The sequence below is a fragment of the Perissodus microlepis genome, chromosome 10 (assembly GCF_051167445.1).
Source record: "Perissodus microlepis isolate ML-2025 ecotype Zambia chromosome 10, ASM5116744v1, whole genome shotgun sequence".
Taxonomy (NCBI): domain Eukaryota; kingdom Metazoa; phylum Chordata; class Actinopteri; order Cichliformes; family Cichlidae; genus Perissodus; species Perissodus microlepis.
In genome coordinates this window covers 19,298,320-19,419,840 of record NC_140470.1, presented here as the reverse complement: position 1 = coordinate 19,419,840, position 121,521 = coordinate 19,298,320, and the positions used below count along the sequence as shown (strand labels likewise).

At 39.6% G+C, this 121,521-nt stretch overlaps 10 protein-coding genes and 1 non-coding gene across 13 annotated transcripts; 6 read left to right on the top strand and 5 right to left on the bottom strand.

The window, feature by feature from the left end:
- Positions 1-8,393: 8,393 nt before the first annotated feature.
- On the top strand, positions 8,394-15,237 carry asl (argininosuccinate lyase). The gene is made up of 16 exons (XM_084940539.1): positions 8,394-8,545; positions 8,774-8,968; positions 9,383-9,466; positions 10,222-10,278; positions 10,371-10,468; positions 10,567-10,644; positions 10,738-10,815; positions 10,893-10,945; positions 11,101-11,163; positions 11,273-11,387; positions 12,411-12,495; positions 13,233-13,292; positions 13,385-13,468; positions 13,973-14,053; positions 14,602-14,708; positions 14,861-15,237. The coding sequence occupies exons 1-16, from the start codon at positions 8,531-8,533 to the stop codon at positions 15,003-15,005; spliced, it is 1,398 nt and encodes a 465-aa protein (XP_084796665.1). The 5' UTR covers positions 8,394-8,530; the 3' UTR covers positions 15,006-15,237.
- A 2,132-nt stretch (positions 15,238-17,369) lies between these two features.
- Positions 17,370-26,324, bottom strand: ca4c (carbonic anhydrase IV c). The gene is made up of 8 exons (XM_084940540.1): positions 26,270-26,324; positions 23,518-23,565; positions 20,057-20,221; positions 19,767-19,912; positions 19,365-19,457; positions 19,217-19,283; positions 18,229-18,392; positions 17,370-17,891 (listed from the first exon to the last, which is right to left on the bottom strand). Exons 1-8 carry the CDS (start codon positions 26,322-26,324, stop codon positions 17,703-17,705), a joined length of 927 nt encoding a protein of 308 aa, XP_084796666.1. The 3' UTR covers positions 17,370-17,702.
- A 1,023-nt stretch (positions 26,325-27,347) lies between these two features.
- aldh3a2b (aldehyde dehydrogenase 3 family, member A2b) lies at positions 27,348-40,676 on the bottom strand. 2 transcript variants are annotated; one of them, XM_084940537.1, is made up of 11 exons: positions 40,551-40,676; positions 39,053-39,248; positions 38,317-38,548; positions 35,687-35,772; positions 35,090-35,298; positions 33,415-33,532; positions 33,067-33,208; positions 31,217-31,383; positions 31,019-31,118; positions 30,647-30,885; positions 27,348-28,189 (listed from the first exon to the last, which is right to left on the bottom strand). In XM_084940537.1, exons 2-11 carry the CDS (start codon positions 39,212-39,214, stop codon positions 28,175-28,177), a joined length of 1,470 nt encoding a protein of 489 aa, XP_084796663.1. In that variant the 5' UTR covers positions 39,215-39,248; positions 40,551-40,676; the 3' UTR covers positions 27,348-28,174. The 2 variants fall into 2 exon arrangements, with proteins under 2 accessions (XP_084796663.1, XP_084796664.1); XM_084940538.1 differs by having other exon boundaries at positions 39,053-39,214.
- Positions 40,677-47,128: 6,452 nt separating this feature from the next.
- On the top strand, positions 47,129-49,350 carry LOC146379330 (uncharacterized). Its single transcript, XM_084940716.1, has 3 exons — positions 47,129-47,655; positions 47,813-47,988; positions 48,077-49,350. The coding sequence occupies exons 1-3, from the start codon at positions 47,529-47,531 to the stop codon at positions 48,614-48,616; spliced, it is 843 nt and encodes a 280-aa protein (XP_084796842.1). The 5' UTR covers positions 47,129-47,528; the 3' UTR covers positions 48,617-49,350.
- Positions 49,351-49,406: 56 nt separating this feature from the next.
- trnat-agu (transfer RNA threonine (anticodon AGU)) lies at positions 49,407-49,480 on the top strand. The gene has a single exon. It is a non-coding gene; the product is annotated as a tRNA-Thr (tRNA).
- A 1,027-nt stretch (positions 49,481-50,507) lies between these two features.
- vtnb (vitronectin b) lies at positions 50,508-56,566 on the bottom strand. 2 transcript variants are annotated; one of them, XM_084940534.1, is made up of 8 exons: positions 56,382-56,566; positions 54,650-54,766; positions 54,321-54,548; positions 53,644-53,783; positions 52,221-52,377; positions 51,293-51,451; positions 50,895-51,209; positions 50,508-50,789 (listed from the first exon to the last, which is right to left on the bottom strand). In XM_084940534.1, exons 1-8 carry the CDS (start codon positions 56,443-56,445, stop codon positions 50,650-50,652), a joined length of 1,320 nt encoding a protein of 439 aa, XP_084796660.1. In that variant the 5' UTR covers positions 56,446-56,566; the 3' UTR covers positions 50,508-50,649. The 2 variants fall into 2 exon arrangements, with proteins under 2 accessions (XP_084796660.1, XP_084796661.1); XM_084940535.1 differs by having other exon boundaries at positions 50,895-51,206.
- Positions 56,567-62,636: 6,070 nt separating this feature from the next.
- slc13a2 (solute carrier family 13 member 2) lies at positions 62,637-77,195 on the top strand. The gene is made up of 12 exons (XM_084940532.1): positions 62,637-62,911; positions 65,004-65,132; positions 66,186-66,322; positions 67,718-67,953; positions 68,039-68,204; positions 68,321-68,443; positions 68,603-68,812; positions 70,076-70,173; positions 70,341-70,456; positions 70,809-70,970; positions 71,055-71,192; positions 72,789-77,195. Exons 1-12 carry the CDS (start codon positions 62,801-62,803, stop codon positions 72,918-72,920), a joined length of 1,758 nt encoding a protein of 585 aa, XP_084796658.1. The 5' UTR covers positions 62,637-62,800; the 3' UTR covers positions 72,921-77,195.
- Positions 77,196-77,281: 86 nt separating this feature from the next.
- Positions 77,282-96,360, bottom strand: unc119a2 (unc-119 lipid binding chaperone a2). Its single transcript, XM_084940533.1, has 5 exons — positions 95,443-96,360; positions 82,075-82,188; positions 81,325-81,424; positions 81,062-81,234; positions 77,282-79,251 (listed from the first exon to the last, which is right to left on the bottom strand). Exons 1-5 carry the CDS (start codon positions 95,711-95,713, stop codon positions 79,139-79,141), a joined length of 771 nt encoding a protein of 256 aa, XP_084796659.1. The 5' UTR covers positions 95,714-96,360; the 3' UTR covers positions 77,282-79,138.
- A 5,177-nt stretch (positions 96,361-101,537) lies between these two features.
- cryba1b (crystallin, beta A1b) lies at positions 101,538-103,019 on the top strand. Its single transcript, XM_084940530.1, has 5 exons — positions 101,538-101,576; positions 101,683-101,801; positions 101,946-102,087; positions 102,180-102,322; positions 102,438-103,019. The coding sequence occupies exons 1-5, from the start codon at positions 101,538-101,540 to the stop codon at positions 102,583-102,585; spliced, it is 591 nt and encodes a 196-aa protein (XP_084796656.1). The 3' UTR covers positions 102,586-103,019.
- A 659-nt stretch (positions 103,020-103,678) lies between these two features.
- LOC146379324 (Golgi SNAP receptor complex member 1-like) lies at positions 103,679-118,707 on the top strand. The gene is made up of 9 exons (XM_084940528.1): positions 103,679-103,759; positions 105,188-105,305; positions 105,613-105,688; positions 105,933-106,040; positions 106,501-106,592; positions 108,162-108,236; positions 115,987-116,016; positions 116,248-116,330; positions 118,303-118,707. Exons 1-9 carry the CDS (start codon positions 103,717-103,719, stop codon positions 118,425-118,427), a joined length of 750 nt encoding a protein of 249 aa, XP_084796654.1. The 5' UTR covers positions 103,679-103,716; the 3' UTR covers positions 118,428-118,707.
- On the bottom strand, positions 118,705-120,869 carry trarg1b (trafficking regulator of GLUT4 (SLC2A4) 1b). Its single transcript, XM_084940529.1, has 3 exons — positions 119,970-120,869; positions 119,691-119,817; positions 118,705-119,601 (listed from the first exon to the last, which is right to left on the bottom strand). The coding sequence occupies exons 1-3, from the start codon at positions 120,366-120,368 to the stop codon at positions 119,588-119,590; spliced, it is 540 nt and encodes a 179-aa protein (XP_084796655.1). The 5' UTR covers positions 120,369-120,869; the 3' UTR covers positions 118,705-119,587.
- Positions 120,870-121,521: the final 652 nt, after the last annotated feature.

Here is a 121,521-nt window from a genome sequence, read left to right as displayed (position 1 = left end):
CATGACATCACTGTTTTGTACATTTTAACACAATTTAATCCCCACATTTGTGAAAGAAAAACAAAACACTGAAAAGTCTGTAACAAAACCATCAAATCTGATAAAGGTTATTTAAATGCTGCAAAAGAAGAATGGATTGGAATAAAAAAAATAAAAAATACATATCCTAACCTTAATTACTGGGGAGGAATAATGAATGATGCTCATAGTGAGTAAAAAGTAAACTGAGTGCATGTTTTGGACAGAGATTCACTTTTAATGTGTATGTATAATATAATACAGATACATAAAAAACACTCCAGAAACAGAATAAATTACAAAATTATAATAAAATACAAAATATTAAAAAATAAAACTAAAAATGGAGGCAGCTTTGCCTGTGGTAGAATGTATAAAATGTATGAAAAAAAATCTTTACTGCAGACACTAATTTTATAATACTAATTTTGTGTTGTAAGATTTATGAGTTTCATGCTTTCATAGTGGTACTTGGGAGAGCTTGACATTTTTTAATCAGGTGGTACACACTGTAAAAAGTTTGAGAAACTCTGATAAGGTAAGTGTATGTGTGCTTTTGGAAAACATTTAAAGCTGCAGTACAGAATCTTTTGAAACAAGCTTAAAACAGGGAACCAGGGCTCTGTTTGGCACTTTCTGCAAATGTGATGTTCGTACTGCGGCAGTCATACAGACAACTGGACGGTCCAAAAGTTGGCCTACCTATTACTGGCTGAGGTTTTAGAAGAGTTGTGGCTGAACTACATAAAAATATATCATTAATTTTAATCTCCCCAATCAATGATAATGTCATGTTGGAATGTTGTTAAAGAGGGTCAAAAATGTTTCAACCCAGTTTGTTTAGCAGATTCTGTATAGCAGCTTTAATATAGGGAGAACACAACTTCCTGATTGTGTGAGTAAAATCAGGTTTTTTCTCTTTGTCAGTTTAACAGTTTCTGTTTTGCCTGTCACTGTTCCCTGTCTGTTTTCTTACCTGGTTCTTACTTTCTCCTCATGTTCCCCTCTTTCCTCTCTCCCTCTTTGGACTGACAATCATACACAAATAGATTGTATTCAATTAAATGAAAAATTACATTAATATAAAAAAATACTATTAAGATCACTAACAAAAAGTCCTCTCTCAGTGTACTTTCAACCAAAAGGCAAATAACCAAACCGCATGTATATCTAATAAAAGATAAATATTGAAACACTGATCCAACATTATTCCTGATTCATGGATCATTTGATTTTACACTTTTACCTGAATGTGGCTCCTTTTTTTTTTTTTGAAAAAAACAAAACAAAACAACCCCCAAAAAAAACAAAAAACAAAAAAAACCAAAACGTCCTTATATCCATTATGTACCTGGCTGTCTCTCTCTACACAAACACACACCAGGAGTTATAAGGTTAATGGGCATTCAGTCAGTTAGCTAGTTAGTATCCATTTCTAACAGGATAGTGGTAACAACAGCAGGCTACGGACAATTTTCAGTTTTAGATTTTAAATAGGCTGTATAAATTTCAATGGCAGCAACAGGACGGTCATATGTCGCTGATTTTACTACAGAGCAGGACGGATTGTAAGGTAGCAAACATTGTCGGAAAACAAGTTTTCAACACTGCAGGTTACCTGGTGTAATGTTTTTGAGCTAAAAAGAAACATGGTCTGACTCCTACCTAACTATATAAAGAGTAACTGAAGGTTAAATGCAGCTAATACGTCCTGTTTTAAGCCAGGCACTTACACCTCCGCTCAGCTGCGTCTCAGCCACCATCGCTCTGGCAGAAAGGGCGCTAGAGCCAGAGCAGGGGAGAGCTGGAACAAACCATTTTGGGGGGGGGGGTTATCTATACTTTTGTTGTTAAAATGTTACGTCTCAACCAAGTACTGTATGCTTTTTATATTTTTAGTAGTGTGTCACACAAACAGCAAATATTGTCAAAAAAGTAAGAAATCTTTGGGGGTGATTTCACCCCTGGTTTGTGCATCTACAGATGAGAATTTGTGTTTGTAAAAAACATTTACACAAGTTACAATTTTTTTTTGTTAAGGTCTAATGACAGATACAAAGCAAAAAACTACGTGTAGAACTCTGCGCTCAATTTCCCTGCTTGTGTACAACTTTCAACTTACAAGTGTGAATTTTGACCCATTTTTTCTTCCTTTCAGCTGATTGTTAAATTTGTGATTGACATGGCATTGACCAATCCAGAGAACAGATGGTTTTGGCTGTTGGAGGGGTGCTTTACTGAGCTACAGGTCCTGGAAAGGCAATATAGGTTGAAGCTGGATGATCTCTATGTAAATATCCCATAGGGGTCATACAAGCTAGGTCCCTTAACCTGCGGTAGCTGTTGAAAGGATAAAGTTGTGGTATACCAGTGGACAGAAATACCATTATTACTTTAGAATTACTTTAACACACTGTAACACTGTACACTGAATGTCCCTTATACATTTTATTTTTATATTTGTTTGTTGTTGTTTGTTTTTTGTTGTTTTCCTTCTCTATTTCTGTTATCTTTTGGGGTATTGTAAATACTGAACAGCAAACTACTGTATGTTCAATGTTTTGTTATTAACATGCTGCTGTGACTGAAAATAAAATCTATAAATTAAAAAAAAAAAAAAAAAAAAAGGGATTACTTTAACACAAAGTCAGGGCTGACCCGGGACCATTGCTGTGAGTCACCTGCACAGCATAAAGGCCCTTTCACAGCGGATGCTGCACATGCTAACTGCTATCTAAGACTGACCAATTAGCTGAAAGGCAGAAAAATTGGGTCAAAATTCGTACTTGTAAGTTGAAAGTCACACACAGCCAGGGAAGTTGTGGTCATAAATATTTTGTACTTGTAAATCAGGATTTGTATGTGTGAAAGGAATTTGTGTGTGTGTAAAAAAGATTTGTGTGGACCAAAAAATACGTGTGAAACTGTACTCAAGTTTTAAGTACAAATTTTGACCCTATTTTTTTACTTTTCATCTGATTGGTCAATGTCATGTCAATCACAAATTTAACCAATCAGAGAACAGATGGATTTGGCTGTCGGAGGGGTGCTTTTTTGAACTGCAGGTCCTTGAAGGATAATACAGTTTGAAGCTGGAGGATCTCTATATAAATATCCGATAGAAGCTAGGTCCCCTAACTTTCAGTAGCTGTTGAAAGGATAAAGTTGTGGTATAACAGTGGTTAGAAATACCATTATTACTTTAGGATTAGTTTAACACAAAGTCATGGCTGACCCAGGACCATTGCTGTGAGTCACAGTGCGCAGCATAAAGGTCCTTTCACATCAGACACAGCATGTGCTGCTAATGCTAACTAAAAGCCAAGGATCCAGAATTTGTTGCGCTGGCTGCTGACTATGGGCTCAAAATGTGGTTATAAATATTTTGTAGATGTAAATCAGGATTTGTATTTGTAAAAAGAATTTGTGTGTGTGTAAAAAAGATTTGTGTGGACCAAAAAATACGTGTGAAACTGTACTCAAGTTTTAAGTACAAATTTTGACCCTATTTTTTTACTTTTCATCTGATTGGTCAATGTCATGTCAATCACAAATTTAACCAATCAGAGAACAGATGGGTTTGGCTATTGGAAGGGTGCTTTATGGAGCTTCAGGTCCTGAGGGAATAAATGGCTTTTTACATGCCAGCCCAGCGTTTTCCTTCATCACCACGAAGGAAAACAGTGTGTGGTGGTCCGAGTTTGGTGATTTTTGTGTCACAGGATTATGTGCTTAATACAGGGACTTCCAGAGCCTTTTCAACAATGCTGTGGCATTGTTGTGGAAATGACACAGTCTTCACTAGTGGGGATAGTTACAAAGCTTTCTTCGTTATGAATTAGCGATACATGTTTTTATTGAACATTTGAAGATAAAAACCCAGAAACTCTTGTAGAGGACATAAAGATAGAAACGACAAGGAGCACATAGTACAGGTAGAGCTGCCGCAAAAACCCGCAGAGCTCAGCAGCCAGCGCAACAAATTCTGGCTCCTTTGCTTTTAGTTAGCAGTTAGCATTAGCAGCACATCCTGCGTCCGATGTGAAAGGACTTTTATGCTGCGCACTGTGACTCACAGCAATGGTCCCGGGTCAGCCATGACTTTGTGTTAAACTAATCCTAAAGTAATAATGGTATTTCTAACCACTGATATACCACGACTTTATCCTTTCAAAAGTTACTTAAAGTTAGGGGACTTAGTTTCTATTGGATATTTATATAGAGATCCTCCAGCTTCAAACTGTATTATCCTTCAAGGACCTGCAGTTCCAAAAAAGTGCCCCTCTGATAGCCAAACCCATCTGTTCTGATTGGTTAAATTTGTGATTGACATGACATTGACCAATCAGATGAAAGGAAGAAAAATAGGGTCAAAATTCGTACTTGTAACTTGAGTGCAGAGTTTTACATGTATTTTTTGTCCACACACAAGTCTTTTTTACATGCACACAAATTCTTTTTACACATACAAATCCTGATTTTTTTAAGTACAAAACTGATTTACAAGTACAAAATATTTATGACCACAATTTGAGCCCATACCAATCTCCAGACGGGAAAGATTCTGGATACCAGAAACCTTAGGAATTTGAGCTTTGTCTTTTTCCAAATTGCTAAACTGTGCAAACAAACCAACCGGCAGCTTTTCTGAATCACCTTGTTGGTTTTCCAGAGTCATATTTCCACAGAGATCTGGTTTCATTTCGACTGTGTTAGTCTGTTGTGAAAACGTCTCACTCCCACCAGTCTGAGATTCACTCTGCAGCACATAAACGTCATCAAGACTGCCAAGGTGACTTGCTGGTGGATCGGACTTGTCGAGGAATGTGATCTTGAAAGTTTCACTATCGTGATCGTCGACTAAAATGCACACCTGTTTCTACTTCACTGCTTATGTTATAGAGCACACAGTTCTTAGTGAATACTGTACTGACCTTTAATTACAGTTAAAAACAAATTAAAACAATAACGTGGACTTGCATGATTGCCAAGCAAAAAACAAGGAAACACCAAAAGCTAGCAGCTAAATTGTTAAAACAACAAGTAGGAGTAACAAGTGCACACCAAACACACTCGATGGGAGATGAGGCACTCTGTTTAGGACCCTTCTCCCCATCTGGCATAAAGGATTGTACCTAAAACAGGAAAAGAAAACAAACCCAAACAAAACCCAAAACGCACTCAGGCAAAAATCACAGTAGACCCAATGAGGGCGATTATAGCAATAACAAACAGAAAATCACGCTCACCTACCTACTCACGCACACCTACCTACTCATGCACACCAACGTACACCCACGCACACCAACGTACGTACGCACGCGTGTACACGCACGAGCCGGCCAAAGATAAGCAGAAGAAAATCGAACAAACGTAAAGCGCTGCTGTTAATTTCGACATAAATGAAGACAAAACTAAACACCAGTGACGTTTGTAGGGTTACTGAAGTTGGACAAGCTGGTAAATAATGTGCTACGTGGTGGCTAGAAACAGAGCTGCAATCGCATGGCAGGAAAAAGATGCTGTAAACGGACCAAACCATAGTCAGGAGAGCAGATGGGAGAGCATCAATCCATAAAACGAGTTTAGTCAGTTTAACGTACTGCTACATGGGATGGGCTATAGTTGCTTTAAAACGTGCTGCCGATGAATTGTGCTTAAAAAAAACAAAACCAGCAACAATATTAAAAAAAACAAAAAACAAAAATGAGAGGCCGACAGTGATCACCGTTCTTTAAGAAGAAAAAGCCTCAAGAAAAAGGCACTTGGAGCACCCATCAGGAAAAGGGCGGGTGCTCAATTTTTATTCGAGGTTAGTAGAATCTATAGTTTTTCCACTGGTAGTTAATGCTTAGACGCTCGCACTGATTAGAAACCTGCTGACATATCAGTATATGTGTAGGGACAGCTGTATACACGATCACGGGCGCCTGATATTGGTCACAAATTTGACAAGCTGAACGCATTGTGTACTGTACAGGAGACACGGCACAAGACTGATTGACTATGGGCTCAAAATGTGGTCATAAATGTTTTGTATGTGTAAAATTTGTGCATGCGCAAAAAAGATTTGTGTGTGGACTTAGCAAAAAAAACCCCTGCAAGTTACAAGTACGAATTTTGACCCTATTTTTCTTCCTTTCATCTGATTGACCAATGTCATGTCAATCACAAATGTAACAATCCAATCAGAACAGATGGATTTGGCTGTCGGAGGGGCACTTTTTTGAACTGCAGGTCCTTGAAGGGTAATACAGTTTGAAGCTGGAGGATCTCTATATAAATATCCGATAGCAGTTACTTCCCCTAACTTTCAGTAGCTGTTGAAAGGATAAAGTCGTGGTATATCAGTGGTTAGAAATACCATTATTACTGTAGGATTAGTTTAACACAAAGTCAGGGCTGACCCGGGACCATTGCTGTGAGTCACAGTGCGCAGCATAAAAGTCCTTTCACATCGGACGCAGGATGTGCTGCTAATGCTAACTAAAAGCCAAGGATCCAGAATTTGTTGCGCTGGCTGCTGGGCTCTGTGGGTTTTTGCAGCAGCTCTACCTGTACTAGATGCACCTGCTCCTTGTCGTTTCTATCTCTGACTTTATGTCCTCTACAAGAGTTTGGTTTTTTTTGCTAGTTTTTCAAATTCATAACGAAGAAAGCTTTGTAATGAAGACTGTCATTTCCAAAACACTGCCCTGCCCCCGTGGAAGTCCCTGTATTAAACACGTAGACCTGTGACACAAAAATCACCAAACTCGGACGACCACAGACTGTTTTCCTTCGTGGTGATGAAGGAAAACGCTGGGTTGGCATGTAAAAGGGCATTTATTCCCTTCAAAGACCTGCAGTTTAAAAAAAAAAAAAAAAAAAAAAAAGCGCCCCTCCGACAGCCAAACCCATCTGTTCTCTGATTGGATTGTTACATTTGTGATTGACATGACATTGACCAATCAGATGAAAGGAAGAAAAATAGGGTCAAAATTCGTACTTGTAATTTGCAGGGCTTTTTTTGGCTAAATCCACACACAATTTTTATTTTTTATTTTTTTGTAATATACACACACACACACACACAAATTATTTTTACACATACAAATCCTGATTTACAAGTACAAAATATTTATGACCACATTTTGAGCCCACAATTGACAATCAAGACGCAGGACGGGCACACAATGCGCTGTACAACAAACAGAAAAATATATACAAAATTGCACAAAAAAAAAAAAATCCGCGAAACAGCGTGGCCGCGAAAGGTGAACAGCGTTATAGCGAGGAACCACTGCACACCAAATTAATATGTTTTTTTGGCTGATGCTTCCTCAAGGTGGAAAACGATCACGCTAACAATATCAGCGGTAGATCGGCACTAAATGCCCAAAAGTTATAAAAACCTAATCCCGGCGACCCGAGCACCTATTATGAAGCCAAAGCTTTTGTCGAGAAAAGGGAGTTCAACTTTTTTTTTTTTTTTTTTTAACTTACCTCAAATGAGGAAAACAGCAGCGTCCAACTGTACACTCCGGTGTATTAAATTGAACTGCTCTCTGCTGTCACAAACACGCCTAGTCATGTTGAAACTTGGCGCCTTTTCGCCTGTTTCCTGTTCCACAGGCAAGAAAAACACAGAACGCCATCTAGTGTACTGGAGTGTACAACACATAACAAACAGAAGGACAGGACAACTGAACGGAATCCCTTTGTTGTCATTGTACACAGCACAATACACAATACAAACACACTTAAATAAACAAAATAACACACAGATAAAAAAAAATCCCTATGAAAGATCTGAAAACAACACAAAGGAATCAAAGTCGCAAAAGCAACGCAGATAAATGTTAAATATATGGTTGTGTTTGCTATCAGCAGTCAGTGCAACTTAAATAGTTTCCAGTAGACATGTTCAAAATATGTGTACTTCTCTCCTTAAGAAGTATTCGTCTTCATTAAAAAGTTTTTGGTTTTAATTTTCTTACAAATCCAACATGCATCTTTGTTCAGTGCTGATAGAATGATAATTAATCCATCATCACTGTAAACATTTCTGTGTTAATTGTTGGTTTCGGTTAGCAAAATATATAACTTTGGAGGTCTTTCCAAAGAGTTAAATGTTCAACCATGAAAAACATAAGATATACTCCCTCGCAAAAGTGTTGTAAAAAGTAAAAAAAATGTCATCAACATTTAGGATTTAATTAATATATATTACAGACAATTTCCAAGATACCATGTTTGAAATCAAGACTACAACATTTTAATAATAATAATAAAAAAAGACGTTTCCCAACGGAACGACGTCAACTCTGCTGACTGTACACCTGTTACGTTGCAACGGAGCCCTAAACGTAGCAAGACGCCGGGACGTCTCCTCTGACGTTTTTTAAAGCGACACCAACCGCTTCAGTGGCAGCAGCCTCGTTCTCGCCACACGTCTGAGTGCTTCAGCGTTAATTCAGCTAAACTACAAAACCAACATTAAATCGCTACAGACGCCTACTGTCAGTTAAACATGGCCAGTACAGAGGTAAGCGTGCAAACGACGTACGGCCATTGGCGCGTTTGTTGTTTTAACACCCAGCTGGACACTTAACAACAAAAGCAAGCTGTCAAACTGGGGTCTCTTCTCCATTGAGGGCACATTAGCTAACAATAAACCAACCAAAGCCACGGAGTTTTACCTTGTAAAGTTAATGTTTTGACCTATTTGAATTTTTTCTTTACTTTTTTTTCTTGCTACCCTTTTCCTTCTCAGGGAAGTAAACTCTGGGGAGGTCGATTTGTTGGAGACACGGACCCTATTATGGAGAAGTTCAATGCCTCAATCGCTTATGACCAGAGGATGTGGGATGCAGACATCCGTGGGAGCAAGGCTTATGTTAAAGCTCTGGAGAGGGCAAAGCTTGTCAGCACGGACGAAATGGAGCAGATCTTACACGGGATGGATCAGGTGAAGTCACAACATAAACCGCAACTAAGAAAGATAGTTCAGGGGCAACCACAGGCTGGCAGTAGCAGAAAATCACTTGCATGGTTATGTGTATCACTGCCTTCCCTTTGGCTGGTTAATAGATGACAGCTGAAAATGTGCCATGGTGCAGGATTCCTCTACTGAGTGTGAGCTGCACAATGGTGTCATCATGTGACATCTGTCAGCTGCTAAACAGCCTTAGTTCTTCTTTCATGCAGCTCATTTTTTAGGGTGCCCTCTCTGTCCTGAGGTTCTGCTTTATTGGTGCGATTGTCATTATGTAACCAGGACTGACATTTGCTATACTCATGCACAGTTACTGAAAACTTCCTATGTATTAATATATTTTATTTACGGATTATATTTTAAAATAGTCGCTATTTGTTTCTGCAGATTTCTGATGAGTGGTCTAGAGGTGTTTTTGTCATCAAACCCGGAGATGAAGATATTCATACTGCCAATGAGCGCAGACTAAAGGTGAGTTATGGCTTGTAGAATTTCTTTTTCCTTTCGTTTTCACGGCAACACTCAGCTCAATATGCTTTATATCATAAGGCAAAGACCTTACAACATTAAAAAGAAAAGTGCAGTGAACAGAGTTTGACTTATGAGGTAGTACTTGGTGACAGTGGCAGAGACCTCCAACAGGACCAGACTCAGGGAGGCACAGCCACATGAGATGACTGGTTGGGGTTAGAGGAGAAAGAAGAAAGGGAAATGGAGCTTAGTGGAAGCAGAGAAGTATTTTTAAAAATATACAGGTTATGTTTTGCACAGTGTTCTAATTGTTGAATTGATCCTACCAAAAAGTGCTGCATGGTGCAGCAGAAGCTTTATAGAGCTTATTCCACATCAGTATTTTCCAGAAAACAATGAAAATTACATTTATAAGTTCTACTGTTGATTTTAGTAGAACACTAAATGCGTGTGCTACCACTGCTGAAAACAATTAAAAAAAAATGTACACACATATATTGGGTTCAGATACTATTTATCGCTCCTGATGGCTGTTGCGATTTCTATTTGTTGAGAATAAGATTCTGTAAAATCGCTTTGGTCTTACCCTGATGTGTGGAGGATATAGAAGAAAAAAACTGCCAACGATAAAATGTAATTTGAGTGTTTTATTGTTTCAGTTTTGGGCTATAAAACACTGATCTCCTCCTCCGTTGAGGGCTTGGTGATCGCTGTGGTGACAGATGTCATAGTCGTGTGGCTGCATGTTTTCTCAGGAGCTGATTGGTGCACCTGCAGGGAAGCTGCACACAGGCAGGAGCAGGAATGACCAGGTCTGTGTTTGTGATATTAAAACTGTAATGATTTAACTGTTATAGAATAGAAAAGATTAAAATATTACCCTCTGTGTGTTTTGATTGATCAGGTGGTGACTGACATGAGGTTGTGGCTGCGAAGCGCAATCTCAACCCTTACGGACAACGCGCTTCAGTTGATAACTACCATGGTGGAGCGGGCGGCAGTGTGAGACAAACACACGCTGGCATACGTAAACATGTGCTCTGCTGTAACCTTGCAGTTTTTAAAAAATGACATTTTCCATCACTTTTTCTGAAACTCAGAGAAATTGAAGTCCTTTTTCCTGGTTACACCCACATGCAGAGGGCACAGCCAATCAGATGGAGCCACTGGATTCTGAGGTGATCTTCCTGTACTGACATATTTGCACTTTTCCCATCTTTCATATAAGACAGTGTGGTGTTCACGTCAGTCTCGTGCATCTCTGTCTCCAGCCACGCTGTTGCCCTCAGCAGAGATGTGGAGCGGCTTCAGGAGCTCAAGAAAAGAGTTAACGTTTTACCTCTCGGCAGGTACGCCCTGAACGCGCTCGTGTGTGACTTTCATTTTGGTCTCACAGATATCATAAAATGAATCCTGTTGTTTTCAGTGGCGCCATCGCTGGGACTCCATTCGACATCGACAGAGAGCTCCTGCAGAGAGGTCAGTCCAATTGGCTTTTTGTTACCAATGTCTTCTTGTCATTTAACTGTTGTGTTTTTTTTTTTTTTTTTTTTTTTTTTTTTTTTTTTTTTTTATAAAATATGAATTCAAAAATGAGCAGAAATTACAACATTTGCTGTCCTCTGGATCTGCAGAGCTGGGGTTTGATAGCATCAGTCTAAACAGCATGGATGCCACAGGCCAAAGAGACTTTGTTGGTATGTAAACTGTACACACCAGGAAGCTTTCAGACTAAAATGGATCCAAGCAGTGAAAAACATGAACTCTACTCTGAGTCCTTTCATGTTCACTTGTCTGTTTATTTAGCTGAGTTCTTGTTCTGGGCTTCGTTGTGTTTGACCCATCTCAGTAAGATGGCCGAGGACCTGATACTGTACAGCACAAAAGAGTTCTCCTTCATCGCGCTCTCTGATGCCTACAGGTCGGTTCATGCTTTTATTTTGCAGTTCTTTAGCAAGATTTGTGACATTGTCCATGAACTTCAATATTACATGAAACACCGCTTTCATATAAAATCAATGTATGTAAAGATCTGTGATTTACATATTGGAAAATAATTACTGGCACATAAGAGGAGAGCTGTTCAGGAGTTTATTTACTTCATGAAAGTTTCTTATTACCTATTTTACGGGTTGTTTCAAGGCAAATTAAATCAATAATCAGTGTAAAGCTAATAATTCAATTAAACAATCTAAATCAACAACAAACAAAGAAACTGTAATAATGCTAATCTACACATCCAATCACAGTTAGACAGAGATCGGAATGCTGCAGCAAGCAAAGGAAAAGGACTGAGTGGAAAAAGTAACCCAAGTGAGTTGAAGCCAGGTTTTTCCAAGGGGCTATTTCCCCTGACTTATTCCTGTTTCCTTTATTTACATATTCTAAATTAATGAGAAAATAAAACAAGCACTCTAGAAACTGTAGAGCAGGGGTGTCGAACTCCAGGCCTCGAGGGCCGGCGTCCTGCAGGTTTTAAATCTCACCCTGGGTCAACACACCTGAATCAAATGATTAGCTCATTACCAGGCCTCTGGAGAACTTCAAGACATGTTGAGGAGGTAATATAGCCATTTAAATCAGCTGTGTTGGATCAAGGGCACATATAAAACCTCCAGGACACCGGTCCTCAAGGCCTGGAGTTTGACACCTGTGCTGCAGAGGTTTGACAGTTCACTGGATTTCTGTGAGCATAATCTTGGTATTTAATCTATAATAAAACTGAGCCTAAAAGTGTACATCTCATCATTCAACATTTACAGCACCCAAAGTGCAAAGGCTGCAGTCACGAAGCTGTGTTATAAGTTAATAAAGTGAAATATTATGTTTGAATCATTATTTTCTCTGTAGTTGTCCGTTTAGCACTGATCTCTCTGCTATGACCTACTCTATTTTATGCTGCATTTTCATTGCCCTTCATGTGTATTTGTGTGTCTGTGTGTAGCACCGGCAGCAGTCTGATGCCCCAGAAAAAAAATGCTGACAGTTTGGAGCTGATCAGGAGTAAAGCAGGTCGTGCCTTTGGCAGGGTAAGACTGAAGGGTTGGCTTTAATGCTGTCTTTCTACGCATGTCAGTAGCTCACACTTGCAATTTTATTTTGCCAGATAACTTAAAAAAATGTATAATATAGAAACACCAATGATGCTTCAATAACTCTTTTCAATATCTCGGTATAGCTGTAATGTGCTGTGTGAGATCACTTCCATTAGTTCAAGTGTAGACCCTAAATCCTGTTTCTTCCTGTTGTAAATAGCTGATTCTTTGCTTTCATATTTTAACTTCTTAAAAAAGGGTCAATATGTTTAAAAGTGGAACTAACTGTAGATTTTTCTCTCTGGAGAACAGCTTGTTTTTCCTCTGCAGTACCAGCGCCCTCGTGTGTCCTAAAGCAGTCACTAGTTTTCCGTCACTAGAATCACAGTTGGCTGGTTTCAGTATAAAAGTACAGTGACAAACTGGAGAAAAACACATGTTAATAAATAGTCTATTTTCTAATAATTTAATTTTTTATTATAGTGATACAATAGATCCTTCATAATTTATCATCAACACAGCTCTGTATGATGAAACCTGGGAACAGGAGGCAGAGGCTCATCAGTGTGGAGGGTGATAATAGTTTTATTGTAGTTGTCTGCCTCGCAGCTACAACAGTATCACCTTTCATGAGCATTCAGACGTGCTGTGCTCTCATAGTCTTTACTGCTTTCATTCTTTACTCGCTGCAGTTTTCTCACAAAACTCTTCCTGTGATTTTTGTATTTCAGTGTGCGGGCTTCATGATGACGCTGAAGAGCCTACCGAGCACGTACAACAAGGACCTACAGGTATGAAAGTCTGTCTTCACGTGGTTTCACTTGGAAGGAAGTCAAGTTTCTCCTAATATCCAGCTCTCTTTATCACCGTGCTCACCCTTCAGGAGGATAAGGAGGCCATGTTTGACTGCTATGATAATGTTCAGGCTGTGCTGCAGGTGACCACTGGAGTCATGTCAACTCTGAAGGTCAGACAATCAGTTCACTGCTGTTTCCTTTGAAAAATAAACCGAATACATTGCTTGGTTTGTAGATGGTAATTGATTTCCATAAAGACTATGTTAAAAAGTTAATATGGAAACAGTAACTCCTGTGTGGTTAATGAGATGCTTCACTTAAAGCTGAATCATTTCCACGCTTCAGTGACATCGTGGCAGTTTGAGCTGCAGTGTTTGTATGTAGAGGTGGATTATGAGAATTGCATCACTGTCAGTCATCTTGCAGCATTAAACATTTTATTACAAGCACTGCTGAGGATTTGACAGAGCTGATTCTCTCTGGAGACTAGCAAACGACATTAACGTAGAAAGATTTTGTAGGGTTTTAAGTTCTGGCTCCATAAACTCAAGGCTGGAAGTTGAGACAGTTTTCCAAACAAGGAGAGGAATTTCAGTTTTTCTTCAGTCTTTTTTCAGTGTACAAATAATCTTGCGAACGTTCAGGGTGTCCTTTAATTTTTGCTTATGTTTTAGATCAATCAGACTGTGATGGAAGCTGCTCTCAGTCCTGACATGCTGGCTACTGATCTGGCCTACTACCTTGTGAGGAAGGGGGTGAGTAGATCATATATCCTTAACATCTACATAATATAATATTTTAACTATTATATTATGTTATAAATATTCAGGATCCAAAATTAATCTATATTATTTTTGAAAAAAATTTTAGAACAAGATAACAAATTACTGAGTATCAGTTTTGTAGTTTAGTTGTGTACAATATTCAAGGAAGTAATTACAAAGAAATGATTTCAAATGATGTCTACAGTTTGTACAGGAATTCAAACACTCTTCAGAGCCTTTATTAGGATACAAGTTTATTAGTCCTAGTAACTAGTCCTGGGTAAACTAGTGTCTCTGGGTAGTGGTTTATCTAACAAGTGAAAGCTACCCTGTTTGATCCTGGAAGGAGACATAAATCTGTCAGCAAGGGTATTCAGCATTAAATCTTCCAAATCAAATTGTCTGTTTTGTCATTCCTTTTTTTTTTTTTTTTTTTTTTAATATGAGTTTATTTGCATGAATTTTTTATTGCAAAATACTTTCCTGCATTTCTGCATGTTGTGTGTTACAGTGTAGCTGTGTGTTATTGTGTGTTGCAGGTCCCATTCAGAGAGGCCCATGGTCTCTCTGGCAAAGCTGTGTTTACAGCTGAATCCAAAAACATTGCCCTGAATCAGCTCACTGTGGAAGATCTCACTGCTATAAGGTGGCTGTCTTCTTCTCACACACACAGACTTTTAAACTAAAAGCCTAAAACCTTCCAAATGAATCATTTTCTATTCCTTTGATTTCTATCATGTTTTTCATACCATAATTTTAAACTCCTCTTTCTTTTCTTTGTCTGCTCTGTACCTTCAGCCCTCTGTTTGGAAGTGACGTGTCCTCAGTGTGGGACTACAGGAGCAGTGTGGAGCAGTACAGCGCCCCTGGAGGCACAGCTAAGAGTAGCGTCGCCGCACAGGTGGAGCATCTGAGGAACTGGCTGAAGAAACACGCACAGTGACCTCTCGGTGTCACTCGGTGTAACCTTTAGAATCAGATTTGCAGAGCGAGGTTGAAGTGAAATCTTTATACTTTGAGAACCACATTGCCTCCCAAACATTTCATTCTTCTCTCTTTAATATGGAGTGCCATTTCCATCCTGTGCAAACATGTGATGTTTGTCATTGATTGTGTACAAACTGGAAACTGACCAGTTTTAAATACCTGAAAAGAAAATAAATAGTGCCATGACAGGTTGATTAAGTCTGATTTCCACCACAAAAACATCTGATGTGATTTACTTTACTCTCTAGCCATCCTAAAGAGACACACAGCCTATTTTACTGCACAGACAAGAACGTGTATTTATTTATGTCACATAAGTGGATCCAACATTACTTTATGGCAGGTTTAGGCAGGATTCACACCTGCGCTGACAATTGAGAGAAACTCTGAGGTGCCTGTTTATTTAAATGCTCCAGTGTGGCCGTTAACCAGTGAAGTCATGTAATGCAAGCATGGTTTCCTGTTGTATGGGAACAAAGTTACTAACAGTCAGCTATGATAAACACAACTGACCGGGGCAGAATGAACTGCAAGGCAGATTTAATTCCATGGTGCTTAAAACAGTCAGTTTCATTCATTTTAAACTGATCTAATTGAATCTGTAGAAATCCAAATTGGTGAATACTCAATATAAAATCAGTCTCACTCACAGTAAGGGTTCAGATAAATCCACTGACGTCAGCTGTTAGTTTACTGATTGTGAAGTTTTGGCTTTGGCTTTTGCACATCATAAGAAGTCAAGAACAAGTTATTACTCTGGCAGAGGATTAATAATAATGTATACTTCATTGATCCCCGTGGGGAAATTACTGTCTCTGCATTTGACCCATTCACTCAGGGAAGCAGTGGGCAGATGCACCGGGGATCAGTGTGTAGGGACAGTACCTTGCTAAGTGGTACCTCAGGGTAGCCGTTCAGTGGATTCGAACCCCCGACCTTCCTATCATGGGGCGACCACTCTACCTACTGCTCATTGGATTTCTGGAAGATTACTGGAGTTTAGATCTTAATTAAAACATGCACAGGTACATTTATGAGATGCCTTAATTACCAAATGCTTTGTTAAACTCTCTAAACAACAAAGATACAAATATATACATGAAAAGCAAAGACAAAAATAGTAGAATAAAGGTTAATATTTAAAGAGTCTCTCATGTTTTGAAAAAGGAAGAAAAATATGTTAAACCTCTAATTCTATATATCTGTTTATTACTTTTGTCCACAAAAACATCTAGGAGAAAATAAGCGTTAATATAAAGCAGTAAAACATGAATATTAAAAACTGACCTCCCCCCTAAAGCCCTAAGTGCTGCAGGGTACTAAAGCTCACACACATACTATGTTGGTTTTCTGTTTCCTAGGTCAGAAATACTGACATAATTAAAGTCAGTAATACTTTCAAATTCAAATCTACTGCCATGTTAGCGGCTGGGTGACTTCAGCTGAAGTCGGCATGTGCTAATTAAATTTGATCATCATACACATTTCTGTTTGAGATGAAGATGGTGCTGCTTTATGGTTTCAACGTTTTAATTTGGTCTGGTCTGAATCAGTTGATCGGTTTGTTTTTCTTTGTTTCAGCTTCTTTCCACAAAGAGAAAAATCCCAAAGAATCATCATGCATCCCTTCAAATCACCAGAAAACGTTCATGTAGCTCAGATATGTCTATGGTGGGGAGGAAGAAAGTAAATATAGGAAGAAGGTCTTCTTAAATAGCACATATATGTTTGCATTTATGAAACACGCCCAGTTAGCTGTTTTAACTAGTATTACTGTGGAAGCTGCCATTCTTTGCATGCTCCACCATAGCTGGGACATCAGGCTACAGGAGCCGAGTGCACTCACATTTTAGTCAAAACTTGCCTGGATCATTTTCACACCACTACCGAATTAGTTTGGAGACTGAGACCAGTTCCTCTAAAGGCTGTTGTTATTATTCTGCTCAGTACAATATGTGAATCTGTACAGATTTAATGACAAACAATCCAGTATCTTCAGAATCAGAACACTTTAATAATCTCTAAGGAAATAAGTTTGACACTGGTCGACTGACTCACAATCAGTGGACCTGATGGTGGTGCTAGGAGAAAACTATCTAATAGGGTTGTACGAGACACTGCCTGGCAGTCATGAATACCTAAATGTGGGCATTGCTGCTGATGTGATCAACTTTAATTGATGGTAATTTGTCAGGAAAAATGGATCATCTTAAAAAATGATTAAGTATGAATACATTACCAATAGTTAACGCAAAACAACTGCCCCTTTTAAGGGTAGCAGTGGCATTTTTAATAAAAACATTTCTTTGCATCTCTAATTTTTGCATACCCTCTGATCTGCAGAGGAAGGCTGAGCTGTATGTATCTAGCTCTATGTACTTATCTTCTGCTTAACTCAAAAAGGGACCATTACTTACTAACGATACATCATGCTTTATCATGTGACTAAGATTCATCAAGAAAATGTGTACTGAAGTTATAACCCAAGGAAGGGGTTATAAAGGGCAAATACTTTTTCACAGAACTGTATATATACAATCAGACTTTGAGAAGTCACTCCCTGCTGGCCATAAGAAAAAAATGCAGATTTAAGACTTTGTGCGTTGGCTTCGCTGTTCAGACTTGAAGACTATGCCCATTTCTTGCTGCTCATTCAGTGTGTCAGACCCAGCGTAACAGTCACAAATGATAAAAACAGACACCAAAAATGTGTCGCAGTTGTCTGAGCTGTACCCGACTTTGAGGAGTACACAATCCTGCCATCCAGCGGCTGCGTAGGTCGGAAAATGTCAGTCATGGGCTGCCCTGTCCAAAAGCGACACTGCTTAACTATCGCATCCAGCTGTGAAGTGGAGAGGGAAAAAATGTGTTTGAGGAGATGAAGAGTTGTTTAAAGAAGGAAAGTTGTTGTATGTCTTGACCTCTTAAATGCAAAGTGTTTCTGAAAAGTTTTTTTCTTCCCCCAGGCATTTTCTACTTTTGTAGTTTTAATAGTTTTATTTTGCATTTTAATATCACATCTCCATAACGTCTTCAAATATGCTGTTTTTGTTTACATTGTGAAAGAGTAAAGAAATGTCTGTTTGGAGGTTCACAGGTTTATGGATGAAATGCAACCAAAAGCACTAGTTTCTCTACTGTGAGCCTTTTATCTCTTTCACTTCTTTATTCTTGCTCACCTGTCGACTACTGATGGCCAGCTTCCTGTGAAACACTGTCCAGGCAACTGCCTGCTCACATCCCGGCGTTGTCATGGAGCCCACGTAGCGGTAGTAACCTTGTAGGTCCTTTGCAGCTGGAATAATGTCACCGAGTCTAAAGTTTGGGATCACTGTGGTGCTGCCTTCATGTGACAAAGAAAGAAGCAAAGTCAGGACTGAATAAAGCTTATTGTGCCCTGATGTGGGAAACAATTATTTGATCCCAATCTGAATCATTTCCTCACTTTATTTTAATGGAGAGAAACAGATTATCCACCAAAAATCCTGAAAAAAAATTATTACATGAAATCAATAAACTGACTTATTGAATTTAAATATTTGATCTCCTGCAAATCACAGATGGGAAGATAGATTACAATCAATCAATTAACAGAAATCAGTTTCTTCCAACCAAAGAGCTGTCAAAGGACATCAAGGAAGAGATTGTAGAGTTGCACAACACTGACCATCAGCAAGAAGCTCGGTGAGAAAGGGACAACTATACGGTAATGGAAGACACACTAAATGATCAACAGTTGCCCTTGGTCCATTACAGTACACTGTAATGGTCTTTAGTTTGTCACTGGGCATCTAAATGATTACAGAAGGCTTGGGAGAAAGTGCTGTGGTCAGATGAAACCAAAATCAAGCTCTTTGGCATCAGCTCAGCCCACTGTGATTGGAGGAAAGGAAATGCTGACCCAAAGATCACCCTCCCTGCATGGTAGTGGAAACATTATGCTTTGTGGCTGTTTTTCTGCTGAGGGTAATAAAACAAGGCGATAAATGAGTATACTGAGGTTATGGAGATGCCTAGTCATTCTCCAGACTTCAGTCTGACTGGAAATCTGTGGAGGGAGCAGCTTGGCAGCTTGTTTGTTTATCAAAATTAAACTGCCAAAATTAAACTGCGATCAAAATTAGAGACTGTTCATTTCTCTGTAAGTGGGGAAAGTTGCAAGTTTACCGTTGTTTTGTACTCGGCCCAGCGCATCTATTACTGTGTCCAAATGAGGATGATCATCCGCTGTTTCCTGGAAAGATACCATCAATACTATGGCGCAAGTCACGTCTTAACATTTTATTAAGAAGGTGAAAACATCACAGTGCATTACCTCAAACAGGAAGGTGAGCAGAGCTATACCTGCTGTGTCATGTTCGGCCTCTGCCAGAGAGCTGTACGGCTCCTTAATGTGGACTATGTGCATCTGTATAAAGAAAAGAGTACTGTACTGCATCAAGGGCCCTTTCTGCTTTCAGAGATCAGATCAGTCACATAATTTTTTCAACAATGGATATAACAATATTAATAAAATGTTATTAATGACCCTGCTGTGTCATTGTGGTGTATCTGTTAGCCTTACTGAGCAGATTTAAGGGAATAAAACATGAAATTATTCACACTTACATAACTGCCATGCTTGAACATTTTTGATGTCAGAAAACCAAATCCATGTGCCAACAAAATTATTGACCTCTATTCAAATCTTTTATAACTTTAATGATGACTCCTTTACCTCCATGGGGAATCTCTCTCCGTCAATGGTGTGCTCTGATCCTGGTCTCCCATTCCCTCCCCAGTGGAGGTGAAATTGGGCGGCTCTGTAGTGACCTGGCAGAGCTCCCCCAATGAATCGAACAGACGGCGGCAAAGCAAAGTGGGCTGCAGGGGCAAGAGATTGTCAATGAGCAAAGGTATTATGTTACTTTAACAGTTATTTTTATGTAAACATGTTGAAAATATTTGGTCGTTAAGGGAAAAAACACGCTCTGTGTGTCAGACTGGATAAGATCGGCTCTTCATTACCAGAGTGCCCTTTGTTTTCCACTGTCATGTTGATTGTGTCGGTGTGGCCAATGAAGTTGAAAGGTGACAGGGCGATGTCGATGTGGACTTTGCTGGTCACAATGTTAATCGGTGACTGGCGTAACCCTCCACATTTAGGGAATTGAGTAGCCCAGTGGTTGGGGTCTAAGCGACACAAACAGGAAAAGCAACAGCATCATCAGATTTTAGGCTTCACTGACCATACAGAGTGCTGCCTCTCAGAGAGTCCATGAAGACTGCCTCCCCCACCCATGCTGGCTGAAAAGACAGGATGCCTGCCTATTTACGTAAACGCTTACATATTGTATTTTTTAAAGACTTATTTTGGGGCTTTTTTGCCTTTGTTCAACAGCTGAACAGCGAAGAGTAGACAGGAAGGGGGGCAGGAGAGGACACACAGCAAAGGCCTGCAGGTCAGACTCAATTTTTAAAGCAACAATAAAATGAATAGTGCTCAGCCAATTCACCACATGAATGACGAATATTTGCTGGTGCTGTAGATCTCAATGAGAATGAACATCACTTTCTTCTGCTTTCATTTTGCTACTTTGGGTTTGCTTCTCACAAACACAAGAAACTGCACCTGTGTCCTGTGGCACTTACTAACAGCTGAATCTTGGTTTTTTTTATTATCTTGGTTTAGATCACTCGTTACATTAAGAAACTTTAAGATGAAATTGACTGTTTGAATTACCATCAAACTGATGCATTAAGATTCTCATAGGCACCTTCATGTTTTTAGTCTTCAACAATATTACTTAATATATTACTATATTATTTTGGTTTTTGATAGTGATCTGATAGTGTATTATTTTTTTTTTATACTTTCAGGACACTGGTAGCAAGGTTATTATAATTTTGTATTTTTATTTAATTTTTTACTTTTTATTTTGCAGTTTAGTTTTAGCTGGTCTCCAATGTGGGTATCCTTGTTTCAGTTTGTCTGAAGATGTTTAGTTTTAGTTTAGTTTGTTAATAGTTTCAGTTTTTAGTTTTAGTCTTTTTTTTAAAATGTTATTATATTTAAGGAAAAGTGTTTTAAAAAAGTGTTTGCCCCCTTTATTATTTCCTAGTGTTTTGCATATTTGTCACACTTACATGTTTCAGATGATCAAAGAAATTTTAATATTAGACAAAGATAACGCGAGTAAATACAAAATGCACTTTTTAGATTATGATTTTATTGATTGAGGGAGAAAGGGTGAACTAATCTAAACCTACAAACCTACAAATCACAAATTAAATGTCATAAACCACATGTTTTGGAAAGCTGAGTTCACTTTTACTAGACACACCTAGGCCTGATTAATGGCAGACCTGTTTAATCAAGAAACCACTTAAATAGAACTTTTCTGACAAAGCGAAGCAGGCCAAAAGATCTTAAAAAGCAACACATCGAAACAAAGTCACTGACATCTATCAAGGGTTAAAAGGCCATTTCTAAGACTTTGGGACTTAAGAGTCATTATACACAAGAGGAGAAGACTTGGAACAATGGTGAACCTTCCCAGGAATGGCCAGCTGACCAAAATTACTCCAAGAGGGCACAAAAGAGCCCAGAAAAACTTTAAAGGACTGCAGGCTTCACTGCCTCAGTTAAGGTCAGAGTTCATGATTCAACAATAAGAAAGAGACTGGGCAGAAATGGAATCCACGGGAGAGTTCGAGAAGACCACTGCTAACCAAGAAGAACACAAAACCTCGTCTCACATTGGGTAAAAAACATTTTGACGATCCCCTTGACATCTGGGAAAATGTGGACTGACGAGACAAAATTTGAACTTTTTGGAACGTGTGTATCCCAGTACTTTTGACATAGAAGTAACACAGCATTTCAGAAAAGGAGCCTCATACCAACAGTAAAATATGATGGTAGTGTAATGGTCTGGTGCTGTTTTGCTGCCTCAGGACCTGGAAGACTTGCTGTGGTAAATGGAACCATGAATTCTGCTGTCTATCAAAACATGAAGGAGAATGTCCGGCCATCTGTCCATGACCTCAAGCTGAAGCACACTTGGGTTCTGCAGCAGGACAATGATCCAAAACACAAAAGCAAGTCCACCTCTGAATGGCTTAAGAAAAACAAATGGAAGACTTTAGAGTGGCCTAGTCAAAGTTCTGACCTGAATCCAACTGAGATGCTGCGGTACGACCTTAAAAAGGTGGTTTATGTCCGAAAACCCTCCAATGTGGCTGAATTACAGCAATTCTGCGAAGATGAGTGGGCCAGAATTCCTCCACAGTGCTGTAAAAGACTCATTGCCAGTTACTGCAAACTCTTGACTGCAGCTGCTGCTGCTCAGGTTGTTCCAACCACTTATTAGGCTTAGGGGGCAATCGACTTTTCACATAGGTTTGGATTTTTTCCCCTTAATAATAAACACCTTCAATGATTTGTTGGTGGAAAACTAACAAAATACCTTCTAACTTAGAAACTATGACAAGAACTTTTTGGCATGGGATACGCTTTGAGTGTAGTTTGTGACTTGTATACTACACTAACAGGTTAAACAATTTTAATACATGTGCAATGTTTCTGAATATGTAATATTTTATTTGGAAGATAACATAAATTTGTGTTCCAAAACTTGACTTGAATGAATGCCACATGTGTATTATAGCCACATAAATAAACACTCAAATTAACTATACTCAGAATTATGTCAAATATATTAAAATGGGTTTCAACAGGACAAATAACAGGACCTCCACCTGTTTTTGCACTACAAATGTCTTAAACTACAAAGAAAACAAAATGTTTATATATAAAATAAATGACTATTCCTTTAAAGGTAAATACTGCTCAGAAAGTGAGCTGCCTTGGTGAAGGTTTGATCTCTGAGTCATTCTCGATTCATTCAACTATAGTTTTCCAAGTTCAGAAAATCTTTTTCATTTTTCAAAAGTCCAGTGTTTCACCCAGTGGCTGTAGCTCAGGAGGTAGAGCAGGTAGATCACCTGCTGATCAGAAGGTTGGTGGTTTGATCCCTGGCTCCTCCATGTCAAATATGCTTGGGCAAGATACTAACCCCAAGTTGCTCTCCGATGCATCCATCGGAATATGAATGTGGTTAGACAGCACTAAGTTTAGAGAAGGTGAATGTGGCATGTTGTATAGAGCGCTTTGAGTTCTCTGAGAGAATAGAAAAGTGCTCTATAAGAATCAGTCCATTTAGTTTTTTATATTTTCCACATCTAGTTTTAGTTTAAGTTAAATGCAATAACTTTATTCTGAAACTGATGACGTTTAACCAAACAGATTTTTGGAGGCCAGTGAGAACCTCTGTGGTTAAGCCCAATAATAAAATAAATGGTTACTTCTGCACTAAGGTTAAAGAAATGTTCATATCGCAGTGGTTTACATCCTTGACTTGCAGGATCTTTGACACTTTTTGGATTTTCCTCTAAAATTTTGGAGGTTCCTTTCTTTCTAGTCTTACCTCTGCATGGGTCATCACAGGCATTCTGGTTTTGATAACACCAGTTAGCTGGAGAAAAAGTAAAACACTCAGATTAGACCCAGAAACACACACAAACAGACACACATAACCTGCAGTGTACACAGCGCTTATATTTATGTTCGGGATGGTGCTGCGCTGTGCCAGGCCAGCAGTCTCCCTGCAGTTAATAAATGAATATTAATTAACTTCACGCTCTATTAGACACAGCGTTTATTTTTTTCTTAGTCAGCAACTAGCTGATCTGCTCATGTGTTTGTCCTCTGCACCTGAACTTTGCAGCTGACATATTATTAGTCTTCACATGACACATGTGCTCAGTGTGTTAAAAATATGCTGTGTCCATTAATATGTTGTCTGGTAAAGCACAGACAGAATGTAGTAACATGATGTGTGATTACAAATTACTGATCCTTATGATTTATTGATTTATTACAATGAATCACCCTGCCTCCCTGCAAATTTAGTCAGACTGCTGAGCTCAGTGCACTTTGAAAAAGTTGCACAAAACCTACCTCTGCAAAAAGTGAAAAAGACAAAAATGTGTTCAGTCAAATCCATAGACCCCCACACTTATTTCCTTTGTTTACAAGAACAACAAAAGCTGTGCCAGAACAAGAGAGTAGTATAAAAATATATTGACCGAAGGTCTTACAATAAAATAAATTAGCAGCTTACATTTAGTTTTCAAACATGTTTTACTCAGTTTAAATGTTGGAAAATGTGTCTGTGTGTGACAGTGAGTGGAAGAGATGCAGGCGGATTTTAATCACCCAGGTCAGCTGGTTGTTATTACACTGATTGCTTTCAGTGCAAAGTGGCTTTATCCGACTCCTTAACTGCCTCTGCACCGCTGCATTAAGCGTGTTCATTCAGCAGGTGCTGATGACGTTATTAGAGTTGTGCCGTGGTTGTGTATTGTGTTTCTGATGTGAATGAAAGTCCGGTGTTTCACTCTGCAGTGGGAATGAAAGCCGCTATAGAGAACCATTTAGCTAATATAGGAACACAGATTAGCCCTGCTGACTCCCACAATGCCGTCCTTTGAAAAGGGGACAGTGGTTCTCACCAACTGAGAACAATACACAGCTGGAGGCTGGCTTTACACCACCTGGCTCATTCACCTGTGTGAGACTGAGCAGCGGGGAAAAGTCAGAGTGAAGTCTATGCAGTGATTACCTTGCTAAATTCCCAGTTTTACTTTCCTTACACTGACGATATCTTCTACAGTTCACCATCTGAGCTTTCAGAGTGGCTCCATGTAGCTTAAACTTGGAGCTTACACATGACAACGTGAATCCCTGTGAGAAAATAATTAAACTCTTACTGCATTGACAGAAATTAAGAAGGTAAGTAACAGCAGGTGCTGCTGATCGGTTGCACTTAATATAGAGTGAGCACCTGTGTAAAAGCAGATGTTTTGGCAGTTTGCTGATCTGGAGCACTCGGGTGTTTGTTAACACGATGTCACAATCTTTCCAGGAGTGGAAGTCCCGGCAAATTTTATATGTCAGACTGTGCAGCGCTCAGAGAAACTGCAAAAACATCCAAGCGCTACATCTCAGACTCCAGGCCTCGGCTAAATGTTAAAGTTCATTACAGTAACCAGAAACCACAAGACATCTGGAGCAATGTCCTTTAGACAGAGGAGACCACAGTGGAGATCTTTGGCCATGTTTGGCAGAAACAGAAACACCTAATACCAGCTTTAGGCGAGGTGGTGATGATAAGTGATTGATTTGGAGCCACAGAACTTTGGCACCTTGTAGTGAATTAGTCGACATGAACTGATTGAAAAGATGCAGCAGGACCACAAACCTGAAGCTATGTTCAGTTCAAGCTATAAGAACGGCCCAAAGTTCCTCCCCAGTGATGTGAGAGACTGATAAAACTATAAAGAAAACGGTTGCTTTAAATTAAAATGTTGTTCTTAGGACCTGTGGAAATGTTCTTTTCATAGGACTGTAGCTCAGGACACTTAGAGGTTCTTCTGCAACTTGTTCTGGTTGGTAGCGATGAGTTTTTTGTGGCAGGTGTTCTTAAACTGGAGAAAGATATTGCTGCAAAGCAGACACTGGTTTGACTTTTATGGCTCCATTCTTGTGACTCTTGTGAACTGCAAGCCAAAACACCTGCTCCCCGGCAAACTTTCAAAATCAATTAATTTTTTACGTAAACTTTAGGAAAATGAAAAACTCACAGATGTGAGATTTGCACATCCCCAAATGGGAGAATTGGTTGCTTTTCCACTGCTTTCATGATCTAGACGAACTGTTTTTGAGTCTTGGACTTTGTTTCAACAGAAAAAGACATCTGATGTTGCCTCTAATCCACTTTTTTCCACTATGATTTGCAGGGCTTTGTCATTTAATCATATAGAAAAACTAATGAGCCTAGTAATTAGTAATAAAAATCATTGCTGTTTGCAGTTCAGCTCGTGATCTTTCCAGTTAATATTTAAACATTCATGAAGAAGTAGCAAGAAAATTCAAAATTTTAGATAGTTGTGTTGCTGCTTTGATTCTTAATAATCTCATGGCACTTGTCTTCCCACAAATTACAGCATGTTTAATCAAGTGTGGCTGCAGATGTTTTATCGTCATATCCATCCTTTTGAGTTAAACAAGAACAAGTTCAAACTAAAAAAATAGGCGCAGAAAACTGAAGCCCATCATAGTTTCTGCATTTAGTTTAAATGCATTTATACTGTGTATATTATGTGTGAGTCCCCTACCTGTGCAGCGGGAAAGGAGAAGATGCAGAGTCAGGAGGTAGAGAGAAAAACCCATGATGAAGTCAGGCGAAGCTCCTCATAGACTAAATTTCAGCTGTCTTCACACACCAACTCAGTCACCTTTGAAGGTGGGAGGGAGGTGATTATTGTGTGTTTGTGTGTGTGCGTGGAAGTTTTTCTAAACAGGAAAGGGGGGGGGGGGGGGGTCTTGGTGCAAACGTTCCTAATTTTAAGTTGTGTAAAACGAGAGAGGAAGACACCTGGTGGCAAAATGTAGAAAATGATTTCAGCTGTTCCTTGTTTTTTATTTTTAACTTGATACAGCAGAAAAAACACTGAGAAGCTCCTGATGCAGTCTCACTGACTGAACTTACACTGTATCATTTACACTATATTTTGCACCAGGATTTTACTGAAAAGGAACAAGAAAGTATTTTAACTCACAGGACAAAATGTCATTATTTACATCTGATTTCCATTTTCTATAATACATTAGTGCACATAATAAAGTGGATGCGTTTATTTGGAAAAACTTTAAAATTAAGCCTGGAGCTTTTGCTTTGCTATTTTTTTAAATTTAAAATTGGCAGCATTTTTCCTAAATTGCGTGCTTGTCTTCTATCTTCCACATAGTAGGGTGTACTTAATAAAGTGTCCGGTTAGTGTTAGTGTCTATGGAAGTTAGCAGTGCAGCATCATTAACATCAGAAGAGTTTTCCAGAGTTCTGTGTCAGAACAAGCTTTTGTTCACCAGCGAAGGTTGGGTGTGGTTTCTGGTCCCAAAGATCACGAGAACTGAACTCTGAATTTTCTGAATCTTTTAAATGTTACCATTCATGGAGATTTTATCACTGCAGATGATAAAATCCAAAGTCATTGAAATTTGACTTTAAGCACACTCTTCATAAGTTCTTGACCCACTTATGTAAAAATGTTTTTTATGACCTTTAACAGTTAATTTAACAACGTATGAGGCTGAACTGTGAATCTATTTCTAACTCACAGAGGAGAGCTGATGAATATCAGCTCTGTATTATGCAACATAAGCTTGTAAAATACAGAATAAAAATAACTTAAATTTCAAACTGATACATGTAGCAATTTATTTAGTTGAATATTAAAATAGAAATGCATATATATTTCTTTAATTGTTGTTTATAAATTTAAATGGCGCGATATAGGCAAATATTTAGAAACAACTACACTTGGTCACTTAAATGTTTTACATTTGGTCATAAAAAAATCATTAAAAACTTCCTTCACATGAACCTGCGTGATTCGGATGAGCTGAAAACAAACACTGAAATCTCACTGGACGGATTGTCTTCATGCCTGCCAAACACAGCCTGAAACTACTCTGGGCTGAAATCAAGTGCATTCGGGCTGATTGTCAGATTAATGGCAGATCCATTACTGAAACAACAAGCTAAAAATACCCTGTAGGTAGCTCCTACATAATAATAATAATAATAATGATAAAGAAAAACATTTTTCATTATTAAAATGAACTTCATCTTATGGCCCTTCATGTAAACATGTTTTGTTTTTTAAATGCAAGGTAGAATAAATGGACATCATACTTTGAATCATGCAATACCTCTACACTTACACTATTACTTCATTTAAAAAAAAAAAAACTAAATCATTCATATTTTTAAAAAAAAGTATTAAAAATGTGGTGATGATTTAATGGAACGTAGTGATTCTTGCATAGATGAGAATAAATAATTATCTTCATTAAAATAAATGGCTCTCAGTGAGCTCCATGAAGCTTCACTGAAATGTGAAATGGAAAACGGCAATCCTGAAACAACACAACATTGCTATCTTGTTCATGCATAAACAAATGAATCCTCCTTGTTCCTCTTCTGTGGCCCAGATGATAAAGGAAACAGCAGAACGGCTTCAGAGGAGGTACTTCTGTAAAACAAAAGACACAAACAGAAGACTCAGCTGGAGGTTTTTCTAAACATTTGCTCTGCATTCATAATGCTTTTAAAATGACTGATGGGTGTCTCAGAGGTAAGCTGTGACGCAGCTGTAAGCAAGTGTTTTAACAATATTTCTATTTGAAATAGTGTTTCTATTTCTATTTGAATCCTGTGTTGTTACTCAGTAGGAAGGTTGGAGTAAAAACTAGTCTACAGACTGTAGAGGGCAAAAGGTACGGTGGCCCTGAGAGGCCAAACGGACTGCAACTTAAGAAAACACCAGCAATAAGAAAAACGCTGCAAAAGCACACAAAACACAACGGAAATAGGAGCAAACAAAACACAAATAGGAAAAAAAGGGAAGTGTTTCTGGGGAGACAATAACCTGACGGACCAGTTGCAGGAACCCAAAACATGGTAGGCGTGTTTTATCATGATTCATATAATACTGATGACGGATTTTTAGGCCAATAGTTAGGCTAAAACACTTACCTCTCATCTTTTCTTTCCTCACAAAACTGATAGATCCTACCCTTCTTTTAAGTGTCTCCCAGCGCAATTCTTAGCATAATTTGGTTTCTGCAACTGGTCCGTCGGGTTATTGTCTCCCCACAAACACTTCCCTTGTGCTTGTGGAAATGAGTTTTTTCCTATTTGTGTTTTGTTTCCTCCTATTTCCGTTGTCGTTTTTCCTATTTCCGTTGTGTTTTGTGTGCTTTTGCAGCGTTTTTCTTATTGCTGGTGTTTTCTTAAGTTGCAGTCCATTTGGCCTCTCAGGGCCACCGTAAAAAGTAGTATACAGAACAGAACAGAAAAATGCCACAGTGCAAAAAAAGTAAATGTCACACATTCAACATTTATATATGTGAATACTGAATAAAAACAACAGAAATACTGTGAAGTATTTGCATTGTGAACCAAAAAAGAAGAAGAAGAAGAAGAAGAAGAAAGAAAACCATTCTGCATCTTTGTTGCCATTTGACCCTTTCCACATCCAGATCTGTGTGTGTGCCAGGCTGTATCTGCCACATTCACTGGATAGCATTGTTTACTGAACCAAAGAGCCCCGGGTTGTTTACTTACAACTGTGTAGCTGTTAATGAGTGAGTTGGGAATGTTTTTTTTTTCAGATACAAGAAAGTTTTGTCATTGTTGCGTTGTTTTGTTTATTGGCCTGTGTTGTTTTGAATCATTCAACTCTATTTTCATGTGCGTCGTGGATTCGCTGCCTGTATATGGACAGCTTGCCAATCGACCATTTATCATCAAATCTGCCTCAGAATCACTGATTAATCTTTGAACTTTTGGAGGAAAAAAAGGCTGAACTGCCACCACTTCCACAGGACCGAGCACTAAACAGCTCAAAACCTGAATAAATTAAATCTGCTTGAAAGCACTGAAACAAAACTGGGCATGCCTACAGTATGACAAGCCAGCTGGTGGTTATGTAACCCTTAACCCTAAATCTGTCTTCACCCAGAAGGAGCTTTTCATTAGGCCTTTGAATGTAGATGGAAAGACCAAAGTTGAGCTTAAAAAAATACCTGTGGATGTGGGGACTTGGTGGCACTTGGATGGTTCAGCTCCCATTGTGCAGCATGACTGGAAATGCTTTATATTTCTATACTGTAGCATGTTTAGAAAAGTGATTTACAATAAGAAATAAAAATAAAAGATACAAATTCATGGTACACGCATTTACATTAATTACATAAAATTACAAAAAGCATGATGTGCAGCTAAGAGTTAAAGACAGATGTAGGTGACACATTTTTTATTGAAGTCACTTGGAAGATCATTCCAGCGTCTTGGTGCAAGCAAATTAGCTTTGACTCTGCGATGGTCTGGACTCTAGAGTGATTAGGAAGTAGACCTTAACCCTGTAAGGCTGAAAAATCTGATGTATGCAATCAGACACATGGAGTGCTACTGCGAGACAAATATTACAAATTAAAACTCATATATGGAAATTAATGTTTGCTTTTTTTAAATTGTCAGAAGGTTCAATAAACACTTTTTTTCCAAAAACTTTTTTTGAAACTGTGAAAAAAAAACAGTTTCAAAAAAATTACAATCGTCCGGCAGTCATTGCATAGTTCAGGCTTTACAGGGTTAATGATGTTGAGAGAGAGTATGGATACAGCATAAGTCTCTACCACAAACGCAGGTGCAAGGCCATTTAAAGCTTTAAATACAATAGCGCACTTCATGCTGGATTCTGTGATGCGCAGAGAGCAGGTGCAAGTCTGCCAACACTGGAGTAATGCGATCGCTCTTTTTTGTTCCACTCAGTAATGCACATGTGCACTGTGTGACACTCAAAGGATGTGTTCAACTACAGAAAGGTTTAGGTTTCTCTGCTCCTCTTAGAACATTGCAGCTAGCTGGGAAGCTCGTCCACTGATACTGCCCGTGTCAGTTATTCCTTTCTTTCTTTTCAACTCACCTGAATCACAACAGCAGCCACCATAACCAGAGCAGCTAGGAGCGCCATCCGTCCCACCCAGCCCACATCTACGGTATTGAGGATGAAGAAGCGCGCCCAGCCCAGTTTCTTCAATGTGTGCGGCGGGTAGCGCATGTCGTTCACCCCCTCCATTTTCAGCTTTTTGACCAGACAACCACGCAGGTGGCTCAGTCGGTCAAAGCTGAACTTGCCGTGGTAGCAGCCTATTCCACTGTTTCCTGCACATGGAACATACACAGATGTTGGCATCATGTTTGACCACTTTTAATCAACACAATAAACCAGTAATACAGACAGTAAAGTCACTAAGGGGTTAAAAAAAGGCTCCATTTGCACAGTTTCTCTACTTACCCACTCCTCCAAATGGCAACGCGCTGACAGAATAGTGCACGAGGCAGTCATTGGCCAGGAATCCTCCACTCGAAGTCTCATCTCTCATTCTCTCTATCACCTTTACAGAGAAGAGAAAACAAAACTGACAATAAGTCTCGACCTAAACGCTGGTTTCCACGTGTTAACTGCTTTGCTGTGTTGGCTGCTGGTAGATACCTTGTTATCTGGTGAGAACACATAGAGAGCCAGAGGTTTCTCTCCCTTATTGATCAGCTTGATGGCTTCATCCAGGCCGCTGACTGGTAAGATAGGAAGTAGAGGTCCAAAAATCTCCTCCTGCATTACCTTTGCCTCTGGCTTCACGTCCCGTAGAACTGTTGGAGCTAAGCACATCACAGAAACACTGCATGACTTCGTCTTGTTCCTGAAGGTTCTCCTTTCAGATATTCTGGTTTATCTGTCTGAGTTGTTCTTTAGACCATTTCAGTTTGATTCATATTTTAGTTTAAAAGCTATCAACATTTGTCTTCATTGTACCTTCTATTGCTATTTTCCTCTTATCTTCCTGCTATTGAGTATTGACTCTGTATATGGTCCCTGAAGTTATATCCTCACGTTTCCCATTTACTAGTTTCTCATTCTGGAGTTTTGGCATTTTCAATTGTTTTTCTCTTGTACTTTTTGGACTTTCTTGCCTTTGCTGTTCTTTTGGTTTCACCCTGTTTGTTTCTTAAAATAAAAGTTCCTTATTTTGTGTCATCCATGTCGCTATCTTTTATGAATTTTGCTATTAAATCTAACGCTAAACACCATCCTATTTATGTGTTGGTATTCAAATAAGGCACCTGAACTACATTCTCATTTATACCTTTCCAAATTATAATAATAACTACAGCCTGACCAATATAGAAGTTTTAATATTGATACTAGTATTGAAATCTGGTGTATCAGCTGATATGTTTTTTTTTCCAGACACATGGAACATAAACAGATTTCACTAAGATTTGTTATTGTGGTTATTTATCTGTCTGTAACAAGATAATATCGCATTGTATTTTAAAACTGAACTTGTTTTACTGTCACAAGCAGTTGTGGAGTACTTGTTTATGCTCTGGTCAGATCAGAGTGCCCTCTGGTGGACAAACTATGCAACATCAGCACCCTTGTCATATCTGAGGGGTGTTTCTCCAATCGCTTGTCTACTTTTTAAAAAAATATATATTTTGGGGAAGTCATAAATGACAATATCAGTAGATTGGCAAACAGCTAACATATCAGCCTCACTGATATATTGGTTAAGTTCTAATAATAACTTCATTTGTATACCGCTTTAATAGAAAGGCAAAAGCAGGATATTCAGATGCTAAATCATAACAAAAAGCAAAATAACAAGAGATAGAAGGCAAAATTAAAGTGAAAGTATCAACAACAACAAAAATTCAAAAAATGTAGATGAATAATTGTGAATAAAAACATGAAAAACTAATAGTAAACAACAGTTAAAGTTACCAAAAAAGATTCTGCAAGGCTGAGCTCCTCAGTAAGGTTGAACCAGGTTGTTTACATGTTTTATGACAAAATGTAACCTCTTTGTGGGTGGTGTAAGTATGTGCAAGTTCACATTTAGTTAGCTGAGTTGAAATAATCTCAACTTTACTTTACACTGTGTCAAAGGCTATCAGCCCGTGCTCTGAACGCCAATGAACACCAGAAATGGAGGACAGCTGAAGCCCATTTTAATATAACGAAAGAACAGGAAAGAGAAGAGAGCTTGGAGAAATGTCAGAGAAATTATATATGTTTCTGTTTCCGTCTGAGCCACAGACCCACACCTGTATCTAAGGATGTGAACCGGCTTGTATAGGGTTATACATTTTGTTATATATTTATACCCAAGCAAGTGGATAGTAAAATCTTAAAATAAAAACCAACAGAGAGAAGCCAGGGTTGGGAATGATATAAGCTGCTAAATGGAGTCTCTTGTGCTAAAGCCACAAAGGAAGAAGGTGCAGCTGTCAAGGCCTGAGATAATAAACACAATATTTTAAAAATGAATTAATTGTTACCTATGTAGCAGTCTGACTCATCATTTTCCCCTCCTACAGCGATGTTGCTGTCTTCTAACATGGCCATGACCCTCTTGAAATGGCGCTGGTTGATGATGCGACCATAGTCCGGGCACATCTTTGGGCTGTCTGTGTAGAACTCCTACAGAAATTATTTTAAAAACCAGTGAATTAATGGACAAACACATTAAATCCCCCCCCACTCTGATGCACTGTGTTGCTACCTTGAAAATGAACCTTTGAAGCATAAACATTTCTTTGAGGTTTGTATTGAAATAAAGGACTATATTTTTTTCCTCAGTTTTAAAATTCTCAACTCAAAGTTATGTTTTTTTCAGTCTTCAGTACCTTAATACACTTCTTGACCTCTTCAATGACCCGGTTCTGGATGCTGGGCTCACAAAGGATGTAGTCTGGGGCGATGCAGGTCTGACCACAGTTACTGTACTTCCCCCACGTGATACGCCTACAGAGCAGAGGAAGTGTTACCGGTGACTGGATTTATGTCATATACAGTTGTGGTCTGAAGTTAAACATACACTCATCATAAGCATGAATATCAAGACAATTTGAGAATTCAATTTCTTTGAATTCTTTGTCCTTCAGGGTGGAATGATTTTACAACATCTTTAATTACTTTTAAAGACAATAAGCTTGAATTACGTTTGGATTTTCTCTAATACACAGTGATTCAAAAGTATACATCTACTCACTTAAATTTTTTAGTAAGTAGTGGTGAAGGTTCTACAATGTATTTTAACTTGGAGAGTGGACAGCTGTAGGCAAGTTGAAATTATTCAGATGTGCCATCACGTTATCAGGGTGTTAAAGAAAACCCCAAGGCTCAGGCCTGCCATGAACTAGAAGCGTTATAACACCAGCGTCCACAGTCGAGCCACTTTTACATTGACTCGGACTGAGAGCGTGTTGATCAAGAAAGAAGCCCCCGCTCTAAAATCGATGCCTTCAAAGTTTTATAGTCGGACGAGACAAAGATTGAAGCTGTTTTGTCACAATGACAAGTGGTAAGTTTGGAGGAATAAAGGTGAGGCTTTCAAACCTAAGAAAACTGTAACAACTGTCAAGCATGGTTGTGGTAGCATCATGTTCTGGAGCTGTGGTACCAGTACATTGCACAAAGTGGATGAAATAATGAAGGACTATCTCATATTCTTCAACTGTACATTAAATCAACTGCTTTTATTTGGTGTTCCACCTGGACAATGATCCCAAACACACATCGACCCTGTTGCAAATTTGTGGATTACTCTTAAAACCCATGTGTTGGCAAGGAAACCAAGTTATTTGATTTAACTCTACCAATTCTGCTACAAAAGGTGGTCAAATGCCAGAAACTCACTTATGACCACCAGAAGTGTATCTTAGCAAGGTGCGACTTGCTTGGACACTGAATATTACTGATGGTGTGTAAGTATACTTTTGACCTTATGTGGATTAGAGAAAATTAAAAATCATTCAAATCATTAAAAGCCCCAAATTACTATGACATTTATGTCCACGACTAGTGTATATGAACATCTGACCACAGCTGCATATGCTTTGGCAGCACTCACTGGATGGACCAACACTCAGAACAAAGGTGGATGCTCATATTAAATATGGCATAAGGCTGCAAGTATTCTAAAGCCCATGCTTTAGATTCCTCTTAACATCAGAGAGAGTAAATATATTTATTATGCTCATTTAGGGTACACAGTTCTGAATTTGAGCACAACAGCTCCTCCCACCCGCTGTTTGTTTATGAGGTGTAGCCAACCACAAAAAAGCTGACTTTAAGGCAGGGTGGTTGAAAGAAGAGAAGCTTAAACTGATAATGACAGATGATGAACCAACGGCCACAAGGCCACATAAAGGCTGTCTTAAACTGTGATCATGCAAAGCTACCCAGCATATTCAGACACCCTTAATGGAAATATTAAGATTCTGAGTGACTGTATGTAAGAAAGAAAAAAGAAATTAAAATTGTAACATGAAGACAAATAACACTGAGCACTGCTTTCACCTGCAGGCTATGCTTATGTCACAGTTCTTGTCGATGTAGCAGGGGCTCTTCCCGCCAAGCTCCAGGGTGACTGGTGTCAGGTGTTTGGCGGCAGCTTCCATGATCACTTTTCCCACCGTGCTGTTGCCGGTGTAGAAGATATGATCAAATTTCTGGCGTAGCAGCTCCTGGGTCTCCGGCACTCCTCCAGTTACAACAGGGTAAAGCTCCTGACACACAAAAGAAAACATACACGCAGGTATCACAAAAGGTCCGGAAACAACACGTCTCTGTAATTTAAACAATTTGAGATGCAAGGCAGTTTTCTTCTTTAGATCATTTGCAGAATAAATAGAGATAAATAAAGCTGATTATAAAAAACAAATACAGCACAAGTCAAAAGCTTTTCTCTGCTCGACTTCCCCCATCATGTGTATATAGTAAACACAGTTTCCCTGACATCTTGTGTTTTCATGGGAAACATTTCACAGTTTGTTTTTATATGACACCGCATAAAACTATAAGTGTAAGCACAGATGCAATTTGTAAAGAATAAGCAGCTAATAACAGAGCCTTGTTTGGCTGGACATAGGCTGTTGTCATGTGACCTGTCCTTACTTTGTCAATGTAAATCGGCAGAAGGTCCTCCATGACTTTGGAAGTGTGCACACAGACCTCAGAGGGCTTCACCACAGCTGCATTACCTGCACAGGTAGAAGAGAATGGCAGCTCAATATTGTCTTTATCTAACAATTATTTTCAATCATTTTCTTTGATGACGTTTGTCCATTTTTTTCCTGACACATTTAATATGAAATGTGCTAATGTTGTTATTGATTTGTGATCTAAAAACACAGCCTGTGGATGGATAGCTATTCAGCAGAATGCAGATCATGGCTTAAAGTCCAAAAAAATATCCAGTTCTCTTTGTGTGCAGGCATTTGGCATCATTATCTTACATTTATTGATCATTATCTCCACTAAGACAGCTGAGATCACACGCCTACCCCCAGACGTTCACCTTTGTCTGTGCTGGCAGCCTCAGCTACACCTTTGTGCTTTTTTATTGGTGATCAACAGAGTTCTTATAACTTCGTTTTTATTTTCATTTCACTGTGACTTTTTGTTTTTAATTCTGTTTAGTTTCAGTTAGTTTCTAAAGTACTGCTGCTTGTTTCACTTTAATATTTATTGCTTGAAAACATTTTCAGTAGTTTCACTTTAGTTTTTATTGGTTTCAGTGTCAGTTTTAGTCTTTTATTGTGTGGAGGACACACGACAGAGGCAAGATTATGGAAAATTAGAACAGGCATTCCCAAAAATACAACTTTTTTAAAGCTATTGACTCTCACTCTTTTAAACATCCATGTCTCAATTAACATGCCCATCAAAACCTCCACAGCTAAGTTATGATTGCAAATTTTAACAGATAACAATGTCTAAAGCTAAGGATATTAACTTATTATCTATATTTTTATTTTACTTTAATTCATTTTTCACATTAGCCACAATTGTTTTGGTTGTTTTTAACCTTTCTTCAAGTCTACTTTTTATTTTTATTTTTAGTTAACTACAATAACCTTGAGGATCACTGACACGTGAAATGCAAATCTAAGTGATTCAGTTGAACAAGTATCATTATATATATCAGAGTTTTTACATGATGGTATATATCATGAATTATCAGCCTATTACATATAGTACATACGTTGTTTATGGGTCTCTGTTTTACTGAGATTAATTGAATTATTTTTACTACCTGGAAATAAATGACACTTATATCCTGCTTTTCTACTCTTTTCTAGCGCTCAAAGCACTTTTATACAACTAGCCTCATTCACCCATTCAAAAACACACCTTCAGGCTGTGGCTGCCCAGACAGAAAATGCTAACTTACTATTTTAACCTGAAATTGTGACTGTAAATATTAACCAATCACAATGAAAAAATATTACGCACATCAGTGTTTTATTACATTATTACAATACACTGAAAAAAATTAATGCTAATATTTTAAATGCATAATTCTTCAACAGTTTTGTTGAACTGACAGTTACCTTTGGCCTGAAAATAATCAGAAGAAAAGACTTCTGACCCACTGAGCTGATACGAGCATCTGTGTAATATCGGATATTGCTGGTGCAAAGAGCAAAGTCCATGTTGTGCCAGCAATCACAGAATATTAAATGGTGGCACAAAGTGCTGCACAACTGCACTGACGAGTGCTACACTTTTTCAGTATTTGACACTAAACTAGATTTATCCAAATGAAATACAAATAAGCCGCCTCCTTGCAAGCACTGATATGCATAGCTATCACTGGACAACCACAAATACTGCTGTGTCATGCTGTGTAGTCACAAGAAACCTCTTCATGACATCGTGATTAAAGCTGAGTCGCACAGTTTGACCACTCAGGCTGAACTTTATGAAGATAATGTATGAGAAAGTGCACACACATCACCCCAGAATAGAAAAAACATGATCCCAGCATCTGATGAGTAAATACCAACGTACAAGGACACACACAATGAATCTTTTGCCGTTCCTAAAACTTCTGCTCTCATTATTGCAGTATAGAGTTCACAGAGTGGCCTTTGACCTACTTATCACAAGCTGAAAGAGAACACTTGGCAGTGGCTGGATAGAAAGGGGAACTTGAGCGGTTGTGATCACGGGACAAAAGAAAAGAACTGGCCTGAAAAACAGACGAATAGAACAGAACTGAATACACGCCTTGATTTCCAAATCTTAGGCGAAAATGTTGTGGTCTTTGTTGTCTGTTGCTAACGTATCCAAAGACATTTACATAGGTTCTGATTTTACTCTGAATTGAAAAAATGCTACAATATCAGAGTTAATAAGGCTGTGTGCTTAAAGGGGCAGGCACTACAAACTGTAAGTAAATTGTATATTTTAAATTGAGAATTTGGTGACATATAAGTTTACTCCAGTTACTACTTAATTATATAGGTAACTTTGTTTTCAGTTATTATTTAATATGTACACAATAATAAGTATTATTATATATAAATGCTAATGCTTTATATAATTTGACTTTTATGCTATTTTATGCAATTCTGCACTTGAGTAAGTGGCCACAAGGACACAAATTGCCTGTGGTATTCTTATCATAAAAGATGTTACAGATGTAACCGCTACTCAGGCACAAAAATATGAATGCTGACCTCATTATATCACACTCTGCCCTTTCATCCACCCCAAACACTCTCAGCATGGTACAGTACCGGCAGCAATGGCTCCAATGAGCGGCCGGATGGTCACAGCCCAGGGGTAGTTCCAGGCCCCGATGACCAGCACCACCCCCAGCGGCTCTGGATGGATGTAGACGGTGTCAGACATGGTCAGCAGGTTCTTTTTCACATGCCGAGGGGCTGCCCACTCCTTCAGATTCTTAATGAAGAGGCTGATCTCACCCTCCAGACCCAGAGTCTCATAAAACTGCGCCCCAACCTCGGTCTGAGGAAGAAGAAGATGAACGTAGGATCTCCTTATGGTGCATACTCTTCAGTTTCTGTATGTTTCCATAAAAGGAAACTATTTTGATCCCCATCTCATATTTATCTAGTGATTCATGAACATTTCATAGGTTTTATGATCTGACCACTTTAAAACTTCTATTCATATTTCTTAACAGAGCAGTCCTATACATATATATTTATTTATAGCAATCAGATTTCCAGAGGAAAGAAGGGATCCCATCCAGTTCTTTCTATGTCAGACTGTTTGTGTGTCAGCACAAGTATGCACAACTACCAAGGCATTAATGACACAGACAAAAAAATTCAGGATTTAATTGGGTCCAGATGACTTTGTTTAGAATTGCGAGATGTGCCTTGGCCTTGGCAGTGGATGTGCTTTCCGGGAGCTTTTGTGCTTACCTAAGAAATAAAATGGGAAACATCGGAAGCCAGTCTGTAAAAACACAGACAGGAGTCTATGTGTTTTGTACTCACTACTCACCTTATTGAGGTCTTTCTTAATGGCAGCTGCAATCTCTTTCTGTCTCTCGCTGAATAACCGCTGCAGATTCTTGAGCTGGTTGATTCGGTACTCTACAGATTTGGACCTGCCTGTTTCAAAGGCTTTCCTGGCACGAGCCACCGCTTGCTGCTCCCGGGACATCTTTTGAGACCAAATGAAAAAGATTTCCTCAAAGCTGCAGAAAGCAGAGATCAAGAAAAGAAAAGAAAACTTTAAAAATACACAACTCTCCTACTGCAGCTCTCTTCTCACCGGTCCAAGCACGAGCAAGTACATCACACACTTTAAAAAAATCTGTTATAACCATAACTATCCTAGTTTTATTGATCTCTCGTCTATAAAGTAAGAACTGTTAAATTATATGATGTAATTTGAGGTTTTGGTGGTAGTTTAGTAACTTAAGCTATAAAGGTTAGGATAGTTTAGTATTTTCTGTTATATTTAATTGTGATTGTTAAGGCCCGGGAGCCAAAATCAGCCAGCTTAAGACTCCAGTCCAGCCCACTGAACATCTTTGGAAAATTTAGGAAAGTTTCAAATGTAATTTCAAATATTTTACAGTTTGTGTTACTGATACACTGATATAGACCTGCCCCACAGCCACTCATACTGCAAAGTAATTAAGTAATATATAAACAGTTAAATGACAGAAAAACTTTTTTCACTATCTACTATAGATATTTTTTAAATTTAAGTGTCCACAGTAAAACAAATGAATGACTGACTGACTGACTGAATAAATAAATAAATAAATAAATAAAGTAGGATACTTTCTGTGAACTAACAAAAACCTTTTACTTAATTACAGGACAGTGTGGGCAATAAGCAGAAGTTTTTCTGTAATTTGTTTCTTATAGTTGTGCTGAGAGATTTCGTTCATTGACTACAGCAGCATTGCTTTTTCTTTTATTGAGACAAACCCACTATATTATAAAAATGACAGAAATGATAAAATACATCATCGTTTTGCATATTAGCAATTAAGTATTATATAAGTACGTTTTTCTGTTGTTGTGTTGGCTCTCTGTACTTTTAATTATATGCATACGTTATTATATGCTCCTGATAACTTGGATCAAGCGGAATATTTGTCCATTATCGCTTTTTTGGGAGGGAGCCTGATGCTTTCTATGCTTGTATGCTGTGATAATGACAGCAAAGGGAAACCATCACAAACACTAGGCTACAGCGGCTGGCTCACACTTAAAGGTACAGTAATTAGAAACTACACATACAACATCCGGTATCCTGTTTCACGTTAAATGCTTCACGGCTGACGTTGGTTATTCTGCACAAACTTTATTGGATACATTATCGTCTTAATGTGTCCGTCTGGCTGAGTAAAGTTCGTGTTTTTATTGTTAGTCTTATTTGTTTTTTGTCTCTTCAGAAATCGCTCCCGCGGGTCGCTCTCTGTCTGTTAGGTCAGGAACTTAAAAAGCGAAAACACCTGTGATCTGGTTTTGTTCAGTCCTACCTTTATAATATCAGGTGCGGTTAAATTCTGGAGATCCTGAAGCGTCTCGATGGTGAGATGACCTGCTGCGGAGGAGCCGGACGGGTCACACTGGCGGAGAAACAGAGCTCTCCTTCCCCGTTAGATCCCACCCCCCGCTGGGGGAGGGCCCCACACTCCCTCCGCTGGGCTTAGCTTTCAGCCAGTGTTGCCAACTTAGCGACTTTGTCGCTATATTTTGCGAGTTTTCAAAAAAAGACGTGAAAGCGCTTATCGCTTTTACTCTCAACAAGCAGCGGGTGCTGTAACGCAGTCAGTTCTTCTTTTACTCTTTTACTCTTATGCTGTTTTGTGGATCACAAGGTTTAAAACTACTTATAAACACACACACACACAAAGTAACTCCACCAGAGTGCCTATTTCGGGTCACTTTTGCCGGTCCAAGCCCGGGTAAAGGAGCAGGGTTGGAATTGTGACATTAAAAAAAAACAATAATTGCTAAAAGAAATTTAATTTATAGTTCTAAATAAACTCTAAATGCATTTAGGACGTTTTTTACTCGCTTTATGTCTCTTGCACGATGTTATTTCTCTCTCCAACAACATAGGTTACAATTAGATTAGCATGACCAATTATGCAAATTAGGCGATGACGTCATTTAGCGACTTCTAGCGACTTCTAGGACAGCCAATAGCGATTTTCCTTACTGAGGAGTTGGGAACACTGCTTTCAGCCTCAGCGCGGCTCTCTAGTCCACACCTACAGTTCATAGTCCACACCGAAATATGTCAACATGGACATGGTTATTTGTCATAAAAAAGACTTCCAAACGTTAAATCTGACTTTAGTGACCCGCAGGCATGTTAGTTGATATGCTGTTTCTGTATTTTGTCTGCAAATTTAACGAGTGGAACTAAGTAAAGGTGTCACAGAGATGTAGTGCACCGCTGGACCTGCAGTCGACTTTCAAACTGAGCCAGGAGCACACAATGCCATAATAAGCAAAAATAAATGAAAAACTAAAATAAACAAATAAACAGATAAAATTACAAATGTCCCTTATGCACATAAAACAAATCCCCTTCTCTCTGTATTTATATAGAAATATCTTAATGGACTTTTTCCACTGTGGAAAATAACGGTTTTCTACTTTTAATAAAATATTATGTTTCAGAGATTTAGAAATAGAAAGAATAAATAAGATGGTCTGGAAATATTACCTTTGGGAGTCATTCATGACAAATAACCAAGTCCTTATTTTTGCACAGGTTCAACAAGGTGCTGGAAACATCCCTCAGACATTTTGGTCCATGTTGACATGTCAGATTCTCACGCTAGTTGCAGATTTTTCGTCTGCATGTCCACAATGAGAATCCTTCCCACCACATCCGATATGTGCTCTATTTGACATCTGAGGACTGGAGGACATTTGAGTACAGTGAACTTATATTAAGTTGTGATCAAGACAGTCGTTTGAGATGATTTGATGTTTGTATCATGCTGTGTTATCCTGCTAGAAGCAGTTCAAAAAGGGATGGAAAACAGCAACACTACTCTGGGAGACTCTGGTATTTAAATGAGCCCCAGTGTGCTCACTCATACAAGGGAGGATGGATCCATGCCTTCATGTTGTTTGGCAGCACATTTTGAACTTAATTATCCAGCCTTTTCCCCAGTCTTCTGTTGTCCACTGCAGCCTCAGTTTCCTGTTCTTAGATGACGGGATTGGCACCTGGTGTGGTCTTCTGCTGCTGTAGCCCATCTGCTTCAAGGTTTAACATGTTGTGTGTTTAGAAATGCTCTTCTGCAAACCCTGCTGGTCAGGTGGCTGAGTGAGTGTGAGTGTGCACTAGGATGCAGAATAAAATGTGTGAGCGAGACATGTCGAATAAAGAGCTTTGTGTGCTCAGGTAGAAAAATCACTAAATAAGAGTAATTCAATTTACCATGTTTTGGTTGTAACACGAGGTTGTTTTAAGTTACCTTTGCCTTATTATCAGTTTGAAGCAGTCTGACCACACTCCTCTGACATCTGACATCAATAAAGCATTTTCTCCACTCACTGGATATTTTCTCTTTTTCAGATCATTCTCTATAAATCCTAGAGATGGTTGTGCACCTAATAAAGTGGCCAGTAGTTGCCTACTGCAGTTAGGATATCATTCTTTAGCTTCAGACTTGGCATATTGACGATTTAAAATTATGTACTGGTAACATCTAACAAATTATGCTATTGTTAGTAACAATGCACTAAAACCTAGTGTGAATATTGCATATATTCATATCCAAATCAATTCCCTGCTGAGGCTGAATCCATCTTTTATCAGATGCCAGCAGTCACACATCTGCTTTAAATCTCAGTACCCTGTGATTCCTGGAAATAGGGGAATAATATTCTTGTCTATGCATGATATCCAGTTTCCCATTCAGGCTTCTGCAGACCCCCCAAAACACTGCGACAATCCAACACATAGCCTGAGTCAAGCAAGACTGCTTCATTCATTCATTCATTCATTCATTCATTGAATGTACTGTCATGTCAAATTTATTTATCAGTAAATATAAAACAATAGCTGTGGACCAAAGTGCTGCACATCTAAAAAACCAAAAACCAAAAACAGTGATATAAAACAACAGATTTAAAGAACATAGAATTAAAGCAAAAAGAGTAAAACAACATAGATAACAGTCAGAATTCAGTCTGATCTAAAAGCCAAAGAATAAACATGGTGATGTGAAGACGCAGTTTGTTCCACAATTTCACCTCCTGTGTTTAATTAGGAGCTCAAGACAGGCAGACATTTGCTAAGCAGATCTCAGTGATTCAGTGGAAGTGCGCAGGGTTAAAAGATAAGCACTAACCCATACAGTGGCAAAATATAAAATCTTAAACTACATTAAACCAAAAAGCAGCCATTATATTACAAAGGAAGCTATTATGGATAATGTGCGGTGTACAATGTCCATCAGACACCTGTGCTTGAGAAACTGTAGCCCAGGTTGGAGGAGCAAACAAGTTACATCTGAACATCTGTTAATCAGCAGCAATAATTAATCACCACCTGTTTGCATGTACAGGTTGTGCCTTTGGTCAGGATTTTGACAGAAAGAGGGGTGAAATTAATTTCTTTAATTTCACTGGGAAAAAAACATCAGTAGTTTCAGTAGCTAAGTGCACAAAAATGGTCAAAAAACCCAAAACATTAAGCTACATGAATAATAGGAATAATAGTTGCAGCTTATGTGTTACTTTGTTGGATTTAATTCAGTTTATGAAGTTCACTGAACAACATGTGATCTACAGCCACAGTTTTCTCCTTCAGTGACTTCATGCTTTGCTTACTTATCCAAAGCCAAGTTGAAGTCACACCGACCTGTTGGATCGCAATGCTGACAGAATATTTCAGCTTCCTTTCCATCTGAGCTGTAATACCCATTTATTTTGTATCTCCAGCTGCACTAAATCGTGTGTGATGCTTTTGCTGCTTGGCCTGTTGTCCTTTTATCCATAGCCAAGCTGGAATCACACTTTGCTCCTACTTCTCAGATCCAGAGGGGCCTTTACAAGCACGGGACAAGAGGCGAGGAGTAACCCCCTCGCCTCTGCTATGCAGAATTCAAGATTGGGCCCCCAAAATCTCTCAGGTTGACAGGAAATGTGGAATGAGTTTCCACATCAAATAGAGGACTGAGGAGCGGCGTTTGTGTATTGTGAAGGAAGGAGCGAGGACTGAGGTGACGGAGAGGAGGTCAGAGCGTCATTCACGCCTGAGTGTCAATCCTGATTTCTTAGAGGGGAGTGTGGACACAGGAGTGCAGCGTTTCTCTGTGTGCACACTTGAGTTTGTGAGGTATACACTGAGGCATTCACACACAGAGAAAAAGACAGTTTGTGTATTGTATTTTTTCCACGGTGAGGTCGGGAACACAGTCTGGGCAGAGGAGCGGGCAGGAGAGTGGAAAAGTGAAGAGAGCGACTACTGAGTGAGAAGAAAAGATGAAGTCTAGATCGCCCTGTCAGTTTAGTAACAATTGAAGTACAAATGAAATGAGAAGAAATCTCCATTAATGTATTAATGTTCTTTGTAGATGGACAGATGATAAGAAAAAACACACACAAAGTCTCAAACAGCATTCACTAGATAACTGGAGGGTTGAACATCATCTGACCAGAAATATCATTTTTTAGGAGTCCACTTTGCATCTTTATTCCACCCTGATCTTTTGCAGCTTTTGCCTTTAGTTTGTATTTGTGAGCTGTCATGCACTGTCATGCATCCATTCAAGTTGTATTATTAACCCAGCAGTGTAGTTGACCTTGCTGTCATACTTTAGTCAGTTTGGATTGGTCCGGTGCAATTGACCCAGATTTATAAGCTGTTGTTTCTGGCAACCCGCAAACAAACTCTATACTCAATTCGAAAATTAATTTAACATCTATTTAATAGATAGATAGATAGATAGATAGATAGATAGATAGATAGATAGATAGATAGATAGATAGATAGATAGATAGATAGATAGATAAAAGCAATTAAATGCTGCCATCTAGTGGATCCTTTCATCTCTGCAGCTGTAGCTTTACAAAAAGCTTTACAATAAAGTAGGGCAAGTAAAACGGATATTTTTGTACCACAAAGTCATCACAAACTTTTCAGCTGTGCACTGACATTTGTTGTAAGCACATGTTTCAATCATCTGCAGAACCTGCTGATTGGTGGGACCATTCCTACCCACTTTTCATATTAAATGTTTTTTCCTGCTTTTCCACATACAGAGACTGTGTCCCACATTTTGAATGGCTCTAGTATTCAAAAGTCAACACTGCAGGGCACTTTTCTTAAGTCTGAGAGCTGGGAAAGCTGCCACTGTGGGCGCCATACAAGTTAATGTGTCACCTTTTACTGTCAATGCTAAATTCAACAGGGAAAATTTCAGCTCAGAGGCATAATTTATGGCGATTTCTGGGGAATAAGATGAAACCACACACACACACACACACACACACACACACACACACACACACACAAAAGGAATTGCAGCCGTGACGGCCAACCAAAAGCTGTGACAGAAGCCACAGGAAGGCAGTTTTCATATAGTTTCTTCTTCCTCTCATTATTCATAGTATTTTCATTTTTGGGGAGAATATTTATATGAAGCGTTGTTTAATAAGATATATGCAAATCTATCTTCATTACAGTGAAACCTAAAGGTTATTATCTGAAATACAAATTAATCAGTTAATTAACAATTACTGATAACAATTTGAACAGACAACACTCGACTTAATTTTATGTCATTATTTACATACAGAAAGCATTTAAAAAGTTGCATTTTTATAAAACAGTGCATTTATCTTCCATACGCTTAAACTGTGTAGCTGCATATTTTTAGGCCATGATCTAAAACCAAAGTGTTCCTAACAGCAGTTTGTGTTTGCAGGAAGCTTTTAATCCTTTCTGTGCAGTTTTATTTTTATAGAAGACACCGTCGCGGTTACACTTGGACGTGGCAGATTTAAATGCATCAAGAGTTTTCTTTACTAAAAACAAAACAAACAAACAACAACAACAAACAGTCTGAGCTTTCCCGAAAATGGTTCCTTAAGGAAATTATTTCTGCTACAAGTCTGTAAGCACCTCTTAAAACAAACTCTTTCGGGGAGAAGTTCTTTGGTCGTTTATGGCTATTCGTGGAACTGAAAATGTTTCTTCTACCACCTTCATTTTTCAGACCACTTCCCAGCGTTACAAACGTGTCCCACACAAACACAGGCCACTCTTTGTACTCCACAGTTTGCTGGGACCTCTTCGACTGCATCTGTTATGTTATTGCATTTAATCAAATCACGTGAGCTTGGCTTATGATCTTTTTAATGGCGCATTGTTCTCTGGAGAGAAGGTGAACGTAGAGTACTTCACAGCTAATTTGACCCAATCAACAAGGCCGCCGTCTCAGTTCAAGTAGGCTAATTTTTATTTCATGCGGCCTCTACAAAATATATTGTAGCATTCAAAAAATCTGCTTATAAGCAAAATCAGTGGACGTGTTGTAATTTAATACATGCAGCCCGTTTCTGTCTGTTTGTGAAGGAGCTGCGAGTCTGGCACTCGCCTGGGAACTGGCTGAAAAGGACTACGAGTGATCCGGTGTTTTGATGTCTCGTTCGGTGGAAACACAACCGACAACGAAGAAAGGGGTGGGAAAAGAAGTAGCCTGATTTGTCACCTTCACACATTATAGCTGACAGAAGCGTCACTCCCACAACTTCTCCAATACGCTTCCACTGCGCGCTTTCATGCGCACCAGGAGGCGGCGCGCGGTAGAGGATGTGCCGCAGACTGGAGCTTCAAATCAGTAAAACAGTGCCGGTGTGTCGCTTCGCTCCTCGTAGTGTGGACGCCTTACACTGTATACGTTCATGAATATCATTATGACGGGTACTATTAAAAACAAAACTAGACCCGGATCAGAGCAGCCGTTCTGGCGCTTCAACGTGTTTCCAATCATTTTAATTTGCCCCCCTCCCCGGTGTTGATTAGTAACACGTGTTTATAATTTCAGGCCAAAATAGTTGCCATAAAATCAGAGTGTCTTGCTTCGAAAATGATCTTAAAATGAAAGAAAACACGCCCACGATAAGTTTATTTCTTCACCTGCGGGTGTCTTTGATTCATCTTTCCATTTTAAGGTTTCTGGAGCATCTCGTTGTCCGCAGGTGAAGACAAGCTGTCTCTCTGGTCTAAACGGGGCCATAGGGGATCAAACAGACACCTATTATCCAGACAGCCATTAACAGGTGAGCAGTACATCAAAGCCACGCGTTTGTAAAGCCTGATCGCGTCTGTGATGTGCAAGAGGATGCCACGCAGGGGGTCGTGTTGTGTCTGCAGAACTCTGGTATAAAATCCCTCTGACATCATGCCTGCTCACTGGAGAAGCGTCTGGGACTCACTCACGGAAACTTATTTCCCCTTTTAACTGCGTGCTTCGGACACAATGGCGTGCGGGTTGGATTTTACCAGTGGTAATGTTTCTGAGATCATCACGTTTTTCTCGGAGCAGTTATGGCCTGATGCACTGACTGACAGCAACAACAACGGGTCGGCACAGCGCTCCAGCACGGGTAGGTGGACATGTATTTATATTTGCACATTTAAAATGTGATATACTTTAAGGCCAAACATCTGTATAAATCTGTGGCCTGTTGACTCTGCAAATTAATTTCTGCATTTAAAATGTAATTGTAAGTTTTAACAAAACGTTTTGCCCTCCCTCTAAAGTGCACCATGTTCCATACACGATCAACTCGAAGACAAAGTGCCGCCGGAAGCGCACAATATTCAGCAAGGCGCAGCTGAGCCAGCTGGAGAGGGCCTTCTCTGCTACACCCTACCCGGATATCAATGGAAGGAAAACCCTGGCCACTCTAACTGGACTACCGGAGTCTAAAATTCAGGTAGGACACGTGCGACCTAAGGCTAATTTAGACAACGTACACATGTTTTGTTGACTAAGAGTTTCATGTAATTCTCAATTTTCTTCAGGTTTGGTTTCAAAATCGGCGCGCACGCTTCTTCAAGACTAAGAAATCAATTCGAGGAGGAGGAGCCGCCAAACCTTCACAGGTCAGGCACAAGACACCGTGCAGTCCTCAGGTGGCTTCTCCTCCACCTCCTAGTCCCAGCCTTGCGTCTCCAACAGGCTACCGTGTGCCCAGTCTACCTCAGTCCACCAGGCTCTCGTCAATCCTGGACATCCAGGCCAAGTCACCAGACGTTCCCCAAATCTTTTGCCACCAATCCCAGGACTTCACCAGCTACTGCCAAGACATGTTTCCATACGATGGGCTGGATGAGTTGGATTTACCAGAGGACTTTGAAGCTTTTCTCAATGGACGGGGGGTACAGCCAGCAGAACGTAGCCATCCTGTCCACAAGGAAGACATCCAGAGTCGGCAAGGCCTCCAGGCTCTCTCCAGCTCTATAGAGACCCTGGCCGACCTGTCGGATCTGTGCTTCCAGGACCTGATGGTCCCCAGCCTGCCCAGCTTGGACAGCTCAATGATTGACTATCTTTTGGCATGACCGACAAAACGGAGAGCAACATATTGAAGACCACGATATGAATGGGTTCACGTGCAACAACACGTCCGTTTGTGTAACAGCTTCGAGCCTGCCTGCAGCAGGATGTCTGCTACATCAGTGTATCCGTTCTCACACCCATACGTCCACGCTGTGTCGCCAGTTGCCGTGGTGGCCTCCACTGGTGTACCCATTCAGTGATGTCGCGGTCTTTCAAAGTGTTGCGCTAACATTTTTTTTGGACAAAGGTGCCGAGTCTACCTTGGGGAGGTGGTAACTGTGACTTATGCTATTCGTTATCTATTTAAGAAACACCAGTATGATGCACATCAGATGATTTCACATGTCCTTTTTGCTTTTTATTATTTTTTGCACATAGTTTGTTTATATTTTGGATGGGGTTGCAAAGATAACGTTTAGCACTTGACTCAAAGCTGTCCTTGCTGAGTGGGCTTCAGCGGAGTGCCGGAAAAAAAGTAAATGAGACACACTTGTTTCCAACTGAAACTCGGTACCCGAGTAATGTTACAAGGTATGCCAACTGTTGTGACGGGAAAATGGGACACGAATGACCAGATCGCCTTTTTGGGGCGGGGGGGGGGGGTATATTTCACGATTTTCATGGCAGGCCGTGGAGATCTGTAATGTAAATAAAATGTATATTACTATTAACAATATTATGTACATACCGTTTTTTGGTTTTTTTTATTTCTTTTACTAATAAATGTGTCCTGAACGAGTTTCTCAGGTTGTGTTATCATTCATAAACTCTTCTTGAGGTCAGGAATCACGTGGCGCCGTGGCTTAGTTGGTTAAAGCGCCTGTCTAGTAAACAGGAGATCCTGGGTTCGAATCCCAGCGGTGCCTTTTTGTTTTGTGTTTTGATGAAAGTAGACTCTTAAACACTCCCATAACATTAAATGTTGCGACACTGACGCAAATCAGATTTTTATTCATTTTTAAACAACCTCAAGGGAGTGTGTATTTGTTTTTTTTGTTTTTTTTTGTTTTTTTTCCCACTGATGCAGTTCGATAATATCAGGTTATGTTAAAAACATCTGTAGTGGTTTATAAATTACTTAAACCTTAATACAAATTTCCTAATGCCTTTTCAAAGTTGTAACACAGCTTTTTATTGTATTTATTTTGATATATTTTCCCTTGTACCGGCCTATTGCCCAACAGAGGGCGCTCTTTTTTTTTTTTTTTTTTTTTTTTTTTTTTTTTTCCTTTTTCTTTTTTTGTACAACTGTGCCAGCTCACCCGAAGAGGTCAGCACAGGATTACGGCAGCCTCTTGTAGGGATACTCATGAATTCACTGAACAGAGGCCTGTATGTGCGCGCGCATATTCAGTTGTATGTTGCATTTGTAAAAACCAGGTCTGGCTACCCCAAAAGGTTGATTCAGTCCCTCTAGATACAGCATTTTCAGGGGGAGGAAAGTGACCTCTTCAGTCTGCAGGTTTCCCTAAGCTTATAAACATTACATCTGCCCTAATTTATGTGTAAAAGGAACCGCAACTGAACCAAGGAGTAAATCTTTCACCATCTTCTAATGCTGTGATAGCAGCCATTCCCTAACTCTGTAAATGAGTGGCTATTTGCATAACTTTATTGAAACTTGAAGTTATTTTTTAAATATATATATATATATATATATATATATTAGCTATGGTGTTATTTTAGGTCAGTATGAAACTGTAGTCTTTAAAAGATTGAGCAAATCTGCTGTAAGCTAAGATGGATGAGTGGTGAAACATTTCTCCCACTGATAACGCTGATAAAGGCTCGGTGTTGAGGTTGGGCATGTAGACATGATGCATGGCTACAGATCACATTAGATGTGTGTGTAATCTCTGCCATGTGGTCAAAAATATCAAAGCACTCAAGCACTGAAATGTAAAGTTTATTAATTTTGAATAATTTCAGTGTATCCACCTAAGAGGCCATTGGAGAGGTGTCTATCCTGAACTACAGGCAAGGGTCAAAGGTGTTGTCATCATTAGCCCCATATTGTAATAGTCAAGACAAGTATTTATCTTTTTTCTGCCCTTGACGCATCAGGTGCAGCAGCTTCATGCTTGCAGCCCAGCCAGTACTTTGCGATAGATCGAGGATAGGGAGGGTAAGCGGCATCCACACGTTTTGTCTGCAGATCCACTCTGTAGTACTTATCTGATATTAAAAACAAAAATGAAACACACAAACCAAAAGGTGTTAAGGAAGAATAAAGAGCTGTTTTTGGAAGGATTTTGACTCATTTTTTTCAGGCTGATTTACCCTTCTTGAAGAAGTACACATTTTGAACGGGGGTGCTTTGGTACTCCTGCATGATGCTCTCTTCAGAGCTGTCACTGTAATCACCGAGGTCGAACAAATCATAGAACCAAAAGTCATCGTGGCGACTCTGCCTTCTTCGCTGTCCACGCCTCTTACTGGGCCTCTTCCTCCGACTCTTCCACTTCTTTGCGGTCGGAGGTGAAGTTGGCTTGGGAGTGGTGTAGACTCGTCCCACTATGGCAGCATCTATAACGGGCCTAATACCCCGCCAATCCCTGCTGATGAACCGAGGACCTGCTTGGGAACTGGTAACTGCTAAAATACAAAAGTCATGCAGATGGAGAATAAGAAAAAAAAAAATCTGAAACAGACAAGCATAAAGAGACCAAGGTCCTTACAGGATCCTCCAAAGAGCTCAGTGAAGAGATCCTCCCATGCGTTATCGCAGAAGAGGTCTGTGTATTGTGTGAACAGCACAGAAGGGGAGGACCTGCTCATCTGGATGCACTCCTCGTGGGAAGGCTGGTGCTTGAACTCATATTGGTAATACCGGTCCCCTGAAGAAAAGAGAAAAATCAGATTTCAGGATTTTACTCGATGAGAGAGAAACAGTGAAACTGGCTGTGGAGTTGCCGATACATTTTTAATGATATACAAATGCAGATAAAACCTTGCCATCTGCATTTGCTTCCATCAGATTCTGTAACTCTAACTCTTTGCTTTGCCTCTAACTGCTTTTTCTGAAAACTTTAACCTCTGTGCTCCACACCAGAAAGCCTGGGTATCCTCAGACTGCTCTTTATAACTTGCTCATCTTTACAACTTGCCGTGAAATGATGATGCAAGGAAATTTTGCTTTAGAGGTGAAGTGTAGAAGGAAAAGCACCAAATGTTACAAGTGAAGACTGCATTAAAATAATAAACGAATATAGCAGTGCTCTGTTTGAAGTCATCACTTTAAGGGTAAAGTTAAGGGTAACTTTATCAAGTACAGACAAAATAACTTGACTTTCAGATAAATGTGGTGGGTTAAACATTTCCTAAAAATGTAAAATATTTACAATATAAGTAAGTACGTATTCAGCTCCTTAACTAATTATTAACAAAATGAAGCAAAAAACCCCCCCCAAAAAACATGAAAACAACTTTGTTTATTAATTTGCTTGTTTTGTGTGATAGGGTGCTACTTCCCTATTCTTGTAAAAGCCATTATATATTCACATGCAAAGTCATCTTCCTTAGTTTTATCAGATCACGAGCAACACTTAGAAACCCCTGCTGTACTTGTATATGATAAAAAACATTATCACCCATTAGTACAAATACCTTTGAAGAAGTAGGCCTTCTCCTTGCCACGGTGACTTGGTGCTGGTATGGCAAACGCAGCATCGATCTCATCTGGTATGCCATCAAAGCCGTTTGAAATAAGCCGTGGATAGTCCTCATCCAGGACGTCACCATCAAATCTCCAGTACTGGTTCCCCTGAGAGAAAATGGAGCCCAGAGCATTGAAGTTTGAGGATACCGCTGCGAGGGAGTGTTAATGAGGGCAACAGACTACTCTCCCTAAAGAAGGTTTGAAGTCTGAAACATTCCTAATCATCATCTTCTTCTTCTTTTTAGGGGTCGCTGCAAACATCTCAGTCAATCCTCTGTCCCACCAATCATCTGCACGTCCTCTATCACTACATCCAGTAATTTCCTGCCTTAAAGCTCCATCTTCACCATCTTCCACTATCCCCCCGCCGCACATGTCCAAACCAACTCAGCCTTGCCTCTCCAACTGCCTCTGATATACTCATTTCACCATTGCCTCCAAACCATATATCACAGCAGGTCCATCTTGTAAACATTCCCTCTTTCTCATGCTGCTACACTTCAGTCACAAATCACCCCTGACACTCATCTCCACCCACTCCACCCTGCCACCCTGTCTCTTCTTCACCTCTATTGTGCACTGTCTTTTACTTTTGATTGTTGACCCCAGGTGCTTAAATCTCCTCTCATTCACACACATATTTCATCTTGCTTCTACTGACTTTAATTTGTCTTCATACCGCCACCTGCTCTCTACTCTCACTATAGATCACAATCTCATCTGCATAGAGTCCATAGAGACGCCCGCCTGACCTCATCTGTCAGCCTGTGCATCCCCCCTGCAAACAAGAAGAGGCCCACAGCTCATCCCTAATATAAAATACTGCTAATACTTTGCATAATTAACAACTTTTGTTAGTTAGTTGAGAAGAACACCGCTTTCTCTCCACGTTTCTTATGTTTTTTTTTTTTGTAAGGTTACTCCATTTTATCCAGCTGAAGACCACTGGCAGGGTATAGCAAGAAAAAAATGCACAATTCTTCTTCATATGCACTGTACAAATAACCGAATCAATAAGGAAACAGATCAATATTATGAGTAATGAAGCGACACCATTTTCTAGCAACACTCATGCCAGTGTGGGGCTGAAGAGCATTATTTCTGCCACAATGTTGGATAGTGTATTTGATCTGAATTATTGCACTCAACAGAGTCACTGTTTGAGTATTTCGCAGTTACAGAGAAACGGTTTAAAACAATGGCTTTTACAACTGTAGGCACTCATTTTGAATTTTCAGAGGTTTAAAAGAATAAACAATAAATGTAGCTCAATTAAACCTGAAAACACATGCACACCACCAAAAAACCACACATTTGTGTGAGGTGGAGCCTTTTGTGTACCTCATCACAAAGAAATATGGCAGCTTATACCTTAAAGATGTAGGATTTCCCCTGGCAGTTGATGCGTGTGAATGCAGCACTGATGGGTCCACTGATTCCCCAAACGTCCTCGATGAGTTTGGGGTAACCAGGAAGGATGGACTTATCATCCAGCTCAAAGAAATATACACCTACGAGGAAGAGCAGGCTCTGGATCAGTGTTTACATCAGCATTCAAAGAGTTTCAAATCTTGCAGCAGGATAATCCACAAAGTTTCCACGAATGTGTACTCAAGTCTGATTTTGGGTCTGTGTTCAAAATGACTGCAAATATGTATTCATTTATCGTTTACTTTTTAAAGAAACACATTCTGTTTTCATTGAGCAAAAGCTCCTTTAGCATTTAATGTCCTCAAACAATTATTATCATTTTTATTTTAATTTTGGATGAAATTGAAAAGGCTTTCCCTCCTTTTCTTTAATGTTTGGATCTTTTAAGGTATTAACATTAGTTTTTACCATAATTTACACTTGTAGGCACTGTATCAATTCTGCATCTTCTGATTATAACTTTCTCCTCTCTGTATTGGAAAAAACAGCATTGCTGAATAATTAAGGAAATTAAAAAGAGAGACATTACACAATGGCAACAAAGTAACAAAAGCAAAAGTAGAAGTAGAAGTAAACTGTTTCATATAATAGAAATCCTGTTATGTGATCAGGATTACCTCTAAAAGCGTAGATTGATCCATTTTTCAGCTGCAGAAAAGCATCAAATGCCCGCCCACTGCAGGGCACGGCATCAGGATCCACCGGTAGTAGTGTGGGCCCCTGTGTGACGTTGGGTGTGACAGTCGGTATAACCGTGTCTGAGGTTGGCATAAAAGTTGCTGTGCTTGGGCTCGGGTTCGGGCTCGTCTCTTCCAGTGGTTCCTCAAAGACATCGCCTCGAGAAACTGAAGGTAGAACATGAGGTTTTGTCAGATGGTGACGTTTCAAAGGAGAAGAAAATTCAAGCTGACTCTTTAGTGAAACTGTCACACAGCACAGCACTGACCTTTTCTGGGGCAGATGGTGTAAAAGTCCCCACAGCAGCTTCCATAATACACACACATGGAGTCACACTGACATTTGCTCTGTGGGCTGAAGGAGCCGCAGCGACCTGCACAGGACTCTGTGGGAAAGTAGTTTTAGTGTGAGATATCATGCAGCGTGTAGACCTGGTCTGAGTTTACCATTCAATAATCAGTGAAACCAGAAGTAATCAGACCCTTTACTCGTTTAAACACACCAGCTGTAAAACAATCCAGATGCATTATCAGAAAGATACGATATAAAGTTAGGATTAGATTCTTCCTAATTCATCACTAAATAAAATATTTCACATTGTCAACGTTTGAAATATTTACAGTTATTTACCAAGGTGAACTGAATTTGAAGAATTGGGACACGAATAAGAGGGAAGCAGCAAAATTGTGTTTTGGGTTCAAAGAGTCATTGAAATCAATTCATTTAGATATTTAAAGGGGAAAATGTGTAAAACACGAGTTACAGTTACTAAAAACATGTTCCCACCTATCAGCCTATGACAGGGATTCTTTCATTGATTATGGTGTGGAATAGTGGATGCTATAAATAGTCCCTGCAAGCTCAGGCTGCTCTATTTCTACCATTTTTTCACTCTTGGCTCTGTGTGATGTCACACAGCTCTGGCTTATAGTACAAAAGCTCGATTCACCTCCTGTTCAAACATTCTGTATGCATAAGGCAGCCAATCGGAAGAAAGATGAATTAAATAAAGGGAGAGGAGCATGTTTCAGAGAGGGGATAAACTGGAAGTCTGAGATAAAGAAGGATATTTTAAAACTGAGTCATTCAAAGCATTTTCAGTAGAGTTCAAGAATAAAAAGATTTAATTAGAAATTAAAACAATAAAACAAACCTCTAAGAAAACACCAGGATAAACTACTAATATACACTATACTGCCAAAAGTATGTCCCATCTTGCATGGCACCTGCATCCAAGCCTTACATCACCAAACGTAGTTTAAACCACGCCCCCACTCGATCTAGAGAAGTGGAGATGTGTTCTCCGAAGTGATGAATCATCCTTCTCATTCTGTTGGACGAGTCTGGGTTTGGTGGTTGCTAGGAGAACGGTATGTGTCTGCATTGTGTCAAGTGTAAAGTTTGGTGGAGAGGGGATTATGGTGTGACGGTTGTTTTTCAGGCGTTGTGCTCAGCTCCTTAGTTCCAGTCAAAGTAACTCTTAAGGCTTCAGCTCACTAAGACATTTTGGACATTTTCATGCTTCGGGATGGTCCCTTTCTGTTCCAACGTGACTGCGCGCTAGTGCACAAAGCAAGATCCATAAAGACATGGATGTGCGAGCTTGGTGTGGAAGAACTCAACTGGCCTGAATTCAACCCAGGCCGTGTCATCCAACATCAGTGCCTGACCTGACAAATGTGCTTGTGGAAGACTGCTCAAAAATCCCCATAAACACTGCTAACATTGTGGAAAGCCTTCCCAGAAGAGTTGAAGATATTATAGCTGCAGAGGGTGGAGCGACATCATAATAAACCGCATGGATTAGGAATGGGATGTCTCTCAAGTTCATATATGTGTGAAGGCAATGAGAAAATGTTTTGACAATATAGTGCATTTTGTTTCATACATCAATAGCTACACATCAAAGTCAAGACATTATACAGAACTTAAAAATATGATCTATCATGTCTGCTATCAACAATAATACAAACTGCACATCAAAAATGTTAAAGTTTTACCTTCTGCAGCAAAGGCGGTGTCCAACAACAGGACGAGGCCCAGCAGAACTACCGCTGGCTTCATGTCGGCTCACAGCAAAAATCCCCCAAACTAAAACTCTGAAGGTGTACTATTCTAAAATCCTGCTTACTAACCTAAACCACTAGCTGGGTTTGAGCTGGGTGCCCCACTTTGGGGTTTAGTACTGTGTGCAGCTGATCAATAGATATTTTTCAGAGGCTGTTGACCCCCCAGGCTTCTGCTGTCCTGACTGGTCAATACTCTGATAATCATTAAGCTGATCTCTGTCCCATCTGTCCTAGAAACATGCTACAGACCAGAAACATGAACACTTTATGGCTGATGTTATTTAGTAAACCTATCACCCAGTATAATTTTATAATAACTTTAATTTACTTTATGAAAATGTTATTAATTATAGGTTTATCTGGATGCTTCTCAATATGAAAATGGTTAAAACACAGAATTGCAAACTCATCTAAAAACTGAAGGTGTCTCTTGAGTCATAAAGTAAGTGTGTGCACTGTATTTTTAATTTCTGGGCAAATTTAGGATAATATCTAAGCTCAAACATTGTAACATTAGGCCTGTCTTTTTTCTCTATTGATCCTTAAACACACACAATGACTTTTCCCCCCATTTAAGCCCTGAGAAGAAGAAAAAATGCAGGTGAAACCTGTGGATTCCCTGCTTTCCAGTTTGGATTATGACCAAAAGATGGGAGTTGATGACTAAATTCAACACCACGGAACAAGGCAGTTAGCTTGCAGACACATTAGAGCAATATTAATGCTTCCTTATCGCTAGCCTTGAAGTTTCCAGGTATTTGTTAAACATTAAAAGATTTGAAAGGAGTTTTAAAAAATAGTTTTTTCTTTAAGGTTTAAAAGGAACAAAGTCGCAGCTGAAGAAAGTAGGTAATTTAGGTCAATATTTAAACTGCCCAAACAATAAGGAAATCCACGGATTTAGGAATGTACTCATCCTTCATGCAGTGCAGCAAAAACAGTCCATGTGTGGACTTTGATTATCAGTGCAGCTTTTATCACTGGCAGTTCTTATGTTGCTCTTGAGTCCAATTAACAAGATCACTAAGCAAATCCGAAAAACCACAGAAAGTGTGCCGAATCTAATCCACAAAGATCTATTTCGGGATCTAGCAGCAAAGTGTTGGACTGCCTGCTGACTTTTCTACTTCCTTTGATGTGGTGCAACTCCATGAGCCTGACTGAAAAGCCTGCAGCCAGTCTGACAGAAAACAGCCTCCCGGAGTTTATCATGACAAAAAAATCTAGGTTTAGGAATTAAGAATGAAGGTAAAATAAGACACATAGTGCAGACTTAAAAATAAATCAAAGTAACAAATGTAGGGACTAAAAAAGTAACTGTAAGTAAATGTAAAACTTAAAATCATTGAAAGCCTTTAAAAAAAGGACGCTTTAAGACACAACTTAAAGGAAGTGACTGACTGCAACAGATCTGATTTCCTCAGGCGCCTTGTTGCAAATGCTCTGTCCTCTTTAGGTTTTAGCTGGACCCCTAGAACAAATAAAAGACCTCTGCCTGAGGATTTAAAGGTACATAGTGCTGCACATTCTAATAAGAGGTGAAATCTTAGAATCAATTAAAAAACATTCTGGGAGCACATGTAAACATGCCTAAACAGGAGTGATACAATGCCATCTCTTTGGTCTAGTTAAAATCCTGGCAGTCTGCAGTCATTCAATAGATTTATTTGGCTTAGGCAAATAAACAGCCTGTTGCAGTAATCTCGGTGTGAGGAAATAAAAGCATAAAAAACACTTTGCAAAGGCAGCCATTCAAAGAGCTCAGTGTACCGCCGAGGGTCAGATGATCTAAGAGGCCGATATATCTGTGTGTGATCAGCATAAAATTGAAAACATAACAGAGACTATAAGGGGAATAATTATATGAAGAAGAAGAAGATTGGACCTAAAATTGGCTCCTGCGGAGACACAGAACTTCCTTTTTGACAAATTTGACTTATTGCTAAACCCTGCATGCTGTCACTATAAAAAATGCTTTTGTCTGCCTCGATGACCATTTACCATTTATTATTTATTCAAACTTGTCAAGTGCCAGTAGAGACGGAAGTAAGGACAGCATGCAGTATGTTAAAGACTCAGAAGCATCATCCTGAATTTTCTGGCTGATGGTTGTAAAAGTATAATCAACTGAAATGTACACATCTGGCAGAACCCCTGAAATTAACAGCAGGACAAATAAAACAATGAAACTCAAGGTAATAACTTTAGTTGGGACGTTGATATAAAAGATAATGTTTCAAAAATAACTAAACAAGTAAATGCACAGATTTGTTTCAATTGGGCTTAAAGTGGAAGGTACCTCTGTACGTTCCTATTGTTGCTAATATACCAAAAGATGGGAAAGGTGTATATACAGGATGCAAAGTCCCCTTAAAAAGCACTCAGTCACAACAATATTGAATTGTGAGTTCTACACTAATGAAACATAAAACAGATCATATTTATATTTATATAGTGGATGCTGCCCTCATATAATAATGGTCCAGATTCTTCTTTTAGTGATGTTTAAACCATGACTGTAATGAGAGCAGGTGTAGAAATGTTCTCTGGTCTGTGCAGAAAAACAAATTAACATTATATGACTTGATTATTATTGTATTGGCACTATAACATCAAAATACAGTGCAATGGCGTGTCCAACGTAATCTTGATAGAATAAAAGTGTGATTTTTATAGCACTAATAGTAAATATGAGTTTGTTATGTAAATCTTATCAGTATGACTAAATTGTACTGGCAGAACAGCCTTATTACAATTGGAGGTACTTCATCCATAAAGCTGGGTGCTGATTGTTTCGAAGTCTATACAGTGGGTTTTCTCTCAAATTGCACCTTTAATGAGTAATGATTTATCACAAAGTGTAACACATGAACTACTTGACCAACAAATAAGGATTTTGTGAGAGTGACAGAACATCTAAATCCATACACAGTTTTTATCAGTTGGTCTCTTTTGGTGTCAAATATTAATCCGGTCCATGTACAAGTCAGTGCTTCTGTTCATTATTGGAAAAAAGAGGTTGGCTCTTTAAAACCTTTGAGCTTTTCATTACAGACAAGTCATAAAAACAGTACAGACGCAATGTTCAGCTCAGTCTTGTTCTTTAATTTCAGGCAGTAAAAAAAAAAAAAAAAAAACCAGCAGCAAAGCGACTCACTCATTAACTCAAATATCTATTAGCTAATCACATGGGACCAACTCAGTGCATTTAGGCATGTAGATGGGTGTAGATGGGGTCATGATGCCCTGCAGAAGTTCAAACTGAGCAGCGGAACAGGGGAAAAAAAGATGATTTAAGAAACTTTCAACATCTTATGGTTGTTGGTGCTAAATGGGCTGGCATGAGTATTTCAGAACCTGATGATATCCTGGGATTTTCCTCACACAATCATCTCTTAGGCTCAGAGAGAGAGAGAGAGAGAAACTATTCAGCAAGCAGTAGTTCTTTGGGTGAAAATGCAAGGACATGTTGTTTGGTCATGTGGATGGGCATTAATTACCCCTCCCTTACTGAAACACCACAGTATTCATAATGAAGATCACTCTGACTCATCCCACCCTAGCACCCCCCAGCAACCCAACTGCCCTTTATTTCCCCTTCTCTTCTTGTCATTATTATTATTATTATTATTACCTGCCAATGAGTTCTCTCTACTCACATAGCTCCACAGTTACCAGATCTCAATCCAATAGAGCTCCTTTGACATGTGGTGGAGCAAGATAGTAATTTCATGGATGTGCAGCAAACAAATCAGCAGAAACTGTGTGATCATGTCAGTCTGAACCAAAATCTCTGAGGAATATTTCCAACATGAAGCCATATCATAATTAATTAAGGCAGTTCTGAAGGCGGCAAACCTGATAAAGGTGTCAGAGGATGTATAATGATTATGGAAATCTAAAATTCTAACATTTGGATTGTTATATTGTTAGATTAAACTTAGTTGGATGCAGAACCTTTCATTGCTATTTTAATTTCAAGAAGCCTGAAATTCTTGCATACAGGATTTGGAAAACACAAACAATGATTTTCTGTACATGTGCTTTCTAACCAAACTCCCTTCATAAATCATTCAGTAAACCCAATAAATAAAAAACACTAATCTGTGTGGATGCTATATTATGTCTAGTGCTTTAATGATTAACTGCCTTTATTATTAAAACTCCTAAGCTGTACATGAACATAGAAAGGTCACCCAGAGTTTTTGCTTTGGTTGCTTTTTCTTGTTTTAATTACTTCATTTGCCCTTTTTTTGTTTTCAGCATGTTTAATACCAGAACGTTTCATCCTCAGTAACATTTAGTCAGATTAGACCAACATGATCATCTATGATCAATAGAAGTGTTCATCTTTAACAGACGTTTTATGCCTCAATCTCTTATGAACTTCCTATATGAACCGCAGTAATAAGTAATTTATAAAACAACCGGGAGTTTGCAGTGATGCCAGTGTGCTGTGTAAAACTGATATGAGTACTGATATGTGTACTGATATGTGAGTGATATATGAGTATTAATCGCATGATATGATCACTGGTTTTTAGACTAATATAAGCTTCTAATCTGAGTTGCTGTGTATATTGATGGTGTTTTTGAGTCATGGAAGGTATTTATCTTCATTTAAGACAAAGAACTTTTGTGATAAAGTCTTTACAAAGATTCACTGGGATTCCTTGAAAATCACCAGCCACTGTTTGTTAAATGTCCCAGATGGAAGTGTTTGTGTTTAAAGGCAAAGTTGTGTTTGCCATTTTAAGATAACATGGTTTACAATTTAAATGCTATTCTTAAACAACACACTTCCCAGCGTTTTGCCTTTTTAAAAAAAAAAATTATATTAAAAAAAGTGTAAAAAGTGGAAGAAACTAGACAGCTGTGCAAAAACTCTCCCAGCTATAAAACTTCCATGTGTTTGTTTTGCTACGTTTCTCTGTCTCTTATTTAAAAAAAATTTCACCATGGTGGGTAGCTCCCAGCATTTTGATTTGGGAGTTCTTGTTACTGTAAACTTCAGACTTTGTTGTGTCCTAGTTGTGAGGTTTTTACACAGCTGCAGAAGTCCTTAAAGTTAGATTTTCCCCTTCAACACGATGCAAAAAAAAGCGTAATTCCACAACAAGTGCCAGTAACATACCACTAACCTTTGTTTCCCACAAGCTACTGAATGAACAAACCACTCATCTGTATCGATGCAATACTCCACCCGGTGTTTGCATGATTTACTGACTTCACTAAAAGGCCTAATCTGTACTTAAAAACAGAAAACATAGTGGGACGACACAATCTGTACTACCACTGCTGATCCCAAGCATTCCAATGGGAGGTTTGTATCAGGAGGTGTGGAAATTTGTGCCAAACTAAAAGTTTTTGTTGTTAATCTCATCGCAATATCACAATTGAACGAGAAAATCCTAGTTGCCAGAACTTTTGCAAAGTCAGCAGCAACAGTCACAAGCTTTTAATCCACTGAATCATTTCATTGTTTTAAGATGTTGAGTTTTTTTTTTCCAAGTTGTTCTTTGTTACAGGGCAGATGCAGGAGTATGGATTCCTCCTATCCTATTCTGACACATGCAACCTGCTGACTGTATGAAATCATACTTTAGAATACATTTATAGTCCTACAATGAGCTATGCAGCAATGAGAAATAACATCTGACGCAGCAACAACAGTCAGACAGGAGATAAAATAATGTTCATATAACCTAATTATGGCTGTAGTGAGGCTACGAAATAAAAAAAGAGTTTGTTTGATAATAAAGTCAACAAGTGGTTTAGTTTTTTTTTTTGTTTTATCGATGCAGTTTAGGTTAAAACACCTCATCTCTCGCTGTGCTGTTTGACGTCAACTGACATCAACTCCCTTCTTTGTTTAATGAATCAGTTATTAAAAATTTGAATCATTCAAAAATTCATCTCAGGTGAAACTTACACAGACATTGACCTTTGGTTAAGTTACTGGAACTGCACTCCTTCACATGATAAAGTCTCTCTATTGTTTGGCTGTCCGTCTTCAGTCCCTCCCCCTTATTCTGCTTTTACAGCTACTTTTTGCTCTTTCCCAACAGTGTCAGCTGCTTCTCTGTCAAGGATGTTGATCTTTTTGAGTTAATGTTTGATATGCTACCAGAGATATAGACAGAAAATTGCACTGATTTTATTCTCTTTACCACAGTGACTTTCTGTGGAGCAGACCTCTACTGTTAACCCACCTGAGCTCAGTTTTCAGCTCCACAGCTGCCCTGTGCCTCTTCTTCATACTGACTAGTGTTTGTGTTAGCGTTGACCTACCTGCAACACTTAGAAAGAAAGAGTTTATTTCAGTTGTTAGTTCATTTTTTGAGAGCATCATGTATAACTGGGAGAGAGTGCTGCATCTTCTGTGGCACCACAGAAACTATATCATCATAATCGTCACGCCACTTGTATTCCTTCCTCTGCCTCTCGTCTATCCTTCATCGGTGAGTGTGTTTGTGCATGGAGGTAAATTTTATTTGTTTAAAAAAAAACAGCTAAAGATTTATATTGACTGACTGGACTAATCTTTTTAGTGTGCATCTTGTACACGTGCAATTTGAGAAGTTTGGCTATAACCCGTTCAGTTAATCTGACACTTGTTCTTAAAGAACAGATCTTGTAATTATTTTTAAATATATAATTTAAGTGTTTAAACCTTTAGAACTATACACTCTCACCTGAGTGAATTTACTTGAAGTGCAGTCAATCACAGTTAAACAGGCTAGGTTTGTCTGTCTGTCTGTAGTGGATAACATAAATGGTGTTTGAATGTTGTTCGAATTCAAGGGCTAAAAAGCTTTTAAAGTCACGTGTTTTATTCACACTTATTAACACGTCTCTCTTGTTGCAGTTATTGAATCTGCTGAAAACATGTGGACAAATGATGGTTATTTCTAAAAATAAACAAATACTCACACTACAACATTGGTCAATTATCCTCCTGATACCCAGGCTCTTATTTGGGGTTCATTTTTAATCTCCCTGACCTCGGGCCCTGATAAATCTTATAATCGTTGAACAGGAAGTTATTACAATGTTGTAACATCCTCATGTGGTACCAGTTTTCTTTTATAGGATAACACAATAAACACATTGTATAGCAAAGTAAGAAACACTTTGTTGAACAGAATGAAGTTTAAGATGCAAAAAAGCCAATGTGAGGACGCAGGCCGTCTGGAGAGAAGCATAGATGATATTCTTATATAGTTTTGATGATTTTCTTTAATAGACTGCATTTTTATGTCTATAACAACAACGACTCTCACAGTAAAACAGAAAAAAGTATGGAACCCAGACATGAAAACACGAATGTGATAACATAAGACACACAGACATGAAACGCATAAAGGGCGAGGGAAACTTAAACACAGGGGTAGAAGAAACAAGGGGAATCTAAAAAACAATGAACTATAACAGCAACTTAGGCATTGTAGAAATGAACTTAGAAAACCTAAAGGACTTAAACATAAATCAAAAACATCAAAATAGGCTAAAACTCAAAACGCTGGGTCAAAAGACTCAGGATCATGACACAAACATAAGCTGCTGTGACATTACATGTCTGCAGGTTATTTTTTGAGTGCACTTAACTCAGTCACCACGTCTCTCACTTTGAAAGACTTGATTTAATTGAAAGATACCGTAGACATCCAGGGCCAGTTTTTTAATATGATTACTAAACACAGTCACCTCAAAATCCCTGCAAGCCATGTAATCTGTTATGTGTTGACATATTGCAACTGAATTCACCACCAAATTGATTTTATCATCTTCATTTTTTGCTGAAAGTGCTGAAGTGGTCTGTTAATGTATGAAGGATAAGAAACAAAGCGGGCTTTGTGGTGCTCAGCTGAACCTTTGTGCTTTACAGTGCCATTAAAGACACATAAAGATGGTGGGCTCAAACTACACTACCCAATATGACCCCTATTACTCTTAATAAATTAGAGCCTGTGTTACCTGTAATTATCCTGAGCTCTCTATTTAATATGTAGACATGAGATTTAACGCTTAAATACACAGACTTGTAGTAAAAAATATTTCTATAATATACGATGCATTTCATTACACAAAAGCTGCAAGAGAACGGTGTAGCTGTCTAAAATATAACCGTAAAGTAGATAATAACACAAATATTATTTTGTACATTTTATTATAATGTTTTAGGAAATCTTTTTGAAACTTAAGCTTTATCAGTGTCTTGTCTGCAGTGGAATGTTTTGTGTCGGGAGCTTAAAGAGATTTTATAACTTTTATTGAGGATCGTAAAAACTTATCTTGTGAGATGTGAACACGACAAACTGTTTGTTTTATGATCAAGGGTTGCTGCTATCTGCATGTATAGAGACTTAGTGCCTTTTAAAGAGAAAAGATAAGCGAAAGGACAGGAAAATTCCCTGTATGCACTTTGCTGCAAACTGTGGGTTGGTCTCTGCTTCTGTGTGCGTCTGCACAAAATGTAATCAAATCAAAAATGGTGATGCATGTGAACATGTTAGTGATTGTGATGTTATACTTATGTGTCTGTGTTTACAGGAAGCCAGATGTGGCTATGCGATCATCCTCATGGCTCTGTACTGGTGCACAGAGTGCATGCCTCTGGCTGTGACTGCCTTACTGCCAGTCATCCTCTTTCCTATGATGGGCATCATGAAGGGTGGAGATGTAGGGTCATTTTTTTCCACTTCTGTGCTTCATAAGTATATTTTAATAACACAACACAGCAATTATGTAAAACGTTCACTGCGTCAACAGGAAATAATAGAGTAAGTGGCAGCCAGGTGCTGCTAATAAAATGAACTTGATTAACGGATTATCAGCACCTCTAAAAAAGTAGAAGATTTGCCAGTTTGTTGGTCTGGCGCATTGATGTGTTTGTTAACACAATGCCAAGGAGCAATGATTTTAGAGAAGCAATTGTTGCTGCCCGTCAGTGTTTGGAAAGGCCATTTCTGAACAGCGCCGGGCCAAAATCCCCCAGAACTATGTGAGAAACCAATAAAGCTGTGCAGAAAAGGATTACGTCAAGTTATTACTGTTAAAATTGATTCATGGCATTGTGTACTTCACTTCACTCACTGCTTCTGTTTTTAGTTTTGGTTAATTAATAATGACACTGTGTAAAATGTTGTGTGTTGTTGTTTTTCTGAGTTTCTATTTAAATCATTTTAGAACCTGCTCAGGACCACATAACCTTTTATTATTTATTTTATTATCTTATTATATTGTATCTTATACATAAAACTGTCTTTATTTTTAAAATGATTCTATATAAAATTATTAGTTAGTTATTGACACACGTAAGAAAATTTTGCTCCTGCTTATGAATATAAAATGAAAATCAGAGATTTTAAATATAATTTAGGATATTTTTTTTTTAATTGCACTGAGAACAGAAAGACCATTTATGAAGAACTTGAATTAAAAAGTGTTGATACAACACTGTGTGTCGCATGAGAAAGCAAATAGGAGTGTCAAGGGAAGAAACTCTTCAGTTAGTTTAGTGTGGAAAATAGAAGTTAAAAAGGACAACATTTATTGAAAGTGTGATGTGACCCCCAGTCACTTCTTTTACGTCATACTTCTACTGGCATGGTAACACTGCTGATCCCGTTTTTTTGCGTTTATTGCTCATAAAGCGTATTTGATGATACATGTAGGTCCACAGGTTACCTTTGATCCATGTGCTAATGTTAGCGACTGTGTGATCTGTTTCAGGTCAGTATTGAGTATCTGAAAGACTCGAACATGCTGTTCATCGGAGGTCTGCTGGTGGCCATCGCGGTCGAACACTGGAACCTCCATAAACGAATCGCTCTCCGGGTTTTGCTGCTGGTTGGTGTTCGTCCATCACTGTAAGAGAGCCTTGACATACAAGTCTACAAGTCTTTCAGAATCCGGTCGTTAAGTGACGACGTGACGAATCCTACTTTCGGGCCTAAAGTAGTCTGCGTTTAATATGGCTTTTGTGTTGTTAACATGTTTAATGTTTTGTATTTTCTTCTATTTAATCTCAAAAAGCTCCTAAAACAGTCAGTGATCACTGTTGACCTCCCTCGGCTTTTATTACCGCTAATCATTTATTTAAGCTCAGTTTTTAAAACCTTAGGATGTAACTACAGTCCAGCCCATGCAGCAGTATATGGATGACTAACCTCGTATTGTGGATGGATTATCTCAGTTGTTCTCCTGGCTGAAGTTTGGTCCTTTTACAGCATCCTGCCATGCGATTACATTTGTTCCTGACCACCCAGAACACTCACATTAACTTTTATCGAGTGGAAAAAAAGTTAGCTTGTTTATATTAAATAATTTCCCCCAGGGATTAATAAAGTATTCTGATTCTGATTATGCTAACATAGCTGTGTCGCTAGCGGTCATGTAGCACATCATTATATACCATGTAGCCAAACTTCAGTAACACTACAAACATCACTGCTGTTTAGTTTTCTGTCTTCATTTATGTTGGAAGTGATAACAGAGCTGTACGTTTTAATTTGTTTCCAAAACCCACAGTCAGGACATGCTATATTGTATTTAGATAGAAGCTAGCGAGCTAACTTCCTGCTAACTTCTAACTCCGTTAAATGTCATAAATTCCGTTTTCATGGATGCCTGGATGTTAAACTCAATTGTTACACCTGGTAGAGCAGAACGCTGATCATTTTATTAAAGATGAAAGACTTTAGACAGTTTTTTAACTCTAAGTAATGCTCGTTTGATATATGGACCTGCAGCGGAGTTTAGGCCCAGACACGGCTAGTGACGTCAGACTTAATGACCGGATAGATTCTTTGCATCACCGTTGTTTTGTTTGAACAAATGGCAAAAAATGTTCATTTGATGTTTCCCATAATGAGAAACTTTACCTGTGAGTTTAATAAGGATGACAAACAAGCATAAACACTAATGCCATCTAATTTAAGCCAAGTGTGGTCGCCTCTAAAGGAAAAGGAATAAAAGATTCAATTTAATAAAATTAATAAACAATCAATGTCAATAAAGATGGCAACAAATAATTGCTCTCTGTTTTCATTCAGAAACATCTATCCTTTGTAGACGTAGCTATATCTTTGCTTGCATGGTTCTTGAATTTTGACAGGGTGGTATCGCAAACTGCTCCAGGAGTTCATGGAGCTGCCCAGTACAGCAACATTTAAAAAACAATGCACCCAGAGCACTAGTGAGGATGTTGAGGATTTTTCACTCATGCCTCCTCGTTATCATCATCACCATTCCCTCTCACGCAGGTTAATGATTGGCTTCATGAGCGTCTCGGCATTCCTGTCCATGTGGATCAGCAACACAGCCACCACAGCCATGATGCTACCCATCGCACACGCTGTGCTACAGCAGCTGAAAGATACAGAGACCCAGGCAAATGAGCGTGATCTCCAGGCCCAAGATGCGGACAACCACGCATTTGAGCTGGAAGTTCAAACCAAGCCGGAGACGATACACGAAAGAGACACACAGGATCCTGTGTGTAAGTAAAAATGCTACATACACATATGGGCTTCTAGAAGAAAACCCTTCCAATAACCGCTCTGTCTTATTGTGTTTTGATCCAGATGTACATGACACACAGCGAGAGTTCAGAGAAAAAGCCATAGAAGCGAAGTATGACCTTCTGACCAAAGGGATGAGTCTTAGTGTGTGTTACTCTGCCAGCATTGGAGGCACAGCCACGCTCACAGGGACCACGCCTAATCTCATCCTCAAGGGCCAAATGGACGAGTAAGGCAAAAAAACCCAACTCAACACACAAACAGAAATGATCTTCAAGGTGTGTCACTGCTCATTGAACCACTTGTATCTTCTCTTCACATCCCTTTGTTTTTCTTTCTGTGAAGGATCTTCCCTAACAATACTGACGTGATCAACTTTGCCAGCTGGTTTGGCTTTTGTTTTCCCAACATGGTGCTCATGCTGGTGCTCACCTGGTTCTGGCTTCATTTTATGTTCCTGGGCTTCAAGTAAGTATAATCAGCCAGAAACAAACCCAGGTATTTTAAACTATCCTCAGAAAAGCTTCTCAAACAGCACAAAATAAATTAATCTACACTGTAAGTAAAACTGACTTTTTTTTTTAGCATCTGCAGAGATATGCTGTATCTTTTTGTTGCTCTCCTCAGTTTGAAGAAGTCATTTGGCTGTGGTGAGAAAAGTGAAAGCGACAGAGCGGCATACACAGTGATGAAAGTGGAGTACAAGAAGCTGGGACGTATCAAGTTTGCAGAGGTGGCGGTGCTCGTCCTCTTTATCTTGCTCGTGCTTCTGTGGTTTACCAGAGAGCCGGGCTTCATGCCTGGCTGGGCCACAGTGCTGTTCAATAAGAACGCTGCGTGAGTTCTTTTTTAAGCATGACCTTTAGATATAAATGAAGTGAAGCGCCACATATTACCAACAAAAAGACCAAACAGCTAGCCATGAAATGATCAATTCAACACATGCTTTCCTGCGCATTAAAATGTATGCAGCACTTGTGGTATCACCCAGTGGTTTATAAAGTCCTGCATTAATGCCTCTGAGGCAGGATGAGTCAACATATTTTACAAGCAAAGTCACACAAAGTCTTCTGGCACCTTTTGTGTGTCTACTGAGACACAAATGAAATAAAATAATAATATTAATAAAATAAAAAAAAATAATTTTCAAACAAATGCCAGATAAATATTTATGATACTTGCTTTATGTTCATAGTAACTGTAACAGTTGTATAATGTGTTTTATTTTAAAATTATGTTTTGACATCACAATTCTGCACCTTCGTTTGTGATTCTGCAGCTAACACTTTTGCTATAAAATATAAAAAGTGACCTGATCTCTCTGCATTAAGATCTATAAAGTGAATGGACATTGAGCTAATTCAGCATTGCTAACCAAGGTAGCAAACATGAGCTGACAGATAAATACCTGGATGCTGCTTTAGTCCTGCTCAGAGGGTCTGGGTGATTGGCTCTGACCCATTCTTATACAACATCCCCTAGTTTGTATTCATAAAACACATGCTTACATCACATAAAGTTAACAGATAATTTGTGATGGTGGAATGTCAATCACTAAAACTGGAGCACAGAATGAACAGGCATATATTTTATTAGATTTACATTAAATGATCCAAAAGCAACAGAAACGCAGGTGAGATGCTCACACGTTAGCCTCAGTTTAAACAGGTGCGTTATGAAGGAAAAACAAATGCCAGTACAGTTCTTTTTGTACCAGACAAACATTTTAAGCATTCATTATTTATTTCTGCTGTAAAGTCTACATGAAAAATAAGCTAAAGTGCCCGTCTGAGTATCTGCAATTTGGGCACTTCTGAACTGGAGTAATATTTCTGCAGGAAATGTTCACAAGCGCAACAAAGTTGTAGCTAAAGTCCTCATTTTCTTTCTTTCATTTTTATTAAACTTTCTTTTTTCTTTTTGTTATTTTTTTATAAAAGAGAAAAATCGATCAGACTGAAAAAAATGGCAACATAAATGTATTTCAACTACAGTTCTGTTGTTTTGCCCCACAGTTGACAGTAAATAAGATGTTACACATTTTCTCTTCATCATTTTTAAAAGGCAGCATATATAATCATGTTCTCTCGTGTCTGTCAGGTTTGTGACAGACGGAACGGTTGCCATCCTAATGTCATCGCTCTTCTTCGTCATCCCCTCTCAGCTGCCGTTTAGCAATTACGGATACACAAATGAAGGTGAAGTATTCATTTTTAACCTTGGTGTAATACACTGCTTCTAAAAATGTTCATGTGAACTCAGTTTGGGCTTACTGGAGCACTGGGTGAAGATTGCTTGGCAGGCTTGATGTTGCACTTTCAAACTAATTACTTGTTGATGTTTAAACTTCATCTGTGTCCCACAGGTAAGAGGATAAAGGCTCCACCGGCTCTGTTGACCTGGAATGTGGTTCATGAACGAATGCCCTGGAATATAGTGCTGCTGTTGGGAGGAGGTTTTGCTCTTGCTGCTGGTAGTGAGGTAAACACCCTTGGACTCCATGTCTTCACCTTTTATTATTTCATTCTCCCTTACAGAATATCTAAAAAGAATTTTGGCAGTTAAATGCTAGTCTTGGTGATTACTGGATACTTAAATGCTTGAATCAGAAAATAAATACTGGTCTCTTGTTCGTTTTTGGCGATTGAATTTTGGAGGTTTTGTTAATATGCTTAACATTTGCACGAAAATTAATGACAATTCCATCTAGTAGAGGAGAGATTTCAGTCAAGGCCAAATTGGTAGACCGATAGCAGACATCCTCTGAGCCATGGTGGTAGCTTTTCTCAAATACTAAACATTTGTTTGTGTATTTTTCCTGCTACCTTTACAGGCATCAAATCTATCCAAGTGGTTGGGAGAAAACCTGTCACCTCTTCAGAATATTCCCCCCTTTGCTATCTCACTGGTGCTTTCCCTACTTATTGCCACATTCACCGAGTGCTCCAGTAACACAGCTACCACCACCCTGTTCCTGCCCATACTGGCGTCAATGGTAAATGGAGCTCATATGTTGACAGATGTGTGCGCACGTATGTTCTCCATGAATCTAACTGTGTTGTGTTTTGCGCTCCTTTAGGCCCAAAATATTAAGCTCCACCCACTCTACGTGATGCTGCCCTGCACTATTGCTGCCTCTCTGGCCTTCATGCTACCTGTGGCCACACCACCCAATGCCATTGCCTTTTCTTTTGGAAACCTCAAAGTCCTAGATATGGTAAGATTGGCATACATATGACATACAAACATATGCTGCCTTTGCGATTTTAGTTTATTTGAGCTAATAAGACTGTCTTTGATTGGCCTTGTTGGAGTGGGAAAAGCAATACAATTGTCCTTCTTGTCACTTCTCAAAGTTACAAGAGAGCTATCTGCTGCTAGTATCATCAATTTGCTCTTTAAAATCAGTGACTATTGAGCTGTATCATGACACTTAAATCAACCTCCATGTGTTGTAGCTCATCCATTCTGAGTGCTTTCAGACTTTGCATTACCATGCATTTTAACTTATCCAGATAAGTTTATCTGGATGAAGATTGGGAAAAACCAGCTAAGTTTTCTTATTAGATTCATTGTTAGGTTGTGAGAGACACGTGGTTTTTCACCTTTATCACCCTTCGGAGCATTTATTAAACTGTATAAAAAAATGCAGTAAAAATTAAAGCAAGTAAAATTTGACTGAAGCAAAAATTCCCCCCATGGACACATTAGTAATCAGCAGAAGGTGTCAAGCTGGCACTTGCTGGCTGACATCTGGCATGGTAAGTGGTATGTTATCCAGATGTGTGCCAGGCCTGGCGTAGATGGCACTGTTTATGTGATGGCATGCCATATCTGGCCCGATTGTGGTTTGGTATATGTGACCCAGGCTCATAGAAAACAGGCCTAGCCCCCGGATCTGGCATCAAGTTGGCACTTCTGACTGACCGGTGTCATGGCAGGGTGTATGTCAACCAGATGTGGGCCAGGTCTGGCAATGATGGCACTGTTTATGTTCCTATTTTCCTATTTTAGTTAGAGGACCCAAATGCAATGTTGCAATACTATACTGCTATGGTAGCCAACATTTCAAATGCAGGTTTGGCAGGTTTGTGAGTGTACACTTTATCCACAACCTAGTGAGGGTTCACTCATGTTTTCCACTGGGTGGCTGTAGCCCAGGATGTAAAGCAGGTCACCTACTGATCGGAAGGTTAGTGGTTTGTTCCCTGGCTCCTCCAGTCTGTATGTCAAGTTTGAATGTGTATTAATGTAGTTAGGAAGCACTCAGTTTAGAGAAAGTGTGTGTGATTTGGTGAATGTGGTATGTTGTGTAGAGCACTTTGAGTAAGTGGAGTAGAAAAGCGCTATAAAAGATTCAGTCCATTCACTGTCTGAACAGAGTTTCATCTTGTTACTTTTGCACTATTATGTTCCGGCACATGTTGTTATTACATGGCTTGATTAAGGTACACATTAGGCTGACATCTGGTGCCAGAGCTGAAACTGTTCTGGGCCAGCACAGGGCCAGCAGTGTGTCTGCAACTGGCCTTGTTCTGGCCAATGTGTGGGCCACCTCTGGCAAACCAGATCTGGGCCACCAAAGGGCCGTCATTCTTTGCGGTATGTGGGCCATGTGTAAGCACATTGTGTGGGCCAGATCTGGGCCATACCAATTTTGCTACGTGGGGTAATACAGATAAGATCTTGGTTAGTTGTGTTATTCGACAGACAAATATGCAAACTCACAGAGCATAATTTTGAATTTTTAATAAAATTCTAAAGTTTTAGCCATCCTGTGTCATCATCTGATTATTACATTTTGTTCCTTCAGGTGAAAGCTGGTTTCCTGCTCAACATCATCGGGATCCTGTGCATTAATTTAGCCATCAACACCTGGGGAAGAGCCATGTTTAACTTGGACACTTTTCCAGATTGGGCCAACACTACAAATAGTAAACCTTGAATTTATTTACAGCCTGTAAAAAAACAAATCCAATTCTACAGTCACACAAGAAGACACTGAACAAAGTATCACATTTTCCAACTTCTGCTTCAAACCAATGAGGAAAAAGCTCAGAAATCCACTGTGTGAGGTAAAACTTTTCTACCTTTGGCAGACAATAGTTTGTTGTTGTTGCAGGATACCATTACTCATGGTATCCTGCTCAGGAAAGCTACATAAGAATGTTTTCAGGCCCTTTAAAAAGAAGAAGAAAAAAGTCATAGCAGAGTTTTTCCACTCTCACTGAAGACAAATAAGTTAAAGATTAAATGACAGTTTAAATTTGGTTATAGAAAGAGCAATCAAAGATTTTCACTTGCAGCTGAAACAAACTTTAAGCTCTATCAGACTATTATATACAGACCCTCTTTGAGGACTTCCTTACGTCATTTCAGTGACAGAACCAAAGAAAGTGTTTAAACCAGGTTATTTCCTCATACACTTTTCAATGAATTTGTTATCTTATCAGTCTGTGTATCATTTACTGATAATGCATGCATTATCTGCAGCATAGCTACCTTTGAAAGGCAAAAATGAAAACTAATTCATGGTGTCAGTTAACTTATTACTGTGGTCATTTTGTTGGACTTTTTTTTTTGGGTGTCATATTTAATTTTATATGTGTTTTTGTCACAACTTATTTTCATAAGGAGGAATTTTACTTATTTTATAATTTATAAATACCAATGTGACCTTTTTCTGGTTGTGATAGTCTTTTTTTAATTTATAATACTTTATATAACAATTCATATAATAATAATAATGAAAGTGCTCTAATTTCTTGCTAAGAAAACTGCAGGTTCAAATTTTGGTCAGACTCCCGGATGAGCCCCCAAATGTGTTATGGACAAAAAAGTAAAACAGAAACTTAGCAAAACCTATTTAGAAGCAGAATGTCAAAATCCACCTTACAGCAACTTGCTTATTACATGTTGCAGCTTCTTTGTGTTGGCTATCTAAAGAGAGGTTGGGCATTTAATTTTCCCAAGCGGTCATATGAGAAACTGGGACTGTTGTGACAGGATACACCAATAACCTAAATTTAAAGTAATAGTGAGCAGAATTGATATCAGCTGTTTATGCAGCCTTCTACAACAGTCCCAGTTTCTTATGTGCTCCCTAGGAAACACAAATGACCTACCCCTGATCTGAAATGTAGAAAGTTAAACAGATTTTTGGTGTGCTGAAGCCATTTTTATTACCCTGCTAAAACACCCAATGAAATAAATGCATTGCTTTTCATGCTTAAAAAAAAAAAAAAGCAGAGAAGCTAGATATACTGTGATGCAGGGGTCGGCAACCTTTCTGATGACGAGTGCCATCTAAAATTTCCTCAGAAGTCAATGTGCCATATGATTGCATTAGCAATAAATTTAATAATGATCTATATGAACAGTTACAAACTATATAGAACAACTTTATAGAATTATACTTGTTTGCAGATGTTGGCAGCTATCAGCGAATAGTTATCAGCTATTTTGAAACAAAAAAAGACACTTTTTATCCATAACAGCAAATGAACTGTACAACAGAAAATGCAAATGCTATTTATGGCCTCCTCACAACAATGATAAGAAAAATAAACAGGGCCAATATGGCATTTTTGTTAATACAGAGATACACATGTTAATGTGACCTCTGGTCTCCCACTCAGAGACACAGGTCTAGAAGTGTCCAGCATTCAGACGGCTACCTGAGGACACTCTTCGTGTGAGAGAAAATCAGCTCACACAAATATGTAGAGCCAAATACTATCAATAAGGCCTCTGCAATGTTTTAAAGACAGTTAACCTTGTCAGGCAGTGATGTCCAGCAGGTGAAAATGCAAGCACCATGAACACGCACAGCTATAGATTCCAGCTGCGTTTGTAGTTCTGCAAACTTTGAACCCCACAGAGTCGAGCTTTTCAGTTCAATCAGTTCATTTCGATGCCCTCTGTGTCCAACCAGTTAATGTGAGACAAATCCAGCTGCTCATTAAAGCTTTTTGGTTTGATTATAAAAGAAAACATTGGTCCATAGTCCCAAAAACGCATTCTGTCTCGAGTCTACGGATGTATCCGTGTATTTCCGTGGTGCTGATGCTGCACTGACAGCTCCTGAAGCATTTGAAGTGTTGGAATGTGGAAATTTCAACATTACTTGAAAAAACTGCCAGCTAGCAACGTCCCTCTCACCATTAGGTTAAGTTATTTTTAGCCAATTACAAGTTGAATCTGGTAGTTGGGGTTGTTAGCTAAGATACCGTCATTAAGAAGCGGCACAACTATGCGAGCTAATTTGCGATGTGCACTGCTGGCCCAGCCATTAATTTTTAATTCACTGAGTGTCGTGCCCAGGGCTGGACTGGGACAAAAAATCGGCCCGGGCATTTTGACTAGAGAGTGGCCCACCAAGTATTATAGGAAAAGCTATAAAGCCTTTGAATGAAAACAAATGCTGTTGTGACAGTGATGTATACTGTCTTGTTGGTATATGTATGATTTCTATACATTTTACATCAGATAAAAACTTTGGTTTTAAGATTCAGATAATTATTTATTATAAGCTAGACATTTTAAATGAGAATAAGAAATAAAAGTATGTCTTTGTGCCCCCCTCTCCCTGTTAATGCCCTACCTGGCCCCCTGGCAAAACTTTGCTAGACCCGCCCCTGCACAGTTACCAGCTGTCAGCTACGTAAAAAAAAAGGATCCTGGTGTTATTTGTCTCTCAGAAACAGTTCATAACTTCCCTTCAACTCATTCGTGTCACCTAAAAGGTAAACCTGTTTCTCCATCACCTGTTCAGCTCTGATGATTCAGTAAGGACATCTCCCGGTTTCATCTTCATGTTTCCCTCTCACCACATATCCAAACCAATATCATGACCTGCAGCTTTTACTGCTGTGGCTCCAGCAAACATCAGCTGATACTAGGAAGTAATATTAAATAAATTCTAACAACAGCTGATCAAGCTTAAACGTGCTGCTGTTGTTTAGTTGGTTTTCTCTTTCTGGCGCAAAGTGGGCGATAAACAAACAAGAGAAACAGGACTTGCGCCAGAAAAGCCGATCAGCTGATCATTGATCAGTTTCATGATTGAAGTAGCAACAGGAGAGAGAGGCGAGAGAATGAGAGAAGAAGAGGCAGCTGACAGCGTAAAGACAGAATAAATCCAGCTTTGTGTCTTTTTTCATTCTAGCTGAAGTTCGGGACAAACTGTTCCTTTTCACCTCAACACAAAACGTGTAATATTTTCTCTGAATACGGGACTATTCCATTTTTTTACGGGACGGTTGGCAACTCTACTAACTAACCTTATGAATAAAATAAAGTTCACTATCAGTAACATCATAGCACCCACCCAGCTGTATAGAAACTCCGTCATGCTAGCTATTACGCAGTACAAGTTATTTTAACTGACTGTAAAAAGTTAGTACAACGAAAATAAACTTCACCTAAACTTGGTTTATATCTGACCCAGATAGACTGCAGGTCATAACAGTTCACCTGACACTCGGACTAGCGGCCGCCTCGGGTCTCCTCTCCTCCTGCCTCCCCTTTCCCTCATCCACCCGCTGGCCTCTGTGGAAGCTCTGCCATAGCCACCACCAAACAACTGAGTTATTTTGGCCAATCCACCACTTTCATTGTTTATACCGTTACAAAAAAAAACCCCCATTGGGCCATAAAAACGAAAAATCGCCTCGGCCCACCGGCCAGTCCCGCTATGGTCATGCCATCAGTTAACCCTTCGTGTGCCAGCTGTGGCACGCGTGCCCAGGGTTGCCAACCCCTGCTGTAGTATATTAATAAGTGAGCTTTATAGGGTCTAGTAGGCTAACCCTTACATTTTAAATGGAGCCAGGCTCTGTTTCCCTCTGTTTCTACTCTCTAAGCTAACTGTATCCTGCATTCACCTTAACACTAAACAGAAGGATTAATTAAAGCAAATAGGATTTTTAAAAGCTTTCCCTTTGAAAGATTCACTCCAAGAAAGCACACAAATAAATGGCAGGAAGGTGACTGTGCCCAGTCATTACAGATGAAAACGTTGGTTGGTTGGGTAACAGAGATAAGAGGCTGCCAACAGGATGTACCGGTCGCAGAGGTTAGTGTCCATGTTCTCTCCATGTTTTTTGTTTTATACAAGAGAATGTGAAAAAATGAAGATGTTGAGGCAGAACATCCCAGCAGAGAAATGTGTACTTTTCCAAACTGAACAAGATTTGTGACCCACTTCTATTCTGTAGAAATAAAGCACTACTTCAACAAAGTGTCACCTTCATTTACTCAACAGATAGACAGGCACACCCACACAAATAGAAGCCAAGACAGTGATATTTCAAAATCTTTTATTTTTACTTTTTTCAGTCACACCAACATTTGTATTGTCAAAAACTTCCCGAGTTCAAAATAATTTGCACGAGTCACAGTCATATATAAATCTGTTCTACATATCTGTATTACATTTTTTTAAAATAACATTCATGTTAATTGGCTTAATCTCTGATTAAGTCAAATCTGAGTCCCCTCCTGTTCATTTCACAACTATTATAAATGTTTCATACTTTGTTGTGCAGGATGAAATCAACAAAGCAGTGCCAGTTTGAATCAATCCATGTCCACAATTTCCTCTGTTAATCTGAACACCCAGCAGGTACATTTGAGTAACTTTGATTCAGCTGGCCTGTTATTCATAGACTTGTGAGTGTTTGCAAATACGATGCACTATCTGTCTAAATTAACTGCATTTTAAATATAGACTCATTAAAATCATCAGTCACATAAACTAATATCAATCTCTAGTGCATCAAATTAGAGTGTGTGATGAGGGAAAGAAATGCAGGAAACTATGTGGTTGCTCTTGAGTCTCAGCACAAACAGACAAAAAGCACAGTGAGCATATTACAGTATGGAGCAATCCTGTGTTCGGATCACCATACTCGGGTCCAAATCGCTGGAATGTCTCTGAATGAAAACAATTTGACAGAAAATAAGATATTACAGGGGAAAAAAACTGAGAAAGAGAAAATATCCGCATCACACAAGACATGACGAGAACGACTGCAGGAAGAAACAACAGAATGGAAGAGATTTAAGGGTGACCTGTTCTTTAAGTAACTGCTGCTACATTCCTTATCCTTTCTTTTTTTGCAGAACATTTCAGGGTGAACAGGAACATTTGCTAACCCATGTTTTCCTTTTCGTCTCTTTTGAAACTTCTGAAACACATAATTTGCACCTCTCTAAAGTTTTCTTTATCACTTAAACAACGAAACATGGGGCTGGAAGTACAGTTGAATTTTCACAGATGACAAAGTACATTTCATATCAGCTCAGCTTGTCTTTATAAGTTTCCTGATTGTTGTAAAATGTTGTGCTTTGAGCAGATACAATAAACACAAGTCCTACTAAAACTAAAAGGAATAAAGGGACAGGGGGAGGGAATTATAAATACAAAATAACTACTTACTGCCTACTTTGTAGAATATGCACTAAACGGGTTTGGAAATCTATTTGAACTTTGCCAACCAGATGTTCATGTTATTGACATTTAAATCAATCATGCATCAAACTTATACACACAGACAATCATACAGAAGACACTAAAAGCAAGGGTAGACACACGCACATACAAACACACACACACACACACACACGCATACAAAACACACAGACTCACTGAATCTGAGAACAGATTTCCAAAAGACTGTTTTTAAGTCCTAAAAACACGTTTTCAGACGCGTTTCTAAACCCTAAAATGTAAATAATTTCTACCAATAATTAAAGATTTTTTTCTTTTTTCACTTCATGACGTGGCTAGAGAGCAAAAACCATTTGATAATTCCTAAAAAGTTGCTTACTTGGAAGTTTATCATGTTACAAACACACTTTGTTACAGCGACGCCACACTGAGCTGTGTGCATCAGTGTGTGTGTGTGTGTTTCCTGTTAGGCTTTGATAAACCCAGATGTGCTTACACACACACACACACACTCTCACAGATTATAAGTGTCACATCTGTGTGGGCCTTTTCTTGACGGCATCCTCTCAGAAGGAAAAACAAAGAGGGAGAGAAAGAGATACAGGGAGAGGGACTGCAGGATCAACAGGACGTTAACCCCACACGTGTATTTTGATCGTCCCTCGGGTTTAGTCCATAACTCCGCTTGCTCTCCTGTTAGCGTGCCACCTCTACGTCCCACCATTGTACGAGTAGTCTGCCTTGTTGTGCATCACCAACTTATTGTCCACAAAGTAGAAGCTGTCCGACTGTGTCTCATACGGGTGCAGGATCATCTCTCTGACTGCAAGCAGACAGAAAACATTGCAGCTTTTAGAAGACCGGCTCCTAATCTACTCTGGTCAGAACAGAAAATAATTTTAAAAAGTAAAAGCAACACCTTCATTGGGCCTATTATGCAACTGAATTGCTAAAAATTTTATAAAGTATGTAGTTTTAAGAGAAAAAAAGTGTAAACCCAATGAGATGCATAGCTGTCATTCTAAAATGATTGAAAGAAGTAAACATAATGTGACTTTAATACATAAATAACTGGTAAATATGTATTCAAGACACACTGAGTTCACTTAATTCACTTGTTTGACTGACAAATATGCCCTGTAGTGAATTCACTATGTTGCTTACATTAAAACTGTGTCATTTACTTAGTTTATATGTCATTACAATACACGATAGGCTAAAGTATTTTTGAATGTTTTGTCCCCAACCCAACTTAAGCTGACAATTAAATATCTGAGTAGCTACTCGATAAAGCTTCCTGAGCACCGAAGCTGTAAGGTACTTCCTGATTCTCAGGAAGCTTTGGTGGCTTCTTCTCTATTGCCACCATGAGGTTGCCAGTTGTAGTTTTGAGCAGGGCTGGACTGGTAATCTGGCATACCAGGCACTGGCCGACAGACCAGCGCACTGGCCAATGCCTGGTATTGCAGATTACAGCATTTTGTCCCACTCTTCTTTAGTTCATTGAGGTTTGAAGTCATTTGTTTTTTCACAGCTCTCTTAAAGTCCCACCACAGCATTTCTATGATTTTGATGTCTGGACTTTGACTGGGACTTTTTCCATCACTCTATTGTAAAGTTTCTGCTGTGCTCTGGATCGTTGTTCTGTTGCATGACCCAGTTTTTGCCAAGCTTCAGCTACCAGACAGATGGCCTCACATTTAAGTTGAGAGTACTTTGGTACAAACCCTTTATTGAACAAGATTTATGGACTTCTTTTGTAAAAAAAAAATAAAATAAAAAAACCCAACCCAAAATTGGGTCTGTGGCTCAAATTGGTTGAGGAGTATGGATTTTTTTGCCCATGTTCAGACAGCAGTGGCTCGTAAAAGCCTTGTGCTACCGTGAAAGAGTCTGAGATGCTGCTCTTGGGTTCTCTGTAGTTTATCTAAGCATTGCACCTTGTGGTAAATATGCTGGGACATCCACGCCTGGGAAGATTAGCAAGTCCCTTGAATGTTTTCCACTTGTAAATATATTTTCTCACTTCTGAATGATGGACTTCAGATCATGACTTGGAAATGACCTTAAAACTCTTTCCCAGACTGATGAGTAGCAACAACTTTTTCTCAGATATTATTGCTGATTTCCTCCTTGGCATTGCGCAAACACACACCTGATTGCCCCAAACCTGCAAACTGTTAAAAACCTCTGTTTTTATAGAGGTGCTAATACTTGCAGTTCATCAGTTATTCAAGTGCATTTTTTTATAAGCACTTGGCTTCTCCTTGCCCTATTAATCCCCGTGGAACTTACTTGATTAAGACCAGATGATTTTCTATGATATATATATAAAGCCTTAAAAGTTCAATTTAATTTATATAGTGTCAAATGACAACAATAGTTGCCTCAAGGTGATTTATATTGTAAGGTAAAGATGCTAGAATAATAGAAAGAAAATAGAGAAAACCCCAACAATTATATGACTCCCTTTGAGCAAATGCTTTGGCAACAGTGGGATGGAAAAACTCCCTTTTAACAGGAAGAAACCTCCAGTAACCCCAGGCTCAGGGAGGTTCAGAAAGAAGGTAAACAGCATGTGTGCATGCTGTTTGTTCCACAAGACCTATATTCTAGTGGGTGCACAGACTTACTGATGTCTTCAGACAGAGGTGGGAACTCATAGATGTGTTCACAGGTGTTCTTGCTGCTAGGCATGCAGAAGCCAAACTCAAAGTCAAAACTCTTGAGCAACTTCTCTCTGAAATAGTGCCTCTCAATCATCCTGAAATTCTCTATCGGTCTGTCTCCGACTGTGAACTCAACACTGGAAGGAAAAACATACACAGACAAGGTTCATTCTTTCCTTTGTTAACCGTGTCCTTGTCAATAAAGATTCACACACATTCTCACTTACGTGGCTCCAACTTGCCGCAGTCGGAGAAACGCAGGGGTGAACTGGTAACGGACGAATCGGCCGGCATTTGGGTCAATATCCCTCTTCTCACTTCCTTTATCTGAAGTGAAGACCAGTTTGTATGGAGCACATTAAAGTACAAGATAAACCTTTGTAGATGGAAGCCTAATAGAAATGGCAGATTTATATTGTGCTGGATGGCACCAAGTAGGAAAAATGTATTTATTTGGTGAAGAAAAAGGACAGATTTGCTTTCCTAGCGCATCTTATAATTTTTGTTGTCTTCCTTCAATTTGAGCCCTACTTTTGTAGCTTAGTTCCTCTAAAAGGATGGGCTGTGGTTGACTCTGTTTTTAGAGGTAAATAGGCCAAATCACTACTCAAACTACAGAAAGTACAGAACACATTATCAACCCATCCTGCAAGGCTCTCACTTTGAAATCTCCTAATGTAAAGAATATTTATTATATATATATTATTGTATTTAACAACAACTATAACGTAATGTCTCCCGTGAGCTGCTGATTGGAAGCTGGTGAATAAACAATATCGATTTCTATTTGATTAATTAGCTCACAACAGTCATATTCAAAGGGATTATAGAGCTGTAGCTACAATATAGTGTATTCCAAACAATTTCTTAAATATTTATGTAGTGTTTGAAACACATACGCTTTACAGCATTTCATGATGGAAATTTCTCTTTTTTTTAATAAATAGTTGACAATGAAATATATGAATGCAGAAGACCTGTAGACGGGGGTTTGGTGATTTCAAACAGCACTGTGCCGGTCTCCATATCTCTGATCTTGAACCTGGTGAAGTCGATGTTGTAAATGTTCTCCTCTGGGCTACACAAATAATCTGAGAGGGGGAGAGAAAGGAGGTAAAATAGTTATAGATTAGACAATCTTGAAAATCAATACCTTTTGAGACTCAGCAAGCAGAGAGTATTAAAAATTCACAAGTAGCAATGGAAGGGGAGGACAGATTGTGTGTTTCCTCATCTTATTTAGGAGTAAAAGGTTATTTTAATCAACCTGAAACCTCCAAGGCAGTAAAACAAAATCAGTGTAGAAGTGCAAAAAAAGCAGTCTGCTGGTCTTCACAGGTCAAGTTGAGTTTGTCTCTAAAACCACAGAGAACTTTAGAACAGAGAAAAGGGCGTTTGCTGCCTGGTACAAAACCGCTTCCGTCTCATTTTCAATTCTACAATTAAGGTTAAGCAGTAAGGAACATGACTGCTGACTGACAGGTGTACCAACACAAGCGGCTGTAGCTGGTAAATGTTTGTTAGGCGTCACGTCCACTGTTTGTGATGTGCCTTTTGGAGAATTGGTGCATAACTGTAAACACTAAACATTTAGTCTTTTAATAATAACTAGGACTGCCACAGTCAGCCAGGTGTAATCTCAAGTGTTTTATTAGAGCCATTTCTCCATGAACACATAACTGAAAGGGATCATTTACAAGAGCTCGGTTTCTACTTATTAGCAACTGACTAATGTCTTAAAAAACTCCCATCTTGCATTGTTGGCACAAATCCTGGTGAAAAACTTTTAGAGGAGCCACTTCCTCACAATTGCAATTGCAGGCAAACACCCACAAGCACCCAGTAAGAAAGAGAAGTGAGTTATTTTTATTCCCTTAATCCTTTCTGCCCTTACCAGGCAGTGTCAGTGCTTATTAGACTTCCCCAGCAGAGCAGACACTTCCTGCTTCCTGGCTGATCTGATACCACGGGTAGGCGAAACTGTAACATCTACCTATCGGCTGCATGTATGATGGGGGGAATTTCTTTAATAGATGGATCATTGAAGGCCCGAGGAGCCAAAACAGAAACCCAGAGTCACACAGCAAGTTTAAAAGATGTCACAGCGTTTGCCTTGTTTGATCTTAACTTGTCGCTGTATGTTCTGCAGTTTCTCTTGATGGGCATGCTCTTTTCACATGCACACATACACACACACACACACATACTCATCTGCTGTGTCAGCTGACGATAAGCCAACCACATCTGCCTGCTCAAATCTGTAGTGAAACAGTGGGGACACTGCTGCTGCCTCGGGGATGATTAATCGCTGAAGGGGCAGCTCTGACTGACCAATCAGCCCACCAGCTGTTCTTCATAACACACTGACAGCTAGAAATGCCGGATATCTCCAACACCAAATAACACATCTGAGGTCAGTGTGCTTCCACTCAAAGTTTAGGCAGTATGAGTTGAATTCAATTAAATTAAATTCAATTTATATAGCATCAAATCACAACAACAGTCGCCTCAAGGCGCCTTATATTGTAATGTAGACCCTACAATAATACATTCAGAGAAAAACCCAACAATCCTGACCCCTTATGAGCGAGCACTTTGGCGACAGCGGGAAGGAAAAACTCCCTTTTAACAGGAAGAAACCTCCTACAAAAACAGGGAGGTCTTTCAAAGTTTTTCTTTAAACATCGGCTGCTTTCTCAATCATTTTTTGTCCAGTCCTTGCACCTGACCATTTCTAGAAGAATGCTCTTTTGTGTTGTTTTATAGGCCACTTCACACTGACCTATGAATCATTCAAGCATAAAAAAGCACCTAACTCAAAGGATGAAGCAGTGTTCTGTCTACACAACGGGCAATTTAGCTCACAGCAAAATTGATGCCTTTATTTGCTCCCATTTCTGTAGCCAAAGATAACAATTTGACGACATAAAACGTAGTTATCAGATGAAAACTTGGCATGTTTCAGAGGCCGTGTGTCCTCATAAAAATGAGAAAACTGGACAAGTGGAGGACAACAGAAGCAGAGACAGTGACAGGTGATACCAAACACGCTGCCAATGCATTAAAATCTTACCTTATATAATGTCTTTCAATGTATCTTTGCACGTTTTAATAAATGGACCTATTTCCCATTTTCCTATCCAGCTGTGAAGGAATGAGGGTGGCTCACAACTGTAGTGTGTAAAAAAAACACAAAAATGAAGAGTGAAAGAAAATAGATTTTGAACTGACGTTTAACAAGTTGCCCCACATAAAAGAATCGAGTAGGAAATAATCAACCAAAAATAACCTACATATTTACTAGTAGCTTAGTAGTAGTTCACCAGTGTGACTTCATGGTGAATGTACCTGGTTTAACGTGTTGGCCTGGAGCAGTCAGGATGAGAACTTTACTGAGCAGGAGCCCGAGAGTCTGTTTATTTCAACGTTAATCCCAAATGGAGGATTATTCACAATGCACCCCCGTGTGTTATTCCTCATGTTTATGTATGAAGCATCCCCCAAAGAAGAGCCTCACCCCCAAGTCGCAGCATGTTGTCAACTGCATTTACTGCATGCGGTGAGCGCGCCTGACAGAGTTGACGTTATTCACTGTGACACTGTGATGCCTTTGCTACTCTGTCAGTCTGAATGCTGAGGTCGGCTCTTCTAAACACATCAACTCTGCATACTCGGCTTCATTTAGTACCACACAACACCTGACCACCCGAAAACGCCTCAACACACACACACATGAAACAGTCACCCTAGCATAAACATTCCCAGCAACCACATAATTTTATTTAATAACATGCAATATTTGTGCCTGCAAGGTGTGGGATTTTTATTAGCAGATCTGCATTTGTGTGTCTGTGTGTGTGCTGCACACATGTATAATGTAGTCTGTTGTGCCACAGCTGGTGTTGTCCTTGTCCTTTTGCTAACCTACTGCTAATAGTTACCTTTGAGCCTCCTAATTAAGTCCCATGAGGACAATGAGGCTGAAAGCAAGACAATGGATTTGTTGTGTGAGACTGTCTGTGGCTCAGTGTCCTTTCACAAGTGTACGATCTCACTTTGCCTTAAACACACACAGACACCAACACACACAGAGCCATCTGAGGTTAACTTGCTCCCAGAAAGAAACGAAGCTGCCAGCAGACTTCAGTTTATCACTGCCAGCTCTTCTTCTGGGCTGTGAACACCTCCAGACAGAGCATGTCCCAAGTTTGTGCGTATGTGCGTTTGTGCGACTGATCAAATTTAAGTGAATTCAAAGCGTGAAGTGAAGTGGTCACCGCAGTCAACACTGAATTATGGTACGTGCTGAAGACGACAAAAACCTTAACCATTGAGTGCTCGCTCTGCTGCTGGGAACAGGAAACTCATCTGCAAACCACTTCTCAAACTTAAATGTCAGCTGGTTTTAACAAAATCCTCAAGTGGCTTCTCACTTCACGTCCTTCACAAAACAAAAATTTGCTGATCAGAGCATTCAGTGTCTTATTCCCACTGCTTATAGGTGCATCTTATTCGTGCACATGAATGATAACTCGTGCTGATATTAAAGTATGTCCTCATGTTATTTTACAGCTTCGCTGCACACATGAATACTAGAAAAGATACACACAGTGAACAGGCTCTGTTTGGATGATGAAGTATTTCCTTTCATTTGTTCACCAGCCCACAGTTTAGGAACCGTGGGTTTAAAGGGGATCTATCAACTTCATTTTCAGATCTATATTTTTATTCTTGGACTCTTGTAGAAAAACTTTGTATGGAACAATGCTGATTGATCATATACTGCCCTTCAGTTCAACCCAATCCATACCAAGCCATTAAGCTAATTTTCTTCTCTATTCAGGCCAACTTTGCTCTGATTGGATACCACTTGCAAATATTAAGGTTGACCAGCAGGTGGGTGGGGCTTTCATGCTCACATATTAAGGATATTTGCTCTCCAATATTAAAGAGAACAAATTAGAGCATTTAGAGCAGTCTGAAGACTCAGACTCAAGAAAAAGAGTCTGTAGAGGAAGAGCTGAGCTGAGATTTTCACCCACTTGCAGGGTTAGCTAACATAAAGGAAATGCTGACTCAGTCTTTGGTCAGAGGGGTCTGAAGTGGCACTCTGGATTTGAAACAATTTACTGGAATGATTTGTCAAAAATATGCATGTGTCAAAATATTATTTACTATTTGAGTTACATCAAATTACTGTAAACAGTTTTTCTTTTTCTTAATTTACTGGCCAAAATACTTCTAATGTCCCTCCCTCCAAAATTCAAGCTGTGTTAAGGCATGGTAAGGTTAACATTTACCAGGCCACCTGCCCCACAGGTAAACATGAAAAGACACCAAAACCAGAGAGAAAAAAAAGCAAGCAGGGGGTGGAAACAACTGCATCAGAGAGCAGCAACAGATCCAAGAAAGAGTTGGCCCTCAGGGAGTGAGGAAACCTCACACCCCCAGAGAGTTTTCCATTAAATATCCTCACAGGTGGGCCCAGTTGTGCCAGAAAGGTATAATGATGGATAAAGGAAAAATGCAATAATTTAAAGCAGCATCTTCATAAAAACAGGATGAATTGTTTTTTTGAAGACGTAAACTGTTAGGTCATTTGTTAAGACCTCCAACAAAGTAACTGCTCTACGACTTTTTGCTGTAATATTAAAAGGAATCTGGGGTAAACTCAGGTGATGGGCTTGCACAGAAATCTTTACAAAATAAATAAACCGAGTCTGTGACGCTGCTACTCTTTCAAAAGAGCAGGTAAATATCTTAATAAAAGCCTTTAAAGCTACACACACACACACACACACACACACACACACACACACACACACACACACACACACACACACACACACAGAAAAAGATGCCTTCTACAGTAAACCAGAGAAGTGCTCCAAATTTAATAATTTTAACTTAAGGTGATTTCAGATGTCTGTCCTCCTGAACATTCCCTGCAGAGATCAGCAGCTCCGAGTCAGACTGGGTCAGGTTCACAGTTCAACACATACTGTGCCATGTGGCCCAGTTACACCAAAATAAACAGTTCTGAGCTTGTTTTAGCTGTTCACCCAGTTAACACTGGGACAGAACAAATTTAAGGAACCTTCCAGTATCAGTGGCACATAAAAAGGCTCATAAACACAACAGCTGAACCTAATAATGGTATCTAGTTCAGCGTGTCCCTCTTTAGATGCTGATGGATCGCTCCATTTTATGTTTTTTCTTTACCCTTGCTCATTAAACAGCACTTAAACAGCACCGTTAAACTGAAATAGCTTTTCCTGTAAATGACAGCAAAAAATTTCACAACAAAAAAACTGACAAATTTAAAAACTTAGGCAATAGATAATGATTTCGATAATTAATCAACAAAACGAAAAAGAAGAAGAAGCTCAACGAGCATGCAAACAGGCCGGTTTAATGTGTCATTGTTGGTCATGTGACAAATGTCATATCATCTCTCAGAGAACGAGTGTTGAGAAATTGTGCAACAGCTGAAGGGGGGGAAGACTTTCTCATCATGTGTTGCTGCTTGTTTCACTGACAGACCACAAAGGCAACATAAAAAAACATGAAGAGGAAAAACCTTTAAACTTGTGGCTGACCTGACCTAAAAGTAAGACTGAACCAGAACCAGCCTGAACTTTAAATACTGCATGAACAGAGATGCATTCGTTGTCTGCACAGTGCATCTGCACAGCAATGATTATTAGATCAGAATAGTCAAAAACTAACTGCTTACTTTCTTCCTTTTTTGGGTGACATGCTAGATATAAATATTCGAAAAGCTACATTTTATTTGTCTTTAAAGTTTTAAATTTTATAAAAATATTTTTTTTCTTAAAAAGTTTTTGCCATAAAAAATATCGGGCATCATCCTGCACTTAGAGTACATAATAATACATGTGAATGCCAAAGAAAATGACAGCAACCTCTTTGTATTCTAGTGTGCAGCAATCTGCCGGTTACGTAGGTGGGATGAGGAAGGCACTTAGGCCCAACTCAGCTCACATGGACTAATCCGGTTTAGTTACTCGTATGAAGGCAAATCCAACTAATCATTAGAGAGAGGGGGCAGGGCTAAAACTGTGTGTGTGTGAGAGAGAGAGATTGGGGTGACAAAGCAGGTGTGCTGTAAGGACAGTGAAGAGAAAGGCAGGAAGAGACGAGTGGCTAAAGAGACTGCAGATGTTGAATGACCAGAACCTGCAATGTGATGATGTAATATCTGCTAAAAGATGTGAAGCTAGAGGAAGAAGATGTGCTAAAGTGACATGTCATCATTACTCAGTCTGAGGGACTGAGGTTATTGGAAATGTGTAAAGTATGTCTACAGTACTGTGTGATGAGCAGATGAGCAGTATCTCTAAGTTACTTACTTTAAAAAAATAAGAAAACCTCCAGTAAAGAATTGACACAGGACCTGAGAGATACATGTGGCCCTTCAGTTGATCCTCTACTGTTCACCCTCATCAGAAAATAGTCTCAGCTGAAGGATGTCTGTCAAGAAGCCATTCTTAATGGAGGGAAACAGGGAGAAAAGGCTGAGGTTTGCCATTACACAAGAACTGGACCTAAAATCAGTATAAACAGGTCTGATGGAGGTATGAATCCAAATGTGAAATTTTTATTCCTTACATAATGTGTACATTTATCATCATTAGTATGTATGGAGGATATCAAGAGAGAGCTACAACATTGAGTGTCTCCAGATGTCTGTAAAACACACTGGAGGCTCCGCCATGGTATGGGACTGCAGTTTAGCCAGTGGTGTTGGAGATCTTGTCAAAATCAATGAAAAAATACCATCGAATTTTCATCCACCAGGCATCTGGAAAACACGTGACTGGCAACAGCTTTATTTTTCAGCACGACAATGACTAGAAACACACTGCTGGTGCAGTAAAAGCATGTCTGGATAGACAAACACACAGTGGAACACTATCAGTCATGGATTGGTCTCCCCAGAGCCCAGATATCAGCAATATTGAAGCAGAGAAGAAGCAAAGAAGAGCTCTGAATGTCCTTCAAGAGGCCTGGAGAACTATTACTGAAGACTACTTAATGAAATAAAAGGAAAAACCCACTAAGAGTTCAGGCTGTGTTAAAGAATAAAGGTGGTCATAGCTGTCATATTCAATTGTACAACCTCGGCACTTATTTCCTATTTTATTATACTAAATAAAATGCATTTTATATGTGTAGTATTTACAAAAACATTGTATTACATTGCAGTAAACATAAGTGAGCCATGTTGTTCATATCTTACAACCTTGATAACAGTGAGATTAAAGCTATTTAAACATAATCTGGTCTTCCCAGGGACGGTAGATGTAAACAAGCTTATTTTTGCAAAAAGTCTGTAAAATACACTGCCGATATTAAGTCAATAACTAAAGAAAGAAAGAAAAATCAGAAAACAAGAAAAATCAGAATAAATATAACAGCTTGCAATTTTAACCTTTGTTTAATACACATATTAAAGTAAATGCATGTTTTATAACTATGACCAACATATGACCAACAGGTGTGCATTATGTTTTCTAAATACACAGCCCATCTTCATTATCTTACAATGAGCTCTGCAGGCACACAAAATTGGACTGGTTTCATCACTCGCTAACTCATTTAACTGCATCCCACCTGCACCGATGCACTGTTAAAATAGTACAAACCAAAAGACTAAGGTGGGTTGTTTATGCTCTGACTGTTTAACAGAGCTTGTGGGTTATAAAAACGTTTATTCAAATCATCCCTCGGTCAGACTTCACAGGTCACAGGCCGGTTCACACGGTCATATTTCTGTGACTGCTTCTGTCAAATGTCAGTGCAGTCAGTCCTTTTAAGATAGTCAGGAAGTTATACTTATTAAACCACTTTAGTGCTATCGATGAGTATGAATGAACATCACAGCATAGAGCTGACCAATGGCTCAATGGCTCCAAGTTGTCTGTATAAGAAACCCTAACACTAGATTCAACCCATCATCCACTCATCCTCTAGGGAGGACTGTATCCTACAGTTTGACTAACTCAAGTCATTTGACATTGGCAGTCTTTATTTTGTGTTGGAGAGACACTCAAACGAAAACCTGCAGCAAGTGGGGAAGTGGTTCACATGCTGCAATTCCACTTCACTGAGTTTGGAGTGCAGATCTTTACTGGCTGCAGAATTGGAGGTCATCCACAGGATGAGACAGCGACCAATGCTCAGAACTATCGCTCAGGTTTCTGTGAAAAAGTTCCTGTCATATTCAATTTTGGCAGAGACAAAGTTTATAAAACTGTATTATTTAATCTTTCAGTTAAAAAAAATTAAATCCATGTAATTTTCTTCTACTCATTCAGTTCAGGGTCATAGTTGGGCTTGAGCCTATCCCCAGCTGTCACTGGGCAAGACTCAGGATACACCCTGGGCAGGTTGCCAAACTATCGCAGGCTAACACAGAGAGACAGATAACTATTTGCATCTATGGTCAATTTAGAACCCCCAGATAACCTAACATGCACGCCTTTGGACTGGGGTAGGAAGCTGAAGCCCCAGCAGAAGGTAACGAGCATGCAAACGTCACCCAAGCCAGTCACTGGAATCAAACCCAGGACCTGCTTGTTGTGAGGATATGTTGCTAAACACCACCCCACTGTGCCACCCTTAAAAAGAACTCATATGTACATAAGCCCCAACATGCACAAAGAATTGAAATCCAGCCACAGGCGTTTAAATTCTTTTTATGATTTATTAGGAAATAGATGAGTAGTTATTAACCACAATGATGCACTATAAGCTGTCCAAATCACCCAATCTTTCCTATGCAGATCACTTTCTTAATTAGCTGTTTGATCAGAACAAGCTTCTTATTTTGTTTGTCCATCAGACCAAAATCATCAAATGCTCAATTTACTATAATATGATAAAGTCAAGCAGCAAAATCATCCCATCTGAGAAACTGGAAACAGAACGTTAGAAGCAGCACAATAGACTGTTTTCTTACTAGAGTTAAGATTCTAGTCCTGTAGAGTCATTAAAAATATATTCTTGTGGTTGTTATCAAAAAAAACTGGGGGGCAGAAAAGCCTTTGAGGAAGTTCACAAAGACTCCAAGCAGCACCTGAGCATTTGCTAACCCCCTTTAATTACATGTGTATGAGCATTAAATCCACTCTGTAAAATATCAGTAAATATAGAGGAGGTTGGGTGTGGAGAGCTGAGGTAACGGACGCTGTTTACAGGAGTATAATCATCGGAGTAACAATGGTGTCAGTGTTTTAATGCCTGTGCTATTGAGCTGCCCAAATGTGAAACAGCTGATGCCAATCAGCTAAAACAAGCTTATCCGCACCGAACTAATGCTCTGCACGGTCACACTGCCACTGCTAAACTCAAAGCAAATACTCACTCCAGTGGGCATGACTGGTTTATGTTGTTTAGTATCATCCACGTCATCTAATAACCAAAAAGAAATTAAAATAAGTGAAGACATTTCTGCAGCTATTTAGGAAGTTTTTCCACTACATTGTTTGCACTCACCAAACTGAAGCAGTCCATAAACTTAAAACTCAAAGTTTAATACTTTTGTAACAGGCAAAACAATTAGTGTGAAGTTTCAATAATTGTATCAACAAACACTTAATTATGTTGGAAAAATACAGCAGATATACCTTAGGCCTCTGAGGGTTCTTATCTATATCATATATGGTGGTTGTCTAGCAACCAAAGTTTATGCACCTTCAACTTCTATAAAACCATTGTCTTTTTAATTTCACAACAGTAACAACTTCTTTATATACACAAAACTTTCAATGCGCTTGACATATTTGACATAACTGTATCGCCTAGCAACCACATATTAACATTAGCCTGTTAATATGTGGTTGCACTTGTAGCATTAATGCACCTATAACACATTACAAAAGCACAATTTTAATTTTAGGACAACAACATCTAATCTAAAGCCACAAAACTTTCTTTATGTGTGTCACTATCTGTGTTGCCTGGCAACCACAGACATGGCATGGGTGTGTACTAGATTTAATAAACTGTGACGTTATGCAGTTGCTGCTTCTGTGTAATAACAACTCGCTGCCTTTCTTTGTGACTTTGGGTTCTGGGTTACTTTGATAAACTGTTTTTTTGTATGCAGTGTCCTCACAGAAGTGCCAAAAACTGCAGTTTCTCCAATGGCCACTTGAGGCCTTAAAAGCAAGTCAGTCCTCATAGACACCTAGGTTAAAATGCCCCACCTACAGCAATAACGTGTTCACATTTATAGCAATTTGTCCCCATTCATAACAACTACATGTTGGTGATACATGTAGATGTATCACCAACATGTACCAACAAGATGAAATAAAGTGTGTTCAAACTGTTGTTGCACTTTTAAGAGAAACATCTTTACATTATAATATCCTGGTGTGAAGTGTGGCCAATCTAAGATGCATGTGCTTCAGTTTCAGTGAGTTTATTTGTAATTTGAATGAGTCTGTTTGTGCATTACACCCAGTAACTTTATGGATCTTGATGCTGGCATTGTACAGTAATTTAGCATGTCACCCTCTCATGAAAAGCCTCCCTCTAAAAAACCATTTTATAGAACTTATTAACTTCTTATTAAGTTCCAATAAGAAGTTTCATCACTTAATAACTGACAATTTAAGGAATGTATATTCTCTCTCCTTTTTTTTACCCTGCAAAAGTAATAATTAAGAAATACAGCATTTTGATTCCCAATGATATACAAAGAAATGCAGCAAATCCTCTCATATAAGAAGCTGGGAAAGAGAATACTGGGCAGTTTTTCCGTATGTTTGCTGCAAAATCATGTGTTTTTTCAATTGTATTTCAGAGACAAACAAAACAAAAGAAATAGCAGTTAGCTGCTTCCCCATGAGACACAAAACACAATCACAGTGTCAGCAGGGGGGCCTTTCTTGCCGCTCTGAGGCTCCATGCTGACTCGACGGATTAAGTTTAGGATTCGGTTAAGAACAAAATCAGGATCAAATCAGTCAACTGGGTAGAAAGCCCGTTCTGTCTATGCAAATCCCAATCAGTCTCAGCAGCTTGCTTTGATTATGAATGGAGGGCAAAACGATTAGTGACATTTTTACGCTGCAAAAAAAAAGCTACAAACTAAAGTTTCCCCTCGTGGGATGTCAGAGCTCCAAACAGGTTCAAACCACTCAATAACAACAAGAACAACAAAAACCTCTTTAACTCAAGACTGTTGTTAAATCTGGCTGTGCTGGTTTGCCATGCCACTTAGAGAGGGACTCAATTTCAGCCGCTAACAATCTGCAGCAGCAGAAAAAAAACAGTGACAAGTCACAAAACAACAGAAGGGCCTCAGTGGCACTGACATCTCAGGAGAGCACAGGATGTCTCCTGCTTGGTTTGACCACCAAAAACGAGGCCAAGCAAGCGTGAGTGTACGCATATCCGATTCTGTCCGTACAATCCGTCACCTACACTGTTTAACATGGGAGAGGAGGCGAGGAGAGCAAGGAGGAAGTGTGTGGGAGAACAGAGATGATGCACGCTCCGCTGGCTGTAACCAAGGGGAGATGCTTCACGTTGCTGTAGTGACTCAAGCGTGTATCCACGTTGCTGTGGTGATTCACACATGCCTCCTCTTGCCTCCAGCTATGACGCTGCGAGATAGGAAAGTGAGTTTCCAAGACCATAACGGGGTCCGGCGTGGGAGTCAGAATCATTATGGTGCTCGCCTACGTGTCCCTGTGCAGCAAGACATCACACACTCACTTATGGGATCCCAGACTTGCCGATTAAAAACACAAAGATGCGCACACGTGTTCTCGATGAAGTTAAAACAAAGCTGAAATTACCCTAGTGTGTGTCTAATAATAGACTGCATAATGGACAATTAGAGAAACTACTAGAGTTTTCGATGGCTGTGAGCAAGATGAGCCAAAGGATGTTCCCAAAGCTCAGTAAGCTGTGATTATATTGGATTGGACAAGCAAAGACCCATTCATCATTACAGCTTTATCGTCCTCTGTTAATCTCATGCGAAACAAGAAAATAAGGAAAAGTAAACCAGGGAAAGAAGACAGGTGGAGGTTCCTCCACTGTAGGAATATTTTTGAGAGAAGTGAAAAGACAAGCGCTCACTGTATTGCTTGTGGCATCTCATGGGTGCATGTGAAATGTTGGGCTGCTCATGAAAGCTTCAGAGAAATAGAGAAGAACTGAACATGCAGAGGTGAGCCTAAAAATCCCCATGCAAGTTTCAAAATAGCAGTGAAAACATCCCACGGAGCATTTGCATGTTATCACACTCAGCATGTAATGCAAGTATGTTGTGTAAGTGAGGTATTACACTGGCCTTTAAATAGTCAAACGTCCCGCTGCCACCTGTTAGCTAACTAAAACCCGAGTTAGTGATACATGTAGGAGTTCTTGTGAACATAAGAGCTTCCTGCCTGCTTCTCGGATGTTTAGAGGTGTGACATAATTTAAAAAAACAGATGCATTAAGTAATAGGCTAATGTCATAAGCAGATTTCTCATCAGAAGGTTATGAAAAGGAACAAGCACATGAGTTTAAAAGTACCTAAAGAGACTAACATCTAACAGTAGGCGAATGTGACTACAGAGGGTCGATCATGATGTTTCCTGCATTTATAAACTGGCTTCAGCTTAAACAGCAAAATACTGCCTGCACACGCTCATTACAGTGGTAGCAATAGGGATAGCTTATTATAACAAGTGTATTTATATAGTTTTCATACTTCTTTTTAAGCTTGTTTGTTATAGCATATTTACATTTTGCAACTTGTACACTGGCATGGGATATTTTTTCTTTGCCTCCTGTTTTATTTACATTTTTACTGAAGCAGAGGAACCGCACAGACTGCTTTGAATGATGACCCCTGGGTCACCCAAACGTCTCCAGCTAAGACGCCCTGCTTAATTTAACAGAGATTAAAATGCAGAGTGGGTCGTCCAGTCTTTCTTTTGATCCCGTTTCAACATCTTCACTTGCACGCTGTCTGCATGCACCACATCATTCACCCACCTCCACTGCTTAACCTCCACATTACAGTGGTGGGCTTGCACCTCCACAGGTCGCAGGACTGAGATGCCATCAGAGAGAGCTGAATGCTCCTCTGCGCACAAATCGTCAAAAAACGTACACCAGCAGCTCAGTGGAGAGTGGACCTCCAGTGACGCTTTATCAATAACGCTTATTCAATAGGGCCTGTATGGATTACATAAATAAGGGGACACGATAATGACGTGATGCATGACTCATACAAGAGCACCTTTGTCCCTCTTTTCCCACTCACCTACCAACACAAGCAGCAGCAGCAACAGCAACAGCACTGAACTTACTCTCTGTGATCTTCTGCAAGCCAAGAACATCCTCCGGAGTGATCACAGTGCTGGCGAGCAGTTGCTCCTCGGTGGTCACCGGGACCCCCACGTCGGTCGAGTTGCAGCCTTTCTTCACTTTCATCGCCGCCGTCTGCTTGGGGCTGCCGTTACTGGTGCTGTCTGTGCCGCTGTCGGTGCCTCCGGCGTCTCTGGCTGGATTACTACCGGCGGGCTTCTTAGCGCTTGATGGGTCCTGGCTGTTGCCTCTGCTGGTGCAAGAATAGCTCATTCTCCGCTCCTCCTCCCCCCTCTCCTAACCCAGGGCTTCCAAGATAGCTACAAAACAGTTGCCTCCCTCCTCTCCCTCCCTCCCCGAAGGATGCAGAGTTGCTGCCTGTTATCCGGTGCTTAATTCAAATCCGCTTCGTCTTTCCCACAGCCTGTCTCCGCAGACGGAGTCTCGTGTGCGAAATGTGCCCCGGCTGTCTTCCTGCTCCAGCGCAATACGTGCGGAGAGCGAGCTGTCCTCCACAGCGTCAAACGCAGTTTGTGTTCTGTCAAGTGAAGCTGGACGTTTGTGGGAAAATCTGCTGGGTTTGAAATTAAAAGAGGCGGCAGATGGCTGTTGCCGTTGACGAGGTGGAGGAGGAGGGTAGGGAGAGCGTCTCAGTGGCGCAGAGACCGGCTGGTGCTTCTGCGCACAGTCTGCGCTACAACCGAGCTTTGCGCGCGGCAATCAGCGCGACAAACAGCTGATTGATATAAAACGTCTCCGATATTTGCAGCTAGTGAGGTGATTATTTGTTGATGGCGCAGGGGAGATATTAACCGAACAGCAGGCCTGTGTTTGACTGCTGCTTTGCAGGAAATGGCTAATTGCCAGAGTAACTAATTTGCCTCAATATTCACCAAAAATAACACTAATATTTTTTTTTATATCAATTTCTGGAGTGCAATGCATTATTGTTTTTATTTTTCGCTTGCATGCCGCTTGTAATTAAAGTACGCCGATTAAGAACAAACCTTTCCATATTATGCTCACACTTTTTTTTTAACCTTTATTTGCAGCAGACACACGCTTGCTGTTAACTTTTCAATGCAGATTTTTGATTCCCAAATAAATTAAAACCAACAGCCGAAGCAACTGCCAAATATATAATCTGTGAAACTTATCTCTCATGAATGATATGGCGTCATTTTGACCCACAAACAACACTACCCTTACAAAGAAGAAGGTGCAATCATTTTGTGGCGAAGTAGGTTTCATATATATCATTTTTTTATCCTGCTAAAAAGCATCATTGACATTAAAAATGTATCTCTTTTTTAAAGAGTGATCAGGACAAGAAGGCAGCAGAAACTGCAACAAATATAGGATAATAGTTCTATAAATATATTTTAAGTGGCCAGGAAGGACTGGGCTGATTAAAATGTAGGTACAATAATGCAGTTTTAAAGATGGAGTTTGATTGACTTTTCTTTAAAAAGGAAAGAAATCAAAGAATCCCAGCCTACAACAAGTCAACAAATTCAAGTATTTGGGTACTGCTGTGAGTAGTGATGAAAGATCGTTGCATGAAATCAAGATCAGGTCGCAATAGCATCCTGGTAAAACGGAGTTTTTCCTTCACACTGTCGCCAAGTGCTTGCTTACTTTTTTGCTTGCTCATCTTATTGTTGGGGTTTTCTCTGTATACTTGTAGGGTATTTACCTTAATATATAGAACACCTTAAAGTGAATGCTGTTGTGATTTGGTGCTATATAAATAAAACTGAAGTGAATCTAAGCTAGCAAACATTTAATTTAACTGACAAATTTCCTTCAACACAAGAAAGAGTCGAAAATGCCTACACATGGAAGCAAAGCATGGACAATGAACTAGAAAGCTATTGAGACTATCAATGCAGCAGAGACGTGAATATCATAGACCTGAACAGACTAACGAAGTCTTTAAAAGAGCAAACACCAAAAGATCGCTATGTAAGAACATCAGAGACAAGCAAAAGAAGCAAGATTCTTTGGACCCACTATGAGAACAGGAGGACTGGAATGTGATGTTACATCTGGAAAATTCGAAGGGAAAAGAAGCAGCAGAAGAAAAAGCATCAGTCTGGATGAAGAAAACACAGAATGAGCTGCTGCACTGTGTGAAAGATAGGACATCTTGAAGGACCATGATCTGTTTCCATTGTGCAAAGCAGTTAAGAAGATAGTTCACTCTTCACAACAAAGCGTTTTGATGAAAAGTAGTTAACATTAGCTGCAAAAGAAACCCCCTGACCCCCCATATGATGACATGCTGAGGAACTATAGAGCTTTCTATTCAAAGATGATACTTAGTATTTCTTTCACAACTGAAAATATCAGTATATAATAAATGTCTGCTTTCATCTCAACACAACTATGGGATTCTGCTACTTTAGTTCTCTTATGTAGGTAAAAAACTTTTGCAAGAATATTTTAATAGCATGCTTTTTATGGTTTTATTTAAGAAATGATGCATCTACTTATTCCAGCTCTGCATGTCTTGCAATTAGACCTAAATAATTCTCCTCACATTCATTAAGCGTACTACATTTTAACATAAAATGTGGCTCTAATGTGCTGTAATTTCTCAGAACTTTACTGTTAAAAACAACAACAACAGATGTTTTCAGATGTTTAAACGGCAAAAATGAAATCATTCTTGGGTGGGTTTAATCCTATTTCTGTCTTCCTTTCACTCTCTACTGATTCATGTAAAGTCTCTGCATGACTCACTGGAGATCTCAGTCACACATGACTATCCATCACAGCTCTGCAGTGACTCTGTGTGTGACGATAACGGTGCCAAATCAACCGTAACGGCAGTTTAGCAGCAGTCACAATAACAACAACAGCAGCAAAAATGCCAGCAGAGAGACTAGAGTATAAAAGATTCCTGATCCAGGAAGAGCCTGAGTCAGTTTGTGCACCTGCATTGTGATGGGTTGTTAATATTGTGACCATTCTTTAAGTTAATATTAAAAAGGCCTTTAAACTCAGAGTTTATATGGAAATGTTGCACCCTAGAGGCAGTCAGGATTCACTGCAGAGACAATTTCTGTTACAGGTTTTTATTTTTTAAGATTCAGGTGAGTGGAATAAAATGACTTCCAATCGAAAATATCCAGATTTCATGCTTGGAAAAAGCCCAGCTTGGAAAAATATGTTCTAGGCAAAACTTTTCACTCAAGAAATATCAAAGGAGATTTGTAGGTGTTTGCTTCCTTCTTTGTAATTAGCACTCAATATGCAGGCTTTTTGTGGGGCTGTTAAGTGTGGGTCTTTGACAGCTGACAGCAGGTGGTTTCCGAGTCTACTGAAGGCTCTACTGAGGTTTTGATATCTGTGCATGTGACACAGAGTCGACTATATGAACACGGCAGGCTCTTCACATCAGCCTGCTGAGTTTGCTCGTCTCTTTGTCAAGTCTGCGCTGCTGCTGCTGCTGCTATCATCAGCAGAAACACACGCACACATGTTCATATATCCCTGTCCCATCTTACATTCAGACCTCAATAAATCAACTCTGATCAGAAATAAGTTCACAGAAATGGACCTACTGCGGTATTATGTGTAAAAAGTGCACATGTATCTTGCTTTTGCTCTGTTATAAGCTTAATCAGGAAATTACATGGGCATCCACATGAATGCACACACACACACACATACACACACACACACGGGCGTGCGCGCACACACACACGCACACATAGACAGAGAGTCTGGACAATGTGCTGACCTCAGTAAGCCATTTCTAAATGTTTATTGTTCAGAGCAGCAAGAGAAGAGAGAAGGGGGGGACAGTAGCAGCTGCTCGCTCTGTTTTCGCTCTGTGTTGTTCACTTTTTTAATGACACAATGAGGAACAAATAATGTAAACAAAACTATTTATAATTCAGGCACTTTGAATAAATGTAAATAGAGTCTAAAAACCTATAAGATGCTTCGCTTAATGGGAAGAATAAAATTATTAAAATAAGAGTCTGTCTGCTTCATCTCTTGATCAATTTGTATAATATTCCCCTTGTGTTATAAAACCCAACTGCACCAAACTATCTGAAAGTGAAGCTGCCAGTTGCAGCTCACCAGTCAATGCCAAAGCACTGCCAGACCTGCCAATCAGACCTTTGAACTGGTGCCACTGGCCCCGGTTAACCTTTATTGTTGATTTATTCAGTCTTAGAGATATTTTAAAAATAGAAATAGCTACTGCCGTTCATAACAAAACGTAAAAATAAAAATAGAAACAGTTAAGCGGAGAGCTTTGCTTTTCTGGGATTTCAAGATTTCCAACAATGTCAGCACCTTCCTGTTTCAAATCCAGCATTTATAGCGTTGATCCAGTTTGTGTCCATCATCAAAAGTAGGTCAGTTAGATTCCTGATCTGAGTCTTGACCAACTAAATTCTCACATCTGATTAACACACTGCACTTGTAATAATGTTAACAGTGTGTGTGGGTGGGGGGGGGGGGGGGGGGGGGCACATGTAGTAGTCACACACCTATGAGTTACACTGTAGTAATAAATAAATAGGATTTTAAATTTGATTCTGGATTTAACAGGGAGCCGCTGAGGAGAAGCCAATATGGGAGAACCTGGAAAGTTCATTCTGTTCAACTGGAGTTAGCATTTTTAGTGGGAAACCCACTCCCACCAGTTGGACAGAGTCAAATATCAGGGATTTGCTTACCTGGACGACTGTGCATGCATCAAGACCAATATGGGAGAAACATGCTATCTCTTCCTAGTTCCTGTCAGTACTCTGGTTGCAATACTTTGGATCAATTGGAAGCTTTTCAGATAGTTTTGAGGACAACCTAATAATAATGAATTTCAGTAGTGTGAGCTAGGTGTGAGTGTGGTTTAGTTAAGCAAGAGGTTGGATACACCCTGTACAGGTTGCTAGTCTATTACAGGGCTATACTGGTTTGATTAGTCTAATAATAGTAATAACTGGGAGATATCACTCAATCCATCCATTTTCTTCCATTTATCCAATTGAGGGTCATGTGGTGCAGGAGTCTATCCCAGCTGCTATAGGGTGAGAGCCGGGGTACATCCAGACAGAGATAACACCATTATTTACTTTTCATAGTGTAATCACAAATTAACCCCAGCACATGTCTTTGGAGGAAAGCAGGAGTACCCGGAGAGAACCTCGGGGTGAACATACCATCACAGAAAGACGGTGGATTCAAGCCTTCTTGGACCTTCTTGCTGTGAGGCAGTAGTGCTAATCACACTGCCCTGATATCACTTGAAATCATAGAAAACATCACTTGGCTTTTGAGTGGATTCAGTGGTTTGCACAAGACTGTTGCTAATCCTCCACCTTTGTACCATGACTTTGAAAATCAAAGAAAACAGCCACATAAAGTATTTCACCGCTGAGCTGAATTTTTATGTGGGCCTATCTCATAATAGACCCACATGCTCGTGTGGAAAGCCACCCTCTCTTTTTTCCTCTAACATATAGATTTACCACAGAGGTGTATGTAGCGCAGTATAGCCGTGGGTCCTCTTTGTGTTTGCATGAATCACCGTGTGTCTGCGTGTTAACCCCTCTGTGGCTAAACAATGGAGTCCAAAGCAAAGTGCTGACATGAGTCCAGGCATGCCTGCCCCCCCGGCCCCTGACACCCGTGGGTGTATTTATACCCCCCGTCCACACTGCCTCCGCACACTGTTCAGTGGAACCCTGCGACACACAGCTCACCAGTTTGGGTAGGTCCAAGTTGTTAAAGTAGTTACCAATACAGCACAGTTTCCCAGTCTATGAATGTAATGTAGCCTAGGCCTCTAATGCAACAATCCAACTAACAACAGGTGGTCTTACGAGAACAGAAGGAAGCCCGTGTACCTTGTGTTATTACATTAACTATAATATGAGGAAGTTATTTTAAAACAACAAGTGAAAACAGCAAAGAAGAGTGAGCAGGAGGCTTGAAGTGGTGTGACAAACCTGGGCTTTAAATTTATGGCACAGCAAACAGTGAGCCACAGGTTTTGTGATTTTGACCTTCTCACATCATTTCCCGACTATTTATGTAATTTTACTCTGCAGGTACTGCTGAAAAAGAGGACAACATGGCTTTGACAAACCCCATGCCCATGGGCCCTTGGAAGGTAAGCATATGCTTTACACATCATCTTGCAGGAATGCAAGCAGCAGCACAAGTTTATGTACAGTAATATCTGATTGTACTCAGTTCACCCTCTTTGCTTTTTGCAGATCACTGTGTACGATCAGGAGTACTTCCAGGGCAGGCGTATGGAGTTTACCGCCAGCTGCCAGAACATCATGGAGTGTGGGATGGAGAACATCCGCTCCCTGAAGGTGGAGTGTGGCGCGTACGTATCTGATGAGCTTCCTTGCTCTTCTGGAAACCCTTAAACTGTTTAAAGAAACTAAAACGGAGTATCTTTCCTTCAGATTTTGGGTGGTTTAGATAGAAGGTGCGCTCATTATTCTTTTCATTTGTTTCTGGCTTCCAGCTGGGTGGGCTACGAGCACTCCAGCTTCTGCGGCCAACAGTTTGTCCTGGAGAAGGGAGACTACCCCCGCTTTGAGGCTTATAGTGGCAGCAACTCCTACCGCATTGAGAGAATGATCTCCTTCAGGCCCATCTGCTGTGCTGTAGGTTAACACAGCACACTATAACGGCCATTAGCTGACATCAGCTTATTCTCAAATTCTGCTGAGACTTCTTTTTTCTCTCTTTTGCACAGAACCACAAGGACTCCCGCATGATCATCTTTGAGATGGAGAACATGATGGGACGTCAGTTCGAGATGTGTGATGATTACCCCTCCCTGCAGGCCATGGGCTGGTTTAACAACGAAGTTGGATCCATGCAGATTCAGAGTGGAGCGTAAGTTCACGGTCACTTTAGATCACCTTCACACAGCTGAGAAACACACAGCCACTAGAAAGCATTGACTGCTTACCTGATTCAAGCGTGTGTCTGTGTGCGTGTTTTCCTGCAGCTTTGTGTGCTACCAGTACCCTGGCTACCGTGGCCACCAGTACATCATGGAGTGCGACTGTCGCGGAGGAGAGTACAAGTGTTACCGTGAATTTGGCTCCCACGCCCAGACTCCTCAGATTCAGTCCATCAGGAGGATCCAGCACTAAGAGGAGAGCGCTTTCTTTAAACCTCCTTATCGCTCCACTCTTTCTCCCTCTCCCTCCTTCCTGTGCTTCCATCCCTCCTTATCCTCCTCCTCCTGTCCCGCAACCTCCATCTTCCAGCTAGTCAAAGCAGGATCTGGGACTGGACTTCAGGTGCTTACTGGCGTCAGTTGTGTCATAGCACTTTTTTTTTTAAAAGAAACATCATAAAAGAAAAGAAAGATGTAAGAAAGACAGACAATAGGAATGACAGAAATGAGAGAAAAAAGCTGAATCAGTGTGAAAGAGAGGTGTCATCTGGCGAGGCTGCAGAAACGCAAAAAACAACACAGACTTTTTTGCTCTTTTTCACCACTGCTGGCATCATCATCATCATCATCATCGTCACTGTCTTCTACATCTACCAGACCACCAGTGCCGCTGTTACTGTGATATAATTACTGCCTGTGTTCAAGACGATGAATAAAGAGAATGAGCAAAAAGACAGAGAATCACAATGCTGACACATATCTCAGTTACATCTGTGTGTGCTTTTTGTTTTTTTCTGATACACTTTAAACTTTAAACCAGCCTGTAAAGCTGCATCATCTTATTGAGTGACTCCCCGAGCCAAAGATAGAGCTGCCAAAGTTTACATGAGGCTAAATATAAGAGACTGAATTTTGGGTGAATGTGTATGAAATGGAGTGAAGCAATTTCCAATACAAAAACGCAGTGTGTAAAGCTCAAATAAACATGTCTTTAATGACCTGTTTAATACTACAGAAGTAGGCATTTTTATCTATTCTATAGCTGGTTAAATAAAAGTTTTGACAGAGTTAAAGTTAAACACCCACAGCAGCTGCAAACCCCACATTACCTCTTAAATAGTCTAATTTAAGTACATATTGCTACCAATAAATCGGTATACCCAGTGGTTTATACTTCAACATGAAAATTTTAGAATTTTATTTGTCTAAAATTCTGAATGTAGGATTTTCTACATTTTTAAAATTAGCTTTACCGTTACTGATGCCTACTCTATATCAAAATTAGTAATCTCTGGGAGCGACATACATCTTGAAACCACTAGAGGCCGCTGTGGGATAGAAAGACAAGTGCGACAACTGTATCTTCTTGACGGCTGATGATGACATGTCAACAACAAACATGGCAGGCAGCAATAACTACTGGGAAGGTAAATAATGGTGCTTTGTGTAATAAAAAAACAAACAAACACACAAACAAACAGCTGCAACCACGTAAGGCTTTTGTTATCCAGGTTATACAAACTCAGCAGTTCAGAAACTTTATTTTATCCGCGGTTAGAAGGTGTTTTTAGCCGGTTTCGAGCTAATCTGTTAGCGTGTTAGCCTTCGTAGTTCAAAAGTCAGTAGTCAGACTTCAGCTTCCTCCTTTAAACCAGCTTACGTGCTACCAGAGTTTGTAAACCTTTGTGTTTCATCCTCCGTTTACTGTTCATAGGCACGTAACGGGAAGATTTCAACCAAACAAGTCTTGCATCGTTAAGTGTAAACAAACAGGAAGTTAATAGTTGTTTACACATATATGGTCATTCATTGCTGACCACCAAATCAGTCACCTCGTTAATCAGATGAAGGCTTTCGTGATGTTATGGTTGCCAGGTATTGAGTTATCTCCTTACATTTGGCTGAAATCAAAAGTGAGCCCAATTTTCTGTTTTGATGATCATAATATTATGAAAAACAACTATTTTTATAATCATAAAAATAGTTTCTACCTGTACTGTGTAGTCTGTGGTTTATCAGCTTTTTGTGGATGTTTGTTGTAAACCAGTGGTTCTCAAACTTTTAAATCCAAGATCAAACTTTGGATCTCTGATACCATCTCAAACAGTAAAAGAGAATCAAAGTTTCTTTTCATTGGATAAAGGTCAGCACACTGTCAGCAGCAACCCATAATAATTCAGTGTAAAGGATGTGCTGTAATGTGTTATTGGTAAATGATAATTAAATTGTGCTATTTAAAATACACTTTACAGAGATTTAGTTCTATTAAATCTAATATGTACCTTAGAAAATAAAACACTAACCCTGCAACAATAATGTGAAATAAATAGTTTAATTTAACATGCTTCTGGTATCTTAAAACACCAGAGTTTCCGAGGCTTTATGCTTAATGCTTTCACCAACCACGTGTAGTCAGTGACCCTTTAAATCCTTCGGCAGATTTAAAGAATTTGTCCAGAATTTAACCAAACTTGAACACAGTGATTATTTAATGGGTGGTCCACAAAATTGTGCTCAAGGCCAAGGTAACGTTTGTCCTTTTACAGACTCTTGTACATTTTCATAATGCATAATGTTGTTCCACACTACTTCCAGTTTCACCAAATTCTCACTCTTGGTGTTGTGAACAATATCCAGTTGTTCACTCAACTTTCTTTCTGTGCTTCACACTTTACAATAACCTGTGAATCATGATGGATCATGACCGAGATGGGCTTCTCCTTCACTGACACTCTGGGTTTACATAAAATGATCTGCCTGGGTCTTTCTATCCTGACTGGACTCCTGTAGATCTTGTGGCATGATATTGAGGGTTGTCTAATTTATTTGTTTTCCATTTTTTCTCCCCCCATCAGATTTGCGTAAACAAGCCAGGCAGCTGGAGAATGAGCTTGACCTCAAGCTAGTCTCCTTCAGTAAGCTTTGCACCAGCTACAGCAGCAGCAGCCCAGACCAGCGGATGAGAGACAGCAGGTTGGCAGCGCTTTCCCCTCTTCACTTTAAACATGTACCCTCTCTCAAACGAAATCTTATTGGATCTTTGTGCTTTCAGAAGCTTTAGAACGTATAATTGTTGACTTATTGAATTTAAATTAAATTTTCTTTTTTACGTTTTTGCTGAATAAATAATTAACCATGAATTGGGTGAGCAATACATTTAGTATTTTTAGGGGGAAAAAACAGTTTTATTTGTTGCCTGTGAATTCCACCGCTCTTTACACTCCACATTTTGTCAAACAATAAATTTGAGCTTGAGCATCCTTTCTATTTCCGTCATCAGGTCTGACTCTCTGGGCTCATCTCACGACAACTCGCTTGTGGCCATGACGACTGAGCTGGACCAGCTCTTAGCCAATGTGAGTTAAATGTGGCACACGGTATGGTCACGTATAGGATGCCTTCAGTAGCAGACAATTGTGTTACTCTATGTTTTTAGAGTCAAACAGACTGTTAGGCCTGAAGCCTATTTGTTAACTAATTTTTTTCGAGTAGTCGAATATTTCAAATTATAATCCTGGGCTGTTTTGAAATCACATTATCTCTTAAAAGGTCGTCTGTGCTTCTGTGGCTACTTGATAAGAATTTAATCCTTTTTTGCAGCTTACAGCAGTCAATGACAAAATGGCAGAATACACTAGCACCCCTGGAGTTTTGTCACACAACGCAGGATTGATGCACACCTTACAGAGGCACAGAGACATTTTACAGGTACATAGACTTCCTTCACTTTGTTGTAGGCTGTGCAATTAATAAAACTTTAATTTCATTTGCAGTTTTGCCGGGCGGCACAGTGGTGTGGTGGTTAGTGCTGGCGCCTCACAGCAAGAAGGTCCTGAGTTCAAAGTTCAGGGACATTATTCTTATAATTACTGTTTCACAATAATCACTTTTAGCCCTCCACACTTTAAATGTTATAATTAATTACAGTTGAACTTTGGGCAAATCCACATTGTAAAACAATTTTTTCATGTCTTTGAGTGATCATATGATTAGTATTTTCCCCTCAGTCAAGGACAAAATCTTTCAGCTATTTATTGGAACATTCTGCACACTTTGAAGATGCATTTATGAAATATGTACTGTATTTTGCACCGATGTTTTCCAATCATGTTGTTTGTTAGTGATATCATGTCACACTGGCTGTAGTTTATCGTGTTTTATTTTGCAGGACTACACTCATGAGTTCCACAAAATCAAAAGCAACTTCTACAGCCTGCGAGAGCGAGAGGACCTTCTGGGCTCAGTTCACAGAGACATCGAGTGAGTTCCCTTCCCTCTCTGATCAATAAAAGACTTCATGTTGTTAGAAAATACAACCGCGAGTGAAGCGTCAGTCACGCAGGCCTCGAGGCTGGTCAGCGAGGCCCTGGTAACCTTGCTAGATAAAACTGTGTATTGCCCAAAAGGTTGGCAAGTGTTTGTCGGCACTCACTTGGTGAAACTGGTAACAAAGAAATATATGGTGCTGCTGTGGTTGGCTGTAGTTTGTAAGAAAAATTCGACTTGCTCGCCAACCCTGTCTTCAAAGTCAAAGTTGTGCCTTTTGAAGTGGGTTGGTTGCAGCAGTAAGGCACAACTTTTATTTTAAGTGCTTCACAATAATAAAAAAAAAAAACAGGTAATATTTAACTTTGAGGAGGTGGAGCCAAAGAATACTGTCAAATTTTTAAGCTAATGGAAATTAATTATTGTAGGTTCTTCTTTTTAGCTCCAAGTACAGCGCAAGTGTTGTGTAAAATTATTTATTGTGGTACTTTGTGAATAAATTTGGTGGCAAATGTAGTTTAGGCTTCTCATTGATATTGATGATAACTCTAATAGTTAATATTAGAAGTTCTCTTATCTTTTTAGGTGTCATTTCTTTTATCTCCCATATGTCCCAAAATGTTACAAAAATGCTTTATTAAATCACTTTCTTACTCTCCTGCTTTACGTATGCAGAGTTTTCCTTTTCCTCCTGAATTCCTTCCATGCCTACTTTTTGTTCTCACCAAATCTAACATTTTAAGCTTTCCTTATTTTTTGTCCCACTTTTCTGCTCTCTTCCCATCCCTCCTCTTCTCGTCCGATGTTATCCCTGACCAGCAGGAGGCAGAGATGTCTATTCAGTGTCTGGTTTCCCCTACCCTTTAATACTCTGCATTCCCGCTATCATATTTCATCCTCTAATAAGAGACACCTCTTATTAGCCATCTTCCCTCCTCTTCTCTGTATCTGTCTATGTCTCTCTCTTTCCTAAGTGCCTTCTACAGTAAATCAAACCACAAGGCTTTCATTGAGCCAGAGCTGAGGGAGAGTGGTTACATCTGGCCTGCCTGATGCAGAGAAATGCTTTTTCACTAGAGGCGAGGAAGAGCAAGACAGTCAGACAGAGGGAATGAGACTTTCTCCTGATTTGACTTTGATTGATTACAAAAATGATGAGAGTGAATTTTAATTATTCCCACTGAGATTAGAGGTGTGGAGGAACAGTGAAAGGAGTGGGCCAACAGAACAGAAAATAGATGATGGCTTAAAAAGATTATTAGTCCAAATAGAAATGGGATGGTGGTGGTGTAAATAAGAGATGGAGGACGGAGCTTTGGGTTAAGTACTTAGAAGCTTTAATGCCGGAAGTACATCAGTATCCCGGCATGTGTTTTTAGGATGGAGGGAAATACCTGCAGCACTGATGACGAATCATATCCTTCTCTTGTCACAGGGAGGTTGACGTATTTCGATGTTAAGTATATTGTCTAAGCATCTGCACACACTCATGTTCCAGCTGTAATAACGTTTTTGGTGCTAATCTGATGCTGGAGTTTACCCTTCTTTAATTTTCTTACTCAGGTCCTACAAAAGCAGCTCAGGGGTGAATAACAGGAGGACAGAGCTCTTCCTGAAGGAGCACGAGCATCTAAGAAAGTAAGACACATCTTTAAGAAAATCAGTTTCACACTTATCACAAGAAGATTGAGAGCTATTTTCCAAAATTCCTCATTGTTTACAACCCCTTTATGTGAGAGTTGAATTCTTTGTGCAAAGTTTATTTTTCCCCCTCTGTGATGTGTCTGCGGTATTTCCACTGATGTAATAAAAAATGACTGCATCAACTCAGACACTTCCTGATTGGAGTTTTCTGTTCAGCTCGGTTGGGTTCTATTTATAAAAAAGAAGCGATGCAGCTATTATTCAGAAGCTCGTCTTGCTTGTGTCAGTGTGTGCTGGCGTGTTCGGAGCTGTGGTGACAAACAGGTTTCATGTTGTGGAAATGCTATCCAAAGGGGAAAAAGAGAACAGGTAGATTATGGTTTGATCTAGGAGTTGAAGCTGTATCGTGTCTTTCATAAATTTGAATGTCAGTGGGCCAGCTTGAATGCTTGTTTATAGACTTGGGACCACATCTGAGAAGGTAGACAAATCATTTGAAAGAGCCCATCGACACAGAGCACTGTCCGTCTGTGTCTTTTAAAAAATGATTTCCATATTGTATATTCAGCACAGGTGCACGATTTGAGCCATGAGCACACTTGTTGCCAAATGCAGTGACCTGATTGGTTTGATCTGTTTATTCAGATCCACAAAATCAGAAAAATTGTGCTTGGTTTGAAAAAATTAATGCCGCAATTTTTTCCAGCGAAAATATGTGGTGAGTGTGAGCGGCTGCATTAAGAACAGGTGCGTGTGAAAGATATTTTAAACCCATCCTGCGTGTAAAGGCCTTAACAGTACTCACGTACGTTAGATTGCAGGTGTTTTTTTTTCTCCTTCCAGTATCTTCTTCACCAGCTGTCGTGTTGCCAGTGCTGGCTGTGTTTTCCCCTTCAGAAGTAAAAAGATAATAAATAGATACAATCACACAACCTACTAATTTTACTGCATAGATTCTAAACTCTGAAGTCTACCCACTCCTGCTAACTTTTCAGCAAAATGACAGAGAAAACAGACCGCTCGCACTGCTAGCATTCCCCCAGGCAGGGCATCCAGCGTTGCTTCCACCCCCCTGTTTTACATTAGTTGCCAGTATTTGACTGGGCTCCCATTCCTCCTTTTAAAATACAGAGAATGACTAAGAATTCAGAAATCACAAAACAGCCCACCTTTAGTGTCTTCTGAACAAAATAACACATTGAGCTGAGGACTCACACTGCCGGTGCTTCCTGAGGCAGTGAATACAAAGTGGCTTCCAGTTGTGGTTTGACCACTTTACTTTGGAACTGGGGGGGGGATAGACCAGACTCTATATCGTATATTGGCTTTATGGGAATGACTGCATTACTGCAGATAATGAAAACATGGTTTAGGTTATTTTAGCAGCGAGAGACACAACTCCCACGCTCCCATCACCGCTGTTCCCTGAAGCAGTGGATCCGCAGTTTGTTCCTCCCCCTGAGTTGCCATTGGACTGAGATCCAATTCCTCCTTTTGAAATACAAAAAATAATAAATAAAAAAGGTAATTATTGTCTGACTCTAGGACAGAGCTGTGCTGCGGTTGCATATCACCTGGTGTAAATGATGGATACGAAATGGCTGAACTTCATGATTAAAATTTCTGTAGAAACATGCGAGTTGTTGAGATTATAATGAAGGTCCAGGCTGATGATTATTCATCTGTGCTCAGATGAGTCAGGTGGTCAACAGTAACTTCTTTTATCCACTCATTTTGGCCTCTCTATATAATTGTTATTAAAAATCTTTTTTAGGGGGTCAGACACCTCCAAGTCACACCACAAACCCTCGATACGTCCCAAATCTGAATTCTCACGTCACTCTGAAACTTTTTTGTTGCAACAATGAACCGAAACTCGTGAGTCAGCATTGTGGTGGCAGAAAACAGCAGAGTTAGTTGTTCAGAATGAATTGGAAACACCAAAAAGGGCTTTCATTTGTTTGTTTTTTTTGTCATTTAATCTTTAAAGTAAATGTGACTAAATCAGAGAGCCTGCACAGCTCACACATTTATTATTCAGTTTCTTGTGCAAGGGAATGCCCCACCTATCAGAGATCTATTTACAAATCCTTACTTTTCATAGATCCTGTATATTTTATGTTTTGTGCAACAGCTTAAACAATTATTGTTTGCATTTAGATATATTAGAAAAATAAACTAGAAGGCTATAATGATCCTAGCTGTGAGTTTAGATCAATATATTGATATTTGATGATGAACACATGCAGTTTTCTGGTTGTTCCAGCAACAATTAAAGGTAAAATAAATGCACAGATATTTCAAAGGGCTGAAAGTGGTCAGACTTGTTTCTCCAGGCAGTTTGGATTAATGTAATATCTGAGTCTGATTAAATTATCGTAAGGTTTCGTAGGTATTTTGTTGTAAATAAAAGTCTTGAACACTTTTTTTTTTTTGCCTGTCCCGTTTGGCTTTTTTGCCATCAGAATTATTGTCTAAAGGTGAAGAAAGATGCCCAACGGATTTACTTTACCAAATGGACCATCCCAGTCTTGCCGTAATGGTCTATTTGATTCACCTTTTATTGTTTATTTTATTTTATTTTCACTTGCTAAATACGGGACAGATTTGACTGGGGAAAAGAAAGAGGGAAAGAAAAACAGCGGGGAAGAGGGACGGGGATAAAGGGCAAAAAACAAAAACCAACAAAATAAGCAGACAAAAAATACATATATCAATCACCTGGATCGCCTGTTGAGAAAGAAAAAAGAGAAAACAAGCAGAAAAAAAAAGAGCAACATAATAAACAACATCACGATGATCTATGGGAATATAACAGTAAATATTAAATATTAAACATTATTGTGCAGCACGTAGGCTCGACAGCGCACAGTGTGCTTTGAGGTAGGAGCCAAAAAGGGTGTAGTTTGTGTGTGTGAGCACCTGTGTGTACACCTGTGAGCGTGAGCGCGCTTGTATTAAAAGGTTTCTTCATGTAATGATCTGCTAGAGGGTGTGGGGAGCCACAGCCCCGTCCTCCAGCACAGACCCTCCCCTAGCCCCGCTGCACGCAGCCATGAGGAAACCGTCACCTAAGAGCCAACAGAGCCCTTAATAGGCCATGACCGCAACCCCGGGTTGAGCCCTCCAAGGAAGATGCTCCTGGGGAATCCCCCGACGCCCCATCGGGGATTAACACTTTTTTTAATGGTGATAATGGTTTTGTTTGAAAAGTCTGGAGAGCCATTAAAGTGTTTAGCTACTTCAGTGAAAAATCCACCGTGTCAGTGTTGAGATATGCACCACAGCTTTGAACTTACCAACTGACGCGGCAGTTTGTCGAGCCGGGAATCCAACATGATTAGTCATCATTTAGGTGCCTTTCATTTTACATTTTCCTTAGTTAAAAATTTATGAGTTTCTTTGAGATTTCATTTTCAGGTATTTTACATGGTTGCTGCTGAATACTTCTTATTAACTTCCCATTTATTTACTTCTTCTTTAATGTGGAAGTATATCAGTTTTGTTTAATATCCATTTAAAAAATTCTTGTTACGTATGTTGTAACTGTTAGATTAATACAACCACAACAAGGTCACACAGGTCTAGAGACCATTCTGCAGCCACCATGCTAATCACTATTCACTGAACATGTTTGCTCGGCGAGTTCAGATAAGGCGACGTCTTCTGTGCAAACTGCAGGTGACTACAGCGGTCCGCTAGCAACCAAAGTATTCACAAGGCCGCCACAAGGAGGCCAGTCATTAGGCTCGTGTGACACTGGGTATCACACTTTTTGGCCTTAATGATGAGAACATGTTATGCCTTTTTTTTTTTTTTTTTTTTTTTAATGAAGCAAAAAGCAGTTTTGTGTTACATGTTGACTTTATTCTGATTTGTATTTATTTGTATTATCTTTTTGTTTTTTTATTTGTTCCTAACAGAGGCAGTGTTTTTTTTTAAGAAAGGTCAGAGCAAGTTAAAAAGAAAAGAGTCTATACCTTTATATAAAGTGTTATATGAACATTTTAAATACTGCGTTGTATTTGATGAGTACTTAAGCTAATGCTAATACAGTTCCCTGAGCCAACAGTAACATTATTGACAGTGCCAGTACTGGACTTGTTGAAATGCCAGAAATGTGCTGAGATGCGCGCTGCCGTGATCACTGAACATGATTCAGAAATAAACCACCCACTTTAAGCACCTTCCCAACCATATGAGGAAAAAATAGCCCACCTGCTGTGACAGTGTGGTTATTTCTTCCTCCAGTGCATCCTTGGTTTGTTTCGGATGAACAAGCGTTGCTGATTTTACCCAGAGAAACATTTTCCTCCTGTATCACCTGTGGAGGAGGAGCAGACATCAGCAAAGACAAACTATTAATACTCTTCAGACAGTTTAGACTCTCAGATTGAAAATTGAGGAGTTAAATTTACCTTTAACAATGAAACACAGTCTCAGCAGCGGTCTCTGCAAGTTGAGGAACTGTTTTTATTGTCAATGTTATGAGATATTGGGCGTGCTGTTATTTAGATAGATGGAGCTTGAAAGAAGAATGCACATAAAATCTGAGGCTCTGTGAGGCTGATCTGAGAAACCACTGTTGCACTTTGACTTCTCGAAGGTGTGAACATGTCAGTGATTGATGAGGAGATTCTTGTTTGGGATTCGGTGGGGTAAATGCATTATATGAACAAATGTTCAATACTGAATGTAAGAAATGAGGTTAAAATGTGCGGCATCGTCTCAGTATTGAGTAGGGATGGGTATCGTTTAGGTTTTATCCGATACCGGTGCCAAACCGGTACTTTTGAAACGGTGCCGGTGCTTAAACGGTGCTCAAACCGGTGCTTAAAGAATGGAGAACACAAAATTGGTCCAAAAACCTCTCATGTTCAGCTGTTTTTTTGTAAAAAGATAACAATGTTAGCCTTTTCTGCAGCTATGGGGCATATATGGTATCACTCTTGGCTGGAAGCAGTGCTTAAACAATGGAAAAAACACAAATTTTGTCCAAAAACCTCTCATGTTTAACTGTTTTCCACTTTTTCTTTGGTCATTTTAGCCTTTTTGGCCAGCGTGAAGGGAGTATCTGCCATCAAACAAGAAGACAGCCGCATGTAGCTATGATGATGTTTGCTAGTTCACCTTACATGCATTAATGTAATAACGTGGTTAGCCTACTCAACGTAAATTACACACGAACAACATTAAGCTACTCACGCAGAGAAGAACGGCTGCTGCTGCCATCATCATCCATCATCATTTCTGCTACACTGGCAGGGCTAGGGGCCAGGACTCTCCTCTTCGGGTTTTTGGGGGATGTTGCTCCAGGTCCGATAACAGGCAACCCACCCGCAGTAGATGTGCACGGAGTGAGGTCTCGCAGCAAGCTATCAAATACGGCGCATTTCTCGGCTTTAAAAAAAAACGCTATGCGTCGCCAGGTGTTTCATCGGATTTGAGTTGTTACCTCCTTTGACAGTATCACAGTATCACCTTAAAGCACTTGTTGCAGGCTGCTGAGTTTGCATATTTTGCTGTGAAGTACAGCCAGACTTTTGACCGCTTCTCATTGGGCATTTTTAATCTGTTGCTCTGCTCTAAAAGAACGTACGTACCTGGACCCGCCTACTATCCTCAGAAACGTAAAATGATTGGCTAGAATCTAAAGTGTATCACATCTCAGGAAAAAAAAGCACCGAAATAAAGCACCGAAATGTGCGCTGCTTTTCGGTCTGGTTACTACCGTTTATGTCAGAACCGGTGATACCAGTACCCATCCCTAGTATTGAGGGCTGCTAAAAGGATTCGATTTAGCTATTAGCTGATCGACAGACAACACTTTGCTAGTGCTCAGTTTATAAAAGTTTTGGACTGCTGGTGTTTTTCTTCTTATTATTTTATTATATTTTATTCTTTAGTAGTTATTTAAATTGATCAAGTGTTTGTGCAGATCTAATATTTAGGGGAAGACTATTCCAATGTCTGGGACCAGCCACAGAGAAGGCTCTACCACGAGATTTGAGATAAGTCTGTGGGATGGACAGTATTAATTTTGAGCTAGACCTCATGGTTTTTCCTGGAGCATAAACAGAAAGGAGCTCAGAGAGGTAAGAAGGGGCTCGGGCGTTAAGCAACTTAAAAACAAAAAGTCAAAGTTTAAACTGGATCCTGCAGGAGACAGGAAGCCAGTGTAGAGAAGCTAAAACTGGGGTTATATACTCTCCCCGTTTGGTACCAGTTAGCAGGCGAGCAGCTGCATTTTGGACCATCTGAAGACGATGAATGGAGGCCTGGTCGAGACCAAAATACAGTGAATTGCAGTAGTCCAATCTGCAAGTAAGGAGAAGGTGAATAACATGTTCAAAGACGTTAGCCGGAAGGTATGGCTTTACCTTGGCTAGCTGTCTTAACTGAAAGAAGCAGGACTGGACTACTGCCCTCACCTGCTTATTCAATTTAAAAGAACCATCAAGGTAGACACCGAGGTTTTTTACATGTGTTTTACAGTAGGAAGAAAGGGGGCCCAGAGTACTATCGATGTGATTATTGACAAAGTTGCCTCAAAGTAGAGCCGTTACTTCCTTACATCAAAAGGGCCGACGAGGTGGTTTGGTCATGTCCCACCGGGAGGAAGTCCTAGAGCGGATTCAGGCATGCTAGGCAAATTGCATTTCTCAGCTGGACCCAGATCTGGACCTGAATGAGGGATGTGGTTGGTTAACTGGTTCATTTGCTGGTTGGCTTGTTGACACATTTAGGTTTGAATGGTTCCTCTCATTTCATTTTCACAAGAATCTTTTGGGTGTGTTTGTTAAATAAGCAAATGTCCAATGGTGGGGAGTTGATCCGCGTTATTGCCTCTGCTCTGTTTTCAACAAAGATGCCAACTAAACCAAATTTTTAAAAAAGACTCAGTGGTTCTAACTTTATACGTGTGACTAGTGGTCAGATATGCAGAAATGGAAAACCATTGGAAACCATGTCTGTCTGCATATTGTAGCTGTATTCATATTTATGTACATTGAACACAGGCAGATTTTTAATTTTAAGTTATAATGTTATGCTATATCATAAGTAAAGAATAGGAAAATAAGCAAAGAAAGAAAAGTAGGGTCTGCTAAACATGAAGCTGCCTCGCCTCTGACTCTGCCGGCTAATAAAGGATCGTCTGAAAAAGCAGAGGACGGCAGCAGATAGATGGTGGGAGCGGTGGACGAATAGATGGAGGAAGTATAAAGCACAGTATTGATTTTTGGTCTCTAGTGAAGTCCGACAGGATGCACGCAGCTGCCTTTATATGCTCCGCTCAGCCCCAGACTTTTTCTGCCCATCACTTATCTTAGCAGATAATGCAAGCCCTTCTCTGTGTGTATGTGCACTGTTGACCCTCTGTATGTTTTCCTTACGTGCGCCTCGAGAAAATCAGGGATCAGAGCTAAACATTAAATATCCATATGTTCAGAGCTGAAATGTTATACACATTAATGGACTTTCCCCAAAATCGCTCATTAACAGCACTTTCTCCTCCCTCGCAGGAATCAGATGAAGTGCTTCTCTTATGATAACAGACCGATCGGGCTGTGTGGGTTCATGGCACAGGCTTCCTCTGAGTCTTGTTGTATAATTCCATAACTTCATATAGAGAACATTTGAAATGATCTCATAAGGTTATTTTAGGAAGTTTTAATCTTTAACTTTACTGAAGATGGTTGACTTACTTTTATCCTTTTTCTTGTTTTTTGTCCTATGTTCACAGCTCAGACAGCCGTATTGACAACGCAATAAGGTCAGTTCTATTAATGCTTCATTTGCTTTCCTCCTCCCTTGCTTTGTTCTTACTCAACACGTGCCCATCATAAGCAAATGCAGCACATTTCAGTCTATTAAAACAGATTACTGTAGCTCCCTACTTTTAGCTCATTAGCTGAAACAAGCTTAATGTGATTCTGCGAAGACAGCTACTGTGTGTGCTTCTTTTTGTGCCGCCGCCAGTCCCTAATGGTTTGTCTCCCTGCAGTATCGCCATGACTACCAAAGAGAACATCACATTTCAGCGTGGGATGTTGAAGTCCATTCAAACCAGGGTCACAACTTTGGCCAGTATCCTTTTATCATTGATATCACTTCTCTTCTTTTTCTCCAGACTCGACTTTCTTTCCTATTTTCTGTGTTAAAATAAAAATGCCAGTTCTCCTCGTTGCACAGGAAAATAGAAAACTGCTTGTGAAGACAGGCAACGCCTGTGCAACCACTCTCAGTCAGCTGCGGTCTTCAAAGCAAGTTAGGGGCGATAAGACAGAGTCAGTCTGCTATGAGTTTGCGATCGAATGGAGTCAACTTGGAAGTTACGTGCAATCTGTGATAATATGGCGAAATGTGTAAGTGTGATAAATAGGTCAAAACCACAAGTGTGGAATTGTCTGGAGGAATTACATTGCATGAACGGCCTGTTTAAGGTCATGCCAAAGCATTGCCATCACATTTAAGCCCAGACTTTGATTGGACCAATTCAAAACCTTCATTTTGTTTTTCATACAGGGCCAGTGTGAAATGACATTGTCATTTAAAGGAAAGGTTATTTATGAGATCAAGGAGGTGGCAAATACTTTTTCACAGCACTGTACAGTCATGGAAAAAGGTTTTGAGAATGACACAAATATTGGTTTTCATAAAGTTTGCTGCTTCAGTGTTTTTAGATCTTTTTGTCAGTTGTTTCTGAATCATCGTTAGAGGCCCTTGCTGGACTTTCTTGAGCACAACAATTTGAACTTCTTTGAAATTCTTGATGATCCGATAAACAGTTGACTTAGGTGCAATCTTAGCAGCAACAATATCCTTGCCTGTGAAGCCCTTTTTATGCAACATAATAATAATAATAATAATGGATTGCATTTATATAGCGCTTTTCGAGAACCTCAAAGCGCTGTACAATTCCACTATTCATTCACTCTCACATTCACACACTGGTGGAGGCAAGCTACAGTTGTAGCCACAGCTGCCCTGGGGCAGACTGACAGAAGCGAGGCTGCCATATCGCACCATCGGCCCCTCTGGCCATCACCAGTAGGCGGTAGGTGAAGTGTCTTGCCCAAGGACACAACGACCGAGACTGTCCGAGCCGGGGCTCGAACCGGTTACAAGACGAACTGCCAACTCTTTGAGCCACGATCGCACACAATGCTGGCTGCACATGTTTTCTTGCAGGTTACCATGGTTAACAGGAAGAACAACGATTTCAAGCATCGCCATCATTTTAACAACTCCAGTCTGCTATTCTAACTCAATCATCATAACATAATGATCTCCAGCCTTGTGCTCGTCAACATTCTCACCTGTGTTAACAAGAAGAAGGACTTTGCAGTTCATCTGATCACTCTTCATAAAATTCTGGAGTATATGCAAACTGCCTTCATAAAAGCTGAAGCAGCAAACTTTCTGAAAACCAATATTTGTATCATTCTCAAAACTTTTGGCCACGACTGTATTTATAAATGTTTGCTAGTCTGTCTGGGTGTGAATGAAGAAAGACGACCAATGCGACTGTCTTCCAATCAAAAAAGGTTGCTCACAGGTTGACAAAGGAACACCCCCCACATCTGGGTGAACACTTGGTCACCATAGCTACCAGGGAACCACTTTTTTCTTTCCTTTCCTTGTCACGAGGATGTTTCTGTCTTATTTTTACTTTGTGTGACTGAGCCATAAGCACTTAGATAGTTAAAATAATAAATGCATAGCTAGATTGCACTAATAAATAAAAAAAAGTACAGACCTAAGATGAACACTGACCATTGAACTGAATGAAAAAATATTTAGAAAATATGAATTTTTTGCTATTAAGTCTTAAATGACCCTAATTTTAAAGTCTCGAGTCCATCTGACAGGCCTGTGGGTTAATATAAGATGGAAAGGTTTGGATCCACTGAACCACGCCGCTGGATTGCATTTTTGTTTCGGAGCCTTGCTGATGTTTTTTCCTGCTACTCTCTGTCTCTTATTTACTTACTGCAAGGAAGGGAAACCCAGCTTGGGTCTTAATTATTTTCCTTCACCCTGCTACCCCGCCTCTCAGATCGCTTCCCTGCCATCAACAGTCTCATCCAGAAAATCAATTTGCGCAAGAGGCGGGACTCTATAATTCTGGGTGTGGTTATTGGTCTCTGCACCATACTCTTGTTGCTCTACACTTTCCAATGAATCGCCATCAACTGACAAAATATACGCACTGTAACTCTAACCAAGTGTATACAAGGTGGTTTTTATTCTCTCTATGGCACAAAAATATAACTGACACCAAATATTGAAAATAAGATGTAATTTCTCAGATTGGAGAGTTTATTTATTTTCTGGGGATTTGTATATTGCTGCTTGTATCCTGTTGCTATTTTAACTCCTTATAAATTCACATGATAACCTTTCATTGGAATTGTGTATTGTATTGACTTATTTTGTTAAATAAAAGTGACAAACTCACTTCCAGGTTGGTCATGCTCATTCAGCTTTATTTCAGACATGCAGAACTATGGCACAGTAAACCAGTCATACAGTATAAATGTATAAACATGAACATCAGAGTGCCAAGATCGGTGCATACAAGGGGGGCAACTGCCCCGTTCATATCTTGCAGTATATTGTAAACATAATGAGGTTCAGTAGAGTCCAAACAGGAGTCATTTCAGTTATGACAGCACGCAAAGCAAGATATCACACTATGACTGCAGAAAGGCATTGTTGTGATACATAGACATGTGCCTAAAATTCATGTAAACAATGTACGAAAACAGCTTATACGTCTTCCTACAGCCACAAAACTCTCGCATCAAACGGGAGAAAAAGTTCATGTTTTGTTAATATTTAGTTTTGAGAAACAGGGCAGGCAGTGACGACATCATGGACTAGAAGTGCACTGATGCCTTTTTTTCTGATCTTGTGTATTTGTTGTTGTGTTTAGTGAACCCATATGTGTTTTTTTCTTTTTTTTAATTTATTTGCAAATTGTAGTTTTATCCAGCTGTCTGCATAAGGCAGGAGTGCACCACTAGTTTAGACTATGAGAATATAGTTACTGACAGCCTGACACAATAGTGCAGTCTTTATCTTTCTTCCTCAGATCCTGAGTTTCTGACGTGATTGGGCATGAGTGTAGCCAGAAAAATAGAAATGTCCTGCCCTTCTTTCTTTTTTCTTTCTGTTTTTTTTATAGGTCCGTAGCAGAAAACAAAACAAACAAAAACAAAACATTAAGTCGTACTTGAGAGTCTCTTCGTCTTGTTTGTGCTTTTTCATCGTCAAATTGACATCCTTCCTCGTGTGAAAATTTGAGATGACGTAAAAGAAGACTCCTTTCATCCCACTTTTCATTGCTGCATCTCTGAGAGCAAAACAGACAGAGGAAAAAGTTGATATACACAGAGTTACACTGAGATTTCTGTGTGTTTGTTCCATTTCTTCCTCGCATACCTATTGTAACCGCTACGAAGATGATCACAGCCACACCCAGCACCATTGCCAGGGCGCTGAGTAACATAGATAGACGCCCATACTTTCTCGCTCCCTCAGCATCCCCTGTCTGGAGAACAGTCCTCGACTAACGGGAAATGGAAGGAGATAAAATATAAATTATTTAAAAGCAACACAGTTGCAAAACAGTAGCAAAACACCTGGATTTACAGTGTGATTTAAAGCCCGGAGAAAATGTCTATGGATAAAGTAAAAGCTAAATAACTGCGCGGCACTCACCACATTTGCATACCACAAGGCACAAATATTGAGCGGCCAGCCGGGACAGAAACAGGACAGCACGGCGAGCCAGAGGTAACTCGGGGGGTCGGTGCCCGGTGGCACCTGAGAGGGCAGCTGTCCCAGGAAAAGCCGGGACGAGGATCTGGGTGGGGCCAGTTGCCCAACGGAGCCCGATTTAAGAGGTGATCTGTGTCCGTTCTGGTCCGCATCCAGGGAGCGGACACTCCCTCTGATGTTCAGGGAGAAAGAGTCAGATGGTTTGATGTTGCTCTGCCCGGTGGGCTCGGTGGTTGCTGTGCTCAGTAGCTTCTCCGTGTCCTGGAAGCCGGTGGGTATAGAAACTTCCCTCTCGCCAAGGGCGCTTTTCCCAAAGGCAGCATCAGTGTTAATAGCCATCACTGAAAGATAAGAAATATCTCCAAGTCGGATTCTCTGTCTGGCCGAGCCGCTTTCCTGTGGATGGAGACGCTGAAGAGTTCTTCCTTCAGATCTTGTCCATTGGGGGTCATCAGATTAAATATTACAAATTCAGCTAGCGTAAAGGCAACCTATTTAATTAAGCAGTCCAACTCCATCAAAATTTCTTATTGATGAGCAAGATGTTATTGATGTCTGAGCTTCTCTCGCGTTTAGTTGGCGGTGAGCATCTGGACGCACGCCTTGTCTCTTACCCCCACCCCCCTGTATTATGTAGTGAGGTATTACCGCATCCCCTACTTTTCTACAGCACATCCCTAATGCCGAAGCCTACTTATGCACCAGGCGATGCGTGTGACAATGCAGAAACAACAGCTAAACCCGTTTTAAGTGAACGCGCGCGGTGCGTAAAAGCTTTCCATCTTTCCATGTGCGCATGGGGGCAGCAGTTGGATCAGCATATCGAACACTATGGAGGGTGTGTGGGGGAGAGAGATGAGTGGAGCTGGAGCAGGCTCAGACTCTGGTTGTATTCTGCCATATTAGAGCCTGTAACGGCATCCCTACAAAGAGCTCCCCAAATTTAACATCTGATCAGTCAAGAATCAGTTGAAGTGTTTTTAAATAAAATTAGCAATACTCGAAGTGCTAGTGCTTTCATGTCTTATCTTATACTTTTATTTTTTATGTTCTGTGTTAAGCACATTGAGTTTACATATAATGAAATGTTCTATATGTGCAATATATATGTGTGTGTGTGTGTGTGTGTGTGTGTGTGTGTGTGTGTGTGTGTGTGTGTGTGTGTGTGTCATTGCCATAGAAGCACAAGCAGTTCACTTATTATGGATGCTAAGCTATTAATGGGTAGGACGTCCATTTGCTGTCCAGACAGCCTCAGATCTGGGTGGCATGGATTCCACAGGATGTTGGAGATGTGCTTTTGTGATTGTGCTTCATCAGAAATGATAACAATATGCAGATTCTTCATCTGAACATTGCTCCTTCAAGTCTATTGTTGCACTGCATCACGTCCCAAAGGTTTTCTACTGGACTCACAGCTGGTAATTGGAGAATCCACTGAACTCATTGTCGTGTTGACGAAACCACTGCAGATGACTTTTGTTTCACTCAA

Excerpts from the sequence above, each read along its gene's own strand:
- asl (XM_084940539.1), top strand. Across the intron at positions 10,279-10,370 it reads GCAGGAGCAGGAATGACCAG|GTGGTGACTGACATGAGGTT; the intron begins GTCTGTGTTTGT and ends TTGATTGATCAG. Across the intron at positions 12,496-13,232 it reads CAGGTCGTGCCTTTGGCAGG|TGTGCGGGCTTCATGATGAC; the intron begins GTAAGACTGAAG and ends TTTGTATTTCAG.
- ca4c (XM_084940540.1), bottom strand. The coding sequence starts at position 26,324 with ATGGGTTTTTCTCTCTACCTCCTGACTCTGCATCTTCTCCTTTCCCGC. Across the intron at positions 18,393-19,216 it reads GGGCCGAGTACAAAACAACG|GCAGCACCACAGTGATCCCA; the intron begins GTAAACTTGCAA and ends TGTCACATGAAG. Across the intron at positions 17,892-18,228 it reads TGGCCATCAGTAGTCGACAG|CTGGATGCGATAGTTAAGCA; the intron begins GTGAGCAAGAAT and ends TCCACTTCACAG.
- aldh3a2b (XM_084940537.1), bottom strand. The coding sequence starts at position 39,214 with ATGTCCCGGGAGCAGCAAGCGGTGGCTCGTGCCAGGAAAGCCTTTGAA. Across the intron at positions 35,773-38,316 it reads CATTGGAGCCATTGCTGCCG|GTAATGCAGCTGTGGTGAAG; the intron begins GTACTGTACCAT and ends CTACCTGTGCAG. Across the intron at positions 30,886-31,018 it reads GTTGCCATTTGGAGGAGTGG|GAAACAGTGGAATAGGCTGC; the intron begins GTAAGTAGAGAA and ends TTCCATGTGCAG.
- LOC146379330 (XM_084940716.1), top strand. The coding sequence starts at position 47,529 with ATGGCGTGCGGGTTGGATTTTACCAGTGGTAATGTTTCTGAGATCATC. Across the intron at positions 47,656-47,812 it reads GGCACAGCGCTCCAGCACGG|TGCACCATGTTCCATACACG; the intron begins GTAGGTGGACAT and ends CTCCCTCTAAAG. Across the intron at positions 47,989-48,076 it reads TACCGGAGTCTAAAATTCAG|GTTTGGTTTCAAAATCGGCG; the intron begins GTAGGACACGTG and ends AATTTTCTTCAG.
- vtnb (XM_084940534.1), bottom strand. The coding sequence starts at position 56,445 with ATGAAGCCAGCGGTAGTTCTGCTGGGCCTCGTCCTGTTGTTGGACACC. Across the intron at positions 51,452-52,220 it reads GAAGGCCTACTTCTTCAAAG|GGGACCGGTATTACCAATAT; the intron begins GTATTTGTACTA and ends TCTTTTCTTCAG. Across the intron at positions 51,210-51,292 it reads TGAGCTCTTTGGAGGATCCT|CAGTTACCAGTTCCCAAGCA; the intron begins GTAAGGACCTTG and ends TTTGTATTTTAG.
- slc13a2 (XM_084940532.1), top strand. The coding sequence starts at position 62,801 with ATGTATAACTGGGAGAGAGTGCTGCATCTTCTGTGGCACCACAGAAAC. Across the intron at positions 66,323-67,717 it reads GTTGGTGTTCGTCCATCACT|GTTAATGATTGGCTTCATGA; the intron begins GTAAGAGAGCCT and ends CCTCTCACGCAG. Across the intron at positions 71,193-72,788 it reads ACCTCAAAGTCCTAGATATG|GTGAAAGCTGGTTTCCTGCT; the intron begins GTAAGATTGGCA and ends TTGTTCCTTCAG.
- unc119a2 (XM_084940533.1), bottom strand. The coding sequence starts at position 95,713 with ATGAGCTATTCTTGCACCAGCAGAGGCAACAGCCAGGACCCATCAAGC. Across the intron at positions 81,425-82,074 it reads CACCAAACCCCCGTCTACAG|ATAAAGGAAGTGAGAAGAGG; the intron begins GTCTTCTGCATT and ends TCTTCACTTCAG. Across the intron at positions 81,235-81,324 it reads CTGCGGCAAGTTGGAGCCAC|TGTTGAGTTCACAGTCGGAG; the intron begins GTAAGTGAGAAT and ends TTTTCCTTCCAG.
- cryba1b (XM_084940530.1), top strand. The coding sequence starts at position 101,538 with ATGGCTTTGACAAACCCCATGCCCATGGGCCCTTGGAAG. Across the intron at positions 102,088-102,179 it reads TCAGGCCCATCTGCTGTGCT|AACCACAAGGACTCCCGCAT; the intron begins GTAGGTTAACAC and ends TCTTTTGCACAG. Across the intron at positions 102,323-102,437 it reads ATGCAGATTCAGAGTGGAGC|CTTTGTGTGCTACCAGTACC; the intron begins GTAAGTTCACGG and ends GTTTTCCTGCAG.
- LOC146379324 (XM_084940528.1), top strand. The coding sequence starts at position 103,717 with ATGTCAACAACAAACATGGCAGGCAGCAATAACTACTGGGAAG. Across the intron at positions 108,237-115,986 it reads GAGCACGAGCATCTAAGAAA|CTCAGACAGCCGTATTGACA; the intron begins GTAAGACACATC and ends CTATGTTCACAG. Across the intron at positions 116,017-116,247 it reads CGTATTGACAACGCAATAAG|TATCGCCATGACTACCAAAG; the intron begins GTCAGTTCTATT and ends GTCTCCCTGCAG.
- trarg1b (XM_084940529.1), bottom strand. The coding sequence starts at position 120,368 with ATGGCTATTAACACTGATGCTGCCTTTGGGAAAAGCGCCCTTGGCGAG. Across the intron at positions 119,818-119,969 it reads CCTTGTGGTATGCAAATGTG|TCGAGGACTGTTCTCCAGAC; the intron begins GTGAGTGCCGCG and ends ATTTCCCGTTAG.